This window comes from Culicoides brevitarsis, chromosome 1, assembly GCF_036172545.1.
Source record: "Culicoides brevitarsis isolate CSIRO-B50_1 chromosome 1, AGI_CSIRO_Cbre_v1, whole genome shotgun sequence".
Classification (NCBI taxonomy): domain Eukaryota; kingdom Metazoa; phylum Arthropoda; class Insecta; order Diptera; family Ceratopogonidae; genus Culicoides; species Culicoides brevitarsis.
Window position 1 is genome coordinate 16,324,554 of NC_087085.1, and position 106,500 is coordinate 16,431,053.

At 26.9% G+C, this 106,500-nt stretch overlaps 3 protein-coding genes across 4 annotated transcripts; all 3 read right to left on the reverse strand.

The window, feature by feature from the left end:
• Positions 1-2,022: 2,022 nt before the first annotated feature.
• Positions 2,023-3,597, reverse strand: LOC134827407 (uncharacterized). Its single transcript, XM_063840028.1, has 3 exons — positions 3,412-3,597; positions 2,505-2,677; positions 2,023-2,280 (listed from the first exon to the last, which is right to left on the reverse strand). The coding sequence occupies exons 1-3, from the start codon at positions 3,530-3,532 to the stop codon at positions 2,161-2,163; spliced, it is 414 nt and encodes a 137-aa protein (XP_063696098.1). The 5' UTR covers positions 3,533-3,597; the 3' UTR covers positions 2,023-2,160.
• Positions 3,598-6,540: 2,943 nt separating this feature from the next.
• On the reverse strand, positions 6,541-99,674 carry LOC134832227 (serum response factor homolog). The gene is made up of 4 exons (XM_063846201.1): positions 98,751-99,674; positions 82,353-82,601; positions 8,179-8,523; positions 6,541-7,552 (listed from the first exon to the last, which is right to left on the reverse strand). Exons 1-4 carry the CDS (start codon positions 99,219-99,221, stop codon positions 7,343-7,345), a joined length of 1,275 nt encoding a protein of 424 aa, XP_063702271.1. The 5' UTR covers positions 99,222-99,674; the 3' UTR covers positions 6,541-7,342.
• Positions 39,972-42,874, reverse strand: LOC134838305 (caspase-like). 2 transcript variants are annotated; one of them, XM_063853805.1, is made up of 5 exons: positions 42,561-42,874; positions 41,693-42,460; positions 40,573-40,751; positions 40,328-40,508; positions 39,972-40,245 (listed from the first exon to the last, which is right to left on the reverse strand). In XM_063853805.1, exons 1-5 carry the CDS (start codon positions 42,820-42,822, stop codon positions 40,016-40,018), a joined length of 1,620 nt encoding a protein of 539 aa, XP_063709875.1. In that variant the 5' UTR covers positions 42,823-42,874; the 3' UTR covers positions 39,972-40,015. The 2 variants fall into 2 exon arrangements, with proteins under 2 accessions (XP_063709875.1, XP_063709876.1); XM_063853806.1 differs by having other exon boundaries at positions 40,054-40,245; positions 40,368-40,508.
• Positions 99,675-106,500: the final 6,826 nt, after the last annotated feature.

Sequence of the window (106,500 nt, forward strand, 5' to 3'; positions counted from 1 at the left end):
TGTGTTGTGAAAAAAAATTGATGATGATAGAATTATGAGTTAAAACGAACGAAACGCGCAATATGAAAAATTCAATCGGATTTCAATCAAAACGATATAAACATAAAAAAATAATAATAAAAAATATATATAAAAATAATTAAATCAAATTTGTATCTTTTTTCCTTTAATATATCCGAAAATAATATTTTCCTTTTTTATCCGATAAAAAAAAATATACAAATAAAAAGGAATAAATGACCACAGTTGTTCTTAAAACACAACGAGAATAAATGAAAACAATCGGTTTGTTTGTAGTTTTATACCAAAAAAGAAAATTCATTAAGCATAATAAAATGTTAGTACACTAATTTTGATAAAAATATCATCCACGAATTCATTAATAAAAATAATTATTATAGCTATCGGAAGAAAGTCCCATCAAAAATATATATTAGTAAAAAAAATATTAATAACATTTTTGGCCTAATTTACAAAAAATAATAAGAATGTTATAAAATTGTGTTTTTTTTAGAATTTTTCAAATTTATATATAAAAAAAGTAATTGTTAAAACATTTCTTCTGGAGATTGTCTCTAAAAAAGAAAAATCTTATGATAGAAATATATATTAAATTTTTTTTCTCATCATTTGATATTTTTTTTCATCATTTTATAACTGATGACGCTCAAAATGAAAACCACAAACAACTAAACATTTAAAAATATAAAAAATAGCATATAAACTTTTTATCCTGCTACATGCAAAACCATTATCCACATCACGAAGAAAACCGCAGAAACAATATTATAGCTATTATGATAATCCTTTATCAAAATACCACAAAAATTTGTAGATTCATATAAAAACATAAACAATAAAATCAATAATAAATAAATGTGAATTTGTATAAAAAAAAAACATAAATAAACATATACAAAAATAATAAAAATATAATAATAAATGGAAAAGATGAATTTTTACCGATGATGTTTATTTATACACATGAATGTAATTATTAATAAAAAAAAAAACTATTAGAAAATTTATAATAATAATAAATATATATTATATATGTTTCGTAATTAGCAAAAAAAAAATCAGTAAATGAATGAATGAAACTTGATAGAAATTGAAAAAAATATATAATTTTTTTATATTTCATAAACATAATAGAAACATAAATAAAAACATTATAAAATAATAACGTTTATTATATTATATATCTCCGTTGTTTTATATAAAATTTATATAAATTGAAAATAATAATAATAAAAATTTATTTATTTTTATTGTACGATGAAATGTAATAATAATGATAATTAACTATAATAGAAAGAAAAAAGATTATTAGGACGAAAAAAAAAGAAAATATATTGTATAAACTATTATATGATAAAAATTTAGAAAATTGATATTATTATATTACATATAGCATTTGTAATCGTTTGGAAAAAAATAAATAAAAAATTATTATTATTATTACTATTGATAATGATTAAAAAGTGAACAAAAAATATTTTATAAAGACATATATACGGGTAACTACTGAATATAATAATAATATTATTTATAAAAAAAATGAACAAGATATATAAATGTATGTTTAAATAAAAAAAAAATAAAGAAAACATTTGATGAAAACTAACGATTTTTTCAATGACTTTGAACCACCGGTGCAAGGTAATGTATTAGAATATAATTTATTTATATTTCATTCACTTATTGCTAAAATAAAAATGAATCAAGTTGAAATTGATTCGAAGAATAGTTGCCTTGGTGATTGATTAATCCATAACAAATCCAAAATAACCTAACGTGTAATACAAATAGACATAATTATATACGATTGATGCGATAAAAAGTACTTGGAACGACATGAGTTCATCATATATGTTATGAAAGTTGTGCGAATTAAAATAAAAATCAATATTTTGATGTTTATTAATTTTCTTTTATTTTATTATAATCTAATTTTAATTCTTTTGTACAGCTTTTCTATCGCTATAGAATCGTATTTAAAACTAAAAGCACATCATCGTCTTATTTCATCCACTTGAAAAGTCATTCAAATGCGCACAAGTTCATTTGCAGCTGAAATTGAGTGTTTAATTGCGATATAATACAAATTACTTGTTGTTGTGCATACTCGAGAGCAGCAGCAGCAGCATGAATAAGTAGTTAATTTCCATCATTAGTGGGTTCGTCTGTTGTGTTTGCATCCTCCTCCGTCCCATCGTCGTCGTTCTCATTTCCTGTTTTTTGCATTTGTTTTGCCATTGTTACTTTTTGACTCAAGTACTGTTCGTCACACAAAAAAAAAAGTTGGATAGAGAAAAAGGTGAAAATTAAATTCCGGAATGATAAGTTTTAAATGGAAAACAATTGTCTCGAGCGAGAAATCTTTTATTTATGAAAATCCGGCGCGTTACGAAATTTTTGCTCGTTTTTGCCACTTGAGCACGTAGTTTTTGTGATGTGCATGAGAGCAAAATGGACAATTAACATGTAAAATAATTACCAACCTCCTTTCTTCGCAATTCCGCTGTAGCCAATTTTTCCTCGAGATCCTCTATCGTTGGCGGTGCCAAGTTATTTGATTGCTCTTCAAGACGCTGTAGTCGTTTAGGTGGATGTCTCTTAATTAAGCCATTCGTGCCGTTATCGTCAAAGGGTATTTCAAAGGCCTCCGGAGGAGCTGAAATATTTTTTGTTAAATAAATCGGAAAATCATAAAGATACGTTTTAATTTTAAAGTAGGAGAAATTACAACAGGTAAGAAAAAAAATTTAATTTTTTTTATCTTTTTCATTATTTTTAAAAAAATTTTTAATATAAATAAGGATTTTTTAATTAATTTTTTTTACAAAAAAATAAATAAAAAAAAAAAAATAAAATAAAATAAAATACAATAATAATAAATAAATAAAAAATAAAATAAAATAAAATAAAATAAAATAAATAAAATAAGAAATAAAATTTGAAAAAAATAAATAAGATTAAAAATTTAATTTAAAGTAAAAAATGCAATATTTTTAACGACTTTTTTAGTTCTTAAAGAATTAAATAAAAAAATATTTAATTTTAATAACAATTTTAGTTAAAAAATAATTTTTTAATAAATAAAATTAAATAAAAAAATAAAATTAATGTAATACTTAATAAAAAAAAATATTTTAATAAAATTAAAAAATAACATTAAAATTTTTTACAATTTTAAATGAAAACTTTTTTTAAATACTTTTAAATACTCTTGCTTTAAACACTTTAATATTTTTATCGATGTTAAAATCATTATTACGACTTTCATTTCCAAAAAAAAGTTAAAAAATTAGAATGTGAATTAAGATTTAAATCGAGATTTAAATTTTTATAAAAACATTTTTTAACTTTTTTGAATTTTACCATTTTTTAAGGCTTAAATTTACTCACGAATATCAATTGCTGGCACATTTGTTTGCTCCATCGCATCATCAGACTTCTTCTCTGCTCCGTTCTTATGTGGCATATTGGATTCGAGCGCGGTCTGAGCAGTCGATGAACCACATCCCATGTCAATCAATCACCAACAACACATTTAGCAAATTTATTTATATTTTTTCCCTCTTCGTTTTTTTTTTGGTCCGGATCCGGATATGAAATTTGACGAGATATGAGACGAAACGAGAGAGAGGACCAGATGAGGGTGTTAATACAATAATTTATAATCAATTTTCTAGTTGAAATACGTGATTCGACATTTCAATCACAGATCAACGATTTAAATAAATATGACGAGGATGTTGACAATCTTCGGTTTTTTTTATGCGAGAAAAAACGGAAAAGCTTTTTTTATTGTTTATTTTTTTATTTTTAAAGATGCGATGACGAACGAAAAAAAAATATTTTTTTTTCAGGACAGTCGTCGTTGCAGAAGCAGAAACAGTCGGAAAACTCAATCAACGCTGCTATATCCGGTGTCTGTGAAAATAAAACTGAATGAATGGGAAAAAGTGTGTTGCAGCGCAGGCAGGTAAATGCTTGCAGCGATACTTAATGAAATGTTTCGGAGGAAAAGACTGTCATGTCAGTCAGTGGAACGTGTGTGTGCATGTAATTGTATTGGATTGGATATTCTCAATGACATTAGCTGTTGTTTCCGATACGCAATGGGATGACTTGATGTTCGATATTCCAATTGGATTAAAAAGGTGCTGGCGTTAAATGCTGGAAAATTGTCATTTATCCCTTCATTCATGAAAAAAATCAAAAAAATCAAGAAAAAGAAAAAAAACAAATCTGTCCACGCGATTCGGACTGTCATGGCGCGCGTGCGTTTCCCCTTGTCACTTTACTTTACTCCATTTCCACGAACACAAAGTTAACTCTTGACTCGATATCACGCTTTATTTATTTTTTTTCCTCTACAAGGGACCTACGACGACGACAAATGAAGTAAAGCACGAGGAGTGAGTGGTAAGTAACGTGTAGCTGCAGGTAACGATTGTTTACCATTAATCTGTTGGACATCATAAAAAATTAATGAAATTTGGCGCGCCTTGACACGGAAAATGATTATTAGTTCCTTGACTTTTTCTCTCGGCCGAACTCTAATAACTCTTTCGTTGTCGCGCACGTTTCAACGTGGAAAACTTTTCTCATTATCTTTGATAACTTGGACTACTCGGAAGACAAAATCAGCTTATTTTTTCCCTTTAAATAGTTCCTTCGCAGAAAAAAATTAAGCTGTTTATTTTTTTTCTTATTTTTTTTTGCTGAATCAATAAAAACAGGATCAATTTCTGGACGACTTTTTTTTTTGACGGGCAATACATTAAAATCAATCAATTCTGTCTTCGTCTTTAAAAAACTCTTTTCTTGCAAAAAAAAATCCATTCGTCCCATAAATGCCTAAAAATATCCGGTTTCATGTCCTTTCACAACCTAATCTAATTCATATTCATGCAGAGCAGAAAAAGATCCATTTTGTTAACAACAACAACAAGAAAAAAAAAGTTTTTCGGTATCGAGTTCCCATTAGAGACCAATATTAGAGTCAAACCTAGAAATCGATCAATATTTCTTTGCTAAGTACATCGTTTCGGACAAAAATGATGATTAATGGTGTTTTAGAACCGTTTTATCAAAGGTTGTTAAATTTGAAGTCCATTAGGCAAAAAGGAGGAAAAAAATGACTGAGACTTTATTTCACAATTAACCAGTACTATTTCATATGGTAAATTATAAAACAACCACAAAGATTGTAGTCAGCGATAAAATTATTGCAATTCTTCTTCTTTTTATATTTGTTGACTTCGCAGGCTTAGCTTCACATTACAAATAAAAATAAATAAAGAAAAAAAATGTCTTTTGATTATTTATTTATTTTTATTATTATTAACCATTCTATTAATATTTCACATATTTTGCTACCAAATATAGAGGCAAAATGCAATCTGTAAATGGTAATGAAACCGGAAAAACCAAATAGAGTAAATCGAATAACGTGTCACATTATAAACATATTATTATTTTTTTTTTCTTGAATATTTATTGTCACAACAGAGCCACTAAATAAATAAATAATAATTGTTATATGCGAAAAAGTATTATTTTTTAATATTTATTTTTGTTTAAATTTTTAACTTGAAATTTCTGAGATAACATAAATTATTTCAATGTAGAAACCATAAAACCAACTAAAATATTGATTAATTCAAAAATTTTTCTTTTTCATTTTAAAAAAAAGTTTTTGGGATGTTTAATTTAATTAAAATTTATATCAATATTTTGATTATCATATACTTACCATGTCATTTTATTTTAATTCCTTTCAAAATATATACAATTTTATTAATAATAATCTTTATTCACTTATAAATTAATTATTTAAGTTTATACACATTTTATTATATTATATTATTTTATGATTATTTATTTTAACTTTGTTAAATATTTTATTTAATAAAAATATTATTATTTTATTATTATTAAGGATTCTTAATGATACTAAATTCTTTTACAAATATAATTTAATTTTATATAATTAAATGAATTATCTCCTCACAATGTCAATATGTATTTTTTTTAATTATATATGAAGCGTTGTTATGTTAGTTTAATGAGTTTTGATTAAAAATATATGAAAAATATATGTTAAATATTAAATATGTATGAAAAAATGATGATAATAATATTTTGAACTAGAAATACACTTTTCTTTTGAATTTAATCATTAAATATAACATGAATGAATTTTACTGATAACATACATTTTTTATATAAATTATAATTAAATGCACTTCTAGAGTACAATCATGCAAAATTAATAGTCTTTTTCAATAAATATTGATTTTTTTTTAAATTTGGTCCTGATAATGATGCATATCACACAAACAATATCCAGATTTTTATTATAATAATTATTTCTAACATAAATTTTAAGCTGATTATTTTATAACTAATATTATAATTATTAGAGTGTTGTCATTTAGTTGATAAGAACGAAAAATGATTTTTGGACTAGTTTATTATGAAAATTGATTTTATGTTTGAAAAAACAATTAAAATACAGGATGGGAAGCAAATAAAACGAGAATAAAAAAGATTTTAAAAAGAAATAATTTGAAGCGTAAAACCAATTTTATATCTTCCTTCCCGCAAAATTTATTGTGACAGTCGGCATTGTTTTATATTTTATTATTCTTGAACTTGTTAAAACTTGCATGTTACGGCAAAGACAAACAAAAAATTAAATTTGAGTAAAAAAATAAAATTTCAAGCAACTTTCTCGATGTATAAAGCGTTTTAACGAAGATGTATGTGGCAAAAGTGATAAAACGGGACGAAACTTTTTCCCAATGTATTATAATTAAAGTTTTGTTTGTTGCTTGCACAACAGAAGGTACACCACCCGCTCGCTGCATGCTTCGGGAATAGTGCGGTATAATTAATGCTAATGAGTTTTTACTTTCTTCAATGTGTATGTTGAATGCATTTTTCGCACCAAACCACTTTTGATTCACTATACAATGAGAAAATTATGTAGAAAAACTATGTAGGCCGAATTAAATCACTAAAACTCGTCGTCGTAGTTATAATAATTAACAAAGTTTTTGATTGTTAGTGTTGTTTAAGTAGAACTAACAAAAGTTTTTTTTTAAGCTAAACTAAAATATTTTTAAGACAAAAGAGATACAAATTTGGCAAACAAACAAAAAAATTTATATTTATTATAAAAAAAAATTACGTTAAAAATGAAGTTGTACTGTAATTTTATGATTTTCATGTTTTTTTCTTCTTCTTTTTCTTTCAGGAAACAAAAAGACATTCATTAGAGCAATAAAAAGAATATTTTAAAAGAAAACACAAAAAGTATCATACACTAATCATTGTTAATCTCCGTTTTGACGTTGATATCTTTCATTAGCATGGGCGAGTCACCATTCATACTTTTGACATTTTTCGACGAGGTAGAGGGAGATCCGCTGCTCGCTTGATGCAACGGAATCGGAATTGTGATGTACTGATTGCCACTGTCGGCATCCGTATGAACTTGCAGCTGACCCGATTGCACAAGTTGAACCAGAACATCCTAATTAATGAACAAAGAAAAATAGGTAAATATTTTAATAAAAATGAGGAAAGTAATTAGGCCGATGCAAAAATTAAAAATGTTTTCGATTTTATAAATTTTTGATTTTTTTCTGGGATTTAAATTAATTTTAAAATATTTTATTTTAAGATAATTGAAAAATCCTAATTTATTTATAAATTATGATCAATTTATGCATTTTTAACATAATTTTACTAATTATTTAAATTTATTAAATTTAAAAAAATTATGTTTTTAATTTTTAAATTATCTTCTTAAAAATTTAAAATTTTTGCAAGATTTTTAAATATTTTATGATTATAATTATATAATATTTTTTAGTTTTTAAGTTGTTTTTTAAATTTATTATTAATTTTTTTTTATCTTTTTAATTATATTTTTTTCAATTTTTGAAGTTTTTACATATTTTTATGGATAAATTTTGAAAGTTATGAGATGAAAATATTTTATTATTTATTTTATTTAATTTAATTATTAATTTTAACGGAAATTTTTTAATGTTTTCTGAAAAAAATAAATTTTCTCAAAAAATCAATTGAAAATGAAATCGAAAACATTTTTAAAAATTGCACTAGCCTAATTACATTAACACGTCACTTCCGTACCTGTGGTAAGTTTGCCAACGCAGCCGCCGGATAAATAACTCCATTGCCCGATAATGTTGGTGTTGCCGTAAGCGTCGGTATTTTAATTGTGGTTGCATCCATTTTTTGCGTTGCTGACGAAGAAGAGCCTGTCGCCGCCGCCGCCGCTGATGTCGTTACTTGCAACGAAGGCATCGATAAACTTGGCATGTTAGACGAGGAGGACGAAACAAAGTTGTTACTTCCATTAAAGCTGTGCAAATTACTTTGCGTCAGTTGCGAAGGACCAAGAGATGCGGGACCGGGCGAATCTGCTCCTGACGAATCGTCGGATTCGGCACCTGATGAGTCACCAGATCGTTCATCCTGAAAAAAATGGAAGAAAAAAATAAAATTAGTGTCAATCTTAATTTGAATCTGTCATCAGTTAACGTAACGTAGAAAAAAGGCACAAAAAGTAAAGGTAAACAAAATTTTGGTTCGTGACAAAGAAAACATTGACGGTTCTCTTTAAATTAAGAGATTATTTATTCACAGCTAATTAGCATTTGTTCGCTGCCTGGCAAAATATATGGTGACGGGAGTTGAGACACTGTATAGCTACCAAATTTGGGCTTCAGGCATTTTCATTGATAAAAACCGACTAACACACGCTAATAATAACTCAGCAGCCAGTCGTGATGTGCTGCATTCGCATTTAACATGCGCGCCAAGAGAGACCACAGAGACACAATTTGTTTAATGAGTGATTTTTTTTGCGCTGTGCTCCGCTTCTAAATGCCTTTATATGCGCGACGTAAAGAGTTATGAGGCAAAATTGACATAAAATTACATAAAAAATGCAGATATGGAACTAATTTGGTATAAAAATTATATATTTCTCGTCTATGGCAGCAACAAATGGCAAGGTATCATGATTTTTATGCACTTGTTGCGACATTTTTAAATATCTTGCATTGCATTGCAACACATTAAGCAATATTTTTTTTTCTTTGTAGAGGCATTTGAACGATGTTGGCCCAATCGAGCTAAAAAGAGACAAAGGAGCAGTACATAAATTGTATATGGTCAAATAAAGAGAGGCCTCTGATGGGTACTTGTGCATAATTTCAAACAGCTCTCTAGTGAATTTCGCCATATGGAACAACTAGAATTCCATAACAATAATTTTATTAATAAAATGCATGAAAAGAGCGAGAAACAGAAAAAAAGCTTAAAGAAAATATGTCCCCGAGCGTATAAATCTATTTTTTTTTAGCTAGTTAGAATTTCTATTATTGACTCCTCACGTTCTGCAGCAGCAGCAGTGACAATAATAATAAAAATAAAATAAAGTAGTCGACACTGCCTAGACATTTATATCTATTTTTAAATCCTGATCCAACCATAATGTAATGCAAAACAATTTTATCGCTAAAATAGACATTGAATAATTAAAAAAAATGCAACCACAGAAAAAAAATGTGAAGCAGGTTCTATTATTTGAGAGACATAAACACGCATCTACGCAACATATCAGAGGCCGAGAGACTACTTGACTCGATCGATAAATGATTAATGCAACTTTTGTCAGCTGCGTTACTACCTTATTTGTCGCATCGCAAGAATTCTTGGCAAATGTCTCATTTTTCAAATATGGGAAGTATGAGTTGCGAGAAATATGCTGAAGGAAAGAGAATTGAGAAGACGAAACAACAAAAAGTTTGAAGTGCTAGACAAAGCGTCGTTTGTAACTTTGATTGATTTAACCTCTGGTTCTAGCAAAAATATGCGTTTTTTGAACAGGGTCGATAAAACTCTTAAGTCTCGCTTAAGTCGAAATTAATTGTCTTAAGTTAGTCACATTAAGTCATTTTTTTCCATTTTTTAAGTTTAAATTTAATTTAATTTAAAATAATACCTTGAAAAATCAAACTACAATCCAAGCTAATCCACACTTAATCCAAGAGTTCTTAAGTCAAAAGGTCTTAAGTTAAAAAACATTTCTAATTTTTTTCAGATTTGAGCTTAAGTCTCAAAACCTTTTAAGTTACAAGTACAAAAACTTAATTTTTAATATTATTTTAAAATTTTAATATAAAGATTTATATTTTTCTTAAAAATTGTCGAAAAAGTCAAAACGTAAGAAAAGCTTAAGTCAAAATATTTTTTAAAATAATTTTTTTAAGCTTGATATTAAGTCAAATAATATAACTTAAATTGCAAATTTTTTAAAAATTAAAAAAAAAAATTAAATAAATTTCAAAAAATGGTTAATAAGTCAAAACTTAATTTACTTTTGACTTAACTTAAGCTTACGTTAAAATATTTTATATTTTTTCACATAACTTGAGTATTAAGTCTTTAAAGTTTAAGCTTAAGTTACAAAATTTTTGATATGTCAAGCTTAAGTTAAAAAACTTAAGAGCTTAAGTTAAAAAACTTAAGAGCTTAAGTTAATTTTAAGTTTAAATAAATTTTTTAAGTTGAAAACTTAAGTCAAAAAATTTTTTTCAGCCCTGTTTTCTAACACCTTTTTTGCAGCAACAAATTAAGATTTTAAACCTGATTTACCTGACTTATGCTAAATGTATGTAAATTGCTGAACAAAACAGAGGCGCTAAGCATATTTCATTCATTTACATTCCCATTTTAACCAATTATGGGATGGATTATTTCACTGCCGACCGTCGGTCTTCATTACTCTTCTCTTCGTTTCTACAACGCCGTGTAGAGACATTTTTCACTTTTTGTAGTGCGCGCACACACCAAACGCACAGAGAAGAGTTAAAATTACAGATTAGCGATAATAAAAATCCCTTTTATGGCTGATCCACGTGTTACGAGCGAAGCACAACAAAAAATGTTGTAAGTGTGCGCTTTTGCATCCATTCCTGGCTAACAGCAGCAAAACGCAGTTTCGTGCAATTATCATTAACGCGTGAGATTTTTAGTGCTATTTGTGCAGCTAAACTTGCAAAATTAATGCAAATTAAGAGATTAAATGACTTATGTAAATAATAATGCACGATTTACGATTTGGAATAATTTAATTATGTGAATTGATTGTTTTGCCAAAAATATTTCGCGAAGGAATGTCCTTGTCGTGAAATATTGTGCGCCAGGTCAAACTTCCGTGTAAAAGTCAATTTATTTTATCGCTGCGCGATATTTGTTCCTCATTAGTAGTGCAGTTGTTAGTGTCAAGTTGTTGAACAAAAACAAACAAAAACCGGGGAATTTTTTTTATTTATATGCAGCGTTAATGAGAATCTTATCGATTTTTCGTATTATTCCGTTTTACGGTCGTGTTGACTTTATTCAATGACTTTGTTGTTGAAAAAAGGGGCAAAAGGTGCATTTTTATTGTCAACAGTCCAAGTAGACTTTTGGGCAACTCTAAAAAATTGTTATTTATTACTTTTTTCTGTCAAAGAAGAAGAATGAGGAAAAAAATCGAATTTAGCAAAAAAGTTGTTTCAATTGATGAGATTTATAAATGAGACCCAATTTGGCCATTAGAACATAAATTTATCGAGAATCGATAGGTAAGAGATTACTTTTACGTTTGTGCGAAAATTGCTTGACCAGAATTGTAGTTTATTGTTTGGGATTTGAAGAGGTTCGTGTCGATTCCCATGTTGGCACCTGTCACACGTAAAATGTTGGCTCAAATTTATTTAAAGGTTAATTTAGAAAGAAATATGTCAGAAAAGAGGTTTTTTGCTTGGATTTGGATTTTTGTGAATTTTTACTGCTGATTTTGGTAAGTTTTTAGTAATTTATTATTTTTAACATAATTTTAATTATTCCCATTGGTATCAAAGGCTCTTCAAATATTTAAGATTTTTTTTTATATATTTTTAAGAAAATAAAATAAAATTAAATGTTTTTTTGAGGCGAAAAGAAATTAAGTCAAGTAAGTTTTTTTTCATTTTATTATTATAAAAAAAATCATTAAAAATATTTTTAAAATAAAAATTGATTCAAAATACAAAAAAAAAATCTTCTTAATATTTTAAAATCTAACTAAGTGAATAATTTAAAAAAAAAAATATTTAAATTTTAACATTTATACATTTCAATATTTTAAAAAAATTTTAATTAAAATTAAAAAATAAATTTCATATAATTAAATAATTAAATTTAATTTAATTAATACTAAAAATAAAAAAAATAAAGAATTGGATGCAAAATTTAAATTTTTTTTAATTCATATATTTTTTTTGCTTGAAACATTGATTTTATTAATATCAGAAATTATCGATTTTTTTATTAAATTTTAACCATATCAATCGAATTGTTTCTTTGTTCTTTTATTACAACAAAAAAAAACTTTTTTTTTTGATAGCGACAATTTTCCTTTCGGTCAATTTAACTCTGATAGACACATTGTCGAAATATTTCCGTCGAGCATGTCACATCAAACATTTGACCAACCTTGACATTCATGCCCCTCATTCCATTCAATAGCAATAATTCATGTGCTTAGGTCAACAAGAAAAAAAGCCCAATATTATTGCTTCACAAAAAAAATGAACCCCAAGTTGAAAAATTAATACTTTTTTATCATTTTTTTTATATAAAAAGAAGAAATATTTTATCTATCAATTTATTATTTTTTTTTCTTTTTATTTTTTTATCAGCGATCCCTGCGACAGTTAGACATTTTTGCAGAGAAATATCGGAAATCAAGACATTATTACATAAGCTATATTTATTCCTTTCGTGGGCATCATCGTAACTGCCAGCAGCTCTCGATATTTTATATGATGAAAAAAAAGAGACAAAAAGACAGGTAAAAAATAACAAGATGATTGACAAGAGACAATTCAGAAAACAAATTATGCACGACAATGCGATGAGATGTAACATGATGACAATGTTAAATCAAATATGCGCGTAAGAAAGTTAACTCTGTTTTCAACTCTGATTATATTTATTTGTATTTTTATGGGAAGAACATCTTTCTAATTCAGGCAAGACGTTAACATTAAACGAGCGAAGAAGAGTACTGCTGCTAATATAATAAAAATAATAATAATAATCGGGAACAAGAATAAGAATGTAGTTAATAATTGAATGTTTTTTAGTGTACATGACAACAGCAAAGACGATGACGACGTGAAGAAGAGAGTTTATGGTGCGGAGGAATTTCGAGAATTTTATCTTTGGTGTTGCTGGAAAAGTTTGCATATTAATTTATGCACATTTATGGGTGCAAAAAATGTATCAAAGTGCGATATGGAAGTTGCGTGATCGGAGATCCTCCGCAGAAAAGGTAAAAATTATTTCATAAATATTCATCAATTGAGACCGATATGAAATAATAATTTTTTCAATATTTTTCAATATTATTTTTTTTTTCCGAAGAATATGAAAAAGTAACATTTTTTGTATAATAATTTTCATTAAATTTTAAAAATTAAGAAAAATTTTTAGATATATTTTTTTTAAATTAATTTTTATTGTTCAAATTTTGATTTAATTTTAAAAGATTTTTTTTCATATGGATCAAAATTTCTTTAAATAAAATATTTTTTTTTATAATTTTTAATAAAAAATTTAATTTTCTATAAATTTTCTTAAAATCAAATTTGGATCCATTTAAATAGATTTTTTTAATTTTCGTTCAAATTTATTGTTTTAAATTATTAATTAAAAATATTTAATTGTAAAATATGATTTATAAAATTTATATAATAATTTTAAATCATATTTTAACAGAAATTTTCATATATTTTAAAAAATTTTTAAAAATGTAGCAAAATTTATTTTTTTTTAAATTTTAGATATTCGATATAACTAATCCCTTCTTGTTATTGTTTTAGCCTGCATGACGTCATACCACTCCAGTTTGAAGCGCATTTCAAGAGTTTTCATCGCACAAAAGACCCAAAGTGGTGTTGCATTTGCCTGCCAATATTTCGGTGCGCTACTCATCAATTTTTTAATAACTCGCCAACGAAATTAGGTCTCGGCCAATTACATCCACTTGTCCACGTTTTGCGCCATTTATGTGAAAATATTTCCTTGAAATCATGATAAAAGTCATATCGATTGATGTGTGAACATTCTTGTCCATTTTCAGTATGCGAGTAATAATGTACTAATAATATTCCGCGTAGTCTACCTATTATGACGCACATTTGTTATTTGTGCGGTAATGCAATATTAATACTCGAGAAAATTTTTTCTCCGCTCTTTATTGCATTGTTGCCACTACGAGTCGCGTATCTATCGGTTATCGGGTGTAATTAAGTCACTGTTCAGTTCATGGCAGTAGATGCGCACAAAATTATCAAAACATTTGTCCGGCACAGCGTGACATGGTCCAGTCTAATGACCTACTGTTTCAGTCCGTTCGTTGCCAATCGATGATTTTCTTTTTCCCATTCCCACATTAATGACGATAATTATTATTAAACGCGACGTACATGCCTCTTTTTTTAAACATGAATTTAATCAAGCTAAAAAAAAAGTTAATAATAACAAGAAAAAGAGTATTGCACATCACAACAACAAAAAAAACTTGATTCCGATACGTGTTTGAGGAGATTGCAACGTGTGTGAATATATTTCCGTTATTTTTCTGCTTGACGTACAAATGTTTTCTAATTTGAAATTTATGAGTTACGATGAAAAACGGGGCAACTGAGCCACTTCCGATGGAAATTTTTCAAGTTTTTCTCGTTAAATTGAGTTCAAGTTCTCTTTTGTCTAATAGTTTTCGCAATTACTTCAGGAAATGGATTTATTTCAATTATTTTTGTTACAGAAGATAATTGTTTGTTCATTATTTTTTTTAAGTTCAGGGACATGAGTAAAATATTCGAAGCCAAAAAATTCTACAGAAAAATAATTTTGTTACAGTAACTTATAAAAACTTTGAAAAGTAGCAAAAATTTTTAAAAAATAGGACAAAAAATTTATTAAAAAAAATTTTTAATAAAATTTATTAATAACACATTTAATAAAATTTTAATTTATGAAAATATTTTTAAAAAAAATTTAATTTAATTAATTAATAATAATTTTAATTAAAATAAAATATTAAAATATAATTACCTAATTAATAATTATAAATAAATTATTTTTAAAATTATAAAAAAAATAAAAGTTTTAAAATTACCTGATTTTTAAAAATCTTTTTTTCTTTAAATTAATTTTTAAAAAAAAATCTTTTAAATTAAACAATATTTTTTTTTAATTTAATAATAAATAATTAATTAATTTATTTTCATATACTTTAAATGGAAAGTTATTAAAATTACAAGAAAATGAAAAAAATATTTTTTTACATTTTTTCCATTTAATTAATTAATTTTTAATTAATTTAAAATAATATTTTATTTTATTAAATTATTTTTAATTTTTTATTAAAAAAAATAAATTATAAAAATTATTTTCAAAATCGAACATTATTTTAGAAATTAAATAATTTCTTATTAAATTCGAGACCAAATTATTTTTTATTAAAAAATTCAAATATAATTTACAAAATTAATTTAACATTTTTCATGAAAAATTTTAATTTCTTTTGCACATCTCTGTTGTAAGTCATTGTGTTCAACTGACAGAAAATTAGCTTGCAGAAGTAATCTTCTTGCAAAAAAGCAATTGAATTAAAGCAAAAAAACATTTCAGTTCGATTGTATTTCACCCAAGGAGAGGAAATAATTTTATCGTTGAAACAGACACGAATCCCATGATGAATTTTTCCTTAATCCTTTTTCAATATTCTTTTCTCGATATGCACTTTCTCGTTATTTATAGCGAAGAGAGAGGTCATTGTAGGTTGAACAACAATTGACTTGCACAATGCGCTGCTAAAAATGACTTTTAATCAGTCTAACGACGAAAAGCGCATCAAGAAAGAAGTAAACTGAATTAATTTCAGCTCACAGATGATCACGATGATGGAAAAAAGACGAAGAATATTAAATTACATCGCGATAAAAATATAATTTAATTAAAAATTTCTTTTTTTTTCGCAGGCAAGCATATGGACACGACGTGACAATTTCATCTCTTTTCAGCGAGCATTGACAGCAACGCGTCAAATATTTAATAAAATGCATTTTTAGATAGATATCGCGCGCGTTGTATGAAGGGGAAGGAGCGTCAAATGCATGCATTTTATTTTCCCAATAGAAATGATGCACTATTGACGACACGGTTGCTGCTGATGCCACGATGGCTGCTGTGTGTGTTTATGAGGAACGACGACAGATAAGCGATAATTTTATACAATTATTTGTGCGTTATATAAAAATAAAATCACACAAAATATGTGGAAAAAATATCGAACATTGCGAACGAAATGATAAAAATAATAATAATAAAAATAATAAATGCAATGAAAGGAAGAGAAAAAGAAATGCACACGGGAAAGAATGTTCTTTTTCATTTATTATTCATGTCATATCGATCACATTGCCATTATTTGTCGTGTACAATATTATTATATATTTTGCAGTACACCTCTCTTTACGCGAAAAAAAAATAATTTTCTCATCTTTCTTCCCACAATTGGAATACACTCTCTTCTCATCAGCTCATCATCGTCATTTTGCTGAAACCCGTTTACGATTCTAATAAATATGCGTGGTCTTGTTTTCACACACAAACGAAAAAAAAGGTACAAACAACTTACTGATTATCACGACAATAACAACACAACAACAACATCTTCGACGACATTAAATTAAAGGTTTTGATGATTGTCAGCATGATGATGACAAAAAAAAAAGAATATTTTGTCGTACCTTTTTTTTTCGTGCAATTTCTTTTAATGAAACATCGTTTTCACATGGATGACGATGCACCTCCACTCCATCCATTATGGGCGAGAGATGGACACAAACAAACAAGGAGAGCAGAATTGCCATGCTGTTAGAATAATAAATGCGAAAGAGAGTGATGCTGTGTGCTAGCAGTAGACAGTTTGGCAACATCAACAATTTTCTCTAGATATTTTTTTTGTATCGGTAAAACATTTAGAGGTGATTTGCATGAAAATGAATTAAAAATGAATCAAATTCCGATTGAATTCAAGTTTTTTTTAGCTGAAATAAATTTTATGTTTTACAATGTTGCGCTACTATTTGGTTGTAGTACTTGTGCAACGCAAGTGAATCAATCTTATATAGATTAGTAGAATAAAATGTTGTTTGTTTTCGTTTTATTTTCAATAGAAATAAAAAATAAATAAATGTTGGTACAGATTGACATTAGCATATAAATAATTTTCCTTTTTTTTGTTGCTACTACGATATGTCAAGCACATGTTGAATTTAGCTAAATTATTTGCAGGGATGGAGGTGATTTTTAATTTATTAAAAAAATATTATTTTCATTTTTTTTAATTTACTAAAATTAAATTAAATTAAATTTATTAAATTTATTTAAATTAATTTATTAATTAAAATTATTTGTAATTTAATTTTTTTATTTGTAAATTATTTAAAAATTTTATTTAATTATTTATTTATTTAAAAAATGTAAAAAACCTAATTTATTTTTTTTTTTTATTTTTCCTAAATTAATGATTTTAAAATTTTATTTTTTAAAATAATTTATTTTAATAAATAATTACATATTTAATTTATTTATTGAAAATTTTTTTCGTTCAATTAAATAATAAAAAAAATATTTCAAATAATTTTGTTTAACAAGTCTCGAAATAAAAAAATATTTTAATTTACATATAAAACAAAAAAAAAATAAATTTAATTTTTTTAAAAATAATTTAAAAACTTTTATTAAATAATTACATATTTATTTATAATTATTTAATTATTTTTATTAATATCAAAATTATTATTTTTAATTATTTAAAATATTCTTATTAATTTTATTTAAAAAGTTTCGGAACAAAAAATATTTTAATTTATAAAAATATGTTTTTTTATTAAAAAATAAAATTATTAAATATTTTAACAAATCTTTCTAATTATTATTTTTATTACGAAAAAATTTTAAAATTTATTATTATCAAAAAATCTTCGTGTTTTCAAGAAAAAAAAATTAATTCTGTCCTTCTCAAGGTGAAAATGAAAAAAAAAATCCCTCAAGCTATTTCAATGAAAATTCATTAAATTTTCCTCCTTATCAGAATATTTTTTCCGCGTGACCGCCCCTGTCGACATCGTCGTCGTTGTCGTTCCTTTTTTAATATACAAAAGTACAACCTTACAAGCAATTCAATTTATCTTATATAATGTCAAAAGATATCTTATACAAGAAAGCTTAAAGTAGGAAATCAAATCGATTTAATGTATTACAAAGGCACACTATTGACAGTTTAACAAACTAGTCATCCTTTTGTGGATCGCTGCTTCTTCGTCTTGTCTTGTACGAATGTTTGTGAGGATGAATGTTCTTTTTTTCTCTCTTTGCGTATATTTAAAATATCTATTTTTTTGCTTGTATCGCAACTTTGCATAGAAAGGTCTTTGAATTTTATTACAAAAGCGGATTAAAAGATATTTTTTCGAAAGAAAATCTGTACAACTGAAAGACCGGCTTGTTGTTGTTATTTTGTACAAATTCATGAAAATGTTTATTTTTGTTCGACAACAAAAGGAGGAATTTAATTTTCTGGTACAAATCAAATGCAGTTTCAAATCGGTAAAAGTTAAGTCGTCGTCATCGTCGTCAACCGACGTTCAGGTGTTTCTCCGTTTTTCCCATTCAAATGTGTAACATATATATTTAAATGACAATTGTGTACAAGTTGACGACGACATTAAATTGTGTGTCACTTAATTGGAGAAACAATAGAGGGAAAAGCAATTTAATTCGATCTCAAAACTGTGTACAAACATTTTGATTCAATTAATTTAATTTTATTATTATTATTCATTCGTGTGTTTTATTTCTATGTAGTTTGGATGCAATATCGTTAAAATTATTATATATAAAATAAATAAAATGAAAAAAAAAAATAATAAAGTAATACAATTTTATTTTATTTTTTTTTTTTTTGTGAAATAAAATTTGATTTTGCTCGTGCATGTGCTGCTGCTGGCGATACAAAGAGAAAAATGTTGTTTTTATTTCAATTATTCAATAAAAGATTTATTTTAAGTGTTGTTCATAGCCGGAGAAGAAGACATAGCGCAGAGATGGCGATATCGCAAGGAGACGATGAGCGACGCGACGACGATGTGAAACTTGTTAAAAATTTACCACATTATTATTATTATTTCGAATGGAAATATTTCTGCGAGTTGTATTGCATTTTTATGCTGTCTCTCTGTGTGTACCTTTTCTGTGTGGCTTGTATAGAAATGTGCATCGAAAAGAGAATAAAGACATATTAAAAAATTTTTCAAATAAATCTATGGTGTTAATGAGATTTTTTAAAATGCATTTCAGTGTACGGACATTTTCGAGTCCACGCGAGTTTAATGTGTAATTTGTTTCAAAATAATGTTTTCTAAGGAATTTTTATGTTTTCTTTGTATTGGCTGCACATTTTTAATGTTTTATGTCTGGCTTCGTTCTTGCAGTTTCGACGAAGATGCAAAAATGATGATGAGTGGCTTATGGGTATCTACTGCTTTTATTCTGCAAGGAATTGCAAAACTTTTTTTCTTCATTGTTATCTATTTAACCTATAAAAGTAATGCTATCATGACACATGGAACAGCTGCTAACCATTCTTATTTTATCATTTGTATAAAAAAAAAACTATTGTAACACATTTTTTTAAAACTCATCGCACTTGTATTTTAAATTTTAACGCATTCTCAGGTCACGTGGTTTGAAATTATTTTAAAGTCACGTGGTTCAAATGTTTTTTTTTCAGATCACGTGGTTTAAAAAATTTTCAGGTTGAAAAAATTTCAAGTCACGTGGTTTGAAAATTTTGCAAGTCACGTGGTTTAAAATTTCTTCAAGTCACGTGGTTTAAATTTTTTTCAAGTCACGTGGTTTAAAAATTTTTAATCACGTGGTTTGAACAAATTTTAAGTCACGTGATTTGAAAAAAGTTCTTAAGTCATGTGGTTTCAAAATTTCTCAAATGGTTTGAAAAAATTTTAAGTCACGTGATTTGAAAAAATTTCACGTGGTTTGAAAAATTTTTAAGTCACGTGAATAAATTTCAGGTCACGTGGTTAGAAAATTCTTCCAATCACATGGTTTAAAAAAATTCAAGTCACGTGGTTTGAAATTTTTTCAGATCACGTGGTTTGAAAGTTTTTAGGTCAAATGGTTTGAAAAAAAAGATCTCACGTCGCTTGGTTTGATAAACTTTCAGGCCAAGTATTTTAAAAGTTTCTTAGCTAACGTGGATTGAACATTTATTAAGTCACGTGATTTGAAAACTTCTCAAGTCACGTGGTTTGAAATTTGTAATGATCTTAATTTACTTAGTTTAAAAAAATTTCAAGTCACGTGGTTTAAAAAATTTTAAAGACATGTGTTTTAAAAATTTCTTAGCTTACGTGAATTGAACATTTATCAAGTCACGTGGTTTGAAAATTTCTCAAGTCACGTGGTTTTAAAAAATTTCAAGTCACGTGGTTTGAAATTTTTAATAAATTATATAAAAATATTTAAAAATTCTTCTTTGACCAAATTTTTTGTATGTTTTTTTTCCAAAACCACAGGAACAGACTCCACAAAAACCTGCAAATTTTGTCACCGAAATGCCTTTAAAGCCTTGCAAGTCACCACTGTTTCGACCGATTCTATTATAAATTATGCATTAGGTATAACATAAAAAGTGCATTGTGTCAAATGTGTTACACAAAATAAATTTAATGTGGCTTTTAAAATACAATTTTAATAAAATAAAATAAAAAATATCGGGAGAAAAAAGTTCTCTATTGTACAATATTGTTATTGCGCGAATAAATTTTGTGCCGTTCTTGGCGAAAGGTAGTGCGGGTAGTGCTTTAATGTAGAATTGTTGTGAACAAAAATAAATATTATTCTGTTTTTGTTTGTTTGTTACTGCTGCACTCTGCGAATTGTTTGTGCGAATAGAGATAGATTTGAATTGCATTTTATGTAAAATAATTTAATGGTTTTCAATTTGAATGCAAACACTCTTTCTCTCGCTCGCTCGCTCGAAAGTTGCATTGGACCAAAAACTGCATAAACTTTAAAATTAACATGCGTTTGAAAATTCTCCGTTGTAATAATTGAAAGCAGAGCAAAAGTTTATTATTATTATATATTTTTTTTTATATTGAATACAATGATCCATAAAATCAATAGATTAACACTTTTTACTCGCTTATTACTCGGATTATTATTATTATTATAATATTGTATGGAAATATTAACTTTGTAATGTTAGTTTATGGGTTATTTATTTTAATGTGTGGTGCCAAGCAACAAACGAGAGAGAAAAGTTTATGAACTTTCAAGTGTTGTTTCTACAGCTTTTCATCCACTTATCGCTAGAAACACTGCGATTTCAATCATTTTTTCTCGGAAATCGGTAGTTCACATCAATCTCGAGGCAAAAAAAAAGTCCGAAAGCCACACACATGAAAAAACGTCCTCATACATTTTAATGCGGCGGACAACGCAACATTTTCCAAGAACTTCCACTGTTTCGTTTTTACTGACTTTTTGTACAGTAGCGCAATAATGTCGCAGCTGAAAACACAGCTGAAAAAAAAGACAAATAAAATTATTTTAATTGTCAATTGTTGCCGAGAGTAAGTAGTAGCTGCAAATCTTTTATTATATACCGTGTTTTAGTTTGCGTAACTCGTTTTTTTTTGTGCCTGTTTTGCTCTCTCGCTCCTCAATAATAATAATCGGTATTGTCGGCCACCTTTTGTTTTATTTATTCAATTGATTTTATTTCAACTTTTATTATTATTTTCATTTTAAATAAAGTTTATATATATTTTTTTAATGGCATTACTGAATTTTAAATAAATAAATAAAATAAAGAGAGTTGAGCACACGAAAAAAAAAATCGTAACAACATAAGGCAAGTTAACAGCATTCAATTGTATTGTAATAACATTATTGGTATATAAAGTGCGTTTATCTCCAGCGTCGTGTGTTACTTTTTTGTATCATTACCGTGCATTGATTGGACCCTATTGAAAATTCATTATTATTATTATTATAATGCTTCTTCGAAATAAATCGACATGCTTTGGGGCAACTTTTCCGCGTAATATAATGCTTGTATGTAAATTGAAACGGAAAAGGAAGCTTTTGTAAAGTACCTCATTTGTAAGAATTTGATCGATATATTGGCAGGAAAAACGAAAATTCGTGCTTAAGAGCTTCTATTATGTTAAAAAAAATTATAATGACATAATTTTGTATGAAATTTCATCAATTGTTCATCATTATATATATTTTTTTTGATGGTGAACCAAAAAAAATAAAATAATTTTAACGCATCCGTAAAATAACAAAAATAATTGGGTGACCTCGAAAAAAAATTTACAAAAGCCTCGTTAGAGTGTTAATAAAACCTTCAAAAATTTAATAAAAGGAGTGATAAAATGCCAGAAAAAATTCTCTTTATTTTTGTTATCATGCGCGTTTTTTTTTAAATACATGTGCCGCAATCACTGTCCTCCGGCAAGACGGAATTATTTTATATTAAATTATAATAAAAAGAGCTATAATTTAATTACGTCCGATAATGGAAATAACCAAGAGGAACAAAAATAACAATAAATTAAATGCGAAAAAACCAAGTTATCAGACAATAAAGCTTCTGAAATGATTTCACATGTTATAGGCATGTATGTATGTATGTTGCGTAGACTCAATTAAATAAACTCTCGGTGCAGCAGCAAAAAGTGGTTTTTCATATAAATTATGTTAAAAGGCAGTTATTAAATTACTCCTATGCAATAATGTAATTAACGCGAGTATTTATGAGACCAATGTGATTTATGCTTCGTGATGGGTCTTTTCTAAATGTTTATTTAAAAATAATATTTTTTTATTTAAATCAAATGTAAAATAATAAATTTTATTTAAAATATTATTTTTAATATTATATTGTTATTAAAATATTAAATTACTAAAATATTTATTAAAATTCCTTTAATTAAGTTAAAATTAATAATTTATTAATTAATTTTATTTTTTTAATTATTTTAATAGTTTTAATAAATAATTTATTTATTCATTATAAAATATATTAAATTAATTTAATTTATTATAAATTATGATTATTTGATTTTTTTTATTTTTTAATTAATATTTATTAAATTTTTCATTTTTTGTCCCAAATAAAAAAAAATTTTTGAATTTTTTGTTTGTAATTTTTTAACGTTTTTAGACGTTTAAAATTTAAAAAATTTGAACTGAAAAGTAAAGAAAAATATAAAATTATTTTTTACAAAAACTGTTGGTCATATTTAATGTTTTTTATTAATTAATATTGTTTTTATTTTTTTTTTAAATTTTAAATAAAATAAATGATTTTTGATATAAAAATTCCAAAATATGTCAAAAAAATTTTAAAATTATATTTTTAGTATGATATATCAAATTTATTCGCCAATTAAACATTATTTTGTGTTATTATTTATAATAATAAATTTAATAAATAATCAAAATAAATTTTAAAATATATATTTTTATTAAAAATTTAATTATTATATTTTTAATTAAATTTTTTTCTCAGTTGTCTCGAACAGTTAACTTTATTAAAAAATCTGATGAACAACGACTTTAAATAAATAATAAAAAAATAAAATATAATTATTTTAATTGTTTTGCTAAATACAGAAGTCCCGCATTCAAAACAATTGAAATGACAACTACAAGTACATTTGAATTATTTTAAACATATTTTTCCGCCTACGCTCTAGTTTTTTTTTTCGAATAAATGCGTATTTGTATTATAATGAATAATGATAGTTCATTGAACAACAACCACCGCGAAAACTGCCTAAACAACCAATTTATTTTAAAATAAATACAAACAAACGTAAAACAATAGAATGTTTATTTTTTTTCAACTAGACGCAAAATGTAAGATAAATTACAATATTCTTTTATTGTTGAAAAAAAAAGATCAAACAAGCTTCTGTTTACTTGCGTGAAACTCTTTTAGGGGAGTTGTGATGAGTGTTTGGGCACGAGCATGCCGCGAACTGCTAATTTTATAACATTTTATAACTTTACAAGAACAACTATTTCATTCATTTATTTTTAGTAGAAAACTTCTTACGAATTTAAAAGTTTTTGTTGTTTTGTAATTTAATCGTTGATTGGTACATTTGATAATTTATTAAAACGTATAATAAGTGCTATTGTAAAAGTATTATCTTACGCCACGTTCTCATTTATGAAATGGCAGGGAAAAAAAGTAAAACCAGTAGCTAACTTTTACAAACAATAGTCTTTATATTTATTAAAGAAAAACATCAGTTTCATCTCTCTTTCTCTCGCTCCTTGTGCGCCTTATTTGTATATGGAGTCGTAGGAGTATGCAGAAGAAGCCACTTACTTATTAAAATGCTTTATGAGATATTTACAGAAAAAAAGCAGCCAAGAAGACGGAGAAGAAGAAGAAAATTCATTCATTCATGATGATGATAATAAAAATGGGCGCATTTCTTATTTAATAATGCGAAACAAACAGAACACACAATTAGATATCAAGATGATATACAATACTAATAATAATAATAACAATGATATAAATACAAACTATTTGCATTTATTTTTATTTTTAAACAAAAAACATACATAAGACAATAATAATGCGACTCGACTGTATCAAAAATTGTTGTTTGTACGATTTGTATTCATTAATTTTAATAAATGTATAATAAAAAGGGAGAACAAGTAAAGCGCGCACCACAGGCACACACATCTTCAGGTAAATAAACATCAGCAGCAGCAGCAATACAAAGGAAGATACTATTCTTATTATTATTTTGTTGCGTCTTTTCACGTTAATGGCACCAAAAAACAGCTATTTACTATCAAAGGCAGGCAAAAAATGTTGGCGTTGCAGTGGAAGATTCAAAAGTCGTTGAATTGCGTCACGATAAAATAACAAAGGAATCGATGGAAAATCACTTTTGCTTCGCTTTTGCCGTATAAAAGTGAATTTTACCCGCATTGCATACCAAGAGCACGATAAACACAACAAAAGTATTGTAATTGATATTACTTTCTTGAATGCAATGTGCACTAACTGCTACTTTTGCAAATCTACTTATACTTTTTTTTCTTTTCTTTTATCATCGTTTTTTTTTTTCTTTTTTTTTTGCAAGACCGTATTTTAATAAAGAGCATTTACAAAACGTTTAAAGGTACATTTATTGGAATGAACTTGCATTGTACATTATTAAAATGCGCATATTCACGGTATTTTTCCTTTATAATTTTTTTTTTCGTCGAAAGTAGGAAAGTGTACAAGAAGCAAAACCACACATTGGGAAAAATTGATATTTTGTTAAATAATTTTTTTGCGAGGTAGGTATAAAAATTTTTTATTTTAAAAAATATTTAAAAAATTAATTAAAAAATTTTTTTTAAAATTAATTTAAAAAATTTTTAAATTAATTAAAAAAAAAAATCATTAATTAATAATTTTAAATTTTTTGTGTAAAAATAAATATTTTATAAATATTTTTTTGATAAAATAATAAATATTTTAGCTTATCTTTTTGTTAAAATAGTAAAATATGTTATTTATAAATTTATAAAATTTAAAAATTAAATTAATTTTTTTAAAATAAATTTAAATTAATAAATGTTAAAAATATTATTTTTAAATAAATAATTAATTAATTAATAAAGTTATAAAAATTAAAGAAATATATTTTACTTTTATAACTTTCCATGGCTTTCTAAAATATTTTTATTTTATTTATTTTTCAATTATTTTTTTTAAATCTTAAATTAAAAATCCATAAAATAATTTAATAAAAATTAATTTTAAATAATTCAAAAAAAAAAATTATTATTAAAAAAAAATATTAATAATTTTTTTTAAAAAAATAATTAAAAAAAAATTAAAAAATATAAAGAAAATTAAAAAAAATTAAAAAAGAAATTTTATTATTATTTTATTTTTTTTAAACTCTTAATTAATTAATTAATATTATTTATTAAAAATTTTATATAAAAAAAAAAAAATAAAATTAAACCTTTTTAGTCTCGTGAAATTTTTTATTTACAAAACATTAACTTTTCACAGAAAAATTATACAATAGAGGAAGATGCAACTTCTGTAACTAATACTATACAATACAGACATAGAGAGAGACTGAAAGATAATATTGTTAGTCAATTTAGCATATGAAGCACAGGAAACCCTTTTATCAATGAATCGATAAGTAGCGACAACGCAGCTCACAATAGGATGAACTTTATTACCGGTAATTTCATCATAAATTAATCCGATTAACAAAATGTGCACCCTATGAACTTTTTTTTTTGATAAAATAATGCAGAAAAAAGCATTTCCTATCTAGTATTTTTATAACAATATCGGCAACTCTTCATTGTGAATCTGCACACGGCACAATTAAACGCGCTACAATGCAAAATGCATGCCATGTGCAATATTTGCATATAAGTGTTGCCTATTATTGTTTCATTTATTTTTATATAGGTACTTGCGAGTTATACGTAAGAGGAAAAAAAAGAAAACAAAGATTAAAAGATGAGATTGCGACATTTTACAATTCATTCTTTCTTTTTTCATTAATGCCGCGGTGCACATTGAAATTTAACAAAATTATCATATACATATCTCGTGTTTGTGTATTTGCGTGTGTATGACTGTTAATTCAATATTAATATAATAAAAATCGACGACATCACGGCTCTTTTCATTGAAAAACCGATTTCTTCTTGCGTCTTACAAATTTTCATATTGCATTGTTTCATATTTTATTTTTACTCTTCTTTTGTCTAAAGATACGCGACGACGACGACGACAACACGGCACATATTTAGCGGAGTAACAATGCAGAAAAGTGCGATAATAAACATAATAATAACAATCAATATTATAATAAACGATTATTATATATATAAAATAAAATAAAAAGTGTACGAAATGTTGGTTCGTTGTTCGTATTATCAATAAAATATGAAAAATGTAAATAAATATTTATAATAATTCTTTTGTTTGTGTGTGGTTTGCGCGCTCTAACAGGCAGCGGTAGATGCGAAAGGAAATTTGTATCTCAAGTTGTTATTATTATTGTTAACATTTAATATACAATATTGCTTATGATTGTTATTATGATGTTTAAACATTAATAATGTTGTGTTAGAATACAAGAGGTCGACATGGGGTTCGTCGCTTGATGCAAACGAAACTTGTTGACATCACATTTAGCCATTTGTTTAATTTTTTATAAAAAATATTTTTTTTTACTCACAAATCCTTGGAATTTTGGTTTTTACTCACCTAGAAAGAAAAAAAAAAAAATTTTTTTAATAAAATTGTTAATTAATTACATTTAAAAAATATATATTTTTTTTCAATAAAAACGTTTGTTTTTAAATTATTTTTTTTTTAATAAAAATGTATTTTGTATAAAAAAAACATTTAATGAAATAACATGCATTTTATTTTTAAAATCTTAATCAACGTTTAACTAATTAAATTAAATAGAACAAAAATCGCATTCATATGTCATGGTCAATAAACATTTTTTTTTCTATCGTCATTCGTTCGACATTTGAATTTCAGTCACATTTTTAATTTAATTTTAAAAAAACAAACTGAACACTCAGCAGTAATACTGATGAATGAAAAAATAACTCCATGCTTAATTAAATTAAATTTTTAACTCGATTTTTAATGAAAAAAAAAATCGAATACCAATCAATTACAAAATACTCTCGCCCCATTCCATAGGTGACTCGTTATTTTTTTTTTTTTTTTTTATAAAATAAAAATATTTTTAGAACGCGAAAACACTACGTGATTTATTGATTTGTGATCCATTATTTATTCAAAAAATGAGACAAGGGCTCGAAAAAAAGCAACACGTCAAAGTCTTCAAAAAAAAAAAAAAAAAAATATTGATAAGATGATGAAACAAAATAACATAATATATAATAAAACACAATGAATGACAGTTTGTTGACGAGAACGAAAAATCGAACGCGAAAAAAAAAATAACTAACACGTACTTTACTGATGCTTTTATAAATGTTTATTTATTTAAGTGATTTAATCAATAAGAAATCGCAAAGGCGACCAAATATGGTTCTAAATATCACCGTTTATGGCATGCCGAGTATGTATTTGAGTAGCTCTGATCGTGTCTTTATAAATTTTTTTTCTGCTGCCACAAAAAGAGTAATGTTTAGGTAAAGTCGTGTGTGATGGAGATGCATCAAAAGTACACGCGGATTAAAGAAATCAATAAAATGTGAGTTTTTATATGGAGCAAGAGACAAGAAAAATAAAGAATTGAATATAAAAGCGTATTTTTTCAAAAAATTAGAATTAATAAAAGACACAAAGGTCGTAAAAGAGCAAATTTCAGGCTTGAAATGCCCAATCAAAGCCTGTCAATGGAAAAAACACATAAAATTATGGATGAAATTGATTAATAAATTAGCTGTTGTCGTGTTTGATGTGTCTTTCTCAATCAAACGGATTAAAAATGGAATAAAAGAAGCTAATCCAGGTACTTGTTGTCGTCATTAAAACTGATACAAAGTTGTTAAAATTTAATGATCATATTAATTCAGTAAATTTTTTTTAATTAAAAAAATTTTTTTTAGCTCAATATGACGAAATTAACCCTTAACACAACAACAACAACAACAAAAGCGAAAGCTCCTCCTCTAAACCGACCTTTTTTCTGCCGAGCAATCACATGCGCACGTTACTTAGCTACATGCGCATACACACCGAAAAATAACCGATTCGACGTACGAAGTAAAAAAAGCGAAAAGCAACACGAAAGAGAGACAAACAGATATGCGAACAGAAAAAAAGAGTCATCTCCTAATCGTACGACGCGACAATGCACGCGAGAGGCTCAACGAATTTCTATGCAACTACCGATAGTCAGTACCGCATAAACTGTCAATGTGCGCAAGTCTCAGTGTGTTTAATTCTAAAGTGACGTGAACGCAAACATGCACGATCGTAGACATCATCACACGAAAGTGAGTTGATGCGAAATTAGACTGTTTTCGATAAGAAACTGATTTGAATGCAGACTTCATTCCATGAAATGACCCTTTTGTGAGTCGAAATTCCGTCAAAATCTTGCGGAGAAAGAGATGATGATGTTGCGCATACAAATTTTACAATTATTTCATCCGTTCACGGCACTTCATAGAGACCTACAATAAATAATAATAATAAAAAAAAAGTTACGAAGAAAGGAGAAAAAAGTAGAGAAAAAAAATATTTAAATAGCGGTTCAAATCAAAAGCTTTGAGGTAAGTTGTACTGATTTGTTTTTTCTTTTATCTCTTTATATCTGTAACAATTTTTTTTCATCTCTTCTTTTTTGTGTGTTTGTGTGTATCATTCTTCGTGAATATGATTCGGAACACCATTGAAGCCAAAATGCCATGATAAATGCCCTTTTCATTAGTCTTTCACTCTAATCACATGTTGTTGTACGACGCGCATGTTTTTCTAATAGTAATCGTTGTACTATTTATTTATTACACCGCACATGTGTGATAAATATCTATTTTTTTTGTTATTATTAATATTTAATGTAAAATTTAGCATGATGTGGAATTAAATGATTTTTTTTTTAATTTTAAATTTTCGTATGATAAATTATGATTAGTAAATATTGTACAGTTAATTTATTCCGAACACATGATTGGTTCAGAGTGATTCATGAGAATTGACGATGTTGAGGGTCAGATGAAAAATGACCGAAACTGATGCGAAATGGCACTTTCTAATGGTGAGGCGCCATTTAAAGTAGGACAAAATCCTCGAAGAAAAGATAAACAATCTCGCATCGCCTACCACGAAGATGCCAATTAAGTTATTATTATTATTGAACTGCGCACCAACAAAGTGATAATCATCGTTGTCATCAACGTATAATTACTAGCCAATTCTACGTTTTTTTTGCCTCTTCCTTGTGTACATTCTTTATCTCATCATCACGACAAAACCTTATAATTTATCACACTTTAACACAAACTTTAATCACCTTTAATCACAACAAACTCTGTTGTAGTAGCGAAAACGACGACGAAGAAGAAGGTATTTTAATTGACACACGGCTGCTTGCCATGCTCCTTTCGTAAACTTTTTCTTGCCACTTCAGTGGATTTTTACACACAAAACACTTTAGAGTAAATTTTCCCTTGTACTAAATAATAATCTCTTAGTCGAAAAAAAGAGTATAGGAAAAAAAAGAACATCGATTATGCATTAATAATAATGAAAAAAAAGGTGAAATAGAAAGGAGAGGAGAAAAGTTGTACAAGAACAAAATGACATAAAATCCTATTTATTTTTAATTTGATCGAGGGAAACTGTGTAGCAACATTTCTTGCATCGGTTTGCTTGCGGTAATGTACACTAAATTGTTGAATAGTTTTCGATTAAAGATGCAAATAGACACAAAGAGTTGTACAACATGGGCAAAGAAATATTATGAAAATTTTCTGTCTCGCAAATTTTCGAGCTTGAATATAAAAAAATTCGCAAAATTTAAAAAAAAAATGTTTTTGACTCAAACGCTGAGATTTTAAAATAAAAAATAAAATTTTAAATAAATAAACTAAAAATTTTAAATTCAAACTTGAATAAAAATAAAAATCTTTTTACAAAAGTTTGAAAAATCAAATTAAATAAATAATTTAAAATTAATTAAAATTATTAAAAATTAATAAAATTAATTCGTAAGCTTAAAAGTTTTAAATAACTAATATCAAAAATTTTTTTTTGGGTCTTTGAAAGTTTAATAAATTAATTTTCGAAAAATTGAGAAAAAATAACTCAAAATCCTAAAAAAATTATATTTTTGAGCAATTAAATTTTAAAAATTAATTTTTTTTTTTGCTTTGTTTAAACTGAAAAATAAATTATTTTGTACTTTTAACGTAAAATCAATATTTTGAATGATTTATGCCTCTTTGGACTTCTTTTTGTGGTATAAAAATAATTATTTTGTGATTTTGTGATTTGATAATTAAAAAAATATTAATTAAAAATTTAATTTTAAAAAATTAATTAAAAATTTAATTTATAAAATTAATCGAATATTTAATTTAAAAAAAATTAAAATTATTAATTATTATAAAAATTTAAAAAATATTTTTAAAAAAATTACTTGTTCGAAATTTTTAATTCTCAAGCTAAGAAAAAATAAAAAAAAACTATGCGAGACATCAATTTTTCACAGTGAACAGAAGCAACAAGTAATTTTATTGTAATGAGGATTTCTGTATTAAATTACCGCATACGAGACACGAAAGATAGAGAAACAAAAGTTTTGACCCGACCCATGTTACTAAAACTCTCAAACAGAGGTCAAAAGAGATAATAAATAAAATTCGGACAAGGATCGACTTTTCCCAACGCAAATCCGAGTCACCCTAATAACCTCGTACCCGTACCGAGACTAGATGCAAGGCAAATCAATTGAACACGCGAACAAGATTCAAATCAATATGTAAACTATTTAATTGAAATAAACTTAAAAATAAATCAGCTGTGGTGTTTTTGCCGAGTGCAATTATTATGGTTTATTGCCTCCTTTCAATTTTCGCCAGCAAACTCTTTAATGCACGACGAAGACGACGACGACGCCCGATAAGTGCAATATGGGATTAACAAAATAATAGTCAAAGACGTGCAATTTATAAAAGCACGAGTGAAGCGAGGTGAAAATTAAAAGGTGTTGCGGCAAAAGAGGTAGTTCACAAAGAAAGTCTTGCGGTATATGGTGTTGTACTTATGCCAGATAAGCAGGATGAAGATTAAAGAGTTTAAGTGTTGTTGCGATTTTAAATGCATTTTTGTGCATTGAGAGAAAAAAGAAAATTAAAGAGGAAGAGGAAAAAAAGACTCAAATGCACACAAAGTAAATCAAAGCATTTTGTTCTGTGTTGGCTACATTGAAAAAAAGTGTGTAAAGAAGTGTGAAGTTGCTGTTAATTACTTGTGTGTTTCTTTATTCACGTAAACTAGAAAAAAATTCTCTTTTATTTTCCCATCAACGTGACCTCCTGTGATGTTGGGGATTTTAACCTATTTCTAATTGTTCGGTTTTTTTTCGTAGCAAACCACAAGCCAGAGAGCAGTTAGATAAATGAACTCAAAAAAGACATTGCTCGGTGGTCCTCGACATATCGCAATAATAATTTAATAATAATGATAGGTAAGTACCTGTTTTATTGATGAATTATTATATATTTATATTTATTATTTTACTGTTATTCGAGTTATGATAATTTATTAACTCAATCAGGGCTGCGACTTACTCGTCGTGATATCGCGATCTACAAATGTCGTGGCAGCCACTTGAAAGGTTATCGCGATACTTATTACGTCTCTGTTTAATTTAAAACTCTCTCATACATAATTCGCAAGACACAAAAAAAAATACACACAGAGAGAGACGACGACAGACAAAATAGTCAAATTATTTGCATTGAACAGCAAGAAAGCCATTCAATTCAATTGAATCAGTGGAGACACAGTACTGCGAGAGTACGAAAATACATTTAAATTTATTCGCCATATGATATTTAAAAACAAAAACATTTAGTTGTTGAATTCATGATAAATAAATCATAAGGTTAATAGTAATTTTCTGGCTTGATAGTTGTCTGCTGTGTGGAGGAGAGTTGCTGCTGCTGTTGCCGAAGCATGCATGCATAAGTTACGACGATGTGTGTTGATATCTTTCAGCATTTGCAGGAAAAAAAATATTAACAAGTATATTTTTATATATATATGAAATTTACTATTTTTCATACATTTATTTATTTTTATAAACAAACGAAAAAAGAACATGATTCTTCCTATTTATTATAATAATATCATATAACATATTATTTAATGGGTTATGCGAATTAATTGCGTGTTGTGGGTCAGAAAACATTTGAATAATTGCTTCACAAGCATTTATTTTCCAAATTTTAGTCATCATCATTATCAGGGATGAAAAAAATATGTTACAAAATAATGAAATATTTACTTAATATGTGATAATATATGAAATATTTAGTAAAATTTTGAAAAATTCGAAAAAAAAATTTTTTAATTTTAATAATTGGGGGATTCCATTGTTTCTTTCTATATTTTAACAAATTTTTAAATCTTAGTTTATTAAAAAAAAAATAATTTGATTTTTTTTTAAATTAAAAATAAAATCTAAAATTTTAAAGCTTGAAAAAACTTGATTGCCAACAATTTTTTTAAATTTTATTAAAAAAAATAAAAATTATTTTTAAAAAAATCCTTAAAAAATTTATTTTAAATAAAAATATTTAAAAAAAATTATTAAAAAAATATAAGAATAATTTTAAATTTAATTAAATTAATTAATTTTTAATTTAAATTAAAATAAATTCAAAATTTTTTTCAAATAAAAAAAATAATAAATTTAAATTAAATTTATTTTTAAAATATGTACTAAAACCACCAAATAAATTATTAATAATTTTAAAATAAAATAAATAATAATGAAAAATAATTAAAAATTTTAAATTTCATGAAACGGATTTCTCTTTATTTGAATCAGCTGAATTCTAAAAAAAATTATTTTAATATTTTTTCAATCCCGGGCCATTATAAAATATTTATGTTGGAAAAACCTATATTTATATATGTTAAATATAATAAAATAATGATAATATTAATAAAAACACATAAAAAATGTGCCCCAAAAGCAATTTTGTCGTATTTATTGTAACACACACCAGACGCCTGTTTAACAAACAAAAAAAGCACGCAAAATACCGCGGTTTTTAAATTAAATTATCGTAAATGGCATCGCGGCGACTATACTTTGTCATTAACGACGTAATAACTATAACATTACTATCATAATCATCATCAAAATAATCACATCTGCTACACTTGTTTCGGGTTAAATATTTAAATAACTGCGTTTTTGTGCATGTATGTGCAAAAATTTTATTTATAATTTATTTACAGCTAACTAACATATGTAACCACCTCATATAAATTTAATAATATAAAATGTATTAAAATATACATTTTCAGCAAAAATGAAAAAAAAAATATTTAATAATAAAATTAAACCAGAAAAGACTTAATTTTCTCGAAAAAACGAGTTTCGGTATCCATTTGACGGTAACGAACTGACTTAAAATGTGGAAGCACGTGTCTCTTGATTCATTAATTCTAGATTTTGTGTAGTGCCTGCATAAATGTTTTAATATTGCGTTGCACTGACTGCGTCGTTAATTTGTGTTATTTTAGCATAGAGACTGAAAATTTATAGTTTTGCATCGTAATTTGCATAAAGTTGTAATTTAATTAAGAGTACGCGCGTCATTTTGTACAAGATTTGATTTTTAATGTTAAATTTTTTTTTCGCTCTTTGAAACATTAAAGCAAGCGGTTCCATCAAAACTCTTTTTTTTTCTACATAAATTGTGCAATCGTTAAATTTGTTAACCCACATAGTCATGACTGCAAAGGCCAAACCGTATTTTATCTCCCCTCGATATAACATCAATGCGAACTTACACACGCGAAGACATCTCATTTGCCTACAACATTGCGAGAGGCCTACATCATTATGAAGCAAATCATTATTATTACCCGTCATTTATCATCACTTATTCCTGTTTCACCTGACTTGCATGTGTTATTTATGTGTATCGGCATGGCAGGAGCAACGACGAGGCAAGCGAAGAAAATCTGATAAAATTATGAATTTATCGACGATAAGAAGAGACTCGTAATCATAATAAGATGATTATATTTATTATGTTGATGACACTTTAAAGAATGTAAAATTATGTTTTGCCTTGTAGCATGATTATATTTTGCGATGCACATGATACAGGGACAAAACCAATTTTGTCGTCCTTTTGCAAAATTAATTTTTTGCATGAAATCCCTTCAGATTAATTATTTATTTTTATATTTTTAGACTGGACCAGTTTTCATCATGTCAAATAAAATATGAATGAACATCCCAAAAAATATACGAAATTTTCCGCTTAACCTGTGAAATGCTGCAAAAAATGGTTCGTTACATTTTTTTTTTGTGCGCGAACAAAACAAAATTCAGTAATGTTGCATGTCCGGCCCAGTTTTTTTTTATTTATAAAAAAAATTTACAATTTTTTCTGCTGATTGCTACCTTGTGTGTGCGCGCAAATATTTATAACTGAACTTGAAGGTTGTCAAAAATATTTTCCCATCATACATATATGTTACACAGCCTCATGTACACAACAAAAAAATATAATATGCACCAAGCATCAACATAACGACAACATATATATAATATGATCAACATGATATCAAAGTGATATATGAAAAAAAAAGTATGATAAAAAGTCGTCGTCGATCGCGTGAGAAGACTGACGTGTATTTTAAATCATATTTTATTAATATGTTTAATAAATGTAGTTTAATTTCTTCTTTATTCTCTCACACCCATGTGCGCGTTCCCAGACCTTCTTTCCCTCGTCTTCGGATGTCAAGTCGTTTCTTCTCACCGGACAGACGCACGGAAGAATTCGCACACGGTATGGTAACGCACAATCAGCCTACCAGTTATCATCATCATAATAATAATAGTCATGCATTTGTAATGAACCTTTGCTATTGTACATTTTATCTCGTTGCACTGTCCTCGCTCTCTCGCTCCTCTGGCTTTGTGAAAAATAAAAACAAGCAGCACAAAAAAAAACGTAAAGAGAGGTGGAAAATAAAAATAGCTTCATTTTATGGAAACGTACGAGATATCAGGAACATAACAGTTTTGTGTTAGTTCTGTGTAATAATAAACTTGAGAACAACATGAAATTTTTATTTTATTTCCAGTTACTATTATTATTATTGTACATTTTTTTGTCTACTGTACTTTACTACAAAAGGCAGATGCAATGAGGAAAAATGTTTTAAAATTAAAAACATTAAATTATAATATTTTTTAATTTTTTTTCATTAAAAAAAATTAATTTAATAATAATAATTATTTAAAAAATTATTTGAATAAAATTGAAATTTATTAATAAATATATAAATTAATTTTAATAATTAATTTAATTTAATTTAATTTTAAAACTTTTTAATTTAAATTATTTTTTAAATTGTCTATTTTTTAAATAATTTAAAAAATTTAATTGAATTTTTGTAATAATTTTAAAATTAAATAAAAAAAAAGAACCAAAAATAAAAATAAAATATTCATTAAGATTCAAGAAACTTGTAACATCGAATTAATTTAATAAATAATAATTTTAAATAAAATTTATCTAATAGAACAAAAATTGTTATATTATTAATTAAATAATTTTTTTTTATAAAGTTTTATTAAACTTTATTTATTAATTTTTATTTATTAAATTATAAAGTTATTAAATTGAGTTTTGATAATAATTTTAAAATCGAAAATTTAAAAATTATATTTTTTTAAATATATTAAATTTATTCATTTATTCAAATTAAACACATTTTAAAATTAAAAATAAAAAAAATTAAATTAAAAATAAAATAAAACACCTTTAAAATATATTTGATATTTAAAATAAAATATTTTTTTAATAATTTTTTTTCTAAGAAAAAAAAATTAAATAGAAATTAAAACATTTTCAAACATTGTTCCAGCCTGACAGTGCATTACTTTGTTACCACGTTTGTTTGTAAACATCGAACACACAACAAAAAAAAGTTTCGTTGCAAAAACCGAGATGAATTATGTTGTGGCATAATTTAATTAAACATAAATATCATCACATAATAACAATTAATACAATTTATTTTATGTTGCATATGTGAAAAAAAAATCGATGTACATTCTTTGCGTATTTGTTGCGTATCTAATGTGATGATATTTGTACTTTATTATCGCTGTTATTAAATAAATAAATGACGATCGATATAATGAGACAAAATTAAAATTTTTACAGTTATAAAATATAAATCAGAAAATTAGTCTGATTTTATAATTAAATAATATTATTAAAATAATACATAATTGGATGAGCTCAAACATAGACGACGACGAAATCGTTAAAAGTAAAGTAAATTGTTGTGGGTACACAACCTTTCAACATCTACATTAATTATATCATTGTTTTATTTTATCAAAACTCATTAAAACGACAAGCAGCTTATTTATTACTGGAAATTTACTAAAAAAACAAAGAGTTTATTATTGTATATTATTATAAAGTGTCTTTTTTTAATGGTGGGCGGATTTTATTTTAAATTGATTTTTAATCAGATAGGTTGCCGCAGTCTGTAATTTAATGCATACTGTCGTTGACGGGTTAACTTAGCAATTGGCACCCTAACCTCACACCAAGCATTAACTCAAAAAATACGTTTCTTACTGTAAGAACCGTAAATTATAGAGTTGTCGATGGAAATTATTGTATTTTGATTAACGTGGTCGTTATAAATATTTAATAGCAGATCATTATTTGTCAAATAGTTTCAAATGCTCTCGAATCCACAATAATTGCGAGTGTGTGTCAGAGATAATGTTCAAGGACAAAAGAGCGAGCGGTCAGAAAATTAGACACCCACTCCGTTCGCGCTGCAACATTTTTTTAATATGCGGATCCGGGCATCATTTCAGCCATTTGGGACTTGTTCAATATATATAAATATATTTTTTCGCATTCAAGTCAATATTTCAAAAGGCAAGCGATCGCACGATAAGAAGAAAGCGACACAAAGGTAATAATAGACTGCCTGTGTCAGACATGAGGGACATTAGGCGAAACTCCCTCAACATCAATCAAACTTCAATCAAGGCAAACTAATATAAATTTATATGCGGCGTGTTGCGATGTGATGCGATGTCGAAGAAAGAGGTATCAAAGTTCATGTCAATCTCATGAGAAGATATTAATCTCGAACGCGCATTCCAGTAGCTCGGCAACATATTTTTGATGTCGCAGCAAATCTTCTTCGTTTTCTGCTCGTCACATTTTAAATCGCTGTCATTTTGGGCCATAAGACGGCAATAAGTTATCAAGTTCTAGCATCAGCGGAGAGAAAAGTTCAAAAGCATTACGAGGCAAGGTCGAGAGGAGGAAAAATAAATTGGTGTCCGTTAGTTTGTAACAGTCGCTCGTAATGAGTCTAGACTGCGAGAGTAAGAAAATTTAGCACATTGTATTGCATCACGGTATATTAGGGATCTTCGTTTTATTTTTGAGTTCATCTCTAAACGGCCTGTTTAATGATTTTTTAGTCAAAAATAAGTAAATTTTACAAACATGAAGCCGATTTTGAGCAAAATGGCAAAAAAAATTTTTGAAGATAATTTTTCGAGCTTAAGTTCATTCAGAACTTTTAATTAATAAAATAATTTTTAATTTCTACTGATTTTTTTATTTCACTAGTTATCATGTTCATTTCATTTCAAATCCATATTTTTAGAAATTTTATTAAAAAAAAAAAAATATGAAACTAGAAAACGTCTTTTGATTAATAATTTTAATTTAAAAATTTAAAAAAATCATCCATAAATTAAAAAAAAAAATTAATTTTAAGACGTTTTTAGCTTTATTTTTTATCATTTATTTTACATTTAATTTGATACCTGTATTGATCAAAACTTAAAAAAAATAAATAAATAAAAATTAAATTTAAAAATTAAATAAAATAATTCATAAATAAATTATGGATAATTTTTTAAATTTTAATTTAAAAAAAAATAATTAATTTTATTTTTGATTAATTTTTTAAATTAATTTTTATTTTATTTTTTAAAATTATATTTATTCAATATTTATTAATATTATTTAAAATTTTGAGGCTTTTCTTCATTTTAATAATTTATAAAATTTTTAATTTTTAAAATTTATTAAAATTTTAAATTTTTAATTTAATTTAATTTCAAAAATTAATTTAAAATTAAGTTTTTGACTGAAATTTCATAGAACATTTTTTAACTTCAAAATTTCTTATATTATTCATGAAAAAATTAATAAAAAACGCTTAAGAAATTAGAACAAAAATTTTTTGAGGCTCCCTAATACTTCATGTGACTTTCCTGACAAACAAGGCAGCACAACGACGACGACGACGACGCTGATCAACAGGGACACACACTTTACCATTCAAACACTTATCTGATTCCGATAAAAATAATTCAATATTCAATTCAGTAGCAATTTTTCCACATATATTCCGTTCGTCAGTCCGGAGCATAGCAGTAAATTTATTTTTCATATCACACATTTTGATCGTTATCGAGATAAGTTGCCTGGCTCTGTGTGTATGTTTTGTTAATAAAGCGCAAGAAAAAGGTGTAAATAAAAGATCAAAGTAAAGTAGAGCAACGTACGTTGTTAGTTTTGAATCATGTTCAACAAGCAATGCAACATGATGTTGTTTATATTTGTTGTGAGTCTTGTCTCACATACAGGCACGCACACCCGCCACAATCAGCAGTCAATGCACTGCGTCTCTGGCAAAAAGGAGAAAAAAAAGAGAGACCAGATGAAAAAAAAAATTAAAGCGAAACAAAATATAAGTGATTAGTGACAAGAAATAACCGATAAAATTCACACGATAATATTTAGTGAGTTTTGTCACGAACATCTCATATAAACGAGGAATTAATCAGAGAGGTGTGTTGTTGTTGTTGCTGGATTGCGAGCAACTTGGCAACATGAAATTATATCTCTCCGTTTCTCAAACAAAGAATGAATGAGCGAAAAAGGGAGCAAGGCAAGTTGTTATGTTTTTATTAAATAAAATTTTTTTTTTGTTTCTCTTTCATAATTAATGTCTCACAATTGGCACCGATTTCCGCAGCGACGAAAAAAATATCGGCGTTTCGCGATAAAATTCGTGATCGTCATCGTAATTCTCGTCCATGTTCTCTTTGAAACGTCGATTTGTGGCAACCAAGGCACTAACAAAGTCAGGATTTCTCTTGTCCAGCAACGCATCGCTCAAATATTTGAAATAAATCGTGCCGGCATAGTCGTCATCGAGATATCGGGAGCGTCCTAAGAAAAAAAATCGTCGTTATCGCACCGAAAAATAAAAGAGGAGAAAGTGATTGAGTGATGAAAGGAAACTTGCGCGCACCTGCAGCACTTTCAAAACACAGTAAAAGGTCAGCCGTTACCGGAATATTTTGTATGCCAGCGCCATGCTTTCGACATTCCGTCACATTTTGCGATGGGTTTCGCGGTACATTTAACTTGTCAAACTTTCCACTGACACCTTCGACGATAACGGAGGGATCTTCGTGCGTGTATGGCAGTGCCTGTTATTAATTTATTATTATTTATTGCGAATTCTTTTGTTGGTATTATTTGGCGAAAACTCACTGATATGACAAATATTTTTGGTTTTTGCTGCAGTTCGGGGCATTTGTCGGCCAAGAATGATTGCCACAATTCATTGACACCAATATTGGCGTCAGTTAATATCAGTTCGTCCTTTTCGCCGTAACCACTGAAGAGCACGAAGGATAAGTCGTAGTCTTTAAATCGCTTGGAATCACTTACTGGAAGAGTTTTAGTTGAATTTTGGGAAAATTTTCAGATTTAAGTTAATACAATAATCAAAAATGTTTTCGATTTCCTTCCAAATAATTTTTTAAGAGATTCTCAGGAGAGATATCTTATGTCGAGTACCTAATTTGTTAAGAATTATTCAATTTTCAGTACATTTTTGACCAGTTCTTTTGAAAAAGATAAAATTTTATGTAAAATTAGTTCAAAACTTTACATTTTGGAATTTTTTAATGAAAAATTGTAAATTTTGAAAGAATTTTTCTTAATTTGCAAAAAAACTTTTAAAATTGTAATTTTTTTTATACAGTTAGATACTCGATGTACTTCTTCCCAAAGGATTCAAAAAAATTATTACCGTAATGTAGATAATTTTAAGAGTTTTCCAAAATCTGTTATTTTAATGAAAATAAAAGTTAAAATTCGTTATTTTAGCATTTTTTACTTCACATTCTTATTTTTTTTTTCAATTTTTAACTGAAAATTTTGAAATTTTAACTAATCTTTATAATTTTTTATTTAAAATTATTATTTTAGTGTCAAAAGCATTTAAAAATAAAAAGTTATTTAAAAAATCGTTTTAAAACAATGTCAAAAATTTATACGAAAATTCTTTTAAAAAAACTTCAAAATTAGCCTTTTCTTAATTTATCTACATTATCTACATTTATCTACATTATTTATCTTTTTTTTTTCTCTTAACATTATCTACATAACGGTATTAACCCTTTTAGTTGTTAATTTAATCCTTTATTTCGGAAAATTAAATAATCAATCCATTCATTAGAATAACTAATTTTCCGAAATAATTGATTAAATTAATCTTAAAAGGTTAATTTTTAACTTCTTTTCAATCCGTAGAACTACAAAATGTTCAAAGAGTCTTTGAAATCGAAAACATTTTTGATATTTGTATCGACCTATATTGACTTACATTCCCCAATGAGTTCATTAAACCCCAAATTTCGATGAATTTCGACATCAAAATTGAGTTTTTCGAATGTTTCTTCCAACAGCTCTTCGTCATGAGTTACGCAACTTCTTTCTTGCAAATCTGTCCCCTCGTAATCGTACAAAAATATCATTGCCAATCCCTTTTTCTGCAACTTATAAGTTTCTAATTCTACATCTTGCTGCGCCGTCTCACGTACCGGAAAATAAAACTTCCTCGTTAACGTTGTCTCGAAACACGGCATTTGCAAACTGCACTCATAGCCTTCGCGATGGACATCGCATGCCTCGAAGCTCATTGCAACCTTATGACAGACGTGTGTCGCAATCTGCACCAAATCCCACTCCGTTGCACGGCATCGCAGCACATCAATTAGCGCCTCGACAAACGGCGTCGTGTCATCCCATCGGAACGAAACGGTGCCCGGTTGCGAGGCATTCATCACAAACAAATTCGGGTATTTGGGTACGGTGAATTGCGGTTTTGGCATTTCGACGCGCTCATCGACGTCGTGCGAATACGCACGGATACCTGGCGTGGGATCGGCACCGCGACAGGCCTGAATGAAAATTAAAATTGGTTTGTCTTTCCAGGCCTCCTGCGTCTCAAAATGTTTCCATAACTCATCTTTCGCATACGGCATGTCCCTTGCGTGAATTATTTCGTTGTAGTCTCCGTAGGGGGGCTCGAGTTCCCCATGCGATGAAATACAGATGATAAGACCGGCATATTTATCACCTTCCTGCGCGACTGCGAAAGACAAAAAAAAATTTTTTGGTTTTTTTCGCGAATTGAATTTTTTTTTCGGTCAGTTAATGGGAACCTTTTGTCAATGTCAGTGCAAAATTACCTTTGATTAAGGCAGTTACCACTTCCATCTTGGTGAGGTTGTGCTTATGATCGATATCGGTGATTTGCATGTCGTTACGTAAACAATCCACTAACTGTTCACCTGCGTCGCCAGTGCGAGGTGTAAGTGTTTCTTTGTCATATTCCGTGTGATTAAAGACAATCGCTTTTAGCGGTAAATTTAACTCGTAAATGACTTCTTTATTTCCAGCCATTTTGCAGCACACTTTGCGACGCACGAAGGAGACGCAGGCAGAAAACATACTAATTATTCCAATTTTTTTCCGTATTTTGATTTTTTTTTTCGCAAGTTTATTAAAAATACAGCTGACTCAGTGTGAGAGCCTTATCACACCAATTAGATAAGATACCGATTTCGCGAATCACAATCGTCGGTCATGTCTTATCTTGTCAATAGCTCTAATTGCCATATATTGATATTTGGCTCAACAGCGCGACATGACATCACACAAATCTGACTGCTGATTCTGCATTTAGCCAAACAAGTAGAGCGTTATCGATCGATTCAATCATTTCTCGTTATCACATTATGCGATGTCGTTTCTCACAGCCATCAAAAACAAGTGTTTAGAATATTAATCACCGGTCTTTTCATTACATAAATATTAATAGACACACATTTGCGGAAAACAAATTCCCTCTTCTCGCTACGTATCTCGTAGAACATTGTTTAAGTCTGTTTGTGTGTTGAAGTAACGTCGCTCGTCGGAAGGAAAAGTAACGGTTCACATGATATATCATATATCACGTAATTCCATTTTATTTTCAATGTGTGCCGTTTTTTGACGCTGTCGAGTCGACTGGAATGGGTAAAATTGGAATATAAAACGAAACGTAAATGAAAGAAACTCACAGTTCAGGAAATGACGAAAACTTCCTGTTTGCAAGTGTTTTGTATTGAAAAGTTTGTTCAAGTGTTCCTCCTCAGTGCATCGTGATTGCCCATAAATTCAAAAATCTGCCGAAATCTGATAAAATTCAGTAGCTAGTTCCGAAAATTTAAAAAAAAAACTTTCTTTACGCGACAATTTAAAAAAAAATTGAGTGAGCAACAATAATTACTATCTGTCCGTTTTTTGAATAAGTAATGACGAGCAAACAACAACACTGTGAATTTTAATTTTTAATTATAATAAATGTAATTTAATGCTATATCTCTCTTTTACTCTTTCGCCCAAACTTCCTCTTCTCGCACTCAGGTTAGTTACTTAACACACAAAACAAGAAAAAAAAATAATAAAAACAAACATATGCATGCAAAAAGTATGTTTTTTGTGTTTGTTTATGACTCTGATGGAATACAGAATAATTTAGAAATACCGGAAATTGCGATGTAAATAAACAATTTTCCATCGTCTTTACTGTGTGTGTTTGCTTGAAACGTCAAATATGTAAGTTTTGTATGTTGTGTGTTTGCTTTTTCGGGAAAATTCAGAATTTTTGCATGCGAATAATTTATAACTGTTTGTTAATCCTTTCTAGGAAAACTGTTTTTGAGGCTGGAATAAAAGTGTAATATGCTTCATTTTTCGTTTTAGCTTAATTTTTAAAAATTTAATTTATTTTTAATTTTTATTAAATTTAATTATTAATAATTTTTTTAATTAAAAAAAAAATTAAAGTAAAATAAAATAAATATTTTTAATAATTTTTAATTTTAAATTAATTTAAAAAAATCTCACAGTGCAAAAAAAGAACAAGGAAATAAAATTTTGTCTATTTTTTTTTTTTTTGATTTTTAATTATTTGTTTACATTTCAAACAAATAAAAGGAACTATTAAATGGTGCATACATTTTAATTAAAAATTAATTAAAGATTATTTTAAGAATTTTCTGAAAAATTTATTTTGGATTTTTTTAATTTTTATTTTTATTAAAAAAAAATATAAAAATTAATTTTTTTTAAAAATAATAATTAATAAATAATTAATTAAATAATAAAAAAATAATTACATACTTAATAATTTTAATTTAAATTAATACAATATATTTTTAATAATTACCATTTTTATTTTTTTTTTAAATTAATTATTTTTTTTAAATGAAATTATAAATAAATAAAAAAAAAATCAAACGACGTGAAACATTTTTTCGTATCGAACCATCCTTAAACTCGTTATATTTTGTATACTTGTATCGTACTGAAAACGAAAATTAATCAAAATTCTGCTTTTAATTGACTATCCAGAGAAGCATAAAATAACGAGGATTACCAAAACTTTTTGTATTTAAAATAAACTTCAACAGAGCGCAACTTTTCATCGAAGCTTTTAACGAGCAAAGCCCCGATTGATTTCATTTCCATCAACCAAATTCAATCAAATACTGGGAAATTTATCAGCTGCTGCCTCGCTTTTACCTTTCAATGCCTCACAGCATCCTTTTATCATCATTTATTTCATTAAAACGGGATGACGACGCTGATGATCATCGTGCATGAATGAAGAAATCCAATGAATGATGAATGAAATACTAAAATTTATTATCTTGCAGAGACACGAAACGACGAAAAATATCTCAATAACTTGTGTGGTTGTTCCATCCACCCACTAAACATGATAATTCATTTATCTCTCGAGTTCCGTACAGTAGCGTCGTCATCGTATAGCGTGCGTTGCCCAAGTTCAAGTTTAATTAACATAAAATTTGTATAATGTGGTTTTTAATAATAAAAAAGGCGGATTGATGTGACCTTGAGATTGATCTGATTTTTGCTGTTATTTTGATATTCAGGTGTTACAATGTTGGATTTTTTTACTGCACCATCGAGAATTCGTTGAAATCACGACAATTTTGTTAAAAAAAAAGTTTATGTGCCAAAATGCAAAAAATAGTGTAGAGGGTTTTATTATTGTTGACAATGTTTGCCAAACATGTGTTCCATGCCATATATTTTCCATGTGGATGATTATTTTTATTATTATTGGTGTGCGATGTTTTTTGCTAGCTGTTTGCATACTTGATTGAATCGAGGCAGCAACGAAAAAAGCATAAATCGTGACTAATAGTTGGAAAATATAGAGTAGTGTTTGGTAGTAAATTGTCTGCTACACGCTTTCGTCGCTCTCTCGCGCTCTTTCTTCGTAATTTTTTTTTTACCGCATTTCGAAGAAAAAATGCGGTATGAAACTTGACTTGTCGTCCGTTTGTGTTTTTTTAGTAACTCTTGATTATTTGAGGACCCTGAAGGTCAATGGGCAGTCTCTTGTATTATGAGGAGTATGAAATTGTGAAAAATTCGTGAGGAGTACGAAATTGTGAAACTCTATGGGCGAAAAAGGAATCAAATTAACCCCTTAAGAGATAAATTAACCCTTTAAGAAGTGAATTTATCTTCTAAGAGGTGAATTTATCTCTTAAGGGGTTAATTTGACCCCTTTTTCGCCTATAGAGAATGAGGAGTACCAAATTGTGAAATATGTGAATTTTAGTGCAAAAAGTCAGTAAATGATAAGGAGCTCCAAATAGTGAAATGTTTCGGTTTAGAAAATCGAAATGCGGTATCGTTTTTTGGACGACTACTTTTTCTATTTTTTCCTTTTTGCATACAAGTTTTATGCAATCTCGAGTGTGTTTATGTGATGTAACATAACTATTCAGAATATTATTACATTAAAACAGCACAAGATATGTTTTCGAGATGAATATAATATTTATGATAATTGTATTTATTAATGGTTTTTGTTGTGCGGAGTGGAGTTGGAGTGCAAACAAGTCTTGTTGAATGTATTAAAGGATCAGAAATGCAAAGCATGGCAAAACAAAACAAACATAAATAAATATACATGTTAAATCTTTTACAAAATACACAACGCCACTACCAACTACTATTATAGTAACTCAATCACAGCAAACATAGCAACGAACCGAGAACAAACAGTGTTTAAACATATATCTCTCCTTTGTAGCCAAGGCTGCATGCACTATGCCTAAGACGAGGTGCTATTTCATTTGAATAAACATTTATTATTATATAAAATCTACGGAATGAGCATTATTATTATTATTATTTTATTAACATAAAAGCCTGATGACGACACACGATTCACAGATAGACACATAATAATAATAATAATAATGCCATTATTAAACATATTAATGTTGCGATAAAATGTCTTTATGGTGGACAAAGTATTCGAACGATCTTAATAAGACAATTCAATGTTGATATTTTAATGCACATTATTAATTGGAATTTTTGTAAATTATTATTACATTTACAAAAAGGATTAACAAATATTTCATGTGTAACATAATATGTATAAGTATCTTAATTTATAATTGGATTTGACCAACTGCTCATTCGATTAGACACGATTGACGGCTTAAACGGTTTTTGAGAAAGACACAACAAACAAAAAAAAAACATTCCATGGTACAAAAAAAAAATAGTTAGTCACACGACACTTGAAACCCGTATGAATAGTACTTTTACTACGAAACTCTATAATCTCTTGTTGTTTGAGAAAATAAAAAGACATCGCGTATCCGCTTTTTTCTCGGCTTTGTAGTTATTTTTTGTTGTGTTGTTGCAGTTATCGGCGGAAAGTGATTCCAATTTTTTTATTTGACTCTCGAGTTTAATTTTTTTGTAAATTTTAAAGTAAAAAATTAGAACTTAAAAGTTTCACTAAAATTTATCAGATTTTTTTTAAATTTTAATTTTTAATTATTTTCCTATTTTTTATAAAATTAACAAAAGTTGATAAATTATTTAATTTTTTTCCTATATGTTTTTTTTGAGTTTTTTTTAAATTATTATTTTTTTGCATTGCAAAATTTTTATAAAAATTGTTTTTTTTTTAAATTAAATAAAAGTAATTTTTCGAGCTTTAAATTTGAGAATTTTTTAAAAATTATCAAAAGAATAAAAAAGTAAAAAAAAATATTAATTATTAAATTTCACGAGAAAAGAATTTTCAAAAATTTATTTTAACTGTTAAATTTACAATAAATTAATTTAATTATTTTTAATTTTAATAAAATATTTATTTTAATTTTATTTTTTATTAATTTTTATTCTAAAAAAAAATATAACATGTTTTTCGGCGTTTAGAGCTGATATTTCATACTTTAAAAATCATGACTTCTGAATTGCTCGAGCTTCAAATGGAAAATCCCGCAACGCAACCACGATACTTAAAAAATAAGCCATGATGACGGAGAAGCAAAAAAAAAAATTGAGAACACAATAGGATATTTGGTGATCTCCGAATAAATACAATAAACTCGATAGTTACAGAGAAAATGCGGCAGGCAACAGCTTATTCTTCTCTTCTCGTCGCTCGTATCATGCTTTGCGTATCATAGTAGCTAATCTGCCGACACAATAAACAAGCATTTATAATATTATTTTTTTTTTCATATGCATTCTACACTTATGTTTCCAACAAGCAACAACGATATTGAAGAGTGCACGCTGTCGTCAGACTCACTGCTGCAATATTAATACAATGGGCACATAATTTAGAATTTTTGCAACTCGTCTCACAAGGGACTTGTTTTTATTTCATGTTTTTACACGGCAAATATTTCAGTGACCACTTTAACGTACACACATAAAAAAAATATAACTGCACTAAATAAAAATTTTCTCAATGAATTTGCAAAAAAAAAATAAGAGAATATAATCCAGAAAGAGACTAACAGGGTTATCATCATGATATATTGTTCCATCCAGGTGATTATTATGCCGGTCTAATCAAAACATTTTTATACACATAGTTCCGAGAAATGAAAATACCAGCCGACAAAAAAGCTATAAGCCCAGTGATATGAAATGGCATTTTTTTTAAGTTCAGAAAAATAAAGTTCTTCCATTGAAAATTTTTCCAAATTTTTATTTTTTCGAAATGATTTTTTTTAAATCTTTACAAGAAAATAATTTTTTAATTACATATTTAAATTTTTTCAAAAATAAAAATTTAATTTTTTTTTTAAATAAAAATTAAATTTTTTTTTAAATAAAAATTTAAATTTTTTCAAAAGTAAAAATTTAAATAAATTTCAAAAATTTAAATAAAATAAAAAAAAAAGTTAAATAATTTAATTGTTAATTAAATATTTTTTTTTTATTTTTTAAAAAAATTAATATTTAAATTAAAAAAAAAATTTAAGAGCTTAATTTTAATCAAAGTATAAAAAAAAATTTTTTTAAATTAAAAATAAAATTTTTCATTTAAATTTTTTATTTATTTTTAAATTTAAAATAAAAAATATATTTTAGTCAAAAAAAATTTTCTTATAAAAATTCCAAAAGCCTTATTTTAAAAACCTAAAAAAGCCAATATCGTTCCACTGGGAACCATGTAGAGAAAAAACTAAACCAACAAAAGTTTAACTTTTTGAACCATCATCCGTTTATCTGCAACACAAATCATAATCATCATCGCTACAACATTTAAAGAACATTAAATGATGATTTTGTATAACATAACATACATCGAGGCATTACAAATGAAACAACTAACAAAAATATTAATAATCATCGTGTAATTCCATGTCCAAACATGTTAATATTTCGCTGATACCAATCACAATTTGAAAGTTTTTAAAATTAATTTGAGATAAAAAAAAATATTTTTTTGTATTACAAAGTATTAGACGCCAAATTTCTCGTGTATCTAACACATTGTGTACATGAGATATTGCTACTACCTTGTTTTGTATTTTTTCTTTATCCGACATGTGTACAATTTAAAGTGATACAAAGAGAAAAATAAAATATCATTCGTGTATAATGTGACCCAAGTACACGCTGCTTTGTGGCTTTTTTGACTTGGTTCACAAAAAAAGATCATGTGAAGAATATGTAATAAATAATAAAAGCTATATTTATAGCTGCGTCGACGTTTTGTAGTCGCGGTGTGCGATAAATAAACAAAATAAACCGAAAACGTAAAAAAATAATAATACAATTTCTCTTAAAGTGTCTCAATATACATCGTGTGACTAGTTGGAGTATCGTACGAAAATCGTATACGAAACACGTGCATAGCTTAAGTGAGCTATATGCGCACTCCACGCTGTTTAAGGTAGGAAAATATTAAAACACATGTGATATTTATTATAATTTTAGCTAATTACTACCACCCTCACACCATTTTCAAATGCAAATTTCGTTTGTTTTCGTCGTAAACTCGCGCAAGAACACAATTTTATTGCGAGATTGTCGAAAAGTGACGTCGTATTTGCCTCTGTCTTGAACATGTGCATCCTTATTTGGAAGCTTGTTTGTTTGTTGCGTGTTGCGTATGTGAGCCACGATGACGACGACGACAACGCAAAACGTTTAACATAGATGCTGAGTCAGGCTCTGCATGAAAGTAAGATTAAATTTGTAGAGTAGTAAAAAATCGTAAAATTGTATAGTAAATAAAATAAGATTATTATTAAGAGATTATTAAAATATTGTTATTAAAGTACGCAACGCACACACATATTCGTGAAAAGACACGTCATTTACAGTCAATTTTAATTCCATTCAAAAGTTTATGTTAGAAATTTATTTTTTTTTATATTTGCATACAAGTAATTTTGTAAATACTTTGTTCGACATCATCATCATCATCAATTAAAATGCCGTAAAGTTTGAACATAAAACATGAAAAGATTATGAAATTTCCGCGAAACTCACTTCTTCGGTACGAGAGATGCTTCAATGGAAATTGTTAAATCAGTTAAAAGTTTACATGGAAAATTATAATCTTATTTGAAACTTAATTTTATCCGATTAAGCTGTGTGTTTGAATAATTTTTCCTGTATTTTGAAGGTTTTCTTTATTGAAGCAATTTTTATTAATTAATGAATTAATTTTATTTTATCTGTAAATAATTTTTTTTTCAAAGTTTTTATTTTTTTTAAATTTTATTTTAATTTTTTATTTTAATTAATTTAATTTGAATTTTATTCATGAATTCATGGATAAAAATATTTAATTTTTATTTATAAAAAATTACTTATGATTTATTATTACTTTATTAAAATTTTTATTTATTTATTTAATTAATTTAATTTTATTATTTATTTTATTTTTTTTTATACCTAATAATTTATTTTTTTTTAATAAAAAATATCTTAATTTTTTTAATTAATTTTTTTTTATTTAAGTTAAAAAAATATTTTAATTACAATTCAGTTATTTAACATACCTACATTTTTTAAATTTTCTAAATTATTAAAAAATAATTAAATTAAAAATAATTTAAACCAAAATTTTTAAGAACTTTAATTGTTTTTAATATTTCACGGTTAATTATTATGAATATAAAAACTTCATTTTTGGCAAAATAAAATTTTTAATTTCCCTTAAAAAAAAAAGTTTTTATGTAGGAAAAAATTTTAACAAGGAAGAAATTTAATTAACGAGACAAAAATACTCACACTTTTTACTACAAAACAAATTTCCAAGCATAACAATAATATTTTTATGTTTTTTTTTGTACCTGTGTGCATAAAATGTACGCAAAACGAGGAGAAAATGTTGGGTGATAAAATGTTGATAATGGGAATCATCATAAATATTAATGCATTAAAGAAAAAAAGCAACTTTATGTGATGATAAATTAATGGGAAACCTTATTTTTTGTGCCTTTTCTTCGTATTCCTCTTGTTATTGTAAACTTTTTTTTTTATTTTTGTTCATCTCGACACTTCATCAGAAATTCACAATCGTCATAATAATGATAATATTCCATAATGTACGCACACACCCAGCATTAATTTGTACATTTTTAATTGGAATCTCATCCGTAATAAATTATGTGTCTGGCCAATATATAAATACATCGAGAGACGGATTCTGCGGTAAGCGAGCAAAAAAACGCAAATTTCTACATTATTATTGTATAAAATATATATAAATAACCGAGTAAACGCCTTTTTGCTGATAAAATAATAATGATACGACGACAAGAGCTGTAACAACATATACAGCGACGTCAACCGACAACGATGATGATGATGATGATGTGATGATAAATGAAATATAATGATTTAAACTGGATTTCACACACAATTTCCCATCTATACGAACGACAAGCGACCTGTACAGCAGAACAGATATTTATCATATTATAGGACAACGTGCACATCATATTGCTCCGGTTAAATGTTAATCAAAAATCATATCATGTACAATCACCATCAACAATGTGACATTATGCATTTTAGATTTGTGACTTTTTTTTTTTGCTTTTTTGCACACATTGTAGGTTTGCATACATGTCAAAAGATGCAGGATGATTTTTACATGGCGTTTGTCACTGATGAGACATGATAAGGAGGATAAAACAGTTTGGCTGCTGGAATGTTTTTGCGTATTAACTGCGAAAAAAAGCTCTACGGATGAAAAATGGGTGAAATTGACTCCTTTGATCCCTATAGAAGATCGAAAAAGATTGATCTTAAGGGAATTTTTTTAAGAGTTAACTTTTCAAAGATCACTTGAAGGGATAATGACCCCTTAAGGGATCAAAAGAATGATCAAAATTTTTGGGTCTGCAGATACCAACTGGAAAAGGGATCAATCCCATTCAACTCTTAAAAGAATCAATCTGATCCCTTAAGATGTTAGTTTGATCCCTTTAAGATGTTAATTTGATCCCTTAAAAAGTCACCTATTATGAAGTAACTAAAGACCTCTTAATTGATCAAATGAGCTTCTTGAAAGGATCTAATAGATCTCATAAGACTTAAGGGATCATATTGATTCCTAAGAGCCTGATCAATCTGATCTCTTAAGTAGGATCAACTTAATCCCCTTTGAATTTGGTCATTCACAGACCCAAAAAGTTAATTCCTTTAAGAGGTCAATTCAAGGTCATTTTGAATTCTTTTTGTGAATTAAGCATTTTTTGGGTCTGAAGATGACCAACTCCAAAGGGGATCAGTTTTTTGAGGGATCAAATCAGATCAGGTTGATTCCTTAAGGAGTTGAGAGAGAGTAAAACGCCTTACAGATCAAAATTCGTTTGAGATTGATCTCGTTAGAGATCAGATGATCCCTTATGAGTCACATATTGACCTCTTCGGAGATCAGATTGAGCCAAGTTAAATATTATGAGTTCAAAATGATCTCTTCTAAAGGATCAATCTCTCCCATTTTTCATCCGTTGGGCCTTTAACTCTCTCTCTACTTCTTAAACGCATTTAAACGACGAAAAAATAAAAATAACGTAAATAATCAAATAATGATGATGATAAGACGCGAAATGTATGTAAGCTTGTCATCAGAATGGAATTTTGTCTGACGAATATTTAATGATGATAAAAGGAGAAAAATTAAATGCAAAAACAAAAGGAACAGTAAAACAAGAGAGAATAAAACAATGATTCGGTCGATGATGATTCGATTTGATTCTTTTCTCTTTTTTTTCTTGCTTGCTTGCCTTTGTTATTTATCAAACATTTACAATGTTATTGTTGTTATTTGTTCCAGTTAATTTGTATAAAAAAAAGAAGATAAAAGATTCTTTGGTATTTGCTCTGTGCGTTTGTGTGTGTGTGTGTTTGTCCTTTTTCCTATCTCTCCGCAAGTCGTTTTCTTTCTTTTCTCGCAAAACAATGAATTTTGCTTTAATTTAAAATAAAAATGAAAAGAAAAAAAAAGACGAAGAAGAAAAATAAAATTAAATGTCTGGCAATATCAAAAGACAGTATGAAATTTTTGATTCTGAGTAAAAATTCATGTTTGAATATCGCAAAATTGATGGCTTGAGATTTGGTTTTGCACGCGGGAGAAATTATTACGCGCGCACAAAAGGTCCCGCGTAGAGAGTGCGTTGCTGCGGCAGCCAAAAAATAAATATTTTTTTTTATATATATTAAGTGTTTCCACTTAAAATAAAAACAACCAAAATATATTAATAAAAATCATCGTTAAATATTGCGTACTTTCAAAAATAATTCCAAACATATAAATTTAGTTGCCACACAAAAAAAAATTATCATCATTTTCTGCATGACGATCAAAAGATTTTTGCCTCCATTTGAATTAAAAAACAAACAAAACTGCATATTATGATAATATTCTGCATTACATTAACTTTTTTTTCTTCTCGTTTCATTTTGTTTGCTGCTTGTCTCCTTGCTGCTGCCAGCAAGTATTTACACCATTTTCATGACTTCTTCTTCTTTGTTCGTTGATTGAAGTACTTTGTAGAAAAAAAAAACAAATAAAAACTTTTAAAGAAAGTTTCATGCTAATTCAATAAAGTTTCATCTTTTGACCCGTTTTCAATATCAATATTGTTTTTTTTTTACCGCATTTCGAAGAAAAAATGTGGTATTAAACCTGACTTGTCCTAATGCTATGTCCCAATGTCCCTATGTCCTAATGCTATTAGTAATTCTTGGTTTTTTGTGGATTCTGAAGGTCTCTGGGCAATTTTTTTGAGTTGTGAGGTGTATGGAACTGTGAAAGGGTCATGAGGAGTACAAAAATGTGAAATGAGGAGTATAAAATTGTGGATTGAGGAGCTTAAATTTTGAAATGAGGAGTACGAAATTGTGAAGTGAGGAGTACAAAATTGTGCAATATGTTCCTTTTATTGGGAAAAGTCCACAGATGATAACCATCTCGGAATAACTGAAATGAGGAGTACGAAATTGTGGATTGAGGAGTTCAAAATTGTGAAATGAGGAGTTCAAAATTGTGAGGAGTACAAAAAAGCGAATGTATGACACATCGAAATGCGGTATAGTATGTCGTTCTTCAGACGACTACCTTTTTTTAATTTTTTTTTTTGTTATTGGCGCTCAAGTAGTGCACAATCTTAATTTACTAACTAACATGTTGTTTGTTCTTGCAGGTCGAAATTATTATCATAATAATATTGCATTTGATGATAATCGTAATGTATATTTTATGTACTTTTTTGCTTGCTCTTTATTATTGTTATTATTATTATATATTTTCTTTATCTTTTGTGCATGTCTGCGAGCACATCGGCATTAGTCGCAGAGCTGCATCGCGCATATAACATAAAAATTTTAAAATAAACTACAATTTATTTTTCTCTTGCAAAGTAACTGCTGCTGCTGCTAAGGTTCGCAGCGATGTTTTTGTGCGCGCGGTTTCATTGTGCAAGTTCACAACTACTTGAATTACACACAGCGAGTTAGTTAGTAAGTAGTAGTTTGGCATATATATATAAGAATATCAAATGAAAGATAAATAACTGGTTGTTTTTTTTTATTATTAATATTATCATTTGGGATAAGAAAGAAGAATACAATATGGAAAATAATATATTTTTCTCGTTTTTTTTCGTTTATTTTTTTTTGTGCAGTTAGTTGTTGATGTGCAATTGTTTACTGGTTTGTTAGGAAGAAGAGAGAGAAGTCTTGTTGACAAGTCAAGTTGCAAGAAAGTCATGTGAAATATTATAATGAACGACGTTGTCCGATGAGGCTCATTATTGTATTTTGCTTTTTATAAACTATGAAAAAAAATAATGAAATTTGTCATCATTAAATAAATTACGAAAATCCCAAAATCCCCAGTAAGATTTTTTTTATGGATGGGAAAAATATTTAAACGATCATTTTTCCAGAAGAGAAAATTTAAAACTAAAAAAACAAAACATTTTTTGGCAATATTTTAACATATAAATTTTCCACTTGCTCGCGCAATTTCTTCCTGTTTTGTATCCCTTATCGGCAAACACAGCAGAGAAAATGTTTAGCATACAAAAATAAATTTACAAGCTGCATCTAAAATAAAAGGCAAACAACAAAAGGCAACATAGAGGAGAGCAAAAAGAGCATCAGACCAATAACGTTACAAATGTGATTTATGAGATTTATTATTTATTTATCGTACGTTTAGTGTATTTTCTACGTTATTTAACATTTTTCGTAGGGTGATGTAGTGCGAGAACCAAGAAAACTCTCAAGAACGTCGTCATTGAACGAAATCGAGTCACGCTAATATTTTTTTCAACATTCAATGCGAGATTCGAAAAAGTGAATAGTAATGAATGAATGAATGAGAAACTTTTTTTGTAAGTCGCTTTTTGTAAAAAGTTACTTCTCACTTTACAATGATAAATCAATGTGGTTAATGTTATTATATTGAGATGTTTCATAAATATTAACCAGGAATAAATATCAAAACTTTTTTTTTCTCATCAAGTCGTGACCTCTTGCACAAAGAAAGTAGCTGTTTGTTGATGAGTGACAAATAACTGCAAGGTAGGAAGGTCATAATTAGTAAGTTCTTCTATTTTGGACAAAGTTTTTCACACAGTCATCCAATAATAATGCGATTAAATTAGTTGAGATAGATTGCCTAAATAATTTTTTTTGTCATCCATATATGATGATGAAGAACTTGGCTAAATTACTAAATACAATACACAAAATTACTTTATCCTAATCAATTATAATCAAGCGACCGTGTGAGAGTGTGAGTGAGATTGTGTGTTTTTGAGAAAAGCTTTTATTATTGTATTTACTTCAATCTTCATTCTTTTTCGTTTTTCTCTTGTAGTTGAGTGTTGTGTGATTTTCGGCTATTTCCGTTTCAGTATTTAATTGTTATTTTGTCAGAAATTTTGACATTGTTATCATTAAATTATTTAAAAATTTAGAAGATAAATATTAAAAATAATTTAAATATTTATTATTTTAATTTTTATAAAAATATTTATAAAAAAATAAAATTTTTAATTTTTAAAAATATTTTATAATTTAAAAAAAAAAAATTTAAATTAGAAAAATGTTTTTAATTAAACTTTAAATTTTTATAAAAGGTTTTTATTAATTTAAAAAAAAATTTTTAAAAATAAAAAATTTTTTAATTAAATTTTTATTTATAAAGCTTTTGAGTTGAAAAAAATATTATTTTAAAATTATTTTAAAGCTTTTAGTTAAAAATATTTTCAAAAATTATTTTTATATTTAAATAATAAATAATTTTTGAGATCTTTGTTTTTCTTTAAATTATTTACTGTTACAGTTTTTCTCAAGAATTTTATATTATTTTTCAATATTTTTAAATAATAATTTAATTTCGGTAATTATATTTTAATTTTTCCTAAACTTGATTTTTAAATGATTTTTTTGTTAATTTTTTTCTATGCCAAAAAGCCTATATTTTTAAATAGAATTTAAAAAAATGTCATTAAAAAAACATTGGTGCTTTTAAATTTTTTGAGCATTTTGTTTCGTTCCAAGAATTGCGAAGCGATTTCTGAATAAATTTTTGTAGTTTATCAATTTTATTATTTTTTTATTTGAATTTTTCCGAATTTGAAATGAAGTCAATTTTCTCACAAAATCGCATTTAACCACTTGATGAGCCATCATTACGTAAATTCCCGTTTATTTTCTCTTAAAATTAGGATTAATGCCGTTAAGGATGTTATTTTGCGCTCTTTTGTTTACGATTAAATGCCCAAATACACAGATTGAAGGACTCCATTGTGTGAAATCTCCCAACCATAACTTGAATTTAATGATTCAAGCTGTCTGCAATGAAACCAATTTCCACATTTCGTTAACACTATGTTTTTATGTTTTTTTTTGTCGTTCTCATGAACGGACCACAAAAACAAATATTTTCTTTGTTTTTATGTAAATTTTCAGTTCAGAAAAAAAAATCACACACATCATGATTTTGTCATTTTAATTTTCATGACTGACATGACCCTGTGTGTGTGCGTGTGTGTTTATGCATATTATACATGTCAAACACCATATAATATCACTCCTAACCATATGTTTACACAGCATACATATATTTTGCACTTACGTTGCAACATTTTCGCTCGAATGTGCGTTTGAAACTTTTGATTGATTGACAGGCTTTTGTTAGGCTGTTGTGTGTGAATTGTCGTTAAATAAGCCTTATATCGGCACATCAGAACACAACATTTATTGAACTTTATATAACAATGCATCTGATTATTATTACATTATTACGGTGCTGGCCGACAGTAATTTATGTGCGTATCGCAGCGCGCGCTTGCAAAATCAATTATTTTAATCCAGTAAGTCTAATAAGCAAAAAAAGTGAACAACGCGCAATGTGCAGTAGCAGAATATTTGGATAACATAAAATTATTACACATTCAGGGACTAAAAAAATGTTTAGTAATATTTAACAAAAATATTTTAGTAAAAATTATAAATTCAATTTTACAAAAAAATAAATAAATTAAATTATTTAATTAAAAAATTACAAAACGAATTATAATTTTTTTTATGAAACAAAATATTAAAAAACTTTAAAATGTTTATTTTAAATTTTTATTATTTAAAATTTATTTTTTTTTTAATTTAACTTGCTAAAACTGTTAATAAAATATTTTAAAAATTTTTATTAAGTATTAAATATTAAAAATTTTTAAATTTTCCTCCATTTAAATCTGATGAGTTCAAGCTCTATAAAAATATTATTTTTTTTTAAATAAATATATTTAATTAAAAAAAAAATAAATTAATAAATAAATTTAATAAATAAATTAAAATAAAATTAATTAATTAATTTTAATTAAAAAAAATAATTTTATTAATTTAAATTTAATTTTAATAATTTTTTAAAAATATTTTTAACATAACTATATTAATTAAATATTTTCTAATAAAAATTTAAATATTTTTTTTCGATCCCTGCATTATGAAATTGCGAGAAGTAATAACAACGAACAAAAACTGAACGACACATTATTTTACTAGCAAAATGCAAAATTTTCAAAACAACAAAATTAAAAACATTAAAATCCCTCGTGGCACGTGTGTACGAAAAATGCATGCCATTTATTTATTTTAATGTTTGATCTGTGCATGTGGTGTGCCCTGGCGTCGCGTCATGACGACAAAAATGCACATTACACGAAAATAATAATAAAATTAGTTGTGTTGCATGGTTTTTATGTAAATTCATGTTCAAACAATAATAATTAAGGGATATTATTGATATATTTGAGTAAACATGAGTGTAATTTTTGCATGTATGTTCATAAAACATGGTGACGATTGCAATCTTTTGAATAAAACTAACTCGATTTTGTCGCGTTTATTTTTCCCTAACTGATCAGATTGACCTGAATTTTATGCAAGAAAACAGCTGTGAGCCAATAATTTTTTTTTTCGTTCAATTAAAACGCCGATCTATTATTAATCACGTTGTCTAAAGTGAATTAATACAATGAAAAAAGAAGCACATAAAAATTAAAGAGTTAACAACCAGATGATCAGCACCTCCTCCAAACTCCATTCAATAGTTGTGTATTATTTGTTCACTTTAACGCATAATAATCGTAAATTAAGAAATTTTTCAATTATTACTTGTTAGTTACATAGTAGCTGCACAAAGGCACAAACAATGTTCACAGTTCTCGCGATGAAACCCATAATCAATAAATTTCATTGAACAGATATTATTAAATAATTCGCTATTATATAAAAAGCAGAAAAAAATGTTTCTTTTGTGTGTTTCTGGAACATTTTCGTTCGATAAATAAATAAAAATTTTAATTGAATAATAGGCGACAGTATTACGTCAAGTTTCTCAAGCGTTCTCAATGAATCACTTTTTGATTCTAATTAATGTCATGTCAGTAATAGCTCAATTTGTGGTCCAGCGGATCAAAAAAAAAGTTGTAAAAGTTAAATTATATATTAAGAAGTCGTAATGAAAAATTATTTTGTTAGAAAGTAATTATGATTGATTTTTTTGTGTGTTACAATTGACCGAATGACGTCTTTATACTCGATAATAATCATTTATTAAATAGAAAATAGGCTGGAACAAATAGAAATTATTTAAATTAAAATTTTGAGGTTTTTAAAAATATTAAAAATTAAATAAATTAAAATATTTCCTTAATTTTTTTTAATAAAGTTTTTCATAAAAATATAAATTCAGGAAAAAATTAAATAAATAAAAAATAAAATAAAGATTAAAATAAAAATTAAATTCAAATAAAATTTTCATATTAATTAATTTTTTAAATGATTTTTAAATATTTTTTTTTATTAAATTTATTAATTTTTATTTTTTTTATAAATAAATAAAAAAATAATTATTTAAAAATTAAATTAAATTAAATTTAATAAAAATATTAGAAAAAAATTAAATTTTAAATTAAATATTTTAATTTTGCCCTGCATCGTTATCTTTCTTTGAATTGCGAATGGAAGTTTCGATTCTTTAAGCTTTTCTTCGATCGATTTGGGACTTACTTCGGGAATGACAATCGGTGGAGGCCTTTTCACTCCGGATTTCTTCCGATTTTCTCGATTTGGATACACAAAATCCCCTGAGTCATCGTCGATAGCTAAAAAACTCATCTTAATTTATAAAACTACATAATTTTTAATTATTTTTTGATTTAATCAAATTTAGATTTTTAAAGAATTTTTATTTTTAATTATTAAACTTTTTATGAATCTAAAACATTTTTAAATATTGTCACAGCCAAAAAAAAATCCTAAAAAAATCAAAGACGGAAACAAATCATTTTTCATGCGAATTCAAATCGTTAATGATGGCGAAATCGATGGCAATTGATGTGATTTGATTTCATCCGAGATCAATGACCGGAAATAATTTAATATTTAGTCGTACATTTTTAGCTTGTACACAAAAAAATATAATAATAATAATTTTTTTTCGTAGCGAAGTGGAAGAACAAGCATTTTCTTTTACGATTTTGCTCGCCAGAATGAGTTTCTGCTGATTGACATAATGGGCGAATAAAGATTCCCCCAAGAAGTCGTGTGTACATTCCGCAATAATAAAGAAATAAATTTTGCGAATACGTCGAAGGAGACGCCTCATAATTGGCAAGAAGAAAAAAAAAGCTCAACACTTTAGCAATAAAATAACGTAACATTTATATTAATGGACCGGCGATCCTGACACACTTGCGAAAAAAAAATGCGAAAAAAAATAAGAGAAAAATAACTCACTTTATTACATTAATGCGAGAGAGATTTGACATGCCAAGTACAAGAATTTAGTACGAAATTGATTTATATTAACACACAAAAAGACACTAATTACGTTAAAAGTGATAATTTAACGTACTCCCGTATGTGAGTAAGTGGCTCCGACATACCGCTTTGTATCTTTATTATTTTATTTTTTTTCCTCGTACTCATTTATACATTTTTTTTTATTTATTAAATCTCTTTTCTTACGTTTTTTCGTCTTCTTCACTCTATCTCTCCGTTACAGACGTCGTATTAACACCTGTGTCACAACATACGTGATGATCGTAACTGTACAGCCGAGCGAGCAAAGAGGCACAACAACAACAACAACAACAAAAAATCAGTTTGTTTGGGCATGATGTCATGCCCATAACACGGAGATGTGGAGTTGTAGGAGTAGGTGGCCTTAATTCATCTGTGGGCATTTTTATTTATTTATTGTGCAGTCAAGTCGTCGACATCACGCTGATTGTTGCTGGATTGAAACATGAATCAAAGAGCGAACTACACACAGGAAGGAGCACAAAAAAAAACAAATAAATAAACCGAATCTTCATTTCAATTCCAATTCAGCTAAATAAATTGTCGCTGTTAAATTTTACCTTGTTTTGAATTAATTATGTCAAAGTAATTATAAACCTGAATGAAAAATGAGCAAGATAAACTTTCAGTTAGTCGGTCCGACGACTGTAGGTAAGTACAAGTACTTTAATAATAATGATCATCATCTAATCGTGCTAAAAATAAATCTTAATGAGATACTTGTCTCTAAAACGCACAGCTAACGATTAAAAAGTTGATAAAAACTTTGAATCCTCACAAAAAAAAAATATTTAAAGCTTAAAAACCAAACAATAAAGATTACCATCATAACTTTTATTTATCCAATTTGAAAAGTTTTTTTTTAAAGTGGAGCGTAAATTAAATTTAATGATTTTTATTGAATTAAAAATACAATTTTGTTGCTTTATTAATTGGGTTAACTTTTATGTGTAGTACATAAATATAGATATTTTTTTTCTGCAAAAATTTTTCCTACTCGTTAATCCTGATAAAATTTTATTATAATTAAATTATTTTTTTTAAAGTGGGGTTTCAGGCTAACTCTTTATAAAATATTATGAAAAAATTTTTTTTGATGGAAAATTTTTAAAGGTTCAATAAAAAAGACAAAAATATCAATAATTAACCTTTTTTCATGCACACAAAAATTTTTATCGATTTTTTTTTTGCAGTAACATTTTTTTTTGCATGAACTCATAAATTGAATTTTTTCGATTTTTTTGCCATGTGTTTTAAATTTAGTACTGCAACATTGTACAATAAAAATTTTTTGTTACATTTTTTTGCACGTTAAATTGCAGTAGTTACAGCAAGGAGCAGAAAAAATAACAAAGTTTATTTTTTTTGCACACGAAGCATGTTACGTGTGGTTGAATTGATTGAATTTTTAATTTGTTCTAGGTAGCAAGCAGACTTCGACATGGTGGCAGAAAAAAATTATTGGGTCAAATAAGTGAATTAAAAAGTACAGCTTGCGTAATGAAGTAAAAAAACGCGCATTCCATGAACCTCACCCTTATTTTATTGTTCGATTTTTGACTTGCGTCAAGTGTTGTTGCATATAACTGTCAATTTAATAGCCTGTGACGTCAAAAAGCAAAAGAGAAAAACTTCCGTGATAAGCGTGAAATGTGCATCCGAGACGCTCATTGTTGAACGTTTCTCCTTTTTTATCACAAAACTCAATAAATATTCTATTTTTGTGTCACAATAGTGGCTGCTGCTGCTGTGTGGATGTGGAGGTATTTATCGCCACATTGAAATATGAAATAAACTTTTCTCATTTATTTGCAGATAAATTCTGCAAAAGTGTAATATATGACGACATTTTATTAAAATAATGTCTATTTTCCACCCGTCTCGTTGCCATCTCATTCCAATATCAATTGAAACATGTTAGTTTGCACTCAAAATTGCAATTAAAACATTTTAATATGCAGTTGGGCGACTATTGGGACACTTCACATTGAAAACTGACACTGGTGTGTCGGAAAATATCATGCAAAAGTTTGTGTACGTATGTTCGTTTTATTTGTCATTCTTATCAGTGTACACAGAGATTTTACGGGAAATAACATTTTGTAAACAATGCTGGACAGGGGCGTAAAGGTCTTAAAGTTTAAGGTAAGATTTTTTTAAATATTTTGCGCTTTTCTCAAATTTAATCACTACCAAATTTTAAACAAGCAAATTCAACTTTAGTGCATTTAAAAAAATTTTTAGTTTTATTTTTAAATATTTTTGAATCTAAAACGATAATAAAAATATATAAAAATAAAAAAAAAAATAAAAAAAAATTTAAAAAATTTTCGTTAAATTAAAAAAATTATGTTAAATGTTAAAGAATAAAAAATTTGATTTTCTAATTTTCATGTTAACTTATTTAAATTTAGTATATTAATTTTAATATGAAAATGTATTAAAACCGGATGGTATATTAAGGTTTTAATATTGTGTACTGCAAGTTTAGCGATAAGAAAATTTTGCGCTTCAGAATAACATTATTGAATGGCTTAAAATCAGTATTGACATAAATAATTCCATCACAATAGGATTTTTTGTCACTTTGATGCCATTTTTGGACCTAATTTAATAATAATTGAGTAAAACAATTGAAATAAATTAGGTCCTAAAGACATCCAAGTGTAAAATTATAATCCGTTGATTTGTTCTAAAGTCCATATTGTCTTAAGGTGTTTCTCGCCAAATCAAAATATAAGAAAAGCATGCAGAAAAAATCACCATTTGTCGATTTTAGGTCAAAATTGGCAAAATCAAATTTCATCTCGTCTCTTTTTCTGTGACCTTTTGCTCCAATTTGACCTTTATTTGACTTTTCTACTTTTTGACTTGCGGCAAGACGTAAAAAATTGACATTTTTGATGTTTTTGAAGAAATGGTAGGTTTGCGTTCATATGTTCATATATGGCAAAAAATGATCTTTTTGAGCCAAAAAATAATCCTAGTGAAAAAGTTTTTTTTCAAAAAATTTTTATTTTCGACTTAAAAATTAAAAAAATTGCTTCAAGTCTGCCAAGAAATGGAAGTTAAGATGAATTTTTTGAAAATTTTTATTCACTAGGATTGTTTTTTTTGTCTCAAGAAGATTATTTTTTACCATGAAAAATATGCCTGTAAACCTATTATTGCTTCAGAAACATCAAAAATGTCAAATTTGTATGTACTTTAATTCGCGAAAATGCCCCTTTTTAAGCAAAATTATTGTTACATCCCTGAACTGATGCTTCAACTCTATTACAGTTCCATTTGTTTGTTTTTCCACTCTGTCCTGACATCGACAGAAAAGTTCTTGTTTCTGTCAGTTATTGCTATTTTGCCCTCTTTTTCCAAAGATCATTAATTTATTTTCAAAAAAAACTTACTTATTTTTCTCCGTTAACGACAAAAACTTAAAAAAAACATGAAAGAAGAAGAATTTGAAGAAATTGGCACAATTTTTACCTGTTCAAAAAAAAATAATTTTTTTTTTGTGTAAACTTGCACGCATAAAAACAGATGATAAATAAAATTGAAGGGTGTGCCACACGGAAATTTAACACAAATAATTTTAAATATATTTTAAACATTAATTTATTGTCCATGCCAAAATGTCATTAAAAATAAATTGCATTTTTATTCGAAAGATTAAGTTTCGAAATTGAAACTGATTTTTTTTTGTCGTCGTGATTACCTTTACTCGTCTCGTCATCGTGTGTCGTACCGTCTCCTCAACTTTTTTTTTGCTCTTCATTCATTCATTCATTCGCGAGGTGTCGTTTTTGTCGTAGGCGCACAAAAAAATATTATTTCACATTAAAAAATATCACATTTTGCCAATAATTTTACATCAAAAAAAAAAAAATTGTCAGGAGACTACGAAATAAATTTACGAGGTAACGGCAAAAAATTGTACCATCATCATCATAGAATACGTTAATAATCATAAAATGTGATAAAAATTTGAAAAAAGGAGCACACACACGAAAAAATAAATTGTGACACCATCCTGACGACAATTTTGTTCCTTTTTAACTTTTTTTTTTCGTTACACTTTTCGTTACGAGGCAAGGTGCACGTGACAAATGATTTGAAAAAAAAAATTTTTTTTTAGGTCAGGATAGAACGTGGTGCAATATTGTCTTTTACTTTTTTTTTTTTTGCTGAACACTCATAAATTATCGCTGTAATAAGTTTTTGACGTGTGATGTCAGGAAAAATCAGTCAGAGTGGGCGAAACTTTTCTAATTTATATTCATGTCTATGCGGGGCAGTAAGGGCAAAAAATGACGGAAAACTACTCTAAATGCAAATTTCCTATTATTTTTATTTTATTATGCGACGAAATAAAAGTTCGCTCAGTTTTATTGTTATTTGTCAACAGAGACGACCTTGAACATGCGAAAGACAGGAACGAACAAACGGTTAATTAGGATGAATCATTTCGTAATAAAAAAAATTGTGCGTGGGATGATCATTAAAAATTTCGTCAAAAATCCGTTTTTTTACGATTTTTTGAAGAACTATTTTTTTTTTAATTATCTTTATTGTCGGTTCATGGAAAACGGTCATTTAAAGTTTTACTGCCACAAAACAAGCCATTAAACCTTATCTAACGGAATTTCATCAAAACCATCCATAAAATGCACAATAATGTGTCACGTGCCATTGCACTTCCTCTATTTCTTTCTTCCCTTTTCATCATCGTCGCAACATCATTCATCATCATTTTTAATGCCAGCACGTTGCGCGAGTGAGAGAACATAAACACACGATGCACTCAGAGACGACGCGTGTGACGCAATAAAATGACAAAATTTTCAATAAAAAAAATATCAGCTATAAAAAAATAATCTTCGTGTAAGACATTCTAACACAACAACAACGACGACGATGAAGCGACGTCAGCACAGAGGTTTCCTCATGTTTCTTTGAAATGTTTTGCCCTTTTTTGTCTCGCATGTCTGTCCCTGACTCATAAAAATCTTGCTACATTGTGTAACTTGTACACACAAACTCTTTTTTTTTTAATGCAATAATATTATGTGAGATATTCACCACGGCAGTAGCTGCGCGGTACAAACGACAACAATATCTGATTTACTTCCAATTATGGTCTTAAACATTAAAATTGTCAGAAAATATGTAAAGATAAGCAGACACGATTTGATGACAAGTGCATTATTGTGGAAGCGTCACGTCTATCTCGCCTTTTCTCAATTTTTTTTTTTTATAAAAAAATATTTTTGTGTCATCTTCAGAAATATTTTTTATTTTTAGGCGATAAATTAAAATTATTTTTAAAAATATTTCATTTATTTAATTGAAAAAAAATGAAATTATTTTTCTATTTATTTATTTAATTAAAATTAATACCTAAATATTTTATTAAAATAAATAATTTTAATAAATTTTTAATTTTAAAATTTTTTTTTTTATTTTTTAATTAGGTATTTAATTTAAAAAACAAATTAAAAATTTATATTTTTTATTTATTTTATTTTAAAGCTTTATTTTAATTTTTTAATTTAATTTTTTTTTACTAAAATAATACAAAATCATTTTAAAAAAATTTAAAATATTTTTGATGGGACAAAAACAAAATAAATTAAATTTATTCGCTTAAATAAAATAAAAATAATAATTAATTAAATTAAATTTTAAAATTAAATTAAATTAAAATATTTATTAAATAAATAAATAGAAAAATATTTTTTTTTAATTTTAGGTATATTTAAATTCAGATGAAAAATTTTAGGCCACGTGACCAATATTAGCTTATTATTTTAATTTTTTCGATATTAAGGTTCATTTTTTAGTTCAAATTTGAAAATAATATTAACTATAATTAATACAAAATCATTAAAAAAAAAATTTTTAGGTCACGTGACTAAAAAAAATTTTTCAGATTAAAACATTTTTGATGAAACAAAAAACAAAATAAATTAAATTTAAAAAAATTAAAAATTTAAAAAAAGTATACAACTAATTTAAAAAATAAAAAAAAATAATTTTAGAAAAATTTAAAAAAAATATTTTTGACATTCTACTCCTTTTTATAAATCTTGCAAAATTACAAGAAAAAATTATACCTTCACTCAATATTTTTTTATCACTACAAAAATGTTACTTTCACGCGAATGCTCACGTCTGTGTTTGAGATTTTCATTACGCTCCTTTCAACAACGAAAAAATGCCATTTTATTTTTTTTACAATTTTTTTCAAAAAAGGGGTTTGTCAAAGATAAGAAATTTTTTACACAATTTAATGGAACACTTTTTCTCTTATTGCTTCAAAAAACATCTCTACGGCAAATAAATACGGAATCCTTCATTGTCATAGTTTTTTTTTTATTATTATTATTATTGTTAAACAAACTTGCCGAGAACAAACAGAAACTGGGTCAAATAACGCAAACATACCTCTTTTTGTGTGTGTTGTATGCTAAAAAAGAAGTACGAAAGGGAAGAAAGACAAGCAATAAATCACAAATGCCTCATTTTTGAAATGCTGCGACACAATTACAGTGATAATCGCTGCCTTGTTCGAGTCGCAGTCAATGGAACGAACGTTAGAAGGCATTTTTAGTCGAAGAAAAACAAAAAAACCGGAATGAAAATAAATTTCATTGCCATTATTTTCTACTTTCCAGCAAGAAAAACATTTTTTTCATAGACATTTGCTGCATTTCTCGCTGAATTCCGTCTCTTTCAGGCTTGAACACGTGAAAAAAGGCAGTTAAATCCCTAGCACGATAATTTTTCAGAATAATTTTCATTTTATTTCATTTCTTATCTCGTCGCTGCCGTTTGCTAGTAAATAAAATAAAGAAAAAAAAATCGAGATAAGAAGTACATTTTCCATTAAAAAGAATGTAAGTAATAAATTCTTCCGAGAGAGAAAGGAAAAGGGTAAGTAGATTCAAGTTTTGTTTATTTTTCCTAGATATTATTGAGTTGCGTTGCATTCTGCAGTGGCTTCGCTCTCGGGTTAGTGTAGAATAAATAAACAAACAGGAATCCTTTATAACTCTAATGGCATGGTTTTTGTTTGTCACGTCTTCCTAATGGAAAATCTCCAATGTATTACACGATAATGCGCTTTGCCACGTTGCTTCTCCGAGTAATAATAATGATTTTTTTTTGCTACCACTTTGTGTTTATTATGAGACTACTTTTTGAAAGGCACATTTCTGGTTTATATTTTCATTTTGCACCATCATAAAAATTAAGAGTGTAATCCACGTCTGTGACGCTCTTCTTTTATAAAATAAAAAAAAAAATAATAAATTTTCGCCCACTTTCAGCTCTTTCGCTTGTCCACTGGTTGCTAATGAAATAATAAAATACATAATTTTGTATATAATCTACTAATAAAAGTTAATATACGAAGCCATCAGTATTTTTTTTTTGTGTTTCTTGTATCAAAATTCATCTTTTATATCTACCTACTGATTTCTGTTAGTTTCGCTCAAAATCTTTATTTTTAAGAGTTTTTGAACATGCATTCCTATTAAATTTGTTTTTTTAAAGTGGCACGTGGCATTATTTGTTTATTTGAAGATATTTTTTTTCATTGACATCTCAGTTCAAGGTCAGGAAAATTCATGTAGGTTCCCAAATATTTCCTTGGGGAACGTGTTTGCATTAGTTTTTGACAAATAAACGAAAATCCTTTTCCCTTTTTTTATTTTTTATGCTAAAAAAAATGTGGATATCGAAAAAAAAGGTTTATTCGTCTTAAATTTTTCCCATATTTCCACTAAATATTGGAGCACATTTGTATCTTTTTTTGTATTTTATTTTTCTCTGAAGAGGTTTTCTTTTATAGATTTAAAATTCATCTCACAGGTAAGACGATGCACATCAGGTGAAGGGATTATTGAGAAAACTAAAAATATAAATTTTGGAATTTAAGACATTTTTTAAATAAATGAAAATCGTCTCATATGTCACAATAAAATCTGAATCGAATAAAATGTAGGAAATTTCTTCAAAAGTAGTAAAGTGAAGCTTTGACATCCTCATAAAATGTACAAAATTAAAACGTGTCTTGTTCAAAAACGTTTCTGAAGTACATCAAAAATCCTTAAAGTAAGCAAAAGATCACGTAAGTAATATCCTCTTTTTATGTTTTATGATTGAATACTAAAGACGGATCGAACAGCCACATAAATTTTGTCGAAAAATACATTTCTATGAGAGGGACTCAAAAATTTACATTTTTCCTATTTTTATTCACACATGCATAGACAAACGCCCAGACCGACAAAATAATGGAGAGGCATAAAATTTTCATTCACACGTTCCCAATATTTGTAGATCAATTTTAGTGCAAAATCCATCATAAAAATTTTTCGTGCACATCCCTAAACAAGAAAATCCATCTTTTATTGTGGAATCTTTCATCGACACATGACATAATAAATATTCAGAGGAAAAGGATATGTGAAAAATTTTATTTATGCTGTGAAGATTTTTATTTTCGAAGGATTTTCGTTATATTTGGGATAGTAAGTTATTTACTTACGTTTTTTTTCCGAAAGGTAAATTTTTATTTCTTGTTGATTTTTAAAATTTATCAAAAAAAAAAAAAAAATAATAATTAGGTAAAATAAAAAATATTAAAAATATTTAAATTAAATTTTAATTATTTAAATTATTTAATTAAATTTTAATATTTAATTTGAAAATAAATTAATTTAATTAATTTTTTTAATTAATTTTCAATTAAATTTTAATTTAAAATTAAATTAATTTTTTAATTAAAACTAAAATATTATATAAAATTTTAATTAAATTACTTTAAGATTTTTCAAAATATTTTAAAAAATTGTTTTGAAAAAGATTACCTAGTTAATTTTTTTATTGAAAATTTAAAAAAAAATTTTGTAATTTTTTATATTAAAAATTAAAATTTAAAAAAATAAAATTAAATCCAAATGTTAATTTAATTGAATTAAAAATGATTAAAAATTGTATTTAAAAAAAAATAAATTTTTAATTAAAATTAAGAAATAAATTTATGTGAGTCAAAAGTTCAACTTACGAGACATGATTTTCTCACATTTTCCCTTGTTGCAATAATTTAATAGTCTTTTTATTATCTAAATCATTTTAACTCACACAGGATCCTTTCCTTTTCGCATTTCCGTCGAACATACATGAGCCAAATATAAGTGTTGACACGCAGGCACGTGTTTGTTTGCAAATCATCAAGCTTTATTTTTATTGAATCTCCGAGCGATTGGCGTGTGTGAGCTGCTCGGCTTGTGCATCGTAAAAATAAGTTATCTCCCAGTTTTGTTATATAAAAAAAGAGTATTTACGTGCATGAAACGCAAAAACCACCTACGCAAAAAAAAAAAGTGTAAAACTTCGATGATTGGTCAAGTATTTTTGCAATGAGACTGCTGCCGATGCGAAAAAACACACAAAGAGATAAATAAAGTGTGATAGTTGTTGATATGAAAGCTAAAGCGCACTTCAAACTAAATATATTCATTAGTTCTGCACCTATACCGCTTGTGTGTATGTTGTGTGTTTGTAGAGTTGGTGTCGGTTGCGGTTGGGAGATAATATAATAATAAAATGAAGGAACTTTTTTTGTTATGCAGGAATATTGAAAAGTTTTATTTATAGACCTTTATTTGATTTTCTCGTGCATTTTATTTTTTGATTGGTGGCAGCAGGGATGAAAAAAATTTTAATTTTTGAATTTTGAAAAAAAAAAATTTTTAAATAATTTGACCTAAGCTTAAGTTTAAAAAAGGTCATTAATTTTCGCCTTTTCGACCAAATTTTGTGAAAAAATTTAATTTTTTATAATTTTTTTTATTATCTTATTTAAGTCAACTAATATGAGCCCTCAGGATCAAAAAAGTTTTTGAATCAAAAGTCAAAACTTATTAACTTAATGCTTTGAGTCAAAGAATGTTCGTTTAAGGGCTTAAGTTTAAAAATAAAAGCTTAATAATTTTACTTAATTGTTCTTAAGTTATAGCTTTAAGTCACTTAAGTCGATAATAAAAACTTAATTTTTCAAAAATAAATTACTTTTTAAAAACATCAAAGCTACAAAGACTTATGACTTAAACTTAAGCTTACAAAACTTTAACTTAACGTTAAGTCAACAGAATTTTTTGACTTAAGCAAAATTAAGTCAATTGTTCTTTTTTTAATTTTCAAGAAGATTTTGGAATAATATCATATTTTTTTTTTTGAAAATTTTTGTAAATCAAGTCAATTAATTTAACTTAAGTCAAACTTAAGCAAATTTTACTTAAGTTTAAGCCTTAAGTCAAATCGTTTTAATTTTTGACTTAAAAAGTTTTGCAGCTCTGCTTTTGTCATTTTCGAAACTTCATATCGAAACTTCATAGAATGTTCGAGAAAAAATTCGAAAATTTTTTCTTAAACTGAAGCTTAAGTCAAAGTTCTATTAATTTTAATGACATTTTCTTAAGTTTAAGTTCTTAAGTCAAGTCAAAAAAAACTTTAAAACATTTAGTAAAAATAATCTTTTTTCCAAACCCTGGTTAATGGAAACTATCGATGAGTCAGTAACTTCTGAGATTGAATAATAAATAAAAATTCAGACAGACGACATTTTTAATGGACTTATGCAAATGATTCATCCGATTATGCTGAACTTGACAATAACTATTGTTTATTTGTTGTTTGTGCACCGCAATTGTTATTTAATTTTAGTTTTACTTTCATTTCGGATTAACGCCGTAGACAATTCCGTACCGAAACTCATTCATTTTCATTAAAATCTTTATTCAATTTGCCAAAGTGACATTAAGAATTCTTATCACAAAACGAGCAAAAGAGACAAAATATTTTATTTTTGTCGGATTGCCGAAGCAAAATTATACTATCATGAACTTACAACATTACAACTCTGACCTCATCATAATCGTCATCTGGATACACTTTATTTTATATCTCTTGTTCGCTTGGTGCTCTCATTTGATTATTATATGACGACGTGGGAGTGGGTGAGGATAATAAATGTGGCAATTATCGAAACAGTGTTATGAATACTGATTTTGCGTTCCGAGTCTCAAATCTCACACACACATTATTTCCGTATTCGAGTGAAAGTATAACAAAAATTATTGTTATTACGGAGGAAACCGATCGACACGTGAACACTTTTTTTTTGTGGTGCGTGTTTGTTGGTTAAGCGAGGGTGTGTGGGCTCTAATGGAATTCTAATACGTGTGCATATTTTGTGCGTTTGATGAGGTGTTGTAACAAAAAAAAATTTTTTTTTTGTTATCAGATTAAATAACTCAACATGTCGTTAAATTCAGCTGTGTTTTGATCATTTAAATAAAATCTATTTTTTTTTTCAGAAGACCCACAGAGAAATTTTCACACTAATGGATGACCGACAACAATTTTTTTTTGTTTGGGTTTCTACTAACGAATTGTTTGCACAAAAAATTTTCTGGGCACTTTTAGACGAATTTTGAGTGTAAATAAAGAACGTAAATAAATAAAATGAAAAAAATTGTAACATCTGGAACGAGACAAATGTTGGGACAGGTAAAGGTAGGTGGCAAAAAAAATCAATCAATAAATTAATCATCATCGAATCTCATCATGTCAAGGCATGTCGCGTCGTCGTCGTCAATTTGCTTTGTTTTATTAATTTATGGCGGCGCATTGAATTATTTTTTAATAATTTGACATCGAATGTTTCATTATATGAATATTAAACATTTTTTTGTCAAATAAATAATAATAATAATAAATAAATATAAGACGATTAATTTAAATCAAAAAATTATAATAATAATAAAACATTATTATGCAAAGGAATCATAAATAAAATTTTAATAATAATAACGAAAAAAAATGCATTTAATAATTTATTTATTTGTACAGCATAAACAACAGTTGGATTTTTACAGTGCACAATACAACAACAACTCTATCGTCAATTTAATTTATTATTCACATATAAAAGTACGATAAATTATATTTTTGCACTGATTTTTCTACTTTTTTTTCATGTGACGTTTCACATTATTTATGGCACAAGAAAAATAATAATTTTTATTTGAGAGAGATTCCTTTTAGTTTTTTTTTCAACTCAGAGTTAATTTATGATTTCACCGATGCATTTTATGTGTGGCGTTTAAGTCAATTTTGTAGTTTTTTCCCTTCATTCATTTATTTATTTATTTTTTTTATTTTTTGCGCTGAAAGTTGAATTCAACTCAGACTCATTTGTCAACTGTTACCTGACTTTGCAGTCGAAACGCACGGTAAAGAGAGAACGAAACGCATTATCATGTTGATGACACCTTTGACATGCTTTGCATACAAAATATTTCATTGCCTACAAAAAATTATTGCCGCAAAGTAAATGAAAATGATTCATAACAAACAATAAAATTTAGTAATAAAGTGCAAGGAAGATAATAAAAAATATTTAACTTGGCAATTATTTAAGCGCATTATACAAAAAATAAAAATTTAAAGGACATACTTAAATTATTTTTTAAAAAATAATGAAAATATATAAAAATTAAAAAAAAAATAAATAATTATTAAAAAAAAATTTTTTTTTAAAAATAATAAATTAATTTAACTATTAAATTAATTTAATAAATATTTAATAAAAAAAATAATTAAAAAAATAATGAAATTAAATATTTTTTTTAATAAGAAAAATAAATAATTTAAAAAAAAATATAAAAATAAATTAAAATTTTAAAAATATTATAAATTAAAAAAAAATTAAGAAAATAAACATATTTTTTTTAAATAATAAAAAGACGTTACAAAAAAAAGTAAAAAATAAAATAAAATAAAAATCAGAACATAAATTAAAAAAAAATAATTAGCGTTAAATTACTTAATTAAAACAAAAAAAAAAATTAGTAATAAAAAACAAGTTAAATAGAAATTAACAAGAGTTATTTTAATAAAAAAGTGCGAAAAAAATAAATTTAAAGTGTTTTTAACGAATGTTTCGGCAATAAAAATGCAATTTTTTGCAGTCATTAAACACAAAAGTGATGCTTTAGGCTACGAAATTGAAGTGCACTAAGCACACAATAAACATACGAATAAATTAAAAAAGCATCAAATAAATATTCCTTGGCACTCCATGTAACATGTAAGACGCGACGACGAACAAAAATACAACAAAATTAAACGACATGTAATACCACACTTTGTAAACATTGTAATTTTAAAAAGTGACGCGTGTGCAACATTTATTTGTTAAGCATATGCATCGTGTGTGATGATGCCCCCACGATATGTCACAAATAAACTTTTTGTTTTTTTTTTTATTTCCTTTCAATGCCTTTTCGTTCACGTGCAATAAATAAATGTGTGTTTAACTGGAAGAAGAAGACGAGCGAGCAAGCGAGCCAAATGATGAATATTGATGGCACCTGATGCCAACACAATATATGCAAATAGACAGAACGCAGAAAAAAACATGAATGAGATAGTAATCTCTTCCTTGCACACACCGTTGTTGTCAACGTGCTCGTTGAAAAATTTTGCAATTTTTTTTTTCGTGAATCTTCGTTTGTACATCATTAAGCCCGTGATTGATGATTTGTTGTTCCTCGGGTGATTATTTTTTTTTGCATTATTGAATGAGTTAAGAAGACGATGAAAAAAATTGCGAGACGATGTGCAATAATAAATTACGTTTTTGATCCTTAATTGGGCTGGGTAGGTAAATAAATCAAAAAAGTGTTCCACGTGAGAGAGAGGGATTGCCTTTTTTGTGAAATTTGAACAGGAGGAAAGTGAGATACATTTGCAGATGACCATAAATTAATTTATTGCCGTAACTTTAAATAAAAATCCACTAAATTGCAGTTTATTTTATTCTTTTTATCATATTTTGATATTTGTGTAAAAACAACAATAAAAGAGGAAATAAAGCGATTTTTTACTTTCTTCTTTATTTTTCGAGAAAAATTTTTTTTTTTTGACAAAAAATACCCAGTGGCACATAATAAATTTTAAAGGTCTAAAAATATTTATAGATTTTTTTTTTTAATTTTTGATTTTTTTTAAAAAAACTTTTCTTTTTCTCAAAAAATAAAAAAAAATTTTAAAAAAATTAAAAAAAAAAAAATTAAAATTTAAAAAATTTCTTAAATATTAAAAATATTTTTAAAAAACGTTTAAAAATTTCTTTAATTGTTTTAAAAATAATTAATTTTTTCAGTAGGCACTTAAATAAAACTTATTTTTAAAATTTCGTTAAAAATAAAAATCCAAATATTTTCTTTTGAAAATTTAGATATCCTGATTCTCCTGATATCCTGGTTCCACAGGATCATAAAAATTCTAAATGTGCCTAAAAATAAAAAAAAATGCAATTTCCGTTCTGCAAAAAATTTTCATAAATGCTTTAGCTTGAAATATAAACTTCCAAATGTTACTTGAGACATTTTTGTCGTGCAACTTTGAAAATTCATTAGAAACTGATTTGAATGAATGCTCGGTGATTATATTGCATTTCAAATAATTCAATTTTCTTTGGAAATTTGAGGCTTTTATTTCTAGAAAATGTTATGAAAATTTAATATGCAGAACTAACAATGAATCATTCCAAAGGTGTTAAATTCTCACTTGAATAATTAATTTTATACAAAAAAAAAATCAATCTTTACCCACTGAAAATAATTTTTTTCATAGAATTTCCTGAAAAATATTTTTGTTCTCTTTTTTTATAAAAAAAAAAACAAAAAAATGTAGGTCAAACATCTTTTTCTCCATTTCAATTGAAGTTTTATGATTATTATTGTTATGAATGTCGTGATTATTATTTTGTGGCTATTTTTGTGACAAATTTTCATTATTATTATTTTACAACTCGGTACAATAAAAAGACTTGGGACTCAAGGGATGTCTTCATGTCATTTTACGTTTCAACATTATTCGTGTCTCCCTTTTTTCTTTCTTTCATCTTTAAAATAAAAATACTTCGTCTTTCATTATGAACAACAAAAAACTGATAAAATGAATAGATGACCGTTATAAAAGGCACAGCTGATGCAGTACAGCAGCAAGAAAATGATGAAAAAAGCTGTTTTAGTGGGCAATTTTTTCATTCATAAAAAAATATTTTTTTACAAGAATGATGACAACGCATGGCATAGACAGACGCCTCTTCGGCACAAACAATACAAAAAGAACAATTTTCATGATGATCATTATTATTTGCTGCATTTCGTCTTGTGACCTTATTTTTTTGTTCGCTGTTTCAAGGAACTTTTTGTGACATTTTTGCGTGTTTGCAAAAATTTTATTGGGCAAATTACGACGACGCAAGAAAATTCTCATTCGGCGGTGGTACTTAATGAATGAACATCAGTCACCTCCGGCAAGCTATATTTCCAAATTATTGTTGTCAAAATTTTATGCGTTGCCATAAATCTCCGTATCGACCTCCGTGCATTTTAATTAATGAGCTGTTATCAAGTACAAAAGTTATTTAATTATTTCTTTGAAATGTAATCGATCATCGGATAAAATCATTAAAATATGGCTAAATAAATGGATTTTCGGGGAAATCTTTATTTTGCAGCTTAATGGACGAGCATCATGTAACAAAATGTGTTTTTTGCTATAATTAGGTTAGTTTACATGCAGATGATGTTTTGAATGAATATTTTAGGAGGAGAATAATGAACAATAAATAAGCCAGACGTGGTCCAAGTGCTTTGTTTTTAGATATTTTGTGAAAAATGTAAGTTTTTGGCCATTTTCATTCCTATAAATTTTTAAAAATTTTCTCTGATTGACTTAAAATTGTAAATTTTTTTACAGAAAATTTTTAAATTTATTTAATTAATAACAATTTTTTTATGAAATTTTGATCTCCGAACACATTTTTGTCAATTTCTAATTATATTTTGTTAAAAAAATTTCGTAATTTATTGCAAATTTTGTAGTTTTGTGATAATTTTTCAATTAATTACAACTCAAAATAGAATAAACTTTCAAATTTTCAAGATTTTATTTTTTTAAAAAAAATTTTTTTTTCTTAGAATTCAAAACTTTATATTTTGAAAAAATTGTTAAAAAATTTGACGCAAATTTAAAAAATGGGCTTTGAAATGAATAAAATTAATTTTTAAATTGACAATTTTTTCTTAAAATTTTCAAAACAATAAAAAATTAATTAAAATAAATCAAAAAAAATTAAATAAAAAAAAATTATTCTTTAAAAAACAATAAAAATTAAAAATAAAAATTAATTTTAAAATTAAATTTTAAAAATTATTTTTTTCAGTAAATAAACGAAATTCTAAAATAAAAATAAAAACACAAAAATTTAAAAAAAAAATTTAATTTTTAAACAATTTTTCATAGAAAATACCAAAAATCTTAAATTTCTTTAACTTCTTAAATTTTCAGTTAAAGTTCACATGTCCAGACCCCCAAACTCAAACATCGCCAAAACAAACAATGAAATTTATTACGTTTCGTGGTCGAATTCAAGCAATCCAAAAGCCACAAAACACGAAGGAATTGTTATTTGTGCGAGTTCATATTGATTTAATTCTGTTTGGATATCTTACAATTGTGCTGATGTAGGTAGTTGTTCCCCAAAATGAATAAGATTTGTTATTGTTATTATTTTATCACAAATATTGAACAACATCATATTTGCTCTCATTGTAGCGTGGCAGGCAGGCAGGCAACAAAACAGCGACATTTATGTGCTTCTCCGAAAAATAATGCTGGGATAGCAAAGATGACATATTTTGTTGAAATGTATCGCACATCGTAAATAATTGGATTAACTTACATGTAATTTTTTTTTCTTTCTTTCTCCGGCAACATGTATCACTGGACTGGACAACGACAACGACGACGTCGAGGAAGAACATAAAACCGTCAAGTCAACGAAAAATGATGATGATGATGTTTTGTTGCGTAGTTTGCGTTATGTTGCGGTTATTATTGATTAATGACACGACACGCACTTATGCTATATGGGTGACCTCAAGGACAAGAAGTTGTGGGCATTTTTAGGGGATATTTATCAAAATGAAGCATCAACATTAGAAATTAAAATTTATATTCGCCAACGAATGAAATTTTTTAACAAGATTTTTGACCTCTTTCTCGACTACTACGCAAAAAACTTCATTTTGGTCGTTTTTTTACGAGTTACAGAAGAGAAAAAATACAAAATGAAGCGATTTTTGCAATAAAATAGCTTTAAATTCGCCATTTTCATTATAAAATATCACATCGATGAATAACAAACAACGCTGAGATGCTCCATTAAAGTCCGGCCCACTCACAAAATTCGAATAAAAAATAAAATCAACTGGTTTTCAACTTGAGCATCGATAGAAGACTCACGGAAAAAAGTTTTAAAATCTAAATTATAGTAAGTAAGCAGCAATTTAGATATTGAAAGTCTCTCCATACAACAAACCTCAATTTCTCACGCTCCCACTTTTACCATATCATCATCATCTTCATTATTCGTGTGTCTGTGTCTATGGGTGCTTATTGCGCGTTCATTTGATGAGCTCGCCATTTATGGCAAACTATTCTAATAAAAAGCAAAATATGTATATTATTAATATAGCAAGTCGTGTGTTTCGTACGGAGGAACGATGAATATTTATTTTTTTGTGATTTTTTTTTATTTTTTTCGGAAAGGTAAGCCAATAGAATTCGAGAACGGAGCGGATTGAGGCAGTTGGCACAGTATATGGTAATATATTGAGTATGTGTGAGAATTCATTCACCTCGACGGCTTGGCTCGACGAACAAATCACACGTGTCTCAATCTACACAAAAATAATGGACACGCAGTGATTTGTTATTTATTTAATGAAACTTCAATGATAATAATAATAAAGCTGATTAAGTGTGGCATTTACTTATCGATTGGGTTTGGAACATTTATCTTCTTCTTGTTACTACGGGTTGAAAAAATTTACGATTAATGTTGTTAGAAGGTAAGTTTTTGTAAAAATATTTAAAAATGTCAATTTTTGGTCAATATTCGATTAATTTATTGAATTAGAGATAAATTTTAGCAATTTTTAGTCAAATTAACAATTTTAGAGCCTACAGAATTATTAAAAGTCAAAATTTTTAGCCAAACAAGTTTTAGTTGTCATATTATTTTAAAGACAATTTAAATAATTTTATAAGCAATTAAATTTAAAAGTTTAAATTTTCTTTCCTTATTTAATTAGAGTTGTCAAGAAGATCCATAAAATAATTTAGATAGAACATTTATGTAAATTAAATTTTTAGAAAATGTTTCACGATTATGTTTGACAAATTAATTTATAATTCAATAATTTAATTAAATTAAATTCAATAAAAAATCAAATAAATTATTTAATTATTAAATTTCAAATAAATAATTTAAAAAATTAATTTAATTAAAAAATTATTTATTATATTATTTAAATAATTTATTGATTAGGTATTTTATTTGATTTTCTTAAATTAAATTAATTTAATTCAATTTAAAAAACAAACAAATAAAATAATTCAATTGTATTTTAAAAAATTAATTTCAAATTCATTAATTAAAAAAAAAAGATTCTTACTTATTTTTTTAATTTATTTTAAATAAGAGATATACTTTAAATAATTTTAATTTATTAAAAAATAATTTGAATATTATTATTTTAAAAAGTTAAAATTTTCTTTAAATTTGCCTCAAAATTGTCTTTTCATCCTAAATGTTATGAAACACATCATAATTTTTACTCTCAAAATATTTTATGGCCTTTCCCGTTTTATCGTCAAAATTTAATCCTCGACTAATTAGATTGTCTTTCGAAAACTTTTTCAGCTGGCAAAAAACAACATCCTGGCATCACGAAACATCCCATCCATTAGTTTTATGGCTTGAGACTACGACGACTTTGATGCTAAAAGCCCCACATGACAAAGTTTTTTGCATATTCACACATCATCGTACTCTCCATGCCTCTAATCCAATACATAATCTCTCTGTATCTCGTTGATGATGTATAAAATTACACACATATATAAGATGAATGACTATTATCAGATAAAACATGGATGATGGATAAGATAAGGCAACACGTGTATGTCGCACCGAGCAAAATCACAAGTATTAACTTTAATTTTGTATTTAGATGTATTCGAAAGAGCAAGTGACAATAATTCCTGCCTAACAAGATTATATGAAGATATCAATGTGTAAAATGAGACTTTTTATTTCGTTAAAAGAAATTCAATATTGGACATTTGTTTTATCGGAAAGACCATTATTATAAAGCATGACAAGAAATGGAGCACGTTACATAATAATAACAAATTATCACAGAAGAATAAGTGGGAAGTATCTAAATCCAATTTCGATCAACAACGTCATCAACAAAGTATTTAATGAAGAAAAAAAAAATACGAGAAAAATATCAAACGAAACATTTAATTATGGAGATATTTACGAAATCATTACAAGAACCATATGCGAAAGAAACCAGATTTTCATCAAATACATTTCTATATTTAGAGCTCACTCAAATACGAAATTTTGTAATTAAAATTGTTTCAAAAGATCGACGTTCGGACCGAGACACATGAATTGGTGAAATTTTGCTGGAATTTTGCAGTCGTTTAATTGAACAAGCAGCAACAACGACGACGACAATGATGTAGTCCTTCGGCAAACCATCCAATAAATAAATGCGAAAGTTACCAATAATATATAATAAAGCAGCAATAAAGAGCAAAAACGAATGACTTCTTTTCAATTTTATATTATTCATTTGTAATTGTTGTATTTTTTTATTTCAGGTTTTTTTTTATCTTTCATATATTTTTGTGATTCTCTTTTCTTTTTTTAATGTCTTTTCTTCTTTTGTTTTATTAAAAATTATTATATTAATATTTTACTAAAGTAATATTTATAACTAATTAATATGTTTCTTTTATAAAATTATATATTTATTTATTTATATATATATATTTATTTATTATGTTTTTTTTATCTTTTCAGAGGATATTTATTAATTTGATACGAAAATTTAACTAATAATTTATAAATAATATTAAACATAAAAGATAATAATTATTAAAAGTTACAAATAATAAAAATACACACAAAAAATACAAACAAAGCAATGTTATTTTAATTTATTTTCTTCAATTTGTTTCATTTTATTTTTTTTTTATTTGTACAAAAAAATTGAGAAAATAAATTACAAAACATGCAAGCTACAAAAAAGAAACACTCAAACAACACAATAACCAGTCAATCCATGGACGTGCTCATTTTCTTTTTTTTTAGGTTTATACGATTATTTTTTTTCTTTTCATTTAATAATAAATTTAATTTAATAATAATATTAGATTTTTGTTCCATATTTTGTCTATCATTAATATTGCAAAGTTATTACTTTTAAATAAAGATCAAGGGAAAAAATGCTTAAATTGGACGGATTTTAAGGCACATATAATTAATCAATTATTATCACAAGTTCAATATTAAATAATAATAAAAATTAATCAAAAAATTGATCAATTATCTGTTTTTTTTTTGTATTCTTTGTTATATTTGTTTGTTTTTTTTTTATGAATGACTCAATAAATAAATAAATTAAGATCATCACACGATTCGTTGTTTATTTATTTTTTTTTCGTGAAAATTTCACGGCGCATCATTTCTTAATAAGGAATGTTTTACAACAATTATATAGAACGAATTGTATATAATAACAAATGACGCGTCCAATTTAATTATCATTATTTAGAGATTGTAATCTATTGGCTGTATATTTGTTTTCTTTTTCATCTATATATGTACATAAATAAAGTAAAATAATATAATTTAACAAACAAGAAAGAAGATAGTTCGATATTCTCATTAAATAATAAAAAAGTAATTTTTGTGTGCAATATTAATGGGATTTTATGTTTCTTTCTCTCATTGTTCGTCTTTTGTTGAAAAGTTTTGATCTCAAAAGTACGAAAAAAATTGAGGCGATAATTGTATAAACTTGTATACATTTATGTCATCCACAAAAACGGAATGTGCATTATTTATTACTTTAAGATTAATATAGTACGGACGCGTTTTTTTTTTGTATTTATTAACAACCAACTAGAAACTTCATCCAGCATGACTCATGTTTATTTTCGAAATGAGGGAAACAACTCTCGAAAATTAATAAAATTTTAAAATAATAAAAAAAAATAAAAATTTACTATAATTTGTGTCTTGCTCCCACATTTAAAAAAAAAGTTTCTTCCTTTGCGTAAAAATTGTACAATGTTGACGTGACAAGTTGTTGGTCACCAATAGTTGTGGGCTGTGCGAATTTAATGGGATTTAACGGTAAAATACCGTTTTCGTTAATCGATTTGGACTTTGGGAAATTATTTTTGGTGTTAAAAGGAAAAAAATTGTACATTTAATTCGCGTCTGGCTAAATCTAAGAAACAAGGAGTTAAATGCATTTTAATTTTTCGCGTGTCATGTCCTAATAACTGAGAGCGATTTAAAGCTTTTAAGACCTAAACTACCGCTGAGCATGCGTATGCGTCATAAGTGACGTGTGCGATGGATGCGTCAAGTGTGGCTGCGAATGCACCGAATGCGGCGGATAGTGTTGCCCATGCGACAATGGCGACAACTGGCCACCGGAATACGGCGACTGATGCATTAAATTACTTGGCTCTAACCCGTAATGATTCGTTTGTGGATGACCTAAATGAGCATGTCCATGATGCCCGTGTCCATAAACTAATTGTCTTACTTTAGAATCCTCGTCGGCTATGTTATAACTGAGTTCGGTCTCTTCGAAACCGGTGGCAGACATGCGCTGATCGCCCACCGCACCATTTGGCGGATCCGGCGAATTTAGGCACGTTTGTATCAGCGCCTTGCCAGCCTCTGACGTTATCATTGGTTGTAGCTTACGCGTCGCGAATGTGTACACGTGACCGGTTTCGGAGGCAACCAAAAGCATCACCTGGGTACCGGTTAGCGTTGAGAGTTCATAGGCCTGAAATGAGAGAAAAAAAGAAGAAAAAGTGTTAGAAAAATATGTTGAAACTTCAAAAAAAAAAATTTAATTTCAACTTTTACGAGGATTTTAAACCTTTATCAGAGTGGAACATCTTCTACGAATTGCCTCAAATGTCATCTTTTGTAAAGGAGAAATTTGAACTTGTCGCAAGTTAAAGAGTAAAATATTCTACGAACTACTTTCCTTCAACGAAAAATTTTCATCCACTTACGGATTAGGGGTAAATATGATAAATCGCATAATTGCAATTTATGGTTAGGCTTTGAATTTATTTATTTTATTTTTAAAAAAATCATGCAAAAAATTAAAAATATTTAGTAAAAAAAAATTCTGTCATTTTTTGATACTTTTTTATATTGAAAAAATAAAATTAAAAAAAAAAAATAAATAAAAAATTTAATTAAAAAAAATTAATTATTAAAAAATAATTATTTATTATATTTATAATAATTATATTATTTAAATATATTTATGATTAAAATAATTTTATTTTTTTCAAAAAAATTTTTCATCAAACTCGTTCAAGATTTAAAAGATGGATGGTTCAATTTATTGAAAAACATCATGAATCGTTAAAATATATCATAAAAGTCAAAAATATTCATCAAAAAACTCAATTATGATGGAAAAAATATATCATTAAAAAATTTGGAATTTTTCAGTTCTTCAAAATTTTTGACACCCATTAATTATTTAAATTTTGTTTGAAATTTGAGATAAATTATAAAATAATTAATTAATTGTTTAAATATATTAATTATTAAAATATATTTATATTTAAAATAATTTTATTTATTTTATTTTAATTATTTTTCATGGCATTTCAATTTTTTTTTAGATTTTAACGAAAAAAATTAAATGATTTTTTTCTTCCGTTTTGGAAAATTTTAGTTATTTTTTTTTTTAAATTTTAACTAAAAATGTGAAAATAACGAAATTTAAAAAAATTATCGTTTAACGTTTAAAAATTTAAAAAATAACTTTGAAAAATTTCATAATATTTTTTTCTAATTCCCTAATTTTTCATATCTAAACTCTACTCGACTTTTCCCCATATTTTCTTATTTTTAATTCAATATAGTAAAAAAATGCATATTTGCGAATTATTATATTCACCCTTGAGACATGCAACAAACAATAAAAGTAACTCAACATTTCCTCTTGTATTACAAAACTTTTTTTTATCATCCTTATTATTACTTCTCTATCTTTTCAGAATGAAGCACCGAGAAAAGACAGCAAAATTGTAAAAGTTTTTCATTTAAACTATCTTTGTGCTGTTCGTTTTTCTTTTTCGATAGTTACTCCCGAATGCATTTTCTACTGTTAGACACGCATTTTCCGAGATTATCACTCGTATGGCCCGTTATTAATATGCAGAACGTGTAAAATACTCACAAGTCAACGATATTTTCTAGCATATGGCCATAAAAAAGGAGAAAAAAGTAAGTAAAAGGCAAAACTTTTGTATAAATGTTCATTATCGCTCTTTTATAGCAGGAGCAAAAAGAAACTTTTCCCTCACAGAGATACAGAATGAGTGGAAAAAAAGAAAGAAAAATGTAATTAGTTTTTCTGGTTCTCCGTATTATTCAGCTTTGCGCGCTAGACGAGAAGAGTAGAATTACGTCAAGTCAAGTCGTGGTGATGAAAATGCCTTTCAATGAATGTATGTCATAATGGAATTGAAACCATGTTGAAACATTAAAATGAGTTAAGAACATGAAATTTAATTAAGTAATTTAATGTGAAGCTTTTTTTTTGCTCCTGTCTGTTATTTCAAAGGGTTTCTAGTTAAATATTCCAACCATTTCGCATTTCAACCAAATTACTCTTCTTGACATTGCTCGCAATTGATATTCATGATTATCATTCGTTCGCTACAAAGGTTAAAATATGCAAAAGAAATTTATCTCCGTTTTTTTTTCTTATTTTTTTTTTTATAGGTAAAGAATAAAAACCAGTTCATCTCACCTATATGAAGAAGACAATCAAGTTGAAAAAAATATAAATGACGATAATTTTTCAAGAAGCTACCGAAAAACAAAAAAAAATCTTTTACAGAATATTGAGATGTATGACACGATCTTTTAACAAAATCAAGCGAAAAAAAACTTTAACACTGTTTTTTTTTGTATTTTATTATTATAAGGATACAAACACGTATAAAACATATTGTTGATATGTGAGTAACAGTGAATAGTACAAAGAGATGAAAAAAGAAGGTTGATGATGAAAAAATGTGCATCAAGGTGATATGTTGTTACGCCTTTCAAGTAAATTGCATCTTTTTGTTGTGTTTATTTTCATTTCTTTTATGTGATGCCAAAAAAAGGTGAATATCATTTTTTATTTACATTTAGACGCAGCAGTAGCACCGGTGAGACGTGTAGTAGCAACATTACAGCGAGAAAAAAAAGTGTGAATAATATAAATTGTAAAAATTTAAAATGCAGGCGAAACAACAAGGAGGAGAACAATGGTAAAAATTGCATCGTTTATACACGTGTGTTCTTAATACTTTTTTTTAGCTGCTTTATTTTTATTTATGTTGCTTATCGAGGTGTAAATTTATGTGTTTACAATGTGTTTACACGAGTAAAATAGTAATCATCTGCAAATGTTTTTTTTTTTTCATCTTTTTTTTTTTATTTTTTTGGTGAAATTTATGTTTCGGCCCATTGTTCTTTGATAGATGAACGAATGGAATATAAATGATGATGGATGAGTTAAATTTTTTATTTTGCACAAAAACTGTAAATAACAATTAATTTTAACGAAATTTGTAATAATCAGAACTAAAAATGTCTGAGCCGCAAAAAAATCGAGTGAAAAGCATGAAATGACGCAACTTTCTGACCAAGCTCATTAAAAATTCAAGATTTTTTTTTGTGTTTTTTTTTTCCTCTGCCTTTTAGTCTTTATCACAAAGCACACGAGTAAAAAAAAATGGGCAACAACCACATTGTTCACTCACTCAGTCAACAACGAAAAAAAAACCAGACTCCTCTCTCGATAGAACAATGGGAAAAAATGATGATAAAAAATGTACAAGCTTTAAAAAAAAATAAGCGAGCAGAACAAACAGTAGCCTTTTGAATAAATCATTTGCGTTTCGTTACACAATCCTGGCCAATTGTATTTTCAATTCTTTCTTAATCGAGTAGCTAAAAAGTAGTGCGTTGCAAGTAACTCACTCTCTTTAAAAGAACCTCTTATAAATTCACGATGGTCATGCTTCTGTCTGCCCTTTTATGTGCTTGTTGCGTCTAACTACGCGCGCTCTTTACTTGTGAACACCGGTGAACAGTCATTTCATATTATTATTATTATTATTACAACAACAACAAAATATATATTTAAGATAAGTTTTTTCTCTTCTTGTCTTCTCATTCTGCTTGTTTTTATGAATGAAACGCAGTCGCTCGTCGTCCAGAAGTACAAAACAACAAAAAAAAAGTGAGCAAGCAAAAACTCGTAATGAAATAAAAAATATTTATATTGACACCCACGCTTAGCTAATTGTGTGTATGTAAATGCTTTTTTTGTGCAGATATTGTACTTTTGTTATTGTGCTGTCTCGGCTACAACATTTGCCTTACTTTCATATGTTGATCACGATGAAAAGATCTTTTTGTGTGCACTGAAGCAGTAGCAGTAGCGCGTGCTGCTAAACACAGCATTTAATGAGATTGCTTTGTGTTTTTGTTCAATATACGTGTAAATATAGGGGACTCGGGCAAGTAAATAGCTTTAAAGCCCTCAGGGGTGTTGGAACTTTTTGTAGTTTAAAAGGCTTGAGAGTAGATTTGTCTTATTGAGAAAGATTTTTAAAAATTTGCTTTAAAAGTATTTTTAAAAAATATTCTTATTTTATTTTTTTAATTTTTTTTTTAATTATTAATTAATTTAATTTTTTTAAAAATATTTTTTAAATTTTTAAAATTTAAAATAAAAATATTTTTTATAGAACTTTAAAAATTTAAGGGCTTTGCATCTTTTGATAAAAAAGTTTTGAATTATTTTTTTTAAATTTAGTAATTTTCATTAAAAATTAAAAGTTTTACGTCAAAAAACCAGAAAAAAATCAAAAATAATAAATGAGCATTAAATATTTTTAAGCCAAAAAAATAATCAAAAATTTACTACATAAAATGTTAAAAATGTAAGAAAATGAATAAAATTTCAACATAATTTGATCGATTTTTTTTGAAGATCAATTTTGAATAAAAAATGATTAATTTATATCAAGTTCCTTTTTAATTTTCAAAAACTTAAAAATATTTATATAAAGATGTACTCTTTGCTATTTTTTATACTCAATAGTATTCTCCATATAAATCAGGAAATATAAAACAATAAAATTAGGTACAAAGTTAAATTTAATTATTTAAAGAAATAAATTAAATTTAATTTTTATAAATATTTTTTTTTAAATTAATTTAATTTAAAATTACAATTTTTTAAAAATGATATAAAATTATTAAATTGTTTTTAATTAATTAATTTTTTTTTTTAAATTTTAATTAATTATTTTTTTTTTAATTTTAATTAATTAATGTTTTTTTTAAATTTAATTAATTAAAAAAATAAATTTAAATAATTATTAATTTATATTTTTTTTTAAATAAATTTTAAAATTTTAATAATTATTATTCAATTATTATATCTTATAATTTAATTTAAACAAACAGTAACATATTTTTTTAAAATTGGTATCAAAATTCAATAATATTTATTTTTTTTTAAATTAAAAATTAATTTAATTTTGCCTTTGCGGAAGCAAAAATTTCACATCTCTGACTATCCTACACGAAAAAAATGGCATTACTCACCCCTCTTGTTGGTCCGAGACATGACACTCGCGATTAATTCAACCACATTCATTCATAAAAAAAAATATAAAAAACGGAAATACTTTGTCATATAATCCACAAATGCATCCAATTTACATCGCACAAAGCGAGCGAGTGTCCTGCAACATCATGACACAAACATTCGCACGCAACAAATCCATTGTCCGCACATTTTCCATTTCACATAAAATACAATAAAATAATTACTCATAAATATCGCAGAGAGTGGAGCTGCAACAACAACGACAATATTGAACCACAATCGCACACAGACCCAATGTGTTTTTCATTGAGGTTATTAACATCATGCTGTTCTACCTGTGTTAACAAACTCCAGCGGTTTTTATCTACAAACTCATTAGTTCAATCATTTGTCTCTCTCTTTTTCTATGCCGACCGCCCGATAGACGCGCATTTTATTAAACGAAATCATATTTCGATACGTTTCTTTGCAACGGATTTTTTTTTCAGCTATAATTTTATGTTGAAATTTCCCGTTGATTGTTATAATGAGCAGCTACTACGTGTTTATTATATAAATAAAATGTGCGCGATGTCGAAACACATCAATTATAAATTGTAATTGTGGGTAATATTTTGATCCAGATGTGGTCAATGATTTTCACACGCAGCACAAATGATCCACGCTAATTTAATTTTGATGCGAAAATTTTGGACCAGAACGCGGATTAGCGAAATGGCGAAGTTTTGAAACTTCATAAAAATTTATGAAGAGTCCGTAAAATGTACACAAAGTATAAGTTTTGCTTTCCATGTAAATATGAACAACTTTTATTAATTATTACGGAGCGGCTTTTCTAAGGTTTTTCATTCGTATTACGTTATTTTGCATTTATTCATACAAAAAAAGCTTAACGCAAAAACTTTTCCAATTAATTTTTCAGGAGAACAAAAATAACTAAAAAAGAGCCTTTGGACTTGCCATGAATTTATTGACATGCATTTGACTCCGGCAGTAATGAACACTCTGGCAACTAATTACGTGAGTAAATAATAAATTGATCTCGAAAATGGAAAGTTTTATCTTTTTCCCAGGAGAAATTCATCTCTAGAGCAAAGAAAACTTTTCATGATAACAAAATTACATCAGAACTTCAGATAAAATCTAAATAAAGTTTATTGTCTTCATTTTCTCCATCCTTTATTTTTCTTAGAAGGTTTCAATTAAAAAACTTTACGTTCCAGTGAATATCATAATAAAATATTTGTAGTTAAATATTTTTTTTTTGTTAAAGTTTATCTAACACATATTTCATAAAACGAATTAAGAGGCTTACAAAATTTTTGCATGCATTTTTACGGCGGCGTCTGGTAATTCGTCTGACTATTTTTTAGTCGTTGCCGCACAGAAAACATAAAAATTAACAACAACGGAAAGCTCTTAAAATATTAACTCGCGCTGTTCTGTTCGTGCAAACTGCAAAAATGAAACATGTGAGTGAATGTAATACATTTTCTCCCTCATAGCGCAAAAAAAGTACATGAACGAGGAAAAAAAACATATTCTCTCATTTTTCTACCTTTTTTGTGCGGCGGCATAATAATGTGTACCGTGAGGTCTACCGTAGCAGAGCACTTACAAGTATCCCAATTATGTGAGCCGCACACAAAAAAAAGTGACCGAAAATACAAAAATGTTTTTTTTTTCGGGCAGGCGGGACAACGAGCATTTATTTTTATGTGCAACTTCGGTTTCCGTGTACTACACACAAAAAAAGGGAAAAAAGGAACATTTATTGTCAGTACATTACATTAACGTTATGATAATTTGCTAGAGGGTAGTTATTTTTATGACAAACATATCCGGAACACACACAGGTGAGATGAACTTGATGGTTTTGTGTGTCCGATGAAATTTTACGATGATTTTATTAGAGGGAAAAAAAATTGGTTTTGTCCCTCGTAGTTATTAAAAATCTCTTACAATGTCGGTAAATATCGCTCGAGACTTGTTCGATAAATTTATTGCTTAAATAAATAACTTTGGCCTGTCGTCTGCATGTTCAAGACACCCATGAAACAATAATAAAATAATTAATGGCTTTTAATTGTACCAACAAATTATATACAATCTCACTTCGAACACACTTTGCCCGTAATAATTTAATCTCGCGTCGTCGTATGTCGCAGCTAACGAACGCAGTTATAAAATTGTTAGCGTTTTACATTATTACTACTACTACTACTATTATTATTACTTTCATTTGTTATTATTGCTGATGTTAAGTATACATATTACGACTTAACTCTTTTTAATTTTTGCATGTAGCAGCAAGTTTATCGTGCTCGTTATTCTTAACACAATTAATATTAACTTACGTTGTGAAAAAATTGTGTTTCGCGCCTCAAAAATAAAATGAAAAAATTTTGATGCAGACAAATAAAAATATAATTTTTAAAATAATATATTTTTATAAAAAATTTAACTAAATTTTGATTTCTTGATTAAATTTGAAAATAATAATTAAATAATTTATTTTTATCAACTTTTTTTATTTAAATATTTAAAATTTTAATTTTTATATTTTTTTTTGTAAATTTTAAAATTAACTCTAATGATAGTTAATTATGTTTTTTTTATTATTTTTTTATTTTATTTTATTTTATTAAATAATTAATTTATTAAAAAAAATATTTAATTTTTAAGTTAAAAATAATTAATTAACGAATAATTTTTAAAAATTTAAAATATTAATTTTTGGTTGCATTTGGGTTTAAATTTTTTTTTATAAAAATTTAATTAAATTTTTAATAAAAAAAATACAAATTAATTAAATTAAAATTTATTAATTAAATTTTTTTGAATAAAATTTAAAAAAAATAAATAAATAAATTTAATTAAATAAAATTATTAAATTTAAAAATAAATTATTTTTAGTAAATTTTTATTTTAATTTATTAACTAAAATATCTTAATTCATGTCAAAAAATTACCAAAAAATTAATTTTTTTTCGTTAAAAATTTTCAGATGCGAAACCAGTATTTTTCACATGAACACACACACGCACACCAAATTAGAGCTTAATTTAAGGCAAGACAAGGTAAACTTTGATATAAATTTTGCGAAAAATGTCAATATTGTTTTAATTCATTACACATTAAATTTTAGGGAAACAGGTGTTTTTATGTTGAAAAATTTTAAAGTTTTGTACGAGCGGGATGTTTTATTACTCCGCGGAAAGCTGCGTGACAGGTGAATGCGACAGTTTGCGAACGTTTGTCTCTCGTCTCGAATGATTTTAATGAAGAAAACTCGCAGCAAAGTGAAAAGCAGACACAAAAAAGGGGGCTGAGTTAATAAATTAATTTCCGAGCAAGTAAATTATATCAAGTTAGGCATTTAACGAGGGTCCGCATATTTCTCCGAAAGCTCGTTGATTACCTGATTTATGCGCATTGATAAAACATTTCACTTTGGGAGTTTAATTTTTATTACATTTTAAAGATTATCTCCTTTTATTGGGTTCAAATTGGAGTTCAATTGCAACATCATCGCCACAATAAAATAAAAAGTTAAGAGAAAAAAAAGGAATTTTAAACAGATAATTATATACTTTTTTTTCCTGATGCTTTTTTTCATCACCACATCACACAACATCTTGATTAGGCACACATATTAAGATTAAAATCATGATTACACTCTTTTTAACTTTTTTTTACATTGAAGCATCTTCGCAGCGATGCGAGCATAAAAGAGAAAGAAAACGAAGAGGAATTCATGAAATGCATGTCAAATGTTACCAGCGCGTGTTCTACCCTTTCATTAGATTAAAAAGCGTGAATTGTGTGCGGTATTTCAATCAGTCGGATATTTTTTTTCTTTCTCCTTCCCCACAGCTCATCATTAATTTCATATGCCAATTATTCGTTAATTTACATCGATTTTATTACATATTTATCTTCTTCTTCCATTCATTCGTTTTATTAATAGAAAAAAATAAACGAACATGTCTATTATTCATTATCTTTTGTTCTTTTTTCACAGATCAATCAATTGAACGAGCAAATCGCTCGAAACCACAAAACTTCAAAAATCATCAACGTAAAGTGCATTAACACGTGCTCGCATAGTTGCGATAATTGTTGCTACTGTTTGACGAAGTAATGATGGTAATTGATTATATTTAACTTTCAATTTAGTTTTTTTTTTTAGTTTTTTCGGGAGGCTGCTCATAACATCTGATTACGGTAATTAGTTTGCCGTGCGCGCGGTTTGAAAGAAAGTTATGAAACAAAAAATGAATGGAATTCAATAATCCCAATCCCAGTGGAATGCACCTAATTAAAGTAAATTACTATTGAGAAAAACGTCTCCTTCTATTTGTTTGTTTCTTGTACTTGTTACGCATTGACGAAAAAAAAGAAGCAATTTCATGCTGATGGAATGAAAATTTCTGATTGGAATGCAACACGTGTGTGTTTGTGTTAATTAACTGACTGCCTGCAGCATGATTACTAATTCTTCTTCGTCATTGCACACACACGGTCGGATATCCAACATACGGAAGTGCAAAACCATATTTAGAGTCAAATGTTTGAAGAATGTTACTAATTAAATAGGTGTGTTTTTGTTCCTGTTGCTGCTGCTTGCCTCATCGAAAAACGTTAAATGATGCCGCAAACTTGGAGATGGCAAGTTTTGGGATTGAGACAACGAACTTGAAATTGAAACTTTAGAAATTGTTGAAAAAAGTGGAGAAAAAGTAAAATAAATTAATTTTTTAAAACTCAGATCAAAACTTAGACAAAATTTACTCAAGCTACAAAGCAAAAAGTATTTTTTTGACGAATTTTGAATAAATTTGCTAAAATAAATATTTTATAGTCAGAGTGAATAAATTTTAAAAAAAACTTTATTGAATATCATTTCAAATATAATTCATTAAAATAAATTGCAAGAAGTGTAGGATTAAATATTTAATTTAAAAATCTGGTTTTAATCTTTTATGAAGAAACAAAACTATTAATTTTCGAAATTTTCCTAAAAAATTCTGAAAAATTTTTAAATTAATAATAAAAAAGGTTTTTTTCAGTGTTTTTGCCATAATTTCTGTTATTTAGAGTTTCAGAAAAATATTTTTTCAATTTATATTTTTTTTTTATTTTTATTTTTTTAATAAAAATTTTATCCTTAATTTTTTAACTAAGACTTCTTGTTTTAAAACAATTTTTAAAAAAATAATTTGAAAAAAGGATTTCAAAGTCTCGAAAAAAGAAAATATAAAAAAATATTTTTCTTTAATTTTTTACTTTTTTTTATAATTTTGGAAGAGGAAAAATATTTATTAAAAAAATTGAAAAAAAATTAAAATTAATTTTTTTTGTGGCAAAACTGATGTTTTTTTTCATTTTTTATTACGAGCTCGTAATTTTTTTTCTAATTATTTTTTTCGAGCATCAACCTCGAAAGTCAAGCCAATGTCTCCTTACATAAAAAATAAAATAAAAAAAAATCGGTCACATCACAAGCAACAAGGTACTTGAAATTTATTAAAAATGAAAAGAAACAGCGATAACCTTTCTGATTCATAAAAAATTAACACAATATTCTCATGTGACACATTGAATGTCGGAACATTTACAAATAATTACAAAGTACTACAAATTTCTTAAATACCTTTTAAAAAAACATCATTTAGCACACGTTACGTTCAATAAATCTCTTTTTTTTCGTATTTCACGAACGCAACAAAAAGCAATAAATAACAGTATGCTCCTCTCATATCCACGAAAACGCATACAATTTCCAATTGCCACAAATAAATAAATAGCGAGCGAGGAACGTTTTATTCGTTATCTTTCATCTTCCTCTTTTTTATATATCATCATATTTTATAACAAGCAACAAACAACATACATATGATTATTATTAACGCGGGCTGCTGTTACCTGTGATTTTTTGTTCCTTCTTCGTTTTTGTTGTTTGTTGTTATATTAAACACAAATAATAATACGAAAAAAAAAATAAATACAATCGAATCGTTGTTGTCGATATAAAACTCATGTTGCGATTGGAAACCGAGCTTCTGTTTTCACGTCAATTACTTGCCCATGTGATACACAATCAGGTGGTTTGCTCATCATTGAGCATAAAAATATGCAAAAATTGTTTCAATTGAAAAAAAATGTTGGATAAAGGGACAATTTGTATTCTGTCTCGGTTTATACATCAAAAAAAAATGTTCAATAGCTGAATTGTAATCTGATTGTTTTTTTACAAACACAAAAAAAAACTTTTTATAAAAAGTATTAAAAAAAATCCTCTCAGAGAATTTCTTCAAGTCGAAAAAGTAAGTAACAAACGTCATAAATTTTAAAACAATTCACGAAAAAAAAATTCATGTCAAATATTTGTGAATCATTTTATTTTTTTATCATATCTCTTCAAACAGTCTTCATTCAGTCTTCAAACAGAAAGTAAGTAAAAAAAAAGTGGGCGGCTGGATATTGATGTATGAGCCATGTTTGGAATTTTTTATTTTGCTCGGCGACCGACAACCGACGACGATATTTTATTATCAAAAGATAAAAAAAGTTTTTGTTCAGTTATTTGTGACAAAAAAAAATATTTAAGTAAAATATAATTAAAACATTAAAATAAATGGACTCAGTTAAAAGCACGTGCAAATCTTATAGAATTCCATTCATGAAAGACGTTAAAATAAAATTGAGTCACAAAAATTTACAAAAAAGGCACATTTTTCATCGTCAATCTACCACCGTTGTTGTGCCGCGCACCACCAACCAAGATGAAGTTGAACGATGACAGCATTCATCGCGACTCGACTTCATCCGCGTTCCGATAAAAAATTGCAAGTCAAAAGTAAACAGAGAGAGTTATTCGGAATGAAAAAGTACTCGTCAGTCACTCACAAAGTTATTTGTGTGAGGAAAATAAAATTTATTTCCACTTTAGAACTCGACTCAAATAAAAAAATCCGTCCACATGCAAAAAAAAATAGAATGAAAACCGCAAGAGAATAATCTGCTCCAATAAAAAGATTAAATTGATGAAAGTAAGTGAGGTTCTCGTTCCTTATGTGAGTTTTTTTTCAACATTCACTCGAATGTAAATAAACCCCAACAAAAAAAAAGTGACAAGTAAATGTAATTTCCCATAACAAAATCATTTCTTGTGACTTCTAACACAATTTTATGTGATGTGGCTTTTCTCGTCGCAACTTTGATGCTTTTTTTATATTGAGCTTGCAATATTTGATCTAGCAATGTGGAAGTATTTACACAAAAAAAAAGTAAGATGTTATGAGCTTTGATTGTTATACTTTTTTTTGTTGCTTTTTTGGTTGTGTGTCACCACAACAACAACAACAACGTACAATAAAGAGTTCACATTTTTTGCTGTTGTTTGTCATTATTGCGTCTCTTGAGGGATTTGTTTGCTTTCTCTGTGCTAAATAAGATATTTTCGTAATTTTCCTTTCAATTTTTTTAGGGGAATTGTACGTTGTGACTAAATAAAAGGAAAAGAAAAAAAAATATTAATCTACGAGATTTGTGTCAGAAATAAAAGTACAGATCGGGGAGAAATTTCCTTTTAAAGGGACTTAGAAAGTCAAATATAAGAAATTTAGGCAGAAGCAATAAACGGATAATTTTCCACATTAAATCAGAATATTTTTTTTTAATTTAAAAAAAAATTATTAAAAAAAATCATTTTTTAAAAATTATTTTTTAATATTTTATAACTTTTTTTCAAAATTATTTTTAAATATTTTATAATTATTTTTTATTATTTTTAAATATTTTATAATTTTTTTAGATTTAGATCAAAAACTTGTAATATATTTTAAATTTTTTGAATTTTTCAATTGTTTTAAATATTTCAATTTACAGTAAATAATAATGAACTTTGAGAAATTTTTAAGTATTTTATATTTAAATTAAAAATTTTTAATGTTATTTAACTATCTAATTTTTTTAAATTAAATTAATGTTTTTATTTTTTCAAAAATAAATTATTTTTTTAAAAAATAATTATTTTTTTAATTTTAATTAATTTAATATAAAATTTAAATTAAAATAAATAGAATAAAAATAAAAAAAAAAATAATTAAAAAAAAATATTAAAAATATAAAATTAAAATTAAATTAAATTTAAATATATTTTAATTATTTTAAAAATTAATAAATTTAATAAAAATTTCAAATTGAATTAAAAAATATCACAAAATAATTTTAAAAATTAATTTATCAAATTGAACATTTTTTTTTCTTTTATTACTCCTGCCTTTTGTTAAAACGACACAATACCGAAGCATTCAACCATAATCTCTCATGAGTTTTGGCAAAAGTGACATAAAATACTCGTTTTAAGCAGAATTTCTCTTACCATCCAACGTTGACGTTAAAATGCGGTTGAACGTCCTTTCCACGTTAAATTGTATCAAAAAAGAAACAATTTTTAATTGAATCTCTATTAACGTTCAACTGAAACAATGCATCGTCAGAACAAACTGACATATCATTCAAAAAACGGCTCAAGAGGAAATAAATGCACGCAAAAAACAACAATCAATCGATGAAATGATCTGATTTCATTTCAATCATTTCATTTTGAACTAATATGAGAAAAAACACAAATCAAACAGTTTTTCCCATATTATGATTCATGTAGCTTTAAAATGAAACTTGATGTTATTCTATCTCGACTCCAATAAATAATTTTTGGTTTTGAATGATCAATGCAAAAATTTTATCATCATCTCTCTTGCTCGATTCCAATATTGTATCTTTCATCGTATTTCAAGTTGATTCAAATTCATGTCAATTAAATTCATTTGATGTTATCTGTTCCGGCAAAAAAGGGAACTATTGTTTCAAAACAGAGCAAAAAATAGAAATTTTGCCTTGTGCGTTGTTTAGTTTAATTTTCCATCGGGTTTTTGATTTGCTCGAAACAGAAGCAATTTTAATAATATCAAATTCACAAAACATTCAGTGGGAATTTCACCACACTGCCAAAGGGAAACTTCTCTCTCTCTGTGGCTACGGGTTTGGGGAAGAGAATGGTACAAATAAATTCTGTTTAAAATTGAATGTGGTGCAGCAGCAGCAGCAACAAAAACCGAGGGAATGTAAATTCTGTATGGCGAAGAAAAGAAACGGAATCCTTGAAAGATGGTAGAAAACTTATTTTAACACTAAAAAATGTTCATTTTCTCCTTTCTTTCATCTCTCTCGTACGTCGACGAATAAACTCCGTCTTGGAATGTGTAGTAAGATCACAAAATATTAGCCACATTTTTGCGGCTAAAAGCTATATAATTTATTACTCTTTCGCCTCTTTTTCAGTGCAATTTTTTTTTGTAAAAAAGCATAAAAAGTGGAAACTAGTTCCGTTCCGGTGTGTCAGAAAAAAAATGTTATAAAAGGAAATGTTTGTATTCGAAACGCAATAAAATAAAATACGAAAAAAAACGTGAGAACGAAAGAAAAATTTAAAAAAGAAAAATATATTTTCTTTATTTTATTTTTCTATGGGATTTCGGTACAAAAACCCGACGGAATTCATTAATTTTCTGTTATTATAAGCTTCTAACTAACTTTCTTCCTTTTTTTGTAAATCAAAGCATTTATAATTAAAAGTTGAATTAAAGTTAAAATTGTATCCCGAATGTTTTTATGGCAGTGATGAAAAAAAAAAATACATTCAGGATTACTTGCAAGAAAATATAAGAGAAAAAAAAATAGGAAATGAAATTGAAATTGTAAAAGTATTTATTACTTTTTTATTTCTCTTTTCCGATATCATTCCCAGAAATATAAAAGGTAGCCACAAAATTTTTATATTTTTCTTGTAGAATTGAAAATTTAATCGAATATTGGCCACCAAAGAATTTTTTTCATTGCATGATGAATTTCATTCGAAAAATATAAAATAGAGCAACATGATACAAAAATGTTTATTATTATTTGATCTCGATTCCAATCTCCGCACTTCAACTTGTCGACATATAATTTAAAACCATTATTAGCGATGAGCAAAATTTCCTATCACTACCAAAAATGGGCATCGACAAACAAAACAACAACAAAAAAAAATATATAAAATAATTATCATAAACAATCGATCTTTTTTTTAACATATAGGTATAACATACACACACACACAGGTTTTTTTTTATTATTTTAGTATTATAATATATAGATTACTTTATTACTTTTTATTATAAATACAAAAAAAAAAATGTAGGAACGCCGCGCCATCCAACCTCCGCACTCACAAACTATTAGATAGGCATATGTTATTAATTTTTATTTTTATTTGATTTTTTTTTTCTTCTTGTGCTTCGAAAATAAATTGTAAAGTTACAGAATGTGAATGACTGAATGGATGAATGAATGAAACGATAGCAAAAGACGCTGAAATAACAGGCAGCAGATTGATACCTTTTTATAAAAAAAAAAAATACAACACACACACGTCATAAGAAAGTGGGCGATTTTTATGGTTATTTAAGTAACTTTGAGAGCAAAGAAAAAAAAATTCAACTTGTAGTTTGGTAATTTTTTTTTTCGTCAAGTTTAGTCAGAAACCTCCTTAGTTTTTCGACGCGAACATGTGTGTTGTTTGTTATGTACCACAAAGTTCAGTGCCATTGACAAAAGTTGTGAGGGCGAGGAATTAGTTTTTTTTTTCGTTCGATTTTTTTTTTAAAGGTGATGCGGAAATATTTTCGTGTCTTTTTTTTAAATCTTTGCTAAATTTTTAATTGGAACCAATTTTTTCAAGTTCATTAAAACAATAAAATTTAAATCAAAGTAGATAAGCAAAAAAAAAATCTGCCCACGAGTCACCTGTTTTTAATTGACTTGAATGCAAATGATTAATATTTTATTTTTTTATAAAATATAAATTCATTGTTTCACGTCTATTTAACATAAAACGCTTTTTGTCGTAATAAATAATAATAATAATTTCAACTGTTTACTAACTCGGTACCTTTTAAAATATGCGGAATTTATCGAGTTCGACGCCTATGCATTTTATCTCACGCACACACTCGCAATGCATCGCGCTTCGTATGTATGAGTATTGCGCATGCGCACTGCAATACGTCGCGGAACATATGTGATTTGACGTTTCTCGTTTGTGTTGTAAAAAAAAAAAAAGTAAAATATAAACAGTACAGACATATGAGACGAGAACGAGATGCACTCGCGCTGCGGATCATCTGTTACTTCAAAAGCCTTTTATGGCAGTTCTTGGTGATTTTGGGCACTTACCTTTTTCATAATTCCCGTTTTGCGCTTCGAAAATGTCGTGTAGCGTCGCAACTTATTGTCTATGTATTCCATTTTAATCTTGACACGACCTTTCGTTTTCTTGCCATTGCTTGGCGGCGACTTTTCCGACTTTGGTTGCAGTGAGGTATAATTTGTCTCGTTGACGACATCTTGCACGTTATTTGTGCCGCAATCGAGTCCGCCGCCGCCACCGCCCATATTCTGCGGTGCCATGCCACGATCGTCGTAGCAGTCCTGGCTTGCGCCACGTTTAATGCCGCGATTTCCGGCGCATTGCGAATTTGGCATTATCTGACCTCCGTTGCCACCGCCGCCGCCGCGCGACATTACTTGGCCTAAACCGCTGGGCGGGCGAGCAAGTGTGACATTTGGATTGCCGTAAATTTCTTGGCCGTCACTCATCATCATGCTGTAGTTGAGGTTGTAGCGCGAATCACGATTTGGATCCATTTTGCACTTTTTATTCTGTTTTCTTATTAGAATTTAATCAAAAAGGGGAGAAACACTTTTTATTTTTTTTTAATAAATATTTTTCTTATTCTCGTGAAGAGAATGATTATTACTCAGATATTAGAAAGTTTTTGGCACAAATCACCCTAACTATCATCACTGATACCACTAATTCACAAACACTGCACTTTCCACGGGAAAAACGGATCCAAAATTTCCAAATTGCGACGATTTAAAAATTATTCCGTCAGACACCGAATAAACATAACAAAACGACTGACTTTGACAGAACTCGGTGCGTTGGTAGTGGTGATGATGATGATGTTTGTACACGTCTCGTACGTACGTCGCGTTGCGGGTGTGTTGGTTGGAGTAAAATGTTCCAATTTCAGCGAGCTGGGATGAAAATCTGCTACCATCCGTCTCCTTTGCTGTTGCCGCCTGTCGTTGTATTTGTGTGTATTTTTCTCCCGGAAAATTATTTTTTCCACGTGATTCTTTTGACGTATTTGTTTTTTTTTTATTTTTAATTTTTTTTTGTTGATTGATCCAAATGTGCCTTTGAATTATTTTATTTTTTATCTGAGTAATTTTTATTTTGTTTTTTTTTTATTTAATTTTTTTTTAAAGTGAAAAATCTCTCAAAAAAAAAAATTTTTTTTTGAGCAATTTATTTTTTTTTATTTTATCACTTTTTGTTCAAATATTTATTTTTTTTTTAATTTTTGTTTATATTTTTTTTCTCGTATTATTTTTCCATATATGAAAAATTGCCTTTGGCGAAATAATTGTTTTCCTTATCGGTTGCTCCAATTTTATTTTTCCTTAAGTATTTTTTTCTGATTTTCTGTTGTATTTGTTGTACGCACGATAAAACAATAAATGTTATGTGTGCACCAAAAAAGTTTTTAAACAAAAATAAATATAAATATAATAATAATAATAGCTTTGAACAACAGCTTCACAGCTTCACAGCTGAAATTCAAATGAAATAAATGATACTTGCGACAATATACGCCGCCACCACTCTCGTATTTCTCTTTTGTGTGTGTGTTATTCGCTACAAAACACATGTGTGCGCTTATGTTTCTTCTTTCTGCTGCGTACCTCGCTCATACATGGGTTTAAATTTAAACCATACCGACACATGTATCGCGACCGGTTCAAGCAACTCCTCCTCCTCCTCTCGTGTCGTGTGTGTAATCGGTTCGCGTTGTGAGTGCGCATTCAGCTTAAGTCTGCTCAAGCACGAAAATCGCATGAAAACGAGAAAGAGACAGCTGTAACGACACTTTGCTAAAACTATAACCGATTCGGATTTAAGTCACTTGGATTGGCTCGTCAAAAAAGGGTGAATTGTGTGGCTTCGATCGACGTTTATCGCACCGCAAAAAAAGTGCTACGTCCTTGCCATTAAGAGAAAAATTTCATTTCAACCCAAAAAAAATCTATTTTTACCACGAAATTTTGTGTTTGTATTTGTATGAGCGACGAATTTTTTTCCGCCGCACGGAAATAGAAGAAAAAACTCGTAGCAGACAAAATACACACAATTTGGTATAGAGAATAAAAATAAAATGACAAAATACATATTTTTTACGTCTCATGAAATTTTCTCTCTAATTTTTCTCCCAACAAGTAAAAGCGAAATTATAAATACACCTGTTTTCGGGAACTAATATATTTCTTACAAAATATCGGTAGCACCTAATAATTTTAGACAGTTACGAATTTGTTAAATTTTAATTTTTTTACCATATAAAATTAAAATTTCAACTAAAATAACCATAAATTAAATTATGTATCTCGGTTTTTTTTTGTCTATCCCAGAATTTTGGCCACTGTGCCAATTATATAATAGACGTGCATTCATTAAGTTATCATGTGTTGATATTTATTTACCAAAAAATCGGCATGAAAATAAAAAATTATATGGCGCAGACACTTGTTTTGTTGTTAAAAAGTAAAAATTTTTCATCGTTAATTTTTTTTCTGTGCAAAAAAATTAAAAATTCTTTATCTTGTAGACACCCAAAAATTGCGTTGGATGGAATTTATTGCAATTTTTTTCATTTTTCGCTCGCTTGAGTTATTGGTTTAAAACAAGATGCGATCCTTAAGTCGGTGATTTATTGTGTCTTAATAGTCACACCTCAAAATTTGTTGTCCATTTTTTATTTTATTTTTTTTTTTTTAATTCAAATGCAAATAGTAACAATTTTATCAAGATAGCGAGCAAGCGAGCGAAACAATAAAAATAACATTGCTAAAAAAGGATTATAATTATGATTATTAATATTTTTATTGCTTCGCGGCATCCAGTGTACGTGCAATATTTAATACAATTAAAAGCAAATAAAATAAAGCAACAATGAATTTTTAATTATAAAGCAATTATTATTCGCAAATAATTTTTAATCCTCTTTTTTTTAAATTCAATTTCATATTAATTTATTCGCGCATTAAAAATTATTTGTTGCTGTTTCAACAGGAAGCGATAGACAATGCTTTATTATGTGACAAAATTATTAAAAAAAAAAAAAATTGAAAATTCGTTTCCAATTTTGTAGTTAATTTGTAGTTTCATCAATGATGTAATTTTCGTTCCAACTCGTACGAAAAATTTTTCAAATAAATAAATAAATATTAATTTTTGTTTATCTTTTCTCGTTTTACGATCGCAACGAAATCATCATTGATGCAAAAGATTTTCCACATACGCCGATGAAAAATTGATTCTCGCAGTGTTTGTAAGCGAGAACGATCCCAAATATAAACTAAAAATGCGGTCAAGAGGTTATACGGTACAAAAAACTAGCGAACGTACAGGAAAATTATGTCGATCTTTTTTCACATGTGCGCGCGCGATGATGCAGCACCCGTCGTATGTGCATTTTTAGCCGAGGCAGAATTATTACCCAATAGGTGTAATATGAGAATTATTTTAGTCTGATTTTTTTGATGTGTGTGCGCGAGATGCTTTTACGTAGAAAAAATGAATGCATCACAGTTTTTGTCGAACATGCGTTTGTTACAAAAATAGTACTCGAATTTGAGTATTTTTTTTACGAGTGTTTCGATGATTCAAGCACTTGCTGTTTTTCACTGCAGTCGGCATCATTGTTTTACATTTTATGCATGAGTTTAATGATCATGGTGGGTTGGATAGGCAGGGAAATGAAAACTTTTTTTGCTGAAAAAAATCTCAAATAATTTTAGGGATAAAAATTTAATTTAAGCGATTTAAAAAAAATAAAGTTTCATTCTTTTTATATTTCATCAAACTAAAATGTTCGAAAATTGTCAAAATTTAAATAAATAAAAATTAAGTTTATTTTATTTTTATTATGATTACGAGAAAAAAATATCAAATGATTAAAAAAGACCGAAAATTTAAAAAAAAATAATAAAATAATAATAAAAAATAATTATTATTAATAATTTTAAAAAAATATTTAATACATAGGTATAATTTTAAAAAATTAAAAAATAAAAGTTTTATTATTTTTAATTGTTTAAAAAACTGAAATTCGAAAATTATCAATTAATGAATTAGTTCAATTTTTTAATTTTTAATAATCTTTTTAAATTTAAAAACATTTTTTTATTAAAGAAATAAATATTAAAATTAATATTTTCAATCAAAAATGTAAAAAAAAAAAAATTATGAGTATAAAAATTCAATAAAATTCAATTTTAAATTGAAAATAAAAAATGTCTCAAAGCAATAAAAATGGAGAGCTGCTAGAACTTCGAACTGCATTTCAGTAATGAAATTAAAAATTTTTTAATGTTAAAGGACTTTGGCTTATCTTTAAAAATAAATAAGTCAATCGATCGAATTTAGCGAAAGAAATTTTTTTTTAATTTTTAGAATTCTGTAAATCAAGAGAATAATTAACTAAAATTCCATAAAATTTAATAAATTTTTACTTTTAAAAATTTTTTAACCATGTGAAAATTAAAATGATTTTAAAATTAAAATTTATTATAAATTTTTTAAAATAAATAAAGAATTTCACATAAATTTAAAAAAAAACTTGAAATTTTTCTCATAAATTTATCAATTTATTGCCACATCCTTTAAAGAAAAAATTATGAAATTTTAGCAAAATACGTCAATAATAAAAAAAATATTTATTTGGCAATTTATGTCCAATATTTCGCAAAAGAAAACTTTCACTTTCACCTCTTGCGCGCGATGACGATTCCTGCCTAACATGTGGGCAACAACATCAAAAAATTACGGTAACACAATTTTCGTCTATATTTTAACTTAAAAATAATTTTTTAGAAAAAAAAAATCAACAACCAAGCCAAACACACATTCATGCCGAGTAGTCGTCGCAAGTAACAACGCAGTTTTTCGTAGTTTTATTTATTTTATGAACTAAATATTTTTCTCTCGAGCACATGCACTGCCAAAGAGTAAAATTCTGCTTACACAGACACACAAAAGATCTACAAAAGTATATGATTTTTCACGTAACGACACACACATAAAAGCATGCCGAGCATCGTGTTCGGTAAAAAGTAGAAGTAAATTTTATAAATAAAACACCGGGAATTTTTCGGCTATTCTTCTTTTTTTCCGTGTATTGAAGAAATTAGAGCATGCGGCGGCATGTGTGTTTGTGTAGAATTTTAATGATGAAAAAAATCTTTGTGTACTACAGACGTGATGAAAAGTATCTGTTTTCAAAATAATTTTACGTTGTTTACAAGTTTTCAATGAAAGAAACACGAAAAAAATGAGCGTCGCGTGCCTTCTAACACGTCGTTTGAACCATTTTTGGACAAAAAACCTCACAAAACACTCACTTTGTCCATATTTTGACGCAACAAACGGATGATAAATGCTCAGTCATTGCCTTTCCGACCCAATTTAGACGAAAAATGTCATAATTATTGGCGTTACTTTACTCGCCTCATGCATCGCCTTATTAAAGAACGAAACTCTGCCAAATTATGGCAAACATTTTAATAATAAAAGCGAAATAAAGTTGTTTTTTACAACAATGAATGAAATCGAAACGAAAAAAAAAACTGATGATGACGAGCAACACACAAAAAGATAAACGATTACAACTTTTATCCAATTTAGAATATCTTGAATTGACATAACACGCGACGGTATCACCTTTTCTGTGCTGTGGTAAATGACTGCAAGTCCATATTTTTCGCAATGATGGACAAAAATGATTTGAGCGCTGCCTTATATATAAGGATACACTGCGTCGCGCGACTGCCTTGGCTTTGGCGATGAAAACGAGAGTAACACCTGTCGAGCCATGCCACCCGCAAACGAGACCAAAAAGGGTTTGTTTTGGTTCCCTTTTTTGTTTGAACGATTTTTACTGCCGTTTTTTTAGGTTGGAGGCGCTAAATGTGACAAAAATGGTCTCGGCATCAATTTTTGAACTGACCTGCTGCTGAAATTAAGAAAAAAAATTATTGTAGGCTTAAATATGTTAAAAAAATTAAAATATAAACAAAAATTACAAAAAAAAAATAAAAAAAAAAAAAAAAAAATTAAAAAAAAAATAAAAAAAAAATTAAAAAAAATATTAAAAAAAAATATTTAAAAAATAAATTAAAAAAAAAATTTTTAAAAAAAAAATAAAAAAAAAAAAAAAAAAATTAAAAAAAAAAAAAAAAAAAAAAAAAAAAAGAAAAAAAAATAATAATTTGTTGAATATTTTTATAAAATATGGGCTTAAAAAATATTTTCTGTCGCAAAAAAATCATAAAAGAAGTTCATTAAAATCCGTCGGATGTTTGAAATTTTCCACTTCACACAAATCCAAACAAATGTCTATCCATAATAAAATATTTCAACTCTTCCATTTATAAAATCTCAATAAATTTCAGGGTGTGGCGAAAAATTATCAGCATTAAATAAGCAGTTAATATTAAATAAATAAATAAAAACAAAATAATTATTTTCCTATATTTACGGCGACAATCTCCATCTTGGGCACAAATATTGAGAGGCGCTGCCTGCTTGCCATAGAAATTTTTACTCGCATGTAGTTTTACATGGGCATGTAATTTCTACTAATTAACTCAAAAAATTATCATTTTCATGCCATTTTCAATCAACTGACTGAGCTTGAGTTCCAAAAAAAGAGCAGAATTCGAAACGCCTTTCATCGAAATTCATTTGAGCTGCAAAAAAAAAGAGAAATCAGTTTATTCGTATCCTATGGCCTTTTATCGGATGTCTAACAAGAAAAAAAACATCTGTCTTATTCAATGAAAAAACATAAAAAATTACATAATTTATCACAATTGCCTACATTAATGACTCAATTATCGCTGGACGTGCGTTAAATTACAACCGAAACAAATAATCGAAGCTCCAAAGGCATAAAAATTAGTTATTGGTTGGAAGAAAGTCCGATGACACATCACACACACACATGATTTTACAACAACAACGCCGCGAGAGAAATGGCTTTGAATATTAAAGAAGTAGGAAACAGAATACACGTGCCTCTTGCACTCACTCCGCTCTGTGTTCTATGTGTCGTTTCCTCTTCCGGCAAAAATAAAATTTCATTGTTTCTACATTGTATTTTACATCGGCGAAATTGTAGGTCTTCGTATGAGGTGAATATGATCAAACAATGCAAACGAGTGATAATAAAATAATGATAATTTGATATAAAAATTTGTCATTGTTTCCGAATTTTTAATTTTTCATTAATTTTTTTTTTATTTTTATTGCATTAATAATCATCGCGTTATGTTCGTTGAATCCGTAATTTCTTTCAAATAATTGGCGTAAATGACCTCTAGTCTTCCAACATGGACAATGGTGTCAGAAACAATAGAAAGCCAAATTTAGTTTGCGTCATTTTATCGTCAGATTTTGAGCGTTCAAAATTAATTATTTGAATTTTGTTTCGATTTTGATAAAAAAAATTCATCTATCAAAAATTTAGATGAACAAAATTTTAAGTCAAGTCAAGAAATAACTTAAAATAGAAAAAAAAATAATTTTTAAAAAAATTTTTTAAAAAAATAATTTTTAAAAAAATCATTTTAGTAAAATTTAACAACATTTTCTTAAATTTTAACTAAAATAAATTTAATTAAAAATTTAAAAAATTAAAACTAATTTAAATATATTTAATTAAATTTAATAAATTAAATTAAATATTTTAATTAAATTAATTTATTAAAATTAAATAAATATTATTAATTATTTAATTAAATAATTTAAATAATAATTAATAATTTTAAAATTAATTTTTATTTAATTATTTTTTTATTT

Excerpts from the sequence above, each read along its gene's own strand:
- LOC134827407 (XM_063840028.1), bottom strand. The coding sequence starts at position 3,532 with ATGGGATGTGGTTCATCGACTGCTCAGACCGCGCTCGAATCCAATATG. Across the intron at positions 2,678-3,411 it reads TGTGCCAGCAATTGATATTC|CTCCTCCGGAGGCCTTTGAA; the intron begins GTGAGTAAATTT and ends AAAATATTTCAG. Across the intron at positions 2,281-2,504 it reads CGGAATTGCGAAGAAAGGAG|TACTTGAGTCAAAAAGTAAC; the intron begins GTTGGTAATTAT and ends TGTGACGAACAG.
- LOC134838305 (XM_063853805.1), bottom strand. The coding sequence starts at position 42,822 with ATGTTTTCTGCCTGCGTCTCCTTCGTGCGTCGCAAAGTGTGCTGCAAA. Across the intron at positions 42,461-42,560 it reads GGTAACTGCCTTAATCAAAG|TCGCGCAGGAAGGTGATAAA; the intron begins GTAATTTTGCAC and ends TGTCTTTCGCAG. Across the intron at positions 40,246-40,327 it reads GTGTTTTGAAAGTGCTGCAG|GACGCTCCCGATATCTCGAT; the intron begins GTGCGCGCAAGT and ends TTTTTTTCTTAG.
- LOC134832227 (XM_063846201.1), bottom strand. The coding sequence starts at position 99,221 with ATGGATCCAAATCGTGATTCGCGCTACAACCTCAACTACAGCATGATG. Across the intron at positions 8,524-82,352 it reads TAGCCGACGAGGATTCTAAA|GATGAACGATCTGGTGACTC; the intron begins GTAAGACAATTA and ends CATTTTTTTCAG. Across the intron at positions 7,553-8,178 it reads CGTTGGCAAACTTACCACAG|GATGTTCTGGTTCAACTTGT; the intron begins GTACGGAAGTGA and ends TTCATTAATTAG.